General features: G+C 43.1%; 10 protein-coding genes and 1 pseudogene across 10 annotated transcripts; 6 read left to right on the top strand and 5 right to left on the bottom strand.

Moving 5' to 3' along the window:
• Positions 1-43,977: 43,977 nt before the first annotated feature.
• On the top strand, positions 43,978-44,937 carry LOC118857955 (olfactory receptor 56-like). Its single transcript, XM_036768412.1, has one exon. It carries the CDS (start codon positions 43,978-43,980, stop codon positions 44,935-44,937), a length of 960 nt encoding a protein of 319 aa, XP_036624307.1.
• A 25,357-nt stretch (positions 44,938-70,294) lies between these two features.
• Positions 70,295-71,251, top strand: LOC118857954 (olfactory receptor 56-like). The gene has a single exon (XM_036768411.1). It carries the CDS (start codon positions 70,295-70,297, stop codon positions 71,249-71,251), a length of 957 nt encoding a protein of 318 aa, XP_036624306.1.
• A 25,797-nt stretch (positions 71,252-97,048) lies between these two features.
• LOC118855992 (histone H3-like) lies at positions 97,049-103,144 on the bottom strand. Its single transcript, XM_036766042.1, has 3 exons — positions 102,816-103,144; positions 100,359-100,369; positions 97,049-97,365 (listed from the first exon to the last, which is right to left on the bottom strand). Exons 1-3 carry the CDS (start codon positions 103,142-103,144, stop codon positions 97,049-97,051), a joined length of 657 nt encoding a protein of 218 aa, XP_036621937.1.
• Positions 101,369-102,225, top strand: LOC118855988 (histone H1.4-like). Its single transcript, XM_036766038.1, has one exon. The coding sequence runs from the start codon at positions 101,456-101,458 to the stop codon at positions 102,110-102,112; it is 657 nt and encodes a 218-aa protein (XP_036621933.1). The 5' UTR covers positions 101,369-101,455; the 3' UTR covers positions 102,113-102,225.
• Positions 103,145-105,345: 2,201 nt separating the features above from the next.
• On the bottom strand, positions 105,346-106,100 carry LOC118857953 (annotated as a pseudogene).
• LOC118855999 (histone H2B type 2-E) lies at positions 106,096-106,479 on the top strand. Its single transcript, XM_036766048.1, has one exon. It carries the CDS (start codon positions 106,099-106,101, stop codon positions 106,477-106,479), a length of 381 nt encoding a protein of 126 aa, XP_036621943.1. The 5' UTR covers positions 106,096-106,098.
• A 6,003-nt stretch (positions 106,480-112,482) lies between these two features.
• LOC118857952 (eukaryotic initiation factor 4A-II-like) lies at positions 112,483-113,718 on the bottom strand (the record flags this gene model as incomplete). The annotated part of the gene is made up of 1 exon (XM_036768409.1): positions 112,483-113,718. A coding segment is annotated over one exon (804 nt), but the record flags the coding sequence as incomplete, so codon positions are not given.
• A 5,946-nt stretch (positions 113,719-119,664) lies between these two features.
• On the bottom strand, positions 119,665-120,048 carry LOC118856000 (histone H2B type 2-E). Its single transcript, XM_036766049.1, has one exon. The coding sequence runs from the start codon at positions 120,043-120,045 to the stop codon at positions 119,665-119,667; it is 381 nt and encodes a 126-aa protein (XP_036621944.1). The 5' UTR covers positions 120,046-120,048.
• A 357-nt stretch (positions 120,049-120,405) lies between these two features.
• Positions 120,406-120,798, top strand: LOC118855995 (histone H2A type 1-like). Its single transcript, XM_036766044.1, has one exon. The coding sequence runs from the start codon at positions 120,406-120,408 to the stop codon at positions 120,796-120,798; it is 393 nt and encodes a 130-aa protein (XP_036621939.1).
• Positions 120,799-122,996: 2,198 nt separating this feature from the next.
• On the top strand, positions 122,997-129,106 carry LOC118855991 (histone H3-like). Its single transcript, XM_036766041.1, has 3 exons — positions 122,997-123,325; positions 125,786-125,796; positions 128,790-129,106. The coding sequence occupies exons 1-3, from the start codon at positions 122,997-122,999 to the stop codon at positions 129,104-129,106; spliced, it is 657 nt and encodes a 218-aa protein (XP_036621936.1).
• LOC118855989 (histone H1.4-like) lies at positions 123,930-124,785 on the bottom strand. The gene has a single exon (XM_036766039.1). The coding sequence runs from the start codon at positions 124,699-124,701 to the stop codon at positions 124,045-124,047; it is 657 nt and encodes a 218-aa protein (XP_036621934.1). The 5' UTR covers positions 124,702-124,785; the 3' UTR covers positions 123,930-124,044.
• Positions 129,107-143,304: the final 14,198 nt, after the last annotated feature.

Raw genomic sequence — 143,304 nt, 5'->3', positions numbered from 1 at the left:
GTGAAATAAATCTCCCTAGAGGTAAATAAATTGGAAAGAATGATTTTGGGGAGGGTCTCTCCAAACAGAGTTTCTCCTCCATTGATTTTTGTTGATTTGCTCAATTCTCCCCTGGTCAGAAAAGTGTGTATGTTCAAAGGGTTCCAATGACTTGTATAAGGTCACACCCCTTTTAACCAGTCCAGGGTTTGACATTTATTAGCTGTATGACCTTTGTCAAGTCAGTCTCTGAGTCTCAGTCTTCTTATCTGAAAGATGGAATAATATTTATGATGCTTATCTCAAAGGTTGTTGTGAGCAAAGCACTTTATAACCTTATATGGTTATATAACCAATATGGAAGTGCAACAGTGTTTCTTTCTGAATCATGCCCATGACTGCAAGCACAGCTCAAAACACAGATCTTTCTAATGCATCACATTCAACAGCAGCAGCATCTCCTTGTTTGTGAAGGAGGGAGAAGTCATCTAGGTTGCTGGGGGAGATTACATTCCCATTTTATAGTTGATGAAACCAAGGCAAATAGAGGTTAAGCGACTTGCTCAGTCACACAGCTATCTAACAGAGATGGGAAGAGGCTATGAGACCCAGAGTATAAATACCTCCCTCTTTAGGATATTGCTTCCATTAAACTGTGAGCTCCTTGAGAGCAGGAGCTGTCTTTGCCTTTCTTTGTATCATCTGTGCTTGGGGGAGGTGAAGGAAGGGAAAGGAAGGGAATAGACATTTATGTAGGATATACTATGTGCCAGCCACTGTGCTAAGTAATTTTATAGATATCATCTTATTTGATCCTCACTACAACCCTGGGAGGTAAATGCTGTTATCATCCCCATTCTTTCCTGCTCTCTTTGTTCCATTGTGTCCTACTCTTCACGGCCTTATTTAGGGTTTTCTTGGCAAAGACACTGGGGTGGTTTGCCATTTCTTTCTCCATCTTGTTTTACAGGTAAGAAACTGTGGCAAATAGGGTTGAGTGAATAAGTGTCTGAGGCCAGATTTGAACTCAAGAAGATGAGTCTTCCTGACTTCAGGCCTGGCATTCCATCCACTGTGCCACTTAGCTACCCCATGCTCATTCTATAATTGAGGAAATTGAGACACACAGAGGTCAAATGACTCACTCAGGGTCACATAGCTAGTAAGTATTTGATACTGGATTTGAATCCAAATCTTCCTGACTACAGGTCCAGCACTTTATGTGTGTCACCAGCTGCTTCTGGCACAGTGCCTGGCACATAGACGAAGTTTAATAAACGTTTATTGTCTAAGTGACTGACCCAACTAGAATATCTCCCTCCCTCTGACAAACACCTGATATAAGGTGATTTTCTGGGACTGTTGTCTCAGAGAAAAGTAGGACAGGAGTCTTTTACTTTATGCCCCTTCTCTTGCTGGTCTTCCCTTTCCCTCTCTCAATTGTATCCTATACCCAAGCAATTTGTTGTCAGAATCTCTAGAGGGATTGTGAGGCTCAAATGAGGTAATATATACAAAGCACTTTATTATTGTTGTGATCACCTTTAGTATCCTGCAGTCACTGGTGAGGATGACTTCATACTCGAAGCCTTCTACTCTACTCCAGCTGAGCTCAAGCAACGTTTATAAAACAAATACAGGGCTGTGCAGGTAAATGTTTAACCACCGTGCTCTGGATGGGGAGGGGCTGGAAATAAAATCACCTGCTTTCAAGTTTATTCTGTATTATTAGCGCTGTCTAAAGTCCAGAGCATCAAGCCTTGGTTTGTAGCTACTGCCAATTTCTGAGGTGTAAATGCTCACACTGAAAATTTAACAATCTGCTCTTATAAGCATGGACATTTCTGCCTATACCCATTTTTAGCAGATACTAAAGTTACCCAGCATCAGAGAAACTCCCAGCTGGACTGAGAAATAATGGTTAACGTTTATATATAACTTCAAGTTTTGCAAAGCTCATTTCATATACTCTTTCAATTACTCTCAAAACCATCCCACAAGGTGGGTGCTGCTGTACCCTCATTTTACCTCTAAGGGAACAGAGGCTGAGAGAGCTCATATACAACATACCTAAGGAGTGGTTGTCTAGCCTTCTATTGAAGATTCCTAGTAGTGAGAAACTCACCTCTTCCTAAAAAGTGGCACATTGCACTTAGGTGATAGTGTTGGGAAGTCTGTTCTTGTATTGAGTGCAAATCTGCCTCTCGGGAACTTCTGCCCAATGCTGTCAGTTTTCTCCACTCCAATTGTCAGGAATCTAACTTAATCACTCTCCTGTTGTCACATCTGAAAGGATTTGAAAACAAATACCTTACCTGGCAGCCAGAGAGAAATCCAAAATGGTAGTGAAATCCTAGTTCTCCCCTTCCTCCACTTGCTTAACAAAGGAGCTGATTTTGAAGAATTCTCCCAATCTGAAACCAACTCTTCAGAACTGAATAGGCAGTGCCTATTCATAAGTATTCTTAAGGCAGTACCTAACCTTAATCTTCAAAAATAAACTACTTTCCCTATGTCCAACAAAAACTCAGATGGAAAGGAACAAAAAAAGGAAATGTCCCCATCACATCCTGTCCCCATGAAAAAAAAATACATTGAATTACCGTATAAATGATTCCTTTGGGGACATTAGAGGGAAAAGGTTATCTAGAAGCTTCCCGGAGTCACAGGAGACAAGGAAGATGAACATGGCAAAAGTTCGAGGCCCTTAAATTGTCTGTCTAGCCTTACCTTTAAAATGAGAAAGAACACGAAAATAGGCAAAGTTTGATATATGAATTTCAATCTACCAGTTCCTTGTCCAAAGATGATCCTGGTAGGAAACAGACAGAACTGGAGGAAGGGGCAGAGTAGATCATCATTCTTAGTGGAGGTGGGAAGACGAATAAAGAGAAAGTGTGTGTGGGGAAGGGGAGTAGAGTAGGGTCAATAATACAGTCACAATTCACATTTACCTGGCACAAAGCATCCTAACATACATAATCTTCGCAAGAACCCTGTGAAGTAAAGAACGCAAATATTATTATCCAAATTTTGCAAATGAGAAAATTGGGGCTCTAAGAGGTTAAATTACTTCTTCCAAGTTGTATAGCTAACAAATTCTGCAACCAAAATAGAAAATATAGATTGTTTTACCAGTAGCAAGATTCTGGACTTGCTCTCCCAGAACAAAACAGACTACACTTTCCCCTCAGTGTGCTAAGTGCACCCCTGAGGGGTGGGGAGGAGGGTGTCTTTCTCTAACCCTGTCTGCTTGAAGCCCCCATTCAGGTGTATTCTCTCCTACATCAATTGCCAGTGATTGGTACCTCAGTATCATTTAACTAATTGACATCATTTAGCTTTTACAAATGGATATTTACTACAGAGACATGGTGAGAACAGAAGTTCAAACCTTTCTTCCCAACACTTGGGAGTACATTTTCTGGGTAGAGGGCACTCAAATTCTATTTCTAAGTGTTTCTTTCTTATTTTGTTGTTGTTCATAAGTATTTTATTAATTTTAAACTTAAATACAAAATGAGAAAAGAAAAAGAACATTGTCATGGGTACAGCAGAAAATAAGAGAGGATTCAATATAAAATAATAAATTTCAATTTTAAGAAAACCTGTATAACAAATACTACACATTGTTTTCAAAACTGTCCAGCTTTTCTTTGCTTTCTCATAGGTTTTCTTTTGTTCTCTGCTATGCACTTTTTACCTTATTTTTCCCCTCTCCCCTAAGGTGGGGAAATATAAATACACACACACATACATAATACATATATACACATATACATAGATATCTATAAATATACACATATACACTCATATACATACATGTAAGACCATACTATGTTTATTTCCACTTGTCGTCTGTTTCTCTGAAGGGGGACAGCGTCTTCCTTCGTAAGTCTAAGTCTTTTCGTATTTTTCTAAATCAACTAGGTCATCATTTTCTACACCACAGCAATATTCCACCACATTCACACCCTATCTAAGAGATTGTCTATGAAAGTTTTTCCCCCAATTTTCTGCATTCTTTATATTCTTGACTACATTGGTTTTATTTATAGAAGAAAATTTTAATTTAAAATAATTGAAATTATCCATTTTGTGCTTCAACAATGTTCTTACCTTATAATACAGTTTAAGGTCTGATGTTGCTGGATCTGCTTCCTTTACACCTTTTTTCCCCTAGTTTCTATGAAATTCCTGACCTTTTGTTCTTCCAAATGAATTTTGTTATTATTTTTTCTAACTCAGTATGATAATTTTTTTTAGTAATTTAACTGAGATAGCATTGAATAAATAGATCAGTTGGATAAAACAGTCATTTTAAAAGTCATATTGGCTTCACCTCCCAACAATAAATATTACTTCAGTTATTTAGAACTTAACTTTATTTGTATAAAAAGCGTTTTGTGTTAGTGTTCGTATGGTTCCTGTATCTGTTTTGGCAGGCATACTCTCAGGTATATTATACTGTCTAGTTATTTTAAATGGTCTAACACAATGTTGAATAATATTGCAGACATGTAGGGTATTTTCCCTATTTTTCTGTTTTGATTAAATCTATTTTAGTTCTAAATTCATCTGAGATCATGATTACTACCTCTGCTTCTTTTATATATATAATAAATTCTATTCCTGCCCTTTATTTTATTTGTGTGTATAATTTTATAACGTTTCCTAAAAGCAACATATTGTTGAATTCAAAATTTTAATCTGCTTTCTGGTTCCATTTTATGCATAAATTCATCTCATTCACATTCTAAGCTACAATTACTCGTTGTGTATTTTCCTCCTTCCTATTTTTATTAATTTATTTAAAATTTAAATACTAAAACTTAAATACGATAACAAAAGAAAAAGAAACATATTATAAACTTACATGCAAATGAAAAAAAAGGGAAAAAAGCATTGCCATGTTCACAGCAGAACATAAGAGAGGATTCAAAATACACAGCAATAAATTTACATTTCAAGAAAACCTATATAATAAATACTACACTTTATGTTGAGAGTTGTCTATCTTTGCTTGCTTGTAAGTTTTTTTTTGTTCTCTGCTGTGCACTTTTTACTTTGTTCTTCCCCCCCTTCCATGCTCCCTTCCCCCAAGAAGACTACAATTAAGCATGGATATATGTATGTATGTATATGTATATGTATACACATATATACATACATACTTAAATCCACAAACCTATATACATGCATCTACGCAGTCATACATATACTTACATACACATAATGTACTTAGATATCTTTAATCATATATATATACATATACATTCATATGCATCTATATAAGAAAGTACTATGAGGGTGGATAACCTTTATAGGTCTGAGTCTTTCCCTATTTTTCTAAGTCTGCCAACTCATTGTTTCCTATACCACAAAAATATTCCAACCTTATACTGCCTAGTTATTTTAAATAGTCTAAAACAATATTGATTAATATGGCTGACATATAGTGCAGCTTCCCTCTTTTTCTCTTTTGATTAAATCTATGTAGCTTTAATGTTATCTGAGATCATGATTACTACCCCTGCTTTTTTCCCCCAATCAATCGTGCTCCTGATCTTTATGTTATGTTTGTGTGTATTTCCTATTTCCTATCCCTCCTGACCCCTCTACTTTACTTCTATCCACTACCTTGCCCTCCTATCATTTACCCTGCCCCCCAAAGATCCCTTGATCCCTCCCCTATCCTCTCCCCCCCACCCTGAAATGCCTCCCTTGTCCTCTCCCCCCTCCCTATCCCCTTAGCTTTTTATTTCTTTCTGAATTTAGAAGACATTTATACCCTTCTAGCTACATGTATTGTTTCCTCTTTAACCCATTCCTGATGAGAGTAAGGTTTCAGAACTACCAGTCCTCTTCCCTCATCTAATTCTTTTGTGTCAGTTCTTCCTCTCGCACCTCATTTGTGTAAGATCATCACTCTTTTTCCCTTTTCCTAGGTGGTTTACTTTTTAGTATTGCCTCTTACTCAACTCTCTAATCTTTCTTTTGAACTACCAAATCGTTAATCACAATCTTAGGTGCATGATTTACATTTCTTCATGTAAAAAGTAAACTGTGTCCTTATTGAGTCCCTTGTAATTAGTCTTTGATGTTTACCTTGAATTTCTCTTTGATCTTGTATGTCAAATTTTCTATTAATTTCAGTCTTTTTGCAACAAAATCCTGAAAGTCTGGCAGTTCGTTGAATATCTTTTTTTTTTCCATTCAGGATTATGCTTAACTTTGCTGGATATGATATTTTTGGCCACAACCTCAGTTCTTTTGCTCTTTAATATGTGGTTTTCCAGGACCTGTGGTCTCTTAGTGTGACTGCTGCTAGGTCTTTTGTGATTCTATTTGTGACACTGCCATTTTTGAACTAATTTTTTTCTTGCTGCTTATAATATATTTTCCTTGAGCTGGGGGATTTGGAATTTAACTATGATATTCCTGTGGGTTTTCCTAATAAGATCTCTTTCAGGTGGTGATTGGTGGATTTTTTCTATTTCTACTTTCCCCTCTTGTTCTAACAAACACTTCAGGATATTTTTATTTTATTATTGTATCAAAATTGTTTTTTTTTAAAAATCATAGCTTTCAGGTAGTCTAGTTATTTTTATATTTTCTCTTTTTGATCTGTTCTACAGATCAGTTGGTTTTCTTATGAGATGTTTAACTTTGTCTTCTATTTTTTCATTCTTTATATTTTGTTTTGTTATTTCTTGGTCTCTTATAACTTCACTGGTTTCCCCTTACCTGGTTCTAATTTTTAAGGAACCATTTTCTTCCTTAAGATTCTAGTTGCTTAACTTCTTTTCATTATTTTGTTTTTCTTGGATTGCTCTAATTTTTTTTTAAACTTCTGTTCAATCTTCTCATTTGATTTTAAAAGTCTTTTTAAAGTACATCTATGAATTCTTTTTGGGCAGGTGACCATTTCACATTATTCTTTGGGGTAGAAGAGGATTTTTTTGCTTCAATATCCTCCTCTGAAGATGAACCCTGGTCTTCTCTATTTCTATGGTAACTTTCTATGGTCAGGTTCTTTCTCTGTAGCCAGCTCATTTGTTTTTTAAATTTGTAGCAGCTTATTATCATAATCATGTCTAGTCCTGGGGTACAGAGGATGGTACCTTTGGCCTCAGATCCTCCTTCAGTTCTCCCCTCTGACCTAGAACAAGAACCAAGAATTCTGCACGTCTGTAAGTGCCCACAGCCAGCAGTGTCCCTGCCCCAATGCTTCTGCACTCACCAGGCACATATGCTGGTTCCTTCTCTCTCAGAGCTGTGTCTCAGCAACACGGCTAGGCCTGGTGTCCCTTATCAGCAAAGGTTTCCCTAAATTTTCCCCTGCTCAGACTCCTGACTCCCCACACTGTTTGGGAGGTAAAAATTCTTGTGGCTGGGGCCTACCTCCCAACTCATTTTGCCCCAGAGCTTGCCACCTGCTGTTTCAGTGGAACTAGCCTCAAAGTGTTTACACTTCACAGGGACCAAATCTCAAATCTTCTCTGGTTGTCCCAGTCTGCCCCAACTCTTATTTACTTTTAGAGCTCTACATTTACCCTGAGGTGTTATTCTGTCTTATTTGTGAAAGAAATTTGGAGAGCTTGGAATTTTCTGACCTACTCCACCATCTTCCCAGAATCCTGTCCTCCTTCTTCCTATTTTTCCTCACTATCCTTTACATCCTATTGGCCTCCTTCCTCCTCTGCTTTACCTCTACCTGCTATCTTGCCCTCCTATTCCTTAAACTCCTTATTTCCTTTGGAATTTAAAAGATTTTTATACTCTTCTGGATATATATATTGTTCCCTCTTTTAACCCATTCCCAATGACAGTAAATTTCCAGCACTACCCACCCTACCCTCATTAGTTTCTTCTGTATCAATTTTTTCTTTTATGCCCCGTTAATATGAGATAATTACTCCTTTTTATCTCTCCTTGTTGAGGGAGAAAAAACCCAGGGATTCAGGAATCCCAAAACTAAAGTTCCCAGGACTGGAGTTGTTGAGGGGGAGTAACCCTCAAGGACTTGAGTACTGGAGAGGGTTGGGCCATAAATTCACAATCTCAAGCATTCTTTAAGTCAAGGTGGCAAAGATTTGTTATGCTTTACAGCAGGCAAGAGTTCTTAGGGAAACTGCAACCTTACAGGGGTGCAGGAAAAGTTTTTACACAATATTTGGGGGTGAAACCTGTCAATTAGGTGTTTTGGGGTGGGTTAGGGAGTGGTTAAGGGGTGGTCAGTTCTTAAAGCAACATGCACTTTCTGCATCTACTGTGCAGGTATCTTACCCAGAGTTCACTGGGAAATAGCCCAAGGTGGGGCTACCTGGGAGTGTGGTTTTGACTGTGAAATGTCACTAAGTTAACTAATGGTCAGGGCTGACTGGGAATATCCAGGTGGCTCTCATCAAATGTCTTTTTAGACAAGATGAATATAGGGGAGTATACATTTGACTATGTCCAGGATACATATCAGTAAGGTCAGTAAGTAGTAAATACTGTTATGTCCCAATGCCCAGCCAATTAGCACGTACACAAGGAATCCAAACTAATAAATTCTATACGTGCAGCTGGCTGCAGTATCAGGAAGAGAGATAAATGTTTTGCTAGGGCATGCTGCTCTACTTTGCTAGAGAGAAACTGCTAGGGCCAATGTTTTGAAGCTAGGGAGAGATATGATTTTAGGACTGGATGTGGTTTTGGAATTAGGGTCCAAGCACAGGCACCCAAGCACCCCATCATCCTTACTGTTTTACATTTTAGAATCACCTCCATCAGACATGGCTCAACCCAAGCCTTTCTTTCAAACTACCCATATAATGATGACAGTCATTCTTATTCATTTTCACTGATTACATTTTCACATATAAGAAACCAATAATTTAACCTCATTGAGTCCCTTATAATTGGTCTTTATTTTTTTCCTTATATTTCTCCCAGATGTTATATGTCAAATTTTCCCTTAAGTTCTGCTGTTTTTGTCACAAATACCTGAAAGTCTTTCAGTTCATTAAATATCTTTTTTTTTTATTCAAGATTATACTTAATTTTTCTGGGTAAGTTACCCTTGGTTGTAACCCCAGCTCTTTTGCTCTACAAAATATAGTATTCCAAGAACTATGGTCCTTCAAAGTAGAAGCTACTAGGTCTTGTGTAATCCTTATTGTAGCTCCATGATATTTAATTTTTTTTCCCTTGTGCTTGCAATCCCTTTTTTTTTTTTAACTTGGGAGCTTTGAATGCACCCTAGTTCTGGTTCAGCAGCCCATCAAAAGTCTATCTCTTCACTATGTGCTTAGTAGACCAGCAGGGTATTGGATCGCAATCTATGGAGCATGAAGGAAGGAAGCAAGAAGCACTTAAGTGCACTGGGCACTGGGAATACAAAAAGAGCAAAAAGGAAGACAATTCTTGACCTTGAAGGAGATTGTATTCTAGTAGGGCAAAATAACACCCAAAGGGAACTATAGAAGGAAAAGAGGAGAGGGTCCAGGACAGAACATTCATAATTTAAAGATGAAAATATCCTTAAAAAATTTTTTTTTAAAACTTTGGATACTCAGTACTAACCTTACCCACATGCTGGGAAATCTGTCCTTAAAATTCACTATTTAAAAGAGCCTGTGTCTAGCTGGTTCCTCCCCCACCCTCATCATAGGATACCTGGCCTTTTTTTCTGGTTACAGAGACGATAACCCTCTCTCCCATTTTTGAGGGTTCACTGATCTTTATATCCATTATTCAGATAGCTCATTAGCCAATTTTGATCAAATATTTTGAAATCAAGAAGCACCTCTTGAACAAGAGGCCACCCACTTTTTTGGGGGGTGGGGGAGGGAGAGATCCTTTTGGTCTTCTAGTCGCACACTCCTGTACTGTGGAAGATCTACTAAGTTTTAAGATCAGTTATTCCTTATACCTTTATATTTCTAAATAGAACAGATTTATACATTGAAACCAAACAAACACTGAAATTCCTTTGGGACTCCCTGGACAAAGAGCCACAGGGTTATGAAATTCCTAGAGTATCTGAGAGTAACTAAGCTCCTCACAAACTATTACATTATTCCCAGGAAATCTGCTATCCAGATCTCATACCCAACACTCAGAAAACAGTAAGGAGAACATTCCTATTAAGGCATCAGAAGCAATTTGATATGGCTAAAATTGGTTCTAGTCTCACTCCTGGTAGGCAACTTGAAGCTGTTAAAGAAAGGGCTTATATCTGCAAAGTTTAAGGCTTACCGTATCACATACTGTGTGTCTGACAGACTTGGCCTTTCTCTCAAATGATATATTCCATGCACTTAATCGTAAGTTAGCAAATATAGGGCAGCTGTGCTTTGGAAAATTTCCTGAGACAGTGATTCCTATTTAGGAGTTTGCAAAGCCCTTAGGGATTCATGATGACGGTCCAAGGGATTCATCTTAAAAATTCTATACAGTGCCTTAAGCAGCAAATAATTGCCCGATTATGTTATAAATATATATTTCTCTCTGTTTGTTTTCATGATGATTATGCCCATAAAAATTTTGTTGTTCATGAAATGATTACATCAAACTTTGACCAATTCTGACTAAGTGAAATGTGTTCTCAAAGATTCTCAACCTTCACCAAATTTGTTTCCATATTGCCGTAAGGCTTTGGCATTTTAGTGAAAACCAATTCCTGAAGACACATATTCCCTCATTTATCTTCTGTACACTGAACCAGGGTAACTTTCAGTTTCCCTATGATTGTACCTCACCAGCTGTGTGATCACATGTTCAAGATATGACAAATGTTTTCATTGTTTCAGAGCAAATTTCAGGCTGTTTGAAAGCCATGGCCACTGAACATGCTCATCACATGCCATTTTGAAACCATCATGAAACATCATCACAAACATTCTGCAGAAACAAGGCTTATATTGACTCTCATTGCATTATTAAGGCTGTTTTGTGATTTAAACTTATCCCTTGCTTGAGGCAGTTAGATGGTGAAGAGGATAGAGAGATGGGCCTGAAGTAAAGGAGACTTGAATTCAAATACAACCTTAGAGGCTTACTCCTATGTGACCTTGAAAAAAGTCACTTATTTGTCTCAGTTTCATCGACTGTCAAATAGGAATAATCATAACACCTACTTCCCAGGATTGATGTAAAAATAAAATGAGATATTTGTAAAGCATTAAGGACAGTGCTTGGAGCATAATAGGTGCAATCCCATCCTGGCACACCTCTGTTTCATACATGCCTTAAAATTCAGAAGTCATCTTCTTTCTGATGAAGTCTAGAAGAGGACTACTATTTAAATGGCCTGAAGAAGAGAACTACAAAGCATTCCTGTTACCTCAAGTATGTATGTTGAACATGTATCATCATGAAAGTGAATTGAGTTTCTTATGATTGCCAAGTGTCCTTCAATCCTAATGTTATTTTTGAATAGTAAAATATTGTGTTACATTTTTATTTTTATATTATTATATATTATTTGGTTGCTATAGTAAAGCATTTAATTTAATCCTAGGCTTCCTGAATCTGGGTCCTGAATCAAAAAAGAAAAATCCTTCAGTTCTTGTCTGATGAATGAAAATTGGAGAATTTGTTTGAAGAGATTTTTTTTTCCTAGCACTGAAAAGAAACGAGAAACAAACAGAAATGTAAAATATATTGCATTTGGCAGTCAGAGAACTTGGGTTCAAATTCCTGCTCTTTTTCCTGCCTGTATGACATTTAGGAATAGTTTGTAAAATGAAGTGATTGTACCAGATATAGCCAAAGTAACTTACGAGTTTAAACCCCACCAATTAAAAAGCATTTAATAAGTTTTTCCTAAGTGTCATACACTGAGAATTATAATCCAAGAAAACAGGAATGAATTTGACCTATTCAAAGGAAGGGTTAAGTATCACACCTGAAAGCAGAGAAGGTGCAAAATAACTTCCTGTCCCTATCAATCCCTTGCTTCCCCTGCCCTGCTCCACTCCCTTTGGAGTTTATTTCTATCATATTCCTTAATCTTTGCATTAATTAGAGGCTTTTAACTTCTCAAAGTGGTTTCGAGTTATGATCTTATCGAATCTTCAACAAAAGTCTTGTGTCATCATTGGGGATATGTATTACTGTTATCATTTTTAAAATGCTAAAACTGAAACAGAGAAGTTAAATGCACTGCTTTAGGTCACACAATTAGGCATTCACAAAGAATTCAAGTCTCTGAACTCCCAGCCTGGTATTTGCTTCACTACATATAGTGGCTGCCTCTTTCATAAGAGAAATAATAAAAAGGAAAAAATCTATAGTGAAACATTCTGGACACTAAGATCCAATGGATATTAGGTAGCATTTAATCTAAGCATCTATTACAGACTCCATAGAACCTTTAGCATAAGGGGATATCGATGGCTCAATGTCCTACTCCTTGAAACTGACCTTGACAGAAACAAATACTTCAGAGTTGAAAGAAAATTCAGTCAGGTGTTGGGAACTAGCCAAACTAGATCAAAGAAAAAGGAAAGAATCTGGGTGCAGGACTGGCCAAGCAGGAGTCCAAGTCTGAGAAAAGATATAAATAAAATCAAAGAGGAATTGATTTCTGTTGGATTATCAAAAGTCCATGAAAGTGTTTGGGATGCTGATTTTTAAAAATAGATTTTTATTGATATCTTTTGTTTTTATGTCTCCTAGATTTCCCCCTTTGTTCTTCTCCACCCTTCCCAAAGAGTCATCCCTTGTAACAAATGTTTTTTGAAAAGAAAAAGAAAAGAAAAAAAGTTAAGCAAAAACAATCAATAATTTTTAAAAATGATACATACATTTTCCACACTTGTGGACCCTCCACCTCTACAAAGGGAGAGGGGAAGAGATCTTCTCATATCTCTTTTTTGGGGGCCAAGTTCATTGGGTCAATGATTATCAGCCTTGAGGATGATGGAATGGAGAAGTCCACAACCTCATTCTCCAACGAATGTCTCCTGCTTCTCCTATTCAAGAATGGATGATGCATCATCCTATCATTTTCCATTCTTTCAGAATGATTGAATCTTTGTTTTAACCTTGTCAGGGAAATTCTTATGTTGTTTTGTTTATATAACGGAAATAGCCTGAATATTCAGAAGTAGTGCTGGAAATATGGAATAGCTATGTACATCTAGGAACTATGCAGCTAAACTTGGATCTACTGAGGGAAGGGCTCAAGAGCTGATTAGTGAACCTGTGGGCAGGATTCTCCTCAGAAGAGATGTTTGGAGCCCAAACTGACCTAGGTCTCTGAAATAAAAGCAGAATTGTTATTTTGGCCAATGCACAGACTAAAGTGATCACTTGAAGTGATGTGATACCCTTGTCCCAGGTGACTATGAAACAGAATGATTGCCTTGGTTTCAAAGAGGCATCTTAGGGAAATTTGTTATTTCTATGGGAGCCCTCACCCTCCTTATCCTCAATGACCACATTTCCCAGGCCAGAAGCCCTCCACAATCAGCTGTTGAACAACATTTCCAACTTCCTTTTAAAAAGCCAGAGAAATTATTTGTCCCCTTGTCATTTCTACATAGTGTTCTCTACTGAATGTTATAGAAGAAGAGGGGAAATTACAGGGTACTGAGGAAGGGGAAGAAAAGGTCAAGCATCCCTGGATTAATGAGGAGAAAGGGCCTGCTATACAAAATTGAGGAGTGGGTCAATGTGTAAGACCTAGCTTCAGTCACTTTGGGAAGGGCAAGGATGGAAGGGGTTTGGGGGAGGAGAGGCGGCAAAGGCACTCACATCATCCTTACATCTTAGTGATGGACAAGTTAGCAATTTCAAGTGAATTTGGATGGAGATTGTTTCTAGAAGCAAGGCACTAATGGCTAGAACCTCAACACCTTTAGGTCCAGTGCGGACTCTGTCACTTAAAAAGATAGAAGGAGGAAAGAGCTAGGAACTAACAGGTTTGAGTCCTGAGTCAGGTCTGATTTCCAAGGTTATAGTCAGGTGCTAGGGAAGGAAACAGCAAGAAATTACTGGTTGGGTTCTCTTCCCTGTGGCCAAAATATCAAAACTTGCTGGGAGGCAGAGACAAGATGGTGGCATGAAAACTGGAACTCGCTTGAGCTCTCCCCCAAATCCCTCCAAACACCTGTAAAAAATGACTAAACAAATTCTAGAGCTACAGAACCTACAAAATGACAGAGTGAAACAAGTCTCCAGCCCAAGACAGCCTGGATGATCACTGGGAAGGGTCTATCATGGAGCATAGCTCAGCATGGGCTGTGCCAGGACAGACCAGGCACAGTAGGCCCCAGGGCCCTGAGTCACTGGCAGCTGTGGTGGTTTCCAGAATTCTCAACCCACAAACGCCAAAGACAACATAGTAGGTCAGGAAGAAAACTGTTGGACCTGGGTGAGAGAAGGGCATGATCCTGCCCCAGGCTCGGGGCAACAGAGGTAGCTGCAGCTGCAGCGGATGCTTCTGGAGCTCCAGGCTCACAGATGTGGGGGGGAATAAAGTGGCTGATCACAGCGGGAGTGCAGGGATCTCTTTGCTGGTGCTGAGGCAGGGTTCTTTTGCTTTGCCCTGCTTGGATCTGTGTCACAGTCCTGGGATGGTGGTCCTTGGGGAAGGAGGAGTGCTAGGGTGGCAGAGCTTGTGGTGGCTGTGAAGAGGGAGTGCTGCTGGTAGTTACAGATCAGAAAGAAGTTTTTGCATTCACAGATGAGAGCACAGGTCAGGAGAGGAGTATCATACCACCTCAGAATAGTAGTAGCTCTGAAAACAGCAGTGCAAAACCCACAAAGCTCAGGACAGAGCACTCTCCACTATAAAAGCAGTCATACCCTGAAAAAGAGCTCAAAAGTCAAGTAATTGGCTGGGAAAATGAGCAGGCAGGGTAAAAAGGACTCAGACTATAGAATCTTATTTTAGTGACAAGGAAGATCAAAACATACAGCCAGAAGAAATCAACAAAGTCAAAGAGCTTACATCAAAAACCTCCAAGAAAAATATGAATTGGTCTCAGGCCATGGAAGAGCTCAAAAAGGATTTGGAAAATCAAGTTAGAGAAGTAGAGGAAAAATTGGGAAGAGAAATGAGAGTGATATGTGAAAACCATGAAAAACAAGTCAATAGCTTGCTAAAGGAGACCCAAAAATATACTGAAGAAAATAACACCTTAAAAAACAGACTAACCCAAATGCCAAGAGAGCTCCAAAAAGCCAATGAGGAGAAGAATACCTTAAAAGGTAGAATTAGCCAAATGGAAAAGGAGGTCCAAAAGACCACTGAAGAAATAATGCCTTAAAAATTAAATGGAGGAGGAAGCTAGTGACTTTATGAACAATCGAGAAATTATAAAACAGAACCAAAAGAATGAAAAAATGGAAGACAATGTGAAATATCTCATTGGAAAAAAACTTTCTAACCTGTCCTAAAGTGCTTTAAAGGTCAACATTTCCTTCTTGTTTTGCATTTTCCTAGATAACAGCTATTTCACCCATTTCTCTGTTCTATGTCCTTCCCCTTCTTTTCTCTGAGCTTTCCCTGGATAATCAGTGCTAAATGTTGGACAAGTATCAATTTTTTAAACACTTACAATACATGAGGCATTGTGCTTAGGTGCTGGGGATACAAAATAAAGAATGCCTGTCTTAAAGGAATTCAGGGGTAAAGAAATATAAATACATATGTAGCACAGGGTGGTAGTGGGAGTGCCCTGCCTCATTCATAGGGCTGCCAGAAAAATTACCCCAGGTTCAAGGCATCCTTTGGGTCTGCATCCACTCAAAACTAGTGATATTTCTTTTACTAATTAATTTGTAAAAATAATTAATTCAAAACAAATGCATTTAATGAAACTGCATACTCACTGTACACTTGCTTGGGCAGCCAGAACACTTTTGTGGTAAGAATATCCAAGCAACATGGCTGCCTCTCATAGAACAGCCACAGCCCAGAAGTCAAAGTCAGAGTAACCATGGATGACCTAACAGCCGTAATTCGAAATGCAAACTTATATTAGAGGAGATGTAGTAAGACTCTGTGCAATGTGCTACTCAAGCTCCAGTAACATAACACAGAGAAAGACATAGAAGCACATTATTAGCAAAGAGTCTGATGAATAACAACAAATCAATAAATTTTTATTGAATCGAAGTGAATCTCACCTACCATGACATGATGAGGAGAAATATCAGAAGGTAGGAGCCACATTAGAGAGATTAAGCCTTTCATGTGAACTGAGTTGCTATTCTCCTGTTCAAGTCTCATTAGATCATGGACTCTGCTACTTACCAAGTGATCCATCCAGGTAACAACAGCTTCAGCCTAAATTCCAAATATTAGAGACTGTAATGTTCAGCCTTGCCATGGAAATATGTCCATTTCTATTGTGTTCTTGTTGTGCAGGGTATCCTATATTCAAGTTTGTTGTGGTAATACATTTTTTAAGTGGCGTTGGAAAATTCCTCCTATAAACCTGAGGTTTTTGCCTCCACTAAACCTCTCCCACAAATATATGCACCATCGATTCAAAGAATAGGCTATTTAGATGATGAAGATAATCTTAGAGAATGAGTTGGACATCCAAAAAAATCCTCGTGGGCAAGAATGAGTTGGATGAAGTAGGAATTTACTTGAGCTCACAAAAATCTGTTTCCCAAGTACAGGAAGTTGTTTGGGTGGGGAATTACTAGAGCATAGTTCATGTGAAAAACATCTAGACATTTTGGTGGGCTGCAAGTTTAAATTGGTCAGCAACATAACATTGCAGCCCAAAGACTTGATGCTATTTGAGATTATGAAAAGCATTAAGAAAAGAAAGGCATTAAGAAAAGCATAACGTGCAAACTAAGGATGTAATAATGAGAGCCATGAAAGTATAGTTAGAGCTGGAAGGAACTACAGAGGACCCCTAATCCAACTCCCTTATTTTGGAGATGAGAAACCTGAGGCCCCCAAAAGTTAGGTCACAGAGCTAGTTAGTATCAGGATCAAAATTCAGAATCAGGTCTTCTGACTTCAAATCTGCTGTACTTTTCACTAGACCACATTGGTTTCTGCCATGCCCAGGCTGAATTTGGAGTCCCTGTTTGATTCTGGGTACCACATTTTATTGTTCAGTCATTTTTCAGTCATGTCTTACTCTTTGTGACCTGATTTGAGATTTTCTTGGCAAAGATACTGGAGAGATTTGTTGTTTCCTTTTCCAGCTCATTTTACAGATGGGGAAACTGAGGCAGACAGGGTTAAGTGACTTGCCCAGGGTCACACAGCTAGTAAGTATCTGAGGCTGGATTTGAACTCAGGACTACAACTCTACCCATTTCATCACATAGCTGCCCCCACATTTTAGGAAGTACATAAATATAGTCTATACTACCTCCAGAAGAAAGCAACCAATTTATCAACAAGATCACAGGATCATCAAGTAGGTATTAGAAAAGGCCTTAAAGGCCTTCTAGCTCAGAGATCTGTGATGCCAATCAGTGATTAAAGACCTTTCCCACCCATTCAATAGACCTCAGGTGGGGCCAATTAAGGTAAGCTTGATTAGAGGTTTCAGCCCTTTACTTACTAGGCACTAAGCCTCAGGCCCACACCCTTTTGCTGGTTGGGTATGAAGCCCTTGGGCCCTAAAAAGAGTATATACACCCAGAAGGTAGCCATTGAGAGCTGAGAAGTCAGAAGTCAGAAGTCAGAAGCGAGAATTCAGAATCCAGCCCAAGGAGGAGAAGTAAGAACTCTGGGATGACAGAGCTGCAGAAAGAGTGTGGAGCTGAGAGTGAAGTGGAAACCAGAGAGCTTCAAAGACCAGAGAACTGATAGAGGAGAGAACACAAGTAAACAGACAGTTAGGATTCATGAGTGTTTATGGGGAGGGCCCAGCAAGGAAGAAGGTTACAGGATGACTTGGTTCCTTGCTATGATACTGTGTTATAATCTCCTTGTTGCTACATTGAGGTGGGCTTACTGGTTTGGGAATATAATTACTGCTATTTGAAATCGGAGTTATTGGTCTTGGGATGTGATCATCTTGTGTCTAAATAAATGTTGTAATTCCTCTGCCTTCTACCTAGAGAGTTTTTCATACTTTGAGTTTCTGAACTGTATAGGCATTTTCATGGTCATCCTCAAGGTCATGAATCTTGCCTTACTGATACAAGGTCTCAAACTCAAAGAGATTCCTGTGGCTGCATATTGACTTAGAAAACCACAAATTAACACTGTCTATTGTGCTTTTGCCATGTGGGCTGCTCCTGGGGAGTGAGTTTAACACCTCTGATTTTACCACTTCCTTCATTTGACAGATGAGAAAACTGTGGTCCAGAAAAGTTAAGTGAAACTTAATGAAGGTCACCCAGGTAGTAAGAGGGGGAGGGGCAGAAACAAGCCTTTATTAAATAACCTACTTCATGCCAGACACTGTGCTAAGCACTTTACAAATATTATTTCCTTTGATCTTCACAACTGTAGAAAGTTGGTGCTATTATTATCCCTGTTTAACAGAGGAAGAAACTGAGACAGACTGAGGTTAAATGACATGCCCAGGGTCACACAGCTAGTAAAGTGTCTGGGGTTGGATTTGAAATCAGGTCTTCTATACTCTAGGACTAGCACTTTATCCATTGGACCACCAAGCTGACAGTATAGCTAGGATTCGAGCCCATAATTTTCTGACTCCAAATCCAATGTTCTCCTGGTTATACCTTGCTGCCTTTCCAAAGGTTAGGGGTAAAGCCATATAGGGATAAATTGAGGGAACTCGAGCTATCTAACATGGAAAAGACTTAATATGGGATATATTAGTAGTCCGCAGGTATCTGAAAGGTTGCAATATGGAAAAAAAGTAGATTTGTTGTGTTTAGCCCCACAGATTAGAACTAGGAGTAAAGAGTAAAAATTATAGAGATACAGATTTCTACTAAATGTAAGTAAAAATTTCTGATTTGAACTTTCCAAAAATGGACTGGACTGCCTTAGAAGAGAATCTTTTACTAAAATTTCAGCCTCTCTCATTAATTAATCAATCAGTTCTGAGCCCCCACCCAATTTATTGAATATTATTTGTTTAATAAACAAATTTGTTTAACAAACAAATTTCTCATATCAGAAGCAGTTGCTTCTCTCTCTCTCTCTCTCTCTCTCTCTCTCTCTTTCTCTCTCTCTCTCCCCCCCCCTTTTCAGTTCTCTCTTAAATATATACAGAGAGAGATGTGTGTATATATATAAAGTATATATGTGCATATGATTATATATGTACGTATTTGTATATATGTATGTGTGTGTGTATCTCCTTAATCTCTTAGGTTTAAATAAGAATCAAAGGTTATGAACACATTATTTATTAACAGTGTAACAAATAATAAAAGAAACATAAATAATTTTTACTATGTTTCAGTTGTGAAAAAGATCAGTCAGAGTCAACCAACATAGCTACTCTTGGTATCCTCAGCACCTAACACAGTGCTTTGCACATAGTAGATGCTTAAAAATATTTGTGAAACTGAAAAAAAAATCACTTTTATTCTGGGTACAAACTTTAACTGGAAAATAGATGGAATAGTGGCACTAAGTGAGGGACCAGCCTTTCAGTATTTCCACATTGGCATTAATCCAGGCAATAGATTAAGTTTTGCATATAGGTTGTGTAAAACGATAGATTTCCCCAGGAAGGAAGCGGATTTTCTTTCAAACAAAATCTCTACTGTTGGTTCCTCATCAGGTTTGTTACTTCTACCATTCAAAACACTCAACAGGTATTTATTATTTACAGGGCTGAAAATATGGTGCTAGGTACTGAGGAATACAAATTTTAGATAAGATATAGTCCCTGTCCTGAGGGAGATTATAATGGAGTAAGGGGACATGACATATATACAAAAAATGGAATATAAAATAAGTAAAGGATCTAGGATTCTTCTCTGGCAAAATCACCAAGCAGTCTATAATTTAGTAGACAAATCTGAGGGAGTCCTGAGGCACACAAATGATTTGCCCAGGGACAACCAGCTAGTAAGTGTCCAAGCCTAGATTTGAACCTGAGCTTTCCTTAACTGTAAGTCAATATTCTATCCTCCATATCAGTTCATAGGAGAAGTGCAAATGTGCTATATCAAGAGAGAGATTGTTGGCTGGAAAAAGAATGTAGATGAAGAAATGCTACATGGAATGCAACTCGGAGGATGTACCTGTTGAGTTGTCTTTTAGGGAAGGGTAAGATTTCAAGAGGTGGTGGGGTATTTCACACAAGTTAGGCAAGATGATTGTGTGGCTGAGAGTGGGAGAGGCACCTTGTTGTTCATCCTTCTTTCCCGAAGAGGACCAATGATATCACTTCTTAACCTTCGGAGACAAGAGGAACCTGAGAACTCCCTGGCATTTTCTAATGCCATGTGTCAAATGTGCATCTGACTTCTAGTCCTGCTGAATTTCTATGAAAAACAGAATGTATTAATTTATGACTACTGTGACAATCCACTGGAAGGTTGTTTAAACCTCATCAGAACATAAAAGAATTAGTAGAACTGCTAAGTCATCATTTTACATTTCACCTCAGCTAGACACTATTCAAACTACTGACAGGATGTATTTCCTAGTAAAGCTGGCCAGGGTTTGGGCAATCTTCTTTCTGGTGGTTGTCCTTTTTGATATGGAAGTTACTCATCAGCACATATGGATGGCAGCAGAGGGGTTGTCACAAATCTGGGGCAGAGAAGAGCCCATCCTTCACTATCCTTCTTTGGAGTCACAATATTGACAACTGAAGAGTTTCTGCCAAAAGAACAGCCAGAAGGTAAGAGAGAGGCAGAGATGTAGTGTTTTTGTACATCCATTGAGTCATCCAGTCCTCCAGATCAACAGCAAATTAGGAGACTCTTCTTCATCCCCTGTTACAGGCTCCTCAGCAAGAGATCTATATGGCTGGAACCCTCCCCTACCTTATCTGCCGAGTTTTTTTTGTAGTCTCTTAGAAAAAAGAACGATAATTGTGAATGCTTCACTACTCTTTTTAACCTCTTCCACTCTATTTTTTTTGAGGGGGAAAGGCAGGGCAATAAGTACGTCAAGGGTCTGAGGCCATATTTGAACTCAGGTCCTCCTGACTCCAGCGTCAGTGCTCTACTCACTATGCCACCCAGCTGCCCCTTCTTCCACCCTCTTTTCCTCTCTTGCTACTCTTCTGGCCTTGAGTCTAAATCCTTTCCTAAAACCAATTGCATTTTTAGTGCCTCATGCTATGGGGAAGGAGAGAGGGAAGCGAGAAAGAGAGAGGAGCTGAGGATGAAACTTAGGTTTCAAGCCTGAGCAACAGAGGTTGGTGGTACATTGAACCATCATCAGAAAATTGGGAATAAGGGAGCCTTGGGGGGATAGATAATGAGACATACAGTATGAATAGGCATGGATGTGGTGCAACACGCATCGACGATAGCATTATACGATCTTTCCTCCCCCACTCACTCTCTTCCAAATTTCCAAATTTCTTCAAAGGCACTGCCATTTTCCAGTCACAGGTTTGAAGTTTAGGTGTCATCTTCAATTCCTCACTCTTAACCACCATGTGTACTCAATCAGTTGCCAGATCTTATAGTGTCTACATCTTATAGTGTACATCTCTCCTCTTCTTTCTCCTCTCACAACCACATCCGAGGTTCAGCTAGCTGGTAACAAAGTGGATAGAGCACTGGGCTTAGAGTCTGGAAGACTAGCTGTGTGGTCCTAGGCAAGTCACTTAACCTCTGTTCCCTCAATTGTAAAATGGGGATAATAGCAGCACCTACCTCATAGGGTCGTGAGGCTCAGATGGGATAATAATTGTAAAGTGTTTAGTACTGTGCCTGGCACATAGTTAAGCACTATATAAATATTACTATTATTATCTCTCACCACTGGATCACTACCACAGACCTTTAATTGGTCTTCCATTTTTAAGTCTCTCTGCACTCCAATCTATCTTCCACTCATCTGCTGATGTGATTTTCCTAAAGCTTGGGTATGACCATCATTCCCCTACTCAATCAAATACGACTCCTTAACAACTCTAGAAAAAAATGTTATTTCATCTTTAGCTCATCTTTTTTTGGGGTGTGTTTTTTGTGTTGTGTAATGTGAATCATTATTTGTTTAGGAGTACATGATCTGTAGCCCTTATAAGCTCTAGGGATCCTTATTCCAGTATCAGGAAATGGGGATGCCTTATCCAATAGGTGCCCTTTATAAGCATTTTTAGTTCTGGTTCTTTTTCTTCACACCCTAAGTAGGTCAGAAACAATTCTTGCATGTGTTCTGAAGTCCACGTGGGGATTGAATCAAAAGAGGATACTGGGCATCCTCATAAGGACTAGACTTCTTATTGGCCAATTCCCAACCTCTGTAAAATATAAGTAAATATACACATATTAAGGTATGAGTTCATTTTTTTTTACTAATAGGGGTGCAAGATCAAAAAAAGTGTTGATACCACTACCTTAGAGGAGAAAGTGTTCCCCAACTGTACTGACACTACTTCGCTTCAAGTTATGGATCTAATCAGAAAAGCCATGCCTTGAGCCAGGTCTAATTCCCAGGATTTAGGACAAATAAAGCCATCTAGGGAGCATAGAGGAGATAAGGTTTTCTGCTCTAAGGTCAAAAGGACTAGTTTGGTCATTTTTCCTCCTGGGTGCTAACACTTCCCTCCACTACCAAACCCTTTCCCCACCTCTTGGCAGAACATCCCTTACATCCCCCAAACTGATTCTGTACTCTCAGTACCCATAATCCTGCTCTAAAATCAATTAAGAAACAGCTATAAATAAAGCAAAGAGGTCTGTTCCATCTGGCTTTTGTCAAATACAGGAAATTATTTTCTTGCAGTAACTGTGTCTATAATTAGAATGAATATTTCGAAGGAAGGATGGAAGAAGGGGGAGGGGGAATCCAGCTTCCTGCGTCATAGGTGCTAAGATGATGCTGTTCTCAATGGAATCTCAGGCCCTACACCCTCCCTGCCTCACCTCAAACAACCAATGAATCTCCGTGCAGATAAGCAAAGCAACCTTTACCCTCCTTTGCTGGTGTACTCAACCAACCCACACGTGGACTAGAAGATCTGGTCTCCAGAACAGGGCTACTGCTCACCTCATCCTTGTATCTCCCCTTTCCTACCACCCCACCCCCACCCCCACCCCAGCTAGGGTTTAGGTTTAACCTGAGGAGTTGGGGAATTTTTTCAAATACTAGCACAAGCCCTAATCCAATGTGTTTCCCTCCAATATCAATTTCCAGTTAATAACTCTCCATACCAATGAATATCAATTGGCTCTTACAAAGAGGTATTTACTATGAAGGTATGGCAAAGACTGAGGCACAACTACATTCCAAAACAAAATAACACCCTCTCCTCTAAAGACCTCAGCCCCTTTGAGGGAGAGTGGAGTCAAAGTGATTGCTACAAAATATTCCCCTCCTCCAACTCCCCGCCTCCCCATCCCCCAACAAATGCTCGAGCTGCTCCTTTGATGGTGGTTCACAGCGTCTTCGGCTACCAGGTGAATTCACTGCTGGGCTAGGCTGGGTCAAAGGGGGTTGCTCCTCAGGGCTGCTGACCTGGCTACTGCTGCCACTTCATTCTGGTTGCTGAAGGGACAGTTGATGGCCCTTATTTTTCAAAATTCACAGTGTCACCCTGTTTCATTCAATCTCCAATCCTCGTTCACTTAAGATCAGGAAAGTATAAACATAACAGGAACCACAGCACTGTGCATACATAGCCCCAGTGTCACTGGGTGCCCTGATAGCAACAGGGAGCAGGCTACTGACTTTTCCATCTTCTACTTCTCCCCCAAATTCGAGGCTTACAGGAGTTCTTACTTGGGAAAGGGCTGCCCCATCAAATATTTCTGGAAGCAGGCTCACCAGGCTTATGGACTTCTTGGCTTCTAAGGTCTATAACAGTATTAAATGCGTGATCCTATTATTTCTACTAGTGAGAACAGTGATTGAATCTTGCCCAATGACTGTTTCATCTTTGAACAAATACTTCAAGCAACTGTGATTTTCTCACATATGGGTCCCCCCCACCCAACACTGATTGTAGCCACTCTTTTCCTTTGTTACTAAGGCTTAGTACATGGTGAGACTTGTTGGGAAGGAAAGACAAATCACCCTGAAGCCAACCTGGCAAAAAGCCTCTCTGAATTTAATCTTATCTTGTCCTGGTACATATCCTCTCCTTGACTTGGAATGCTCCCTGATGTGTCCCTGGCCAGATCCTGTCCTTGATGTCGGCAGACATTTTTGTTTGCCTCCCTATGATAACCTGGACTGGAAAAATGAATTTACAATTTTTTTTCTTGAATTTCTCAATAAGGATTCAGTCTGATGAATTTTCTAAATCTGTCTGGAAGAGAGTTTTCTTTTTTGGGGGGTGGGGTGGGGGGTGGGGGGAGGGGTTGGGGGGGGTGGGAGGGGCAGGGTGAGGGAAGCTCATTGTATCCTGCTCTTCTAATCATTGAGTTAATCTCATCGTTCTGTAAGTGCTCATCACCCTTGGCACTCCATCTCACCTCTGCCTCTCTGATTGGAAAGTGGGGCCATGAGCTGTAATACTCCATTTAAGGAGAGATCTCAGCTCAGACATCTCATTACTCATCAGCTTTCACTGTTTTGGGACTTCTCTGACTGACTACTCTCCATGCCCTGGAGAAGGTATTATCTTCCTCCGCCCCTACCCTTTTTCAGCTAGCTTTTGTATGTTATCTTCCCTCATTAGTCTGTAAGCTACTTGAGGGCAGAGAGACTGTCTCTTTTTTCCCCCATATTGGTATCCCTAGTGCTTAGCACAGTGCACATAGTAGGTGCCTAATAAATGTTTATGGATTGTTGACCATTCAACTAGAACCTCTGTGAAAAGAGGCCAAGGCTATATGATGCTGCTTCTTCTTATTCATCTCGTTGAGCACAGAGAAAACCATCCCAGAGGCAATCCCTGCCTCATCCCTTAGCTACAGAACAAACACATGTGCTTTGGAAACAAGAACTCCAATGGGTTAGCTCAACTGCTACAACTTTAGAACCAACTGAAAGCATATGTTATAGGGTCATAGGATCATAGATTTAGAGCTGGAAGCAACTTTGGAGGTCATGTAGGACAGCTCCCTCATTCTACAGATAAGGAAACAGAGGTCTAGAGAGGCTAAGTGACTTCCTCAAGCTCACATGGGAAGTGACAAAACCAGGATTAAAATTCAGGTCCTCTGACTTGGTACCTCATGGCAGTTTCATTTTGGTGCTGGACCTTTGTATTTCTACACTTACACCGTGTTATTCCTTTACCAAACCCATCCTATCCCTATAAAGACCTTAGAAGATAAGTTATTAGCCACTTATTACACCATATTGCATGCATATAGGAGGAATGATGATGTAAATACTGGAAAGGAGATGAATCAGCTTTTGTAACTGTTGAGTTCTATTTTGTTTGAAAAGCTTGCGATTGGCACAGAGCAGAGAAACCAGTCAACACTGAGCAAGTTCCAGTACTTAATAGGAACTTCTCCTTCACTTATAATGTGAAGTTTTTTTCTTTTTCTTCCTCCCTCCCTCTCTCCCTCCCTCCCTTCCTCCCTCCCTTCTTTCCTTCCTTCCTTCCTATCTTCCTTCCTATCTTCCTTCCTTCCTTCCTTCCTTCCTTCCTTCCTTCCTTCCTTCTTTCCTTCCTTCCTTCTTTCCTTCCTTCCTGTAAGAAACAATTGCCTTACCAAGAATTCCACATGGCCATTAGTGAATTCAGGAAAAGACCTTTATTTAATGTCCAAAAGAACGGGTGACTCATAAGTAGGCACACCCTTGCAGTGTAAAAACATGGTCTTATATCTTCCTGTTCCCAACATAAATCCCTCCGGTGGTTCCCCATTGCTTGAATACTGCACAGTTTACAGCCTGTCAGAAGAGCTTAACCCCACCCTCCCCACATGAGTCTCCACCCCTGATTTGATTTCCCATTTCCCACATTTCAAGCCCTAAATACTTTTTAGAACAATCCCAGCTCAGGATGTCGGCATCACTCAGATTTATGATCTTTATACGTGTTTAACCATAACATGAGAAGGGAATTTTCTCAATTGATAAGAGTTGACAAAGTGTCAATTGAAAATGCAACCCAGGATATCTGTATTTCCTTTACCAGTAACATAAGAAAAGTCCCATTGTTCAAGATAGTGTCTTGGGTTAATGCACCTCAATCTTAATGGAGTTTTTGACCCAGGAAAAGGCATTCTCTGGGTTTACTCAGAGAACAAAGAAATGTGCTGATAAGTAGGTGCCCACATAAGTAACATTCCCAGCTACATTTTCTACAATCAGTTTATTTCCTGCATTGCTGAAAGTAACCAGTAAGTGAGAGACTTTCTGACATATATGACTCCTTGGGTCTTGCAAATCATGTATTCCATGATTTCTGTGGAAACAAAAGTTCAATCATTCCTTATCCTTCCTTTCTTCTTTCCTTTCATCTTTCCTCCTTCCCTCCCTCTCCATCTCCTCTCTCCCTTCCTCTTTCTCTCTTTTTCTTTTTCAGCAATATCAGGAGTTCCTCCTTTTATGTACTATACAGTGTCCTATTTTCTCAAGGCATTCTACGTGATGTTAACATGGGCTCTGTAATGACTATATTATCTGTTGGAACTTCCCTTCTTTTCAGAGGGACAGGACAATGAAGTTGCACAACAACCAGCCAATTAGAAGGATTTCTGAGGCCCAAAGCTGCTTGACATACCAGTGCTCTTTTGTGAAGTGAACTCTAGGTGAACTTGGTAATGCCTGCCCAAGCCAGACCAACCTTAAACGCTCAAGGGAAGCCTTCAGCAGCAGCTGCAGACTTGGGACTTTCCAAACACCTTACTCCCCGGCTTATCTTTTCTACAGACGTCTTCTCCCTTAATCACACCTCCCCTCCAAAAGCCCCTATCAGCTATATTATCTCATCCCTTTCTCCACTCCCCTTTGAGCAGCTGAGAACTGCTCCCTTGTAGGATCCTCCTCTCTCCCCTACAAGTCTTTTTCTCAGATAATAAATGCTTTTAATTGGTGATAGGACTCTGTTTCATTTCAGGTTCTTTATGGGCCTGAGGGTCAGTACCAAGCAGTAAATTCACCCAGATTCCACTTGCACTGTTAGCATGAGGTTTGTCTTTCATTCCCATAAACATGAATATATGGAACTTCCTTTTTAAATGAAGAAACATTCCTGGCACTATGATAATTGAGTTAAGAAACTGAGTTTCTCTTCTCTGACCCAAAAGAACCCAAATATTTTGTAACAAGCTGCACCCCCTACATGTAGCTTAAAGGTGTCATTGTGTGGCTCAAAAGAAGGTGGAATAGGTATCTTTAGCTTTTTCTCTCCCAACCCTTTTTTTAAATTAAATTTAATTTATTTAATATATTTAGTTTTCAGCATTGATTTTCACAAGTTTGAATTACAAATTTTCTCCCTATTTCTACCCCCCCCCCACTCCAAGATTATTATTCTGGTTGCCCTGTTCCCCAGTTAGCCCTCCCCTCTGTCACCCCACTCCCCTCCCATCCCCTTTTCCCTTCCTTTCTTGTAGGGCAAGATAAATTTCTACGCCCCTCCCAAGGGAGATTTTAATTCTTGCCAGGAGGGGAAGCAGGACATTGTGCCTAGAGGTTTGGCCACTCTGCCCTCCTCAGAGAGAAGGGTTATCAGGTTAGTATTGTATTTATCTGCTCCTATAAATGTTATTAGTCATGGGGATGTGGTTTTCAGGTTCAAGCTAAACTTCTGAAAGCTATATGTTAATGGGGGAAGGGACACCCCAAGCTTTATATCCAAGGCTTGATTGCCTTCCCACAAAATACCATTTCCACAATGAACAACCATAGTAAATAGCAAACAAACTCATTTATCCAAGTTGATAGCAAAATAGAATCAAAGAAAGTATACATAAGAGAATGTATACCAGACAATATAGAGTGAAGGAATTCTACTATTGGGAGTGAGAGAAATAATCTTATATTAATATTGGGGTGGGGGGAGGAAATCCAGGGTTTTTTTTTTCCCTTTTTATTTCCTTATTCAAAACCCAGCTGTTGTGAAGAATATTGCTGAAAAATGAGATTGCCCAAATCCTCTGGGCACATGCTTCTTTGAAGAAAATATTCCTTTGTGAAAGCTAATTGATATTTGTGGGTAAATGGAGCAGAGGCCCTCATAACAGGCCTCCTAACAATGTGGGCAACCTGGTGTAACAACAATGTCGCTACCAGCTGCTGTGGAAGTGTAAAACCAATAACACCAGCATACAGGAGGGCTGCTAGCACAAGATCTTTGATCTGCTTTTCTAAGGAAAGCAGCTTTAAAGGGTTAGCAATCTTACTTTAATTAAACATACATACACCATTCACTTAGTTCAGGGGGAAAAGCCAGCACCCTGGACTTCAGAGAGAAAACAAACAGAAATTACAAGCAGAAATTATGAACAGAGCAAAATAAACACCTATCAAAAGACAGGTTTCTGTCTGACCATGACATTACATACACAGCTACCAGAGAGAGAAGCACCAACATCTGGGTTTTCAAAGTGGGGGTGGGCAACGGCTACCCAAAGTCTTGTCTGGCCAAATCACATGGATACTCTTCCCATGAGTAAGCCCCCAAAGGAAAATGCCAACCTCAAAGCATATAGACCCTGTTTAGGGCCCTGGCGCTTAGGGCCTACTTAGCAAAAGGGTGTAGGCCTGAGGCTTAGCATCTACTGAGCAAAAGGGTGTGGGAAAGATTTTTAATCACTAGCACTACATCATATATTTTGTTTCCAATCGATGACTCTTGATTCAAACAAAGGCAAGACTCCATCAAAGGCTCTTGATTGCCTTAGTGCTGAGAAGCACTCCAAAACAAAAGACAATAAAAAAGTCCCAACCTGCTTGCCATTACACATGGACAATGGGCACCTAAGCCAATGGTCATAGAGAAAAGAAACCCTCCCTTCCACCCCTCAAGATATCCTAGAACCTTGAGACAGAGATGGAGCCTTGCCTTGGGTAGGTGGGGCCTTAAAATATACACCTTACGCTACTCTAAGAATCTGTGACTGTTTTTACCCTGAGGGACATGGCATCCATGTTTTTTCTCTTACAGCATCTATATAATATGGTCATTCAATATTTGTTTTCAAGGATATGGTTTTCATTGTTTTCAAATCTCAGGGTCAATGGCCTCTAAAAGTTAACCTATTATTACAGGCTCAGAAGAGTTGGCCTCTTCCTGAGTTCTCTCCTACTTCCTCCAAACATCTTAGAATGTTGTTGACTAAACTTCTCTCATCCTCTCATCTTTCTGTTCAGGGTTCTTGGGAAGTTCCACTTTGTGTCTGACTGTGACGAAACTCCAGGGACCAGCAAATGGAAGGCTTCTTACAATATTTCTGTTGCCACTGCCCAAAGAATGAAAGGTGTTCTACTATTTATGAAATGTCCTTGTAAACAAAACCCTACCTTTTTAGGTAAAAAAGTTATAGGGCAGTGGAAACCCCATCAAACTTCTGGAGCATTAGCTGTGCATAGGTTGGACCTTTAATGCCTCAGGGGTCAAGGAAGCCAAAACATTGATCAAAAGAATCTCAAGGATGGCCCCTCTGCCCATATCATCACCTCCATTTTATGGTAGGTAGCCTCTCTCTCTTCCTTTCCCTCTATCCACATAGGGTATAATACCCTTACCTGTGGGTGCTTTGCCCAAAGGAATGGAAATTTTGGGGTTTACAGGCTAGATTTCTTTCTTAAGGACCATGTCTTAAACCCAATTCAGTCTGGCTCTCATTGATTGGCCAACAATAGGTCCCAGCCCAAGCCCTTAGTGGTCCTTATTTGGATCCTGATGGCTCAGAGTGAATGTAAATAGCAACTATTTCTGATTTGGCCAGAAATGCTGAGGGTCTTCCCGTCCGAGGCTAATTTTCTTTTTTAACTAGGTAAAAGAGGTCATTCTTTCCTCATTTTTATCTAACTTTAATCACTGAATGGACATTGCCTCAGTCAAACGGAGGTCTGGGAAAGACCTTAGCTTCTTAAAAAGTCTCCCACTGCATTCTGGGCCATCTCCAGGCATCTTGGTCTATATCTTGCCACTGGACCCAGATGGTTCCAGAGAAGAAAGTGAGGCTAGTGACTTTACACAGCCTTGCCTCACTTATATGCAATTCACTTGCAAGTTACGGCATAACTTTCCTGATGTCATAGTCTTCTTCAAGAATGAAGGCAAGACAACAGCGATGGTAGGTAGTAGGTAGAGATAGAGCCATGCTTGGCCATCTGGGGCCATAGGGAACCATGCAGATGCCCCACAGGTCAAGTGTCACCAGGAGACCCACTGTTATTTATCTGATCAATTTGCCCCAGTGCCTAGACCCTCATGCCCCTGTGAGTGAAGGAATTTCCTAGATTCAGGCAAGGATGTTAGATGGCAGGTAGGGAGACAACCCCGTTCTTTTCCTCCACCCCATTCCCAGGTATTCTCGTGAGGCTTAAAGATTGGGGGACTGTCCGTTGCAATTATATTTTTACCTCCTTCAGCAAGCTGAACAATGTGGTAGGAAGAATTATGGATTTGGAGTCACAGAACCTCAGATGAAATCCTACCTCTAGGCCTCTGCTTCTTCATCCCTAAAACCAGGGGGGCACGATGGAGGTCCCATCCACCTCTAAAACTCTTTGTTGTTGTTTAGTCAATTCAGTTATACCCGACTCTTTGTGGCCCCATTTGGAGTGGTCTGCCATTTTTTTTCTCCAGATCATTTTAAAGACAAGGAACTGAGACAAAGAGGGCTAAGCGACTTGTCCAGGGTCACACAACTAGTAAATGTCTTAGACCTTCAGGCCCCACACACTATCCTCTGTGCCACTACTGGCCCATCTCTTATCCTGACAATGAATGCAGGGGACTGATTATGTATATTATTTTATGTAATATTTTTATCACATGTCTAAGATTTCTTCGTACTATAAAAATTGTTTAAAACTTCTATTTAAATAAAATAAGTAGTAAACTAGGAAAGTTTTTTATGGAAAGTTGGGGGAGACAAATAAATATTTAAAAATAAGCAGTAAAAAGGGAAGACATTGTTATAAAAAGTTTGGGAACCATTACTAACAAACTCACTCAGTACTGAGCACTTTGGCAGGCATTGTTACTTACAGTATTAATTAACTGATAGACACTTTCCATTATTTGTCCTTCCCCTGTGCCTTAGAGGCTGGTGTGAGGTCAACTTTTCCCCAAGTCCTTTGCAAAGAAACACTCATTCCCCAGGCACCTGTCCCTCAGGGAAGGGGTTGTTTATTGGCACTGGGATGAACTGAGAACTTCTGAAAAGGTTCCTCTCCATGTGAGGATTAATTACTAGAAGCTGGGGATGATGGTGGTGACTTGGAATGGGAGGGGGTGGTCCCCCAGGATCTTCAGGCAGAGGTAAGTTTGAAAACAGTGGGATGGGGGGAGGGGGTTGAGAATTTAAATCCTCCACCCATTCTGAATTCTCTGCTCTGTCAACAGAGGTTATCTTTCTTACAGGTGAGAGGCCAATTTTTTTGTCTGATGTTTAGTCTGAGCTCCCTTCTTGACCCTAGTCCATTCCCTACAAACTTCCCCTGCTCACAGGAGTTGATTGGTTCTTCTCTCTGCTCCCTCAAGCCCTGTTCTTTCTTCTTCTGTAATTTCTTGCTTGAATTTGAAAGGGAAGATTCACTTCCCCCACCACCCTTTACACTGATAAAGTCCATTTTCTTCTCTGCTTAACCTCTCCAGTAGATTTCCTTAATTTCATCTAACCCCTAGATGAAGGTCCTTAAAATGTTGTGTTCCTTCCTCTGCCCCTAGATGGGAACATGCTTTAACCATCTCAAAAATTAGAACAAAACAAAAACCCCAGAATCTCTGCTGAGTTTATAGACCAGGGGAGAAATTGGTACTTCACAGGCCACTCAGGCAACATACTCACCTACTGGGAAGTTCCTTTATCAGTTTAATCTCAGTATTTTCTGCTTCAGTTTCAGACCCATTTCCTTAAAGGAAATGGAAAAACATTAGTCATCTCCCTATGTAAGAGCCTGTCACAGATCTTTCTATGGACTAGTTTAGATGCCTTTGGACATTGAGATGAGAGGAGAGCAAATGGGGGAGGGGAGAGGTATGAAACAAAAAAGATATTGAGAATCACCAAATGGTCACTCTTAGATTCGAAGTCCAAGCCAGTTTCACCAGCCTGGGTGTCTGTGGGTAAGTAAGTGTCCTCCCTCACTTTCTTCACTTTGTTAATGGATGTTCTCCATGTATATCTTCTATGTCCACTCAGGGTTAATTCTTCCCTTTTCTCTTCCCTGTAGAGAGAGCTCTGATCTGATCTTCCCAGACAGTGTTTTGTCCTTTAGGGAGAGTTGAAGGGCTAGTCTGACTCCCAGTGTGGAATGGTTGGTTGTCTGATGTTGTAGGAGCTGCTGTTAAGTCTGCATTGTGCCACTTCTCCCCTGCCTCATGGACACATGTGCCAAATTCTTAGAAACTTGGATCTATTGGGGGCACCCACTGATTTCCCTCCAACAGACCATTCCTTCTTCCAGCCTCCAGGGCAGACAGTTAAGGCATCTATAGATAAACGCTCCAACTTTTCTGCCTCTTTTCTCATCAAGATCCATTGACTCGCATCTCAGAAAGCAAATTCTTTCAGACTTTTACCTTCATTCCACCCTGCTTCAGTGCATTGACTTAATCCCTAGCTGCCCATGACCAAGCAGGCACATAGGCAGAATAAATTGCACAAAGTACCTCTTGATATGAAGACATTTAAGGAGGTCCAAAAGTCCACCTGCTACAGAATATCTCGTCTCATTTACCTGCCCATTTCCAAGCTCATTTTTGGAATTACCCTAAGTGTTTTATCAAGGAGAGCCCTGAATTTCAACTGAATTAAGGTACTTGGGAGTTTTTTCCCCCTTGTAACTACTATGTATAGTAAACCAAAACAAATTCCACCTTGTCCAAATCCAAAAAGTATGTCTCAATTTGCACTCTGAATGCATCCCCTTTCTCTATCAGATTTCATTATGAGTCCTCTGGAATAGGGGTTCGTCAGAGTTTTTAGGTTGTTCATAGTTTGTTTTTACAAAATTGTTATTGCATAATTGTTTTCCTGGTTCTGTTCACTTCATTCTGCATTAGTTCATACAAGTCTTTCCAAATTTCTCTGAAACATTAATCCTTCATCATTCTTCCAGCACAATAATATTCCATCACATCATATACCATAACTTGTTCAGCTGTTTCTTTGTTGGGGACCACTCTCAGTTTCCAATTCTTTGGCACCACAAAAAGAGCGGTTCCAAGTATTTTTATACGTATGGGTCCTTCTTTGATCTCTTCGGGTTTTAGACATAGTATAGTGGTATCATGAAGTCAAAAGGCATACACAGTTTGATAATTGGGTGGGGGGGATAGTTCCAAATTGCTTTCCAGAATGTCCAGACACCAACAGTACATTAATAAGCTTTAAAATATTCACTGGACACAATAATATTATCTAGAAAAAGTATAACTGATTAATCAATCGACAGTAATTTAATTGAGTGCTATGCTAATTTATTTCTTTACCCTCTCTTTCAATCCCATTGACATAATTCTAATTCAGAACTTCATTGTTTTTCACCTAGACTACTGACTCTAAATGTTCTCTCTGTCTGCCACGAACTCTCCTACTATAAAAAGGCTGATTATTTTAAAGTATTGCTCTGATTATCATGCCTCTGTTCAAAGTCCTTTAATGGCTCCCATTGCTTGCTAAATAAAGCCCCAAATGTTTGGCCTGGCATTCAAGGTCTTGCATGATCTGACCTCAAATTACTTTTCCAAGCGTATTCTGTGCTCTTCCTTAACACAAATCCTAACACTAGCCAATATGCAATATTCACTGTCCACCAAATGGTCCCACATTTTACTGCCTCCAAGCCTCTCTGCTTTGAATGCCTTCCCTCTCCAATTGTCACCTAGCAAAATCCTCTCCAGAATTTAAGGGTAGGTTCCAATGCTACCTCAGTTATGAAGTCTGCCCTGATTACTCCAGCAGGAAGTGGTTTCTGCCTGTTACATATCTCTAGTACTGAATTTGAAGCATTTGTATGTGGCAAATGTGTCATGTAATGCACATATGTGTCTATACCTTATCTGTCTCAATTGATTGTAAACTACTTGAAGGTAGGTACTGTGTCCTGACTTGCTTTTTAGTCATACAGTGCCTAGCTCAATACTTTGACTTAGAGCGCAGTGAATGATTATACAAATGTTAGATCCCTGACCTGATCCTGGTGCAAGCTAGAAAAGGAAAAATAAGAAATAAATAAAAAGTTAAATTTGTTATTATGAAAATATAATTACTTTTCCAGCATTTCTTTTCTTCCTTTGGTGGAGGTAGGGGGGTGTCCAGACCTGTAATTTCAATGATGTAGGAAAATTCTGGTGAAGGGATTCTGTTTAGCAATGCAAATCAGTAGCTGTCTTGCAACTTGGTCATTTTAGATAGTTGTCTGGAACACTGAGACTGACTTGCCCAGAGTCACATGGTCAATAAGTCAAGTCAGTAAGACCTGAACCCAGGACTTCCTCACCCTAAGACTAGCTCTCTATTGTGCTAGGCTGCCTCTCTACAAGGTAAATAGTAGTTCAATATCACAGAAGAACTGCACATGCTTAGTTGCCAAATCAGTGATAGAGGCAGAATAGCAGAATTTCAGAGTTGGAAGGTTCGTCTGGTTGCACTTATACCTGAACAAAAATCTCTCTTATAACTGCTGACAAAGGATCATCCAGTAACAGGGATTACACTAGGGGTAGGGCACCTGTGGCCTCAAAGCCACATGTAGGCCTGTAGGTCCTCAAGTGCAGCCCTTTGACTGAATCTAAACTTCACAGAACAAATCCACTTAATGAAAGGATTTGTTATGGAAAACTTGGCCTCAGTAAAAAGAATGTGGTCAAGGACCTAGAAGGCTACATGTGACCTGGAGGCCACGGATTCCCTATGCCTGGATTACACTATCTCCTGAGACAGCCTATTCCACTTTTTTGCATCTCTGATTGCTGAGGAATGTTTACATATATTGACCTGAAATCTGATTGCCCTCATTGTTCTACTTTTCCATATGGCAGCCATTGAAGACAGCTTTCTTGGCTGTTCTTAGTCCTTTCATTCATTCATTCTACAAGCATTGGCACCTACAATATGCCAGGCACTATGTTAGATCCTGGAAATAGGAAAACAAAAGCATAATAATTTCTACACTGATGGGATTTACATCATGTCAAAGGAAGATTATGTGTACATAGATAAATAAATACTAAAGCTAAAGTAATTTATGGGGGGAGGTGGGGAGCTGATACTCACAACTAGGACGGTCAGGATAAGTCTCATGTGGCCTCTAGTTGACACTTGATGGAAGCTAGAGGTTCTATAAGGTGGAGATGGGGAAGGAGAGCATTTCAGCAGGAGACAAAATGTTGGGAAGAGGGAATAGTGAGTAAGTCATTTGGGCTGCATTGTAGAGGACATGAAGGAAAGGAAAGTGCAGTAAGACTACCAAGGTGGGCTGGAACCAAACTGTGAAAGACTGTCATAACGAACAGAGGAATTTATCTTTTATCCTCGAGGCAACCAGCTCTAGAAAGCTACAGGAGCTTTTTTAGGGCAGTAGGGGGAGGATGGGGAGAGTAGCATGGTCAATGCTTTAGCAATATCAGTTTGGAGCTATGTGGAGGATTGATCAAAGAGAGGAGACAATGGAATCTGGGAGGCCAATCAGGAGGCTATTGCAGTGGTCCAGGTGAGAAGTGATGAGGTATTAGGGTGGTGGTCATGTGAGTGAAGAGAAGGGGGGGGAAGTTGTGAGAGAAGTTGTGGAGGTGGAATTGACTAGACTTGGCAACTGATTGGATAAAGGAAAGTGAGAATGAAGAGTTGAGGACAATTCTAAGGTTGTAAACCCGGGTGACTGAAAGAATTGTGGTTCCCCCAGCAAAAACAGAGAAGTTAGCAAGAGCCTTGGTTTACTGTAGAAAGATGACCAGTTCTGTTTTGGACATGTTGAACCCAAGATGCCTATGAGGCATTTATCTGGCAATGTCCAAAAGGCAATTTTGGTGATGTGGGACTGTAGCTCAGGAAAGATAGATCCATAAGAGCAGATGAGCTCACTGAGATAAAGAATTTGCAAGAGAGAAGAAAAGCCAGGGCAGAGCTTTAGGGGAAGTAATCTGGATTATGATCTAGCCAATGATCTTGAGAAGGAGCATCCAGACAGATAAGAAGAGAGTTAGCAGGGAACAATGTCATTGAACCCAAGGATAAGGAGGTGGTCAACAGAGAGAGGGGAAGAGGCCACTGGATTTGGCAATTAAGAGATCAATGGGAAAGTTGGAGAGCGCAGCTCCAGCTGAGTGATGAGGTCAGAAGCCAGAGCCAAAGGGTCTGAGAAGTAAGTGAAGGCAAGGCATGTAGGCTATTTTTTCCCCTAGGTATTTGGCTGCTAAGGGAAGGAGAAATATAAGACAATAGCTTGAGAGGATGATAGAGTCAAAGAAAAGCTGGTTAGGTAAGGAAGGAGGCTAAATATCCCTGGTTTCTTTAAGTGATTCTCATAACAAGCAGTCAGTAAGTCAGTCAATCAACAAGCATTAATTAGGCACTTGCTATGTGCCAGGGACTGTACTCAATGCTAAGAATACAAAGAAAGGCAGAGATAATCCCTGCATTCAAGAAGTTCGCTTTCTATAACTGGGATTTCAATTACTTTGATATTTCTACTTCTCGATGTTTTCTCCAAATCTATTACTTTATTTTGATTTTTTTTTTTTTTACTTTTTTTGTTTTCTAGAATTATGGTTTTTTTTCTTCAGTTGTTCTTTTTTGCTTGAATACATTTCTTCTGGTTTTGGTCTTATTTTATTTTGCTTTGTTTCTTCCACTGATGACTTCGAGTCTTCTATGTTGCATGTTATTTTGGTCCAGGTGAGGGGAAAGGGCTAATATAGGATCTTCCTTTAATTCTGTAAGTGTTTGTTATATTTGGGCATTTCTTCCATTGCTTCTGTTGCAAATTCATCTCACAGTCCTGTGTTAGTTTTGTCCCTTAGTTTAAGTATTGCATAATTTCTTTACTGAGTTGGAGAATTTTTCATTAACTTTTTAAAAAAAATTTATTTACATTTATAAGCATTTACCCTCTTTTTTCTATTCTCCCATTTGAACAACAGAAAACAAAAAACCCTCATGACAAATATTCATAATTCAGTTAAACAAATTCCCACATTGGCCATTTCTAAACATGAAGGTCTCATTCTACATTTTAAGTCCATCACCTCTCTCCTCTGTGATTGCACTGATCAGAGGTCCAAAGTTTTTCAAAATTGTTTTTACTTCATAATGTTGTTTTCATCATACAAATTGTTCTCCTAACTCTGCTCACTCTCTTCTACACCAGTTCACAGAGGTTTTCCCAGTTTCCTCAAAACTTAGTCATCTTTTTACTTTTCATTTTTCAAAATGTAGTTTTCAACATTCACTTCCATAAGATTTTGAGTTCTATATTTTCTTCCCCTTCCTCCCCTCCCCCCTCCCAAAGATGGCATGCAATCTGAAATGGACTCTACATATACATTCTTATTAAACATATTTTCGCATTAGTCATGTTGTAAAGAACAATTAGAACCAATGGGAGGAACCGTATGAAAGAAGAAACAAAAAAAAAGAGAGCAAATAGTATGCTTTGATCTGCATTCAGACTCCATAGTTCTTTCTCCAATGGAGATAGTATTTTCCATCTTTATTTTCTATGATTATTTTCCATCCATATTCCCGTCTTTTGGAGTGGTCTTAGATCCTTGCATTGGTGAAAAGAGCTAAGTCTATCAAAGTTAGTCATCACACAATGTGACTATTACTGTGTCCAGTGTTCTCCTGGTTCTGCTGATTTCACTCAGCATCAGTTCATGTAAGTCTTCCCAGGTTTTTCTGAAGTCCACCCCCTCATTATTTCTTATGGAACAATAGTATTCCAATACATTCACATACCACAACTTGTTCAGCCATTCCCCATTTGATAGGCATCCCATCAATTTCCAATTCTTGGCCACCACAAAAAGAGCCACTATAAATATTTTTGTACATGTGGGTCCTTTTCCAATTTTTATGATCTCTTTTGGGATACAGACCTAGAAGTGGTATTGCTGAGTCAAAGGGTATTGCACCATTTTATAGCCCTTTGGACATAGTTCCAAATTGCTCTCCAGAATGTTTGGATCAGTTCACAACGCCACCAACAATGCATTAGTGTTCCAATTTTCCCACATCCTCTCCAACATTTATCATTTTCCCATTTTGTCATGTTAGCCAATCTGATAGGTGTGATGGGGTACCTCAGAGTTATTTTGTTTTGCATTTCTCTAATCAATACTGATTTAAAGCCTTTTTTATCTGACTGTAGATAGCTTTAATTTCTTCATCTGAAAACTGCCTGTTTGACCATTTATCAATCTGGGAGTGATTGCATTCTTATAAATTTGACTCATTTCTCTATATCTTTGAGAAATGAGGCCTTTATCAGAGACACTGGTTACAAAAATTGTTTCTCAGCTTTCTACCTTCCTTCTAAACTTGGTTGCATTGGCTTTGTTTGTGCAAAACCTTTTCAATTTAATGTAATCAAAATTATCCATTTTGCACTTCATAATGTTCTCATCTCTTGTTTGGTCATAAATTCTTTCATTCTCCATAACTCTGGCAGGTAAAGTGTTCTGACTACTGTAAATTGTGTACCTAACCTATTCCACTGATCCACCACTCTATTTCTTAGCCGATGCCAAGTAGTTTTGATGATTGTTGCTTTATAATACAATTTAAGATCTGGTACAGCTGAAACTTTGTCATTTTTGTGGCATTTTCATTTCACTCCATTTATATAACATAACTGGTCTAGCAATTCCCTGAATAGATGGGTACTTCTACTGCTTCCAACTCTTTGCCATAACAAAAATATCTGCTATGCATATTTTTGTACAAATGGATTTTTTTCCTCTTCCTTTAATCTCTTTGGGATAGAGGGCTACCTTTTTCAACCATGCACTCCCTCCCACACCCCTCACCTTCCCCATTCCCCTTTCTATGGATTTTTTAGACCTGTTTTCCTTTAATATCTTGAGAGGCAGATACCTTTGGACTTAAGATGAGGTTCCCTACCCATTGGGTAATTGACATGGCAGTAGCTGGGGATACAGGGGGATTCTATTCTCTTGCCCTCTCCTAGAGAAAGAGCAAAGAAAGAAGTGTTATGTGAAGTTTCATGGAGTAAAGTAAATGTTTAAGGTCAGTTACTGGGGCTGCTGTTGGGTGAGACTGGGGAATCAGTTCCTGACTTGACCACATTGCCAGAAATCCAATGAGTTACGGTTTTTGACCTCATTCTGTCAATGCATGTATGACTGAAGTCAGAACATTCACCTTCTGTGGCACATACGTGTTTGTTCTGTGTATGTCACATTTATTTCAATAAAGGCTGAAACCTTCCAGTGATACGGTAACTCAGGAGAGCACACATTTCCACATGCAAGGAGCTATCCTTTTTGAGTCTGGACAATTGCATATAAATGCCATATTTCAGCTTTGGTCACAAGATGGTTTTGACAGTAGAGGAGGAAGTAAGGAAAGACTGAGAACTTGGGCACTGTCTGAGAAGAGATGAGGTGCCACTTTGGTGGGTGGTAGTGACATTTTATGGAAGCAGGGTCAGAGCTCTAGATGTCAGGAGGATACTGAAAAGGGGAACAAGTTGCCAAAAGGAGTAGTTGGGATATACCAAATACAGCTTCATAGATTCACTGGAAGGAAGCCTCTGTGAGATTGTATCCCAGATAGATGAATTTCATCAAGAGCTGGATAAATTGATGAGAGGGATGAATGGACCTTAGAGCAGTGGTAATGGGACTTTAGTTTGGTCCCTTGATACTCTGAAAGATCTATGATTTCACTGGGTGGAAGTACATCCCTCCATCACTACAGTTCACAGACCCTCCACATCTCATCCTTTGCTGTGCTTACTCATCTCTCTAGTTCAAATAATTAGCATCTCTCTCGCTTCCTCACAGCACCTTCCACCTTACTAGCTTAATACTTTCAGATGAAGGGGAAGGAGGGAAATTTTGGCTCTGGAGAACATTTCACTTTATGTTTTTCTGAGCTCCAAGGGAAGGTGTCTTGCTTAGTGAATAGAGTTGGTCCCTTAGGCAGGAAGACCTAGGTTCAAGTTCTACCTCTGACACATGTAGGTGAAGGACTAGACTTGTGATTTTACTGACATAGGAGCTCCTACATGAGGACACTCTCTCTACCTATGCAGGTCATCACCTTATCTGCCAATGATAGTGTTAGAAAGCTGCCCAGAGCAATGAGAGATAAGTGATTTGCTGAAGGTCATGGAGTAAGTTTGTGTCAGAGACAGAGAGACAGACTGAACATTAGCGTTCCTGGGTGAGACTGTGTCTGGTAAAATAACTTAACCTCTCAGATCCCCAGGTGCTGGTACGCTGGCAGGAACCCTCCTACTGAGAGTTCCCTACACAAGTAAAATATATCCAGTCCAAAAACAGAAGGCCCTAATCCCTTTCTAATATCTCAAATACATACATATGTATGTATATATGTGTGTGTATATTTTATATTATTTATTTCTGTACAAATTTCTTCTACCTTCTGATGTTCTCCACCACAGTGTCTTTCTTTCCTTGTTCCTGTCTCTCATTCTCTCTCTTCCTATGTCTTTCTTCCCTTCTGCTCCTGCTTCATTAACGTTTATCACCACCTAACAGAGGGAGAATTACATGGACAGTCCTATAGAAGCTACTTATTTCCCCCTATTCCTCTGCCTTTGGTATCATTAGCTGCTGTTACTTGGCCAGAGATGCCCATAGGCACATAGCCTCAGTAATTAAGATATTCAATGGTAAGGATGAAAGTAATGATCTCCCATTTACCTTTACTTTGCCATTTAAGGTGAACACATTATCTCATTTCATCCTCAAAAACAACTTTGTGAGGTTGGTTTTATTATTTCCCCCATTTCACAGATGACGACACTGAGGCTAAAGAGATTTCATCACTTGCTCAGGACCACACAGCATTAAGTGCCTGAGCCGGGACGCAAATGCAGTTTCTTGAGTCTGATTACAATGCTCCATCCACTACAGACCCTCTTATCAGAAACCAAAACAAACCCAACCCCAAAAGATTTAGTCAATATTGCCTTTTCTTTCAAAACTATGGTTTTTAAACTTATTTTTTAACAGTTAGTACCTATGCATTACAATTCTCAGCTGGGGCACTGAGCCCACTCTCTCTCCCTAAGGGGCATGGCATGTGGTTGAACAAAGTTCTGTCCTGCACTCTAATGAGAGGGGTCACAGGGGTAGGTTTCCTTTTCTCACACACTTTGGCTTGTTAAACCCCACTCTAGCACCTAGGGAACAAATTACTTTAAGCTTAGTTTTTTGGCTTCTGTCTAAGTAATCCCAAAGGAATAAAAAACTTATTCAATCTACTTTATCAATCAGGTATAGACATGTGTTTTATTCCTACAAAAAAAAGAAAAGAAATGCTAAACATAAAATTGACACAGTGACTTAAAACAGAATTCAGCACTATCTCCCACAAAGTCCATGCTTTTTGACTAGCCAGGCCAGAAGCTTTGTTCACTTCCTCTTGTCCATGATCATTGCCTCTGATGAAGAAAATCTCCCTGTCAAATTCACTCCATGGACCCAGGAACTCCAGACTTCTAACACTCACCTGGTAGCCTCTAAGTCTGGACCTGGTGACCTCAGGGTTGATTTCTGATCACCTCTTCAGGAAGGGAAACACGAAGCAGAAAAGATAGCTGGGGGCCCAAGCTCAACTTCTGACTCCTGTGACCCCCCTAAACACTAAATAATTTGTCCCCCGGGATGCCAAGGATGTGATTTAATGATCCAAGGAACCTAGTTCCCCTCCTATTAGAGGCAAGTCTCCCCAGCACTGAACCAGTCCCTCCCACATGCCAGGGGGCAGACAGTACAGGCAGCAGCACTGTATCCCAGCCTCTGCGGGCCCAACATCAAAATTAGAATAGAATTATGGACTTGGGAGGCGTATTTGAGATCACCCAGTCCAACCCTCTCATTTTTATAAATGGGGAAACTGAGACCCAGATAGATTAAGTGACGGTTATGACAACTAAGTTTACTAAGTTATTCTACCCAAAGCAACATTTCTGACTTATTCCTTTCCATAATGGTTCAGACATATTCACAGTTCAATACTGCTCCTGTTGGCTTCTCTTGCTATTTTAGAGGGTCCTGAACATGGAGATGGAAGGGAGGAAGGAAGGGAGAGAGGAAGGAAAGATGGAAGAAAGCAAGCAGGAAAGAAAGGAAGGAGGGAGGAAGAAATGGAGGAAGGAATGGAGGAAGAAAAAAGGAGAGGAGGGAGAGAGAAGGAAGGAAGGAAAGAAGGAAGGAAGAGAGGGAGGGAGGGAGGAAGGAAGGGGAGGGAAGGGAGGAGGGAACAAGGAATGAAAGGAGCCAGGGAAGAAGGGAGGAAGGGAGGGAAGGCAACTTGCATATATCCTACAAGAAAGCATGCAGGATTTTCTGAGAAATACCGCTTAAACTTTAGAGTGTTTCCTTTTCTCTAGGTACTCCTAAGGGAAATGGCTCTCTGATTCATTTTCCTTCCAGTATAAAGGAACTGGTAAAAGTTAGAAAAAGAACTTGTAAAAATCATGAGGTGAAGATTATAAATAACTTGTAACATAAATAACAAAATGTCTGTGATTGGATTAGATAATCTTTAAAGATAGTCTTTAAAGGACTAAATGCTGGGATTTTCTCCTTGACTTTCTCCTTAGTTAAAAAGTTTCCCTTCCCTTCCCTTCCCTTCCCTTCCCTTCCCTTCCCTTCCCTTCCCTTCCCTTCCCTTCCCTTCCCTTCCCTTCCCTTCCCTTCCCTTCCCTTCCCTTCCCTTCCCTTCCCTTCCCTTCAACAGGTCTTCAGCTTTTAGGGATGAATCACAAGTAGCAGGCAATGTATAAGTATTAGACAGTTAACTGAGGTTGCTGTTTGATTCTAAATTGCTTTATTCCCTAGAAGGTATGTCACGTGGCGTATTATTATACCCATATTACAGGTGAGGAAATTCAGAGCTAAAATGACGCAGCTTGTAAATTTTTGAGGTGAAATTTCAATATGGATCTTCCTGTGTCCAAGTTGAAGGTTCTTTCTGACTACATCTCAATGACTCCAGACCTCATGAATCGGGTAATCAAGGTTGCCAGTGAGGGCTCGCAAATCCAAGAAGCCAATAAACTAGGAGAGGGCAAACCAAAACCAAACAGAATCAAGTTCTCTTGAAGCTAAAGCAGTCGTGTTGCCCCACAGTAAAAGGCCACCATTTTGTCCTGCCCTGGCAACAATTCTTACTAGAATTGTTTTTAAAGGGGGCAATGATTTTTCTCCTTGTTTCTTTTTAACCGTTATGGACATAATTGCACAGGCTTTAAAACTTACCTCACACAGTTGTAGCAAGGAAAGTGCTTTGTAAACCCAAAATGCTACATAAATATGAGCTAATAATAATAATAAAGCAGCTCAGTAGTACAGTGTACAGAGTGCTGAAACTGGAATCAGGAAGACCTGTGTTCAAATGTAGCCTCAGACCCTTATTAGTTGTGTGACCCCGAGAAAAATGAAAACCATAATAGCACCTACCTCCCAGGGTTGTTATGAGGAGATAATGAGATAACATTTGTAAAGTGCTTTGCAAACCTTCAAGTTCTACATAAACGCAAGCTATTAGTGTTATTAGCTATTATTTCTATTTTCCTCATGTAGTATATAATTTCTCACCTCCCAAATCTCCTTCTCCCAGATCTCCCCCTCCTTCTCATCTACTCTTTGCTCTAGAATCATGGAATGGAGTGGCAACCAGACCCTCATCACTCACTTTGTCCTTCTGGGCCTCTTCACTCAAACTCCTCTCCACTTCTTCCTCTTCTCCCTCATCATGATCATGTTCCTGGTGGCATTGACTGGTAATGGCCTCATGATCCTTCTCATCAACATTGATTCACGGCTCCACAGTCCAATGTACTTCTTCCTCAGCTGGCTTTCATTAATGGACCTCATGCTCATCTCCACCATTGTGCCTCGCATGGCTGTGAATTTCCTATCAGGCAAGGGCTATATCACCTTTACTGGGTGTGGGCTACAGATTCTCTTCTTCCTCACACTCCTGGGGGATGAGTGCTTCCTGCTGGCTTTCATGGCCTATGACCGCTACGTGGCCATCAGCAATCCATTGAGGTACTTTTTGGTCATGAACAACCGTGTCTGTTGGCTCATGGTAGCCTTTTCCTGGCTCTTTGGTTTGGTAGATGGGTTAATCCAAGCTGTCTTTACTCTCCTCTTTCCCTATTGTGGCTCAAACAAGATTGATCACTTCTTCTGTGATTTGCCTGCTATCCTCAAGCTGGCTTGTGCTGATACCTCCCTCTATGAATCCATGATCTATGTTTGCTGTGTCCTCATGTTGCTCTTGCCTTTCTCTGTTATCTCTGCCTCCTACTTAAGGATTCTGGTAGCCATTCTCCGAATGCACTCAGCTGAAGGGAGACAAAAGGCATTTGCCACTTGCTCTTCCCATATGACTGTGGTCACCCTTTTCTATGGGGCAGCCATGGTCACATACATGAGACCCCAGGCATACCACTCTTCCAAGCAAGATAAAGTAGTTTCTGCTTTCTACACCGTGATCACACCCATGCTCAACCCTATCATCTACAGCCTAAGGAACAAGGAAGTAACTGGGGCCCTTAAGAAGCTGCTGGGCAGGTATTCCTGGAATCAGAGGGAAAACTCACAAAACTAGTTGTCATTTTACAGTAAAAAAAAAAAATCTTCTTACGTTTAATTCTATAGACCAGATTTTCATGTGGTATGGGTCTGTGAATTTATTAGAGGAAGGAACTCACTGTGAGAAAATGCCCTCTACCAAAGCAGATCACCAATTACATCTTTCAGTGGTGTGCCCAAATTTGATTTTCCCCTTCATCAGGATCACAGACTGGATCATCTCCATATGGACCCATCTTTGAAGTCAGCTGTCCAACTGTAATTGTTTGATATATCCTTTATGAGGCCCAATTCCCTGACTTCTCTGTATTCCCTCCCTTCTGTTCAATGACTTCTCTTATAGCCAACAAGTGTAGTGATGCGCCCTACAGGGTCCTAGTGTTCTAAAGCCTTTGGAGCTATCTTATTGATTGGTGCAGCCCAGGTATGGCTCCCACTTCCTATTCTCCCCCCAATTCCTCTCTCTCCATGGGCTGGAGCTGATTCATTCACCCCTCCTGCTGACTTTGAGTCATAGAATACTTTCATCCTCTCTGTGGAAATCACTATGCTATCCCATTCATGGGGCTTACAAGACAGATAGGATCATTATATACAGGGTGCTTTTTCACTGGTGCACAGTGAACCCATTGTTTTTCAAGGAAATTTTCCAATTCCTATTGGTCATCTAACTTCGTGCTTGTTGGAATATAGGACAGTGGGCTGTTTGAGTTTCTCTGTGGCTTCTATGTGACAAATATTCAGTAAAACTAATGCTTGTCAATTGCCAGTTTTAATCCAGATGTCTCCAGCAAACCTTGTTAATCTTTAGAAGTCTCTCCTTATTATTCTTTCAACGTCTCCCCAAATATGATTACATTATGTAAGTAGGCTGATGTATCCAAGTAGTTCATTTGGCCCTTTTCTTTTCCCATGAGCCATGGAAAACCAATTCCTTGGGTGGCATTTGTATAAGTTGAGAGAATCTTTGTCTTCTTTGGGAGCAGAGAGTAGAGAAGGGACAGACGATAGTACTCGTTATCAATATCTAGCAGATAGTCCAGGGCATCCTGACCTCACAGGTAATATTCCACTTTAATCCACTCATTCACAATTTGCTCTATATCACTGTGCCACTTAACTGTCTATATGTATAGTTAAATTCATGATGTACACATTTTAAAAACTGATGTCTTTATTGGGTATTACAAAAACTAATTTACAAACAAGATTGAAAACAATTCAAAACTCTCCTTTTTCCACCTTTCTCCCACTTCCACCCTCATACCTATCTTAGTCATTCTCAGGAAGCATTCCAAGATGATGGCAGATATCCACTGGAAGATCTGGGGAAGAGAGAAGCAGATGCCAACTATCATTTTTAGAGTCCCTCTTTGACTCTCATGTGTCTCATTCATCACAAATCCCCAGCTCCTCCCTTTCTTTCCTGTACTAACCCCTTTCTCCCTTAAAATTAAGAAATCAATATATTCTTGCAAAATAATCCCCAAATTCCAAGTTATCGGATATCATGTCTGATAGGAAAATGGAAAAGAGGCAGGAGATTCAGTGTCAAGTCTTTTAAAAACCATCACCTGACTTCCATTAAAATGGAAGGCTATTATTTTTTTAAATCGTATTTAATATTTTATCTTTTCCCAATTACATGAAAAAACAATTTTTAACATTCATTTTTAAATTTTTGTGTTCCAAATTGTCTTGCTCCCTTCTCACTCCCCTCATTGAGAAGGCAAGCAATTTAATATAGGTTATACATGTGTAGTCATGCAAGACATATTTCCATGTTAGTCATGTTGTAAAAGAACACATAGACAAAAGAAAAGCCCAAGAAAAATAAAGAAAGTTTTAAAAAGTATGATTCAATCTGTAGTCAGACTCCATCAGTTTTTTCTCTGGGGATGAATAGCATTTTTTGTGATAAGTCCTCCAGAGTTGTCTTAGATCATTGTATTGCTGAGAATAGCTAATTCATTCACAGTTGATCATTTTATAATATTGCTGTTACTGTGTACTTCCCTTCCCTTCCCTTCCCTTCCCTTCCCTTCCCTTCCCTTCCCCTCATTTCACATTGCATCAGTTTATGTAAATCTTTCCATGTTTTTCTGAGAGCGTTCTGCTCATCATTTCTTATAGCACAATAGTATCCCACATAATCATATACCACAACTTGTTCATCCATTCCACAATTGATAGGCACCCCTCAATTTCCAATTCTTTGTCACCAGGAAAGAGCTGCTATAAATATTTTTGTACATTTGTATATATAGGGCTTTTCTTTTTTGTTTTTTATCTCTTTTTATCTTTTTTTGGATACAGACCTAGTAGTGGCATTACTGGGTCAAAGGGTATGCAAGGTTTTATAGCCCTTTGGGCATAGTTCCTAATTGCTCTCCAGGATGGTTGAATCAGTTCACAACTCCACCAACCATTAGTTGAGACACCATTAGTGTCTCAATTTTACCACATCCCCTCCAACGTTTGTCATTTTCCTTTTCTGTCTTATTAGCCAATCTAATAGGTGTGATGTAGTACGTCAGAATTGTTTTAATTTGCATTTCTCCAATCAATAGTGATATAGAGCATTTTTTTTCATATGGCTATAGATAGTTTTGATTACTACATCTGAAAACTGTTCGTATCTTTTTACCATTTATCAATTGGAAAATGGCTCTTATTTTTATAAATTTGACTCAGTTCTCTATATATTTAAGAAATGAGGCTTTTATCAGAGAAACTTGCTTCAAAAATTTTTTCACAGTTATGATTGCTATTTTCCTCCATTCTATTTCCCCCCTGTTTATTCTATTCTCTCTCTCTCTTTCCATGCTGTCCTTCGTCAAAAATGTTTCCTTTCTGACTACTACCTCTCCTAAACTGCCTTCTTTTCTATCAGCTGCACCCCTCCTTCTTTTATTGCCTTCCCCTTTTACTTTTCTGTAGCATAAGATAAATTTCTATATACAACTGAGCTTGTGTGTTATGTATATGGTCTTCGGAGCCAATTCTGATGAAGGTAAGGTTTAACTGTTCTCCACCATTCCCTCCATCTTCCCCTCCACTGTAAAAGCTCTTTCTTGCCTCTTTTATGTGAGATAATTTCCCATTCTACCTCTCCTTTTTCTTTTCTCTTGGTGCATTCCTCTTTTTAAAATTTTTTAGGTATCATCTCATCATATTCAACTCACACCTGTGCCCTGTCTATACATACTCCTTCTAACTTCCCTAACAATGAGAAAGGTCTTATGAGTTACAAACATCATCTTCTCATGTAAGAATATAAAAAGTTGAATCTTATTAAGTTCCTTAAGATTTCCCTTTCCTGTTTACCTTTTTATCCTTCCCGTGAGTCTTGTATTTGAAGATCAAATTTTCTATGCACCTCTTGCTTTTTCATCAAAAATGCTTAAAAGTTCTCTATTTCATTGAATATCCACTTTTTACCTTGAAGGTTTACACTCATTTTTTCTGGGTATGTGATTCTTGACTGTAATCCTATCTTCTTTCCTCTCCAGAATATCCTATTCTAAGCCCTTCAGTCCTTTAATGTAGAAACTGCTAACTCTTGTGTTATCCTGACTGTGACTCCATGATATTTGAATTGTTTCTTTCTGGTTGCTCCGGAATTTGGCTAATATTCCTGGGAGTTTTCATTTTGAGATATCTTTCAGAAGGTGATTGGTGGATTCTTTCAATTTTTATTTTACCCTCTGGTTCTAGAATATAAGGGCTGTTTTCTTCAATAATTTCTTGAAAGATGATGTCTAGGCTTTTTTTTTTTTGATCATGGCTTTCAGGTAGTCCAATAATTTATAGGGTCATGAAGAGTCAAACATGATAGCACATCAACAAACCTCATGGTTATCCTCAACTTTTCCCTTGCCCTAACCAATCCAAGTCCTCTTGATTTTAAATCCACAATGTATCTTGTATCCATCTTCTTCTCTCTATTCACAGGGCTGCTCCCCTGTTCAGGCCTTCATCACCTCTTCCCTGCACTATTGCAAGGACTTCTGATTTAGTCTCCCTGCTTCAAGACTCTCTATTCTCTGATCCATCCTCCAAACAGTGGCTGAATTATAGTCATAAGGTATAGATCTGACTGTGCCATGTACCTACTAAAGAAGCTTCAGAGGCTGACTATTGCCTATGGTATAAGGTATGAACTCCTCTCTTAGGCATCCCACTGCATTGGGGATTTCTGTACCGATTTCACATAATTACCCTTCTTTACTCTCCATGTTTACTTGCTCTTCCCTGAATGTGACATTACTACCTCTGGGGCTTTGCATAGCCCTCCCTTCAGAACTGAAAGGCCCCTTCACTTTACTGCTGCCACTTCAAGGCTCAGATCAAGTGCCACCTTGTACCTTCTAACATAAAACCTTTTCCAATCTATCCAGTTCTTAGTGGTTTCCCCTATTCCAAAGTTACTTGGCATTTATTTTATATGTGCAGAAGTCATAGAAAGAGACCAGTTTGTGATGTGTCATGGGGGAAAGTAGGATAAAACAACTTAAAATGCTTGGAGCTCCCACTCTGCATCCTTTTCCTCCAAACCACTCTGCATGCCAGACACAGTTATTGCAAGTAATCCCTCAGGTTTATGCATCATGGATTCATTGTGAGGGTCTTTGTCCCCACTCCCACCTCCAGTGTAGACTCAGCCTGAAGCCCTCCCCACAAAAGAGGAAGAAAATACTCATTCTGCCAAGTCACATGAAAGAGAAACTGGAGAATTATGAGCAGAAGACAAAGATAGTTTAAGTTACAGTGCATAGTGGTGGGGAAAGGAAAGGAGACTGGAAATCCAGATAGGACTAGTACTCCCTATCCATGAAAGTTTACTCTGGACCAGGACCTCTAGTGGGCCCTCAAAGAGGTAAGTGGAGGAATCCGAGGACATCTAGCAGTAATGGGAGGGAGATGAACCAAAGAGTGTCAGGGGAAATCACAGAAAAATGACTTGGAAATAAGAGAGTCAAGGGAGAAAGCCTGAGTAGTAGCCTAACTCACAAGTGAATGAACCAACATAAAAGTTCATAAATACAGTCAAGAATAAATAAAAATTCAGTAAGTCAAAATACTATGAATAAGTATTATGCAAAGAACAAAAATGAACTAGGATTCCTTGGTCAAAAAGAAAATTCTGCAGATAAAGAACATTAATAAGCAACTACAAAATGGTCCAAAAAGGAAATAAAATGGCTAGAAGAAAATATTAGGAATGAAAATAAATCTGATAACAGAGCTCTAAACACAGAATGAAAAAAAGATCAGCTAAATTCAAAAGCTAAAAGTCACAATGGACGCATTCTCCAAAGAAATTGACACTTTAAAAGAGGAAAGGACAGAAGTGGAAGAAAATTTACCAGACAAAAAACAAAAGGCAGTAGCATTAAAAGAACAAGTGAAGTCTATACAAACCAAAGCAATTGACTTTGAAGACAGGATGTACAAAGATAGCTTAAAGATCACAGGTTTCCCCAAAGAACATTATATACATATAAATATGTACGTATGTTTTTGTTGTTCAGTCCAACTCTTCATGATCCAATTTGGGATTTTCTTGGTGAAGAAACTGGAGTGGTTTGCCATTTCCTTCTTCAACTCATTTTACAGATGAGGAAACTGAGACAAACAGGGTTAAGTGACTTGACCAGAGTCACACAGTAAGTATCTGAGGCCAGATTCAAATTCAGATCTTCCTGATTCCAGGCTTGGAGCTCTATCCACTGAACCACCTAGCTGCCTCTTTAGCTCATGAATATGTGTGTATGTCTGTATGTATATATATATATTCACATACATACCCATATATTATGTTTTTATAATGCATTATATAGATATCACTATCTATAGATAAAGATGTATCTATATCTGTCTATAAACTTGAATACTATACTGAAGAAAATAACAGCATAAAACTGTCCAGAACTTTTTAATAAAGAAAGCATTCATCAGTCAAATCCACAGATTGCCACAAGAAAACAAACCCACCCTCGATACACGATGGCATGTGAAGGTAAAATTTCACAGTTTCAATAATAAGCAATACATTTTGGAAACGTTCAAAAGAAAGAGCTTAAAATATGAAGGAATGCCACCCCAAATGACAAAGGATTACTAATTAGGCAGAAAAAATAAAGACACCGGTATAAGATATTGCAAAAAAAAAAAAAAACCATAAGAGCTCCAATTACAACCCTAATAAAATATCCTACAAAGCTGAGAATAACAATAAATAAAAATGGATTTTCAACATAATAGAGGCATCCATGAAAAAAAAGAAAAGGAAAAAAAACAATATTGCTGAGCAGAACACTTGATTTGCAAACACCTTGCAAACTTGCAGCAGAAACACAAAAAAGCTAAATAAGTTTACTTATCAAGAAAAATGTGGATAAAATAGACTTCCTTATTTATAGGCTATTATTTAAAATGTAAGCTGAACTTTGGGGTAACAGAAAGGAAAGGGTAGAATCTTCTATGAACCAAAAACATGAAAAGGACTAAAGTTTAAAGTTAATTTAACACAGAAGGTTCTTAACCTGAGGGTCCATGAATTTTTAATATTTTGTTAACCATATTTCAATATAAGTGGGTTTTTTTGGTAATCCTATTTTAAAATTTTTATGCTTTTATAAACATTATTCTGAGGAGTTCATAGGTTTTGCTAGACTTCTGAAGAGCTCCATGGATTTGGACCTTGAGACTGTGCTATCTAGTAACTGAACTAAACTGTGAAACTAATTCCCCCCAAAAGTATTAGGTGACATAAGGGGAGGAGTTATGCCCCATATGGTGAGGAGTGTGTATCTTTGTTACTTTGAAGTAAATATTCCTTTGTAGAAGTTAATCCAACAGTTAAATGGTTAATATGAATTGTGGTGCTGTACAATTTGGGGAATATCATTGGTGGGCCCTGGAGCCAATGGCAGAAAAACATCCCTAGATATCCCTAATCTTCTTTAGGGTACCACAGAAGCCTGGAGGGCAGGGGTAAAAAGTAGCATAATTGACTTTTAGGCAGTGAAGGATAGGCACTGTTACAAATGAATATTAAAGACAGAATGGACCAGATTGCAACCTTGTGAGCTTCAAAATATTGAAAGATCATCTCCTGAAAGACATCCCAAAATGGAAACTCCCAGGAATATTACAGACAAATTTCAGAGTTCCCAGGTCAAGGAATAAATATTGCAAGCAACTAGAAAGAAACAATTCAAGTAGCATGGAGTCACAGGATTACACAAGATTTTAGCAGCTTCTGCATTAAAGGATCAGAGCTGTTGGAATATGATATTCCAGAGGGCAAAGAAACCAGGATTACAACCAAGAATCACCTATCCAGCAAAACTGAGGGGAAAAAAAATCCATGAGGGAAAAAAATGGACATTCAATGACATAGAGGAATTTCAAACATTCTTGAGAAAAGACTAGAGCTAAATAGAAAATTTGACTTTCAAATGCAAGACTCAAGAAAAGCATAAACAGGAAAGAGAAATCATAAGGGGCTTATTAAAGCTAAACTGTTTACATTCCTACATGGGAAGATGATATTTTTAACTCATAAGGCCTTTCTCATTATTAGGTTAGTTAGGAGTATATATAGACAGAGGGCACAGGTGTGAGTTGAAAATGAAAGGATGAAATCTAAAAAATGAAATTAGTGAGTGAAAGAGGAATGTACTGGGAGAAAGAGAAAGGGAGAGGTAGAATGGGGTAAATTATCTCACATAAAAGAGGCAAGAAAAAGCTTTTACACTGGAGGGAAGAGGGGGGAGGTGAGGGGAAGTGAGTGAACCTTACTCTCATCAAAATTGGCTCAAAGAGGGAATAATATACACATGCAATTGGGTATAGAAATCTATCTTACCCTACAGGAAAGTATAGGGGGAAGGGGATAAGAGAAGGGCAGTGGGGGTGATAGAAGGGAGGGCAGATTGGGGGATGGGGTAGTCAGAAGCAAGACACTTTTGGGGAGGGACAGGGTGAAAGGAAAGAGAGAACTGAATAAATAGGAGGGGAATAGGATGGAGGGAAATACAGTTAACAATAGTAACTGTGAAAAAAATTTTGAGGCAGGTTTCTCCGATAAAGGCCCATTTCTCAAATATATAGAGAACTGAGTCAAATTTATAAAGATAAGAGCCATTCCCTAGTTGATAAAAAGGTATGATTGATTCTCAGATGTAGTAATCAAAGCTATCTATAGCCAAATGAAAAAATACTCCAACTCACTATTGATTAGAGAAATAGAAATTAAAACAATTCTGAGGTACTACCTTATACCTCTTAGATTTGCTAATAGGATAGAAAAATAAATGACAAATATTGGAGGGGATGTGGGAAAAGTGAGACATTAATGCATTGTTGGTGGAGTTGTGAACTGATTCAAACATTCTGTGGTGCAATTTGGAACTATGCTCAAAGGGTTATAATACCATGCATACTCTTTGAGCTAGCAATACCACTACTAGGTCTGTATCCCAAAAGACATAAAAAGGAGAAAATCACCTATATATATGAAGATATTTACAGCAGCTCTTTTCTAGGGGCAAACAATTAGAAACTGAAGGGATACCCACCAATTGGGGAATGGCTAAACAAGTTGTGGTATGTGATTACGATGGAATGCTATTGTACTATAAGAAATGATGAGCAGGGTGCTCTCAGACAAACCTGGAAAGACCTACATGAGCTGCTACAAAGTGAAATGTACTGTGTGCAAAGTAAAAGCAATATTGTAAGATGATCAGCTGTGAATGACTTAGCTATTCTCAGCAATACAGCGATCCAAGACAGCTCTAAAGGACTGAGGATGAAAAGTCCATCCTCAGAGAAAGAACTGGTCGCCCCTGAGTGCAGATTGAAGCATACTATTTTTTACTTTCTTTATTTTTCTTGAGGTTTTTTTTGGCTATGTTTTCTTTTATAACATGACTATTATGGAAGTGTTTTACATGTCTACACATGTATAACCTTCTCAATGGGGGTGGGGTGGGGAGGGAAGAAGGAAGAGAATTTGGAACTCAAAGTTTTAAAAATGAGTGCTGGAAATTGTTTTTCCATGTAACTGGGGGGAAAATACTAAATAATTTTTTTTATGTTGAAAGATCCCTCAACAGTTACCTAGGTGACAGGACCAGTAGTTGAGGCAGTAGAGTGCAGAAAGAGCCACACCAGGTCTCCCTCAATGACCATTCCCTACTCCTTCCCCACCCCCTTCCCCTGGCCAAAGCAAACCAAAATGACTGGCTTCCTGGTTCACAGAAGGAGGAGCTGGAGAGCCAGTTCCCTGTTTCTACAGTTTCTCCTGGAGTTCCTCTTTCTCTTCTAGGCTTTTTGAGAGGCAGTTGGATTTGGAAGTTTTGTTCTATTTCCTAAATGTTTTGGTTTCTAAGCCATTGAAAATAAAATGTAACTTACTGGTCAACACACCTGGGCTCTTTGCTGTGTTAATGACTGAACTGAGAAAGATAACAAAGGAAAGGATGCCATTTGTTTAAAACAAAAACGAAACAAACCAACAAACAAAAATATGTGAATTTTTTTTTTTTGGTGAGTCAAGCTAGTCTAAGGGTAAGGTCATCTAGACTGAGAGAGTGTTGATGTTATCTCCCCTAAGTCTTGCAAGCCACACATGAAGCCCAAAGAAGTGTCTGAGACTGATAGAGGGATACCCCCGAGAGAAAGGCAAGAAAAGTGTCAAACTGGACCTCCCAGGTCCACTTGAGACCCCAAGTGGGAGGTGAGGGGATGACTGCAGATGCAAATCTTAAGCAGGCTCTGCACTCCTGCTCTGATCCACCACTTAATTCCTCCCACCAGGTGGGCCTGGGGCCAGAAGTAACTGCAGCTGTAGTTCTGTAGCTGCACCCCACCCTGCTGCCCCCAGTGGTCGAACCTGAACTCTTTTCACTCTGTCCTCCGCAGCTTTTACTACTAACCTTCTGTGTTGTCTTTGGTGTTTGTGGGTTGAGAAGTCTGGTAACTTCCACAGCTCACTGATTCAGGGCGCTAGGGCTTGTTCCACCCGGCTCCTGGTCTGGTTGCTCCTGCTGCCGCCCCCACTGAGCTCCACTCCCCTCCGCTCCATGCGTGATAGACCTCATCCAGCAACCATCCGGGCTGCCCTGGGTTGGATCCCTGCTTCCCTCTGTTATTTTGTGGGTTCTGCAGTTCTAGAATTTGTTCAGAGCCATTTTTTAATAGGTTTTTGGAGGCAACTGGCGGGGAGCTCACACAAGTCCCTGCTTTCCAGCTGCCATCTTGGCTCCGCCAAAAACAATCTCCTCCAAATTCATGCCTTACTGCCAGCCAGGTCAGGGCTTGAAGTGGTTGTCTTCTATAAGGTCCTCCACTTAATGAGGGGGCCCAGGGCAGCCACCTCATCATTTCCCACCTGGCTGCTCTTGGACTTCATCAGTCTCCCCAGAAACTCATCTTCTTGAAAGAGGGAATCAGCTCTGAAGCTCACTCTTCCTTAATACCACCTTGCCCCTGGAACCCTCCCCCTGCTCTGATTCCAGAGGGAAGGGGGTGGATATCAAAGAACTCTCGCAGGTCTTCCACTTAAGGGTGGCCCAGGGCACCATTCATCAGCAGAACTTCAACATCCGCCTTCATCTCCTCCTCTGATTTTCAGAAAAATGGTTGTGAAGTGAAGGAGCAAGTGAAAGGTGAAGGTACATTATCTTCCCCCATTGGATTGTGAGCTCCTTGGGGGCAGGGGCTATATTTGGCCTTTCTTTGTAACCTTAGCACTTAGCACAATGCCTCGCACATAGTAGGTGCTTAATAAATGCTTATTGACTGACTTACAAGAATGACTGAATTGCAGTCAGCATCAATGCAGAACCCAGGATGATGAAATCAAACTCATAAGGTTGCTTCCAATACTGGAACTGTGTTCATCTCAAGATCGATCTTCTGTCACCAATGATCAGGCAAAGAAACACAAAGCAGAAGAGTCCCAGGCACAAGCTCAGTGAGCTGATTCCCTCTACTCTAGCTGCCACAGGGAAGCAATAGCCCTGCTACTGGGTGGAGAGGGGCTACCTCTACCCCACCTGTCAAAGGAAGTCCTAGACTTTCATGATGCTCTCTGAGGGTCAAAAAGAGGAGGGACAGGGGTGCAGCCATCCTTTTTAAAGGACCATTGAGTCACAGGCTCTTCCTTTTTGGTGGCCAATAAGGAGATTGCTTCATTATCCCCAAAGCACCAGAGTCCTTCAGTGCTCAGCCACACATAGTAGGCCATAAGTAGCCAGTGGCTTTGCCATCCCCAAAGTGCCAGGCTGCTAAGCCAGCACATACAGTCAGACAGAAGCAGCCAGGGCAGCTCTGTGCATGCCATGTTATAGAAACATTGGACCCAGTGTCCCTATTTGTCAGCAAAACAGGATATATAACAATCTCCAAAGGACTCAAAACGAATACCCTGTAAAAGGCAATGGAAAGGTAAACAGTGTGTGTGTGTGTGTGTGTGTGTGTGTGTGTGTGTGTACAAGTTTCAAGGAACTTTGAAAAAGGACAGACACGGAAGACATAATCAAGGAATTGTGTGATAGAAGGAAAGGATGATCCTGTCTCACGATGAGGGATGGAGGGTGGGGAGCCAGAGTCCTCTACTGGCATACTCCTCATGTCAGGAGGAAATTAGGAAGTTCTCCACCATGTTGGAGAACCCCTGCCACTGCCCCCCTTTGGCAATTTATGGAAGGACATGAACAAGAGTTAAACAGGATGGGTTGTGATCTGTATTATTGAAAGGAACTTCCAAACTGAGATAACAAATGCATTTGAGTGTCCCCAGCACATAGCACAGTTCTTGGCACATAGTGGTACTTAAAATATGCTTTTTGCTTGCTTGATTTATAATTCATCTTAGAGGCAACAGAGTCACTGAATTTTTGAGTTGATAAGTTGCACAGCCAGACCTGTGTCTTAGTAATTTTAATTTGGCAACTGAATGGATACTGGGTTTGAGAAAGATTAGAAGAAGAGAGTCTATTTGGGAAGATGAATGTGAGTGATTATATAAATGTTGGATCCCTGACCTTATGGCACAAGTTAGAAAAGAAAAAATAATAAATAAATGAAAAGCTAAATTTGTTATTATGAAAATATAATTACTTTTACAGGATTTCTTTTCTTCCTTTGGCGGGGGTGGAAGGGGGTGTCCAGACCTGTAATTTCATCACTCATTTTTACAAGATTCCAAAATTTTCTCCCTCCTTCCACTCTCCTCTTCTGACAATGGTAGGCAGTTTGATGTAGTTTATACATATGCTCTCATGTAAAACATATTTCCATATTTATCAGAGTTGTGGAAGAAGGAACAGATCAAAAGGAAATAAATCCATGAGAAAGAATAAAGTAAGTGAAAAAATATGCTTTGATCAGCATTCTGAGTCCATCAGTTCTTTATCTGGATATGGATAGCATTTTCCTTTGTGAGTCCTTTGTGCTTGTCTTGGATTACTGTGTTGCTGAGAAGAGTTGAGTCATTCATCAAATGATGTTGCTGATACTGTGTATAATGTTTTACTGGAGCAGAATGAAATCAGCAGAAGCTCATTTCACTTTGGATCAGTTTGTACAAGTCTTTCCAGGTTTTTCTGAAATCTGCCTGTTCATCATTTCTTATTGCACAACAGTATTCCATTACAATTCATATTCCACAGCTTGTTTAGCCATCCCCAATTAATGGGTATAACCTCAGTTTCCAATATTTTGCCACCATGAAAAGGGTTGCTATAAATATTTTTGCATATGTAGGTCCTTTTCCCTTTTTTGGGACACAGAATTAATAGCAGTATCGTTGGATCAAAGAGTATGCACAATTTGGTTGCCCTTTGGGCATATTCCAAATTGTGTTCCAGTTTTTTTTTTCTATTCTAATTTTATACTTATGTTTAAAAAAAATTTTTAAATTAAAAAAAGGTAAATGACACAAATAATTTTCTGCCCTGAAGATTGATAGCCTCATTGTTTTACAGTGAGGCAGCTAGTTTAGAAGGAATCCCTGAGTGAACAACAAGAAAAAAGAAATAGGTGTATAGTTTGCACATTACAGCCACCATTTATTAACCCTTCCTCAAGCAAGAAAAGAGAAAAGATTGTTTAAATCAAAGATCTCTTGTGACTCTCCCAATTCATAGACCTTCTCCCTATGATCCTGGTTAACTCCTCTCATCTCAGATGATGTTCCCAAATAAAGGTGTTGGAAAACATGCTGGAAAAATGCAAGGAAACTTGAATTACATTCTGGTTGCTGAAATTTATTAGCTGTGTAGTCTTAAGCAAGTTATCTTTGCCTCAATTTCTTGATCTGTAAAGAGAAAAATAATAATGGTATCCACTTCCCAGAGTTGTTGTGAGGATCAAAATAATATAATGATTTTAAAGTGCTTAACACAGTGACTGGCATATGTTAAGCACTATATTATTAATATTTTTAATCGAATGTAATTGTTCCATGTCTGATAACTCTAAAGTGGGTTTAAAATGCCAAAGGGAATTAGAATAATGATTTTAAAAATATATGATAATTTGGAAATGCATTGAACTGAATTGATGTCATCTGAAGTTTTATTTCATGTAGTAAATGTGTGATATTGTTTATGTCATGATCACATTTCTACATTCTCTTATGAAATTTGAGAAACCATTGTAACAGAAAAGTGGTTAGGCAAACCAACTTCTTTTTAATCTGATGCTATTAGATTATGAATTGATCTTTTAAAAGGATGTGATAAAATAGATATTGAAAACTGTTAAATATTTAATGAGGTATATTTTATTATAAAACTGATCATAATGTTTAATATAATAACAAATTTTCATTTGGGAATTTCTGACTATTACAAATATTTTATTACATGTCTAAGATTTCTTTATACTATAAAAAGTTGTTAAAAACTTTTAAATTCCATTTAAATAAAATAAGTTGTAAACTAGGAGTGTTTTTTAAGGAAAGTTGTGAGAGACAAATATTTAAAATAAGCAGTTATAAAGGGAGACATTGTTACAAAAAGTTTGGGAACCATTACTTACAAATTCACCCAGTACTGAGAACTTTGGTAGGCATTGTTATTTACAGTATTAATTAAGCAATAGACACTTTCCATTATTTGTCCTTCCCCTGTGCCTTAGAGGCTGGTGTGAGGTCAACTTTTCCCCAAGTCCTTTGCAAAGAAACACTCATTCCCCAGGCACCTGTCCCTCAGGGAAGGGGTTGTTTGTTGGCACTGGGATGAACTGAGAACTTCTGAAAAGGTTCCTCTCCATGTGAAGATTGATTACTAGAAGCTGAGGATGATGGTGGTGACTTGGAATGGGAGGGGGTGGTCCCCCAGGATCTTCAGGCAGAGGTAACTTTGAAATCAGTGGGATGGGGGGAGGGGGCTGAAAATTTAAATCCTCCACCCATTCTGAGCTCTCTGCTCTGTCAAGGGAGGTTATCTTTCTTACAGGTGAAAGGCCAATTTTTTATCTGATCTTTAGTCTGAGCACCCTTCTTGACCCTAGACCATTCCCCCAAAACTTCCCCTACTTACAGGAGTTGATTGGTTCTTCTCTCTGCTCCCTCAAGACCTGTTCTTTCTTCTTTTGTGATTTGTGACTTCTCCCCTACCTCACCATTTGTATTGATAAAATCCATTTTCTTCTCTGCTTAAACATCTCCAGTGGATTTCCTTAATTCCATCTAACCCCTGAATAAAGGTCCTTAAAAGGTTGTGTTCCTTTCTCTGACCCTAGATGGGAACATGTTTTAACCATCTCAAAAACCCGAATAAAACCAGAAACACTTCAGAATCTCTGCTGGGTTTACAGACCAGGGGAGAAATTGGTACTTCACAGGCCACTCAGGCAACAACCTTACCTACTGGGAAGTTCCTTTATCAGTTTAATCTCAATACCTTCTGCTTCAGTTTCAGACCCCTTTTCTTTAAGGAAATGGAAAAACATTAGTCATCGCCCTTTGTAAGGGCCTGTCTCAGACCTTTTTATGAACTAGTTTAGATCCCTTTGGATATTGTGATGAGAGGAGAACAAATGAGGGAGGGGAGAGGTGTGAAACAAGAAAGACATTGAGAATCACCAAATCATCACTCTTAGGTTCAAAGTCCAAGCCAGTTTCACCAGCCTGGGTGTCTGTGGGTAAGTAAGTGTCCTCTCTCACTTTCCACTTTGCTAATGAATGTTCTTCATGTATATCTTCCATGTCCACTCAGGGTCAATTCTTCCCTTTTCTCTTCCCTGTAGAGAGAGCTCTGATCTGATCTTCCCAGACAGTGTTTTCTCCTTTAGGGAGAGTTGAAGGGCTAGTCTGACTCTCAGTGTGGAATGGTTGGTTGTCTGATGTTGTAGGAGCCGCTATTAAGACTGCATTGTGCCCCTTCCACTTCTTGCCTGCCTCATGGACACATATCCTATGTGCCAAATTCTTAGACACTTGTATCTATTGGGGGCATCCACTTATTGCCCTCCAACAGACCGTTCCTTCTTCCAACCTCCAGGGCAGATGGTTAAGGCATCTATAGATAAATGCTTCAACTTTTCTGCCTCTTTTCTCATCAAGATCCATTTTCTCGCATCTTTCAGACTTTTACCTTCATTCCCTCCTGCTTCAGTGTTTATTGATTTAATCCCTAGCTGCCCATGGCCAAGCAGGCACATAGGCTGAATAAATTGCATAAAGCACCTCTTGATATGGAGACATTTAAGGAGGTCCAAAAGTCCACCTGCTACTAAATGTCTCCTCTTACCTACCTGCCTATTTCCAAGCTCATTTTTGAAATATACCCTAATAAATGTTTTATCAGGGAGAGCCCTGAATTTCAACTGAATTAAGGTACTTGGGAGTTTTTTCCCCCTTGTAACAACAATGTGTAGTCAAGGAAAACAAATTCCACCTTGTCCAAATCCAAAAAATATGTCTCAATTTGCACTCTGAATGCATCTCCTTTCTCTGTCAGATTTCATCATAAGTCCTCTGGAATTCATCAGAGTTTATAGGTTGTTCATAGTTTGTTTTTACAATATTATTATTGCATAAATTGTTTTCCTGGTTCTGTTCACTCATTCTGCATTGGTTCATATGAGTCTTTCCAAATTTTTCTGAAACCTTAATCCTTCATCATGTCTTCCAGCACAATAATATTCCATCATATCATATACCATAACTTGTTCAGCTGTTCTTCCTTGTTGGGGACCTCTCTCAGTTTCCAATTCTTTGGCACCACGAAAGGAGCTGTTCTAAGTATTTTTGTAACATATGGGTTTGATCTCTTTGGAATGTAGACCTAGTGTAGTCGTATCATTGGGTCAAAAGGCAAACACAGTTTGATAATTTGGGAGGGATAGTTCCAAATTGTTTTCCAGAATAGCCAGACACCACCAATATATTAATAAGCTTTAAAATATTCACTGGACACAATAGCATTATCCAGGATAAGTATAACTGATTAATCAATCAACGGTAATTTAATTGAATGCTATATTAACTTATTTCTTTGCCCTCTCTTTTAATCTCATTGACATAATCCTAATTCAGAACCTTATTGTTTTTCACTTAGACTACTGACTAGGTGATAAACTTCTAAATGTTCTCCCTGTCTGCCATGAACACTGCTACTATAAAAAGGCTGATTATTTTAAAGTATTGCTCTGATTATCATGCCTCTGTTCAAAGTTCTTTAATGGCTCCCATTGCTTGCCCTAAATGTTTAGCCTGACATTCAAGATCTTGCATGATCTGACTTCTTTCTACTTTTCCAAACATATTCTTTACTCTTCCTCAACACAAATCCTAACACTAGCCAATCTGCAATATTCACTTACCACCAAATGGTCCCACATTTTACTGCCTCCAAGCCTCTCTGCCTTGAATGCCTTCCCTCTCCAATTGTCACCTAGCAAAATCCTCTCCAGCATGTAAGGGTAGGTGCCAATGCTACCTCAATCAAGAAGTCTGCCCTGATTACTCCAGCGGGAAGTGGTTTCTGCCTGTTACATATCTCTAGTAATGAATTTGAAGCATTTGTATGTGGCAAATGTGTCATGTAATGCACATATGTGTCTATACCTTATCTGTCTCAATTGATTGTAAACTACTTGAAGGTAGGTACTGTGTCCTGACTTGCTTTTTAGTCATACAGTGCCTAGCTCAATACTTTGACTTAGAGCGCAGTGAATGATTATACAAATGTTAGATCCCTGACCTGATCCTGGTGCAAGCTAGAAAAGGAAAAATAAGAAATAAATGAAAAGTTAAATTTGTTATTATGAAAATATAATTACTTTTCCAGCATTTCTTTTCTTCCTTTGGTAGGGGTGGGCAGGGTGGTGTCCAGACCTGTAATTTCAATGATGTAGGGAAATTCTGGTGAAGGGATTCTGTTTAGCAATGCAAATCAGTAGCTGTCTTGCAACTTGGTCACTTTAGATACTTGTCTGGAACACTGAGACTGACTTGCCCAGAGTCACATAGTCAATAAGTCAAGTCAGTAAGACCTGAACCCAGGACTTCCTCACCCTAAGACTAGCTCTCTATTGTGCTAGGCTGCCTCTCTACAAGGTAAATAGTAGTTCAATATCACGGAAGAACTGTACATGCTTAATTGCCAAGTCAATGATAGAGGCAGAAGAATAGCAGAATTTCAGAGTTGGAAGGTTCATCTGGTTCCACTTATACCTGAACAAAAATCCCTTTTATAACTGCTGACAAATGGTCATCCAGCCTCATTTTGAAGACTTCCAGTTATAGGGATTACATGTTATGTCCTGAGACAGCCTATTCCACTTTTTTACATCTCTGATTGTTGGGGAATGTTTACATATATTGACCTGAAATCTGATTGTCTTCATTGTTCATATGGCAGCCATTGAAGATAGCTTTCTTGGCTGTTCTAAGAAAGCTCTTTCACTCATTCATTCAACAAGCATTTGCACCTACAATGTGCCAGGTACTATGTTACATCCCGGAAAGAGGAAAACAAAAGCATAATAATTTCTACACTGATGGAGTTTCCATTATGTCAAGGGAAGACTATGTGTACATAGATAAGTAAATCCTAAAGCTAAAGTGATTTATGGGGGGAGGTGCAGAGATGATACTCACAACTAGGATGTTCAGGATAAGTCTCATGTGGCCTCTAGTTGACACTTGATGGAAGCTAGAGGTTGTATAAGGTGGAGATGGGGAAGGAGAGCATTTCAGCAGGAGACAGAATGTTGGGAAGAGGGAATAGTAAGTAGATCATTTGGGCTGCACTATAGAAGACATGAAGGAAAGGAAAGTGCAGTAAGACTACCAAGGTGGGCTGGAACCAAACTGTGAAAGACTGTCATAACGAACAGAGGAATTTATCTTTTATCCTCGAGGCAACCAGCTCTAGAAAGCTACAGGAGCTTTTTTGGGGCAGTAGGGGGAGGATGGGGAGAGTAGCATGGTCAATGCTTTAGCAATATCAGTTTGGAGCTATGTGGAGGATTGATCAAAGAGAGGAGACAATGGAGGCTGGGAGGCCAATCAGGAGGCTATTGCAGTGGTCCAGGTGAGAAGTGATGAGGTATTAGGGTGGTGGTCATGTGAGTGAAGAGAAGGGGAGGGAAGTTGTGAGAGAAGTTGTGAAGGTAGAATTGACTAGACTTGGCAACTGATTGGATAAAGGAAAGTTAGAATGAAGAGTTGAGGACAATTCTGAGGTTGTAAACCTGGGTGACTGAAAGAATTGTGGTTACCCCAGCAAAAACAGGGAAGTTAGCAAGAGACTTGGTTTATTGTAGAAAGATGACCAGTTCTGTTTTTGGACATGTTGAACCCAAGATGCCTATGAGGGATTTATCTGGCAATGTCAAAAAGGCAATTTTGGAGACGTGGGACTGGAGCTCAGGAGAGAAACTGGGGCTGGATATATAGATTTTGCAATCATCTGCATAAAGCTGGTTAGACCTATAAGAGCAGATGAGCTTCCTAAGAGAAAGAATTTGCAAGAGAGAAGAAAACCCAGGGTAGAGTTTTAGGGGAAGTAATTTCAATTATGATCCAGCCAAAGGAGCATCCAGACAGGTAAGAAGAGAGCCAGCAAGAAGCAATGTCACAGAACCCAAGGGTAAGGGGGTGGTCAATAGTGTTAAATTCTAAAAGCCTTGGGGAGAAGGGAAAAGGCCACTGAATGTGGCAATTAGAAGATCAATGGGAGAGTTGGAGAGAGCAGCTCCAGCTGAGTGATGAGGTCAGAAGCCAGAGCCAAGGGGGATGGGAAGTGAAGGCAAGGCATGCAGGCTATTTTTCCCCCTAGGAATTTGGGTGCTACGAAATGTAAGACAATAGCTTGAGGTGATGATTGAGTCAAATAAAAGTTGGTTTGGTAAGAAAGAAAGTTAAATATCCCTGGTTTCTTTAAGTGATTACAAGTGATAAGAAGCAATCAGACAGTCAGTCAATCAATAAGCATTAATTAAGCACTTGCTGTGTGCCAGGGACTGTACTAAGTTCTAACTGTACTAAGATAATTGTACTAATGATAAGGATACAAAGAAAAGCAGAGACAGTTCCTGCCCTTTTACTACTTGATGTTATCTTGGTATTTTCCTCAAGTCTATTACTTTATTTTGCTTTATCTCCTTTTTTTGAGTGGCCTATTTTTTCTTCAGTTGTTCTTTTTTACTGGAATACATTTATTTTGTTTTTTGTTTTTACTTTTTGCTTCTTCCACTGATGACTTGAACTCTTCTATGTTGCATTTATTTTTGTTATTTTGGTCCAGGTGAGGGGGAAGGGCTAATGCAGAATCTTTCCTTAATTCTCTAATGTGTCTGTCATGTTGGGCATTGCTTCCGTTGCTTCTGTTGCAGATTCATCTCATAGTCCTGTGTGAGTTTTGCCCCTTAGTTTTTATATTGCATAGTTTCTTTATTGAGTTGGAAAATTTTTCATTTTCTTTTCAAATATTTATTTACATTTGTAAGCATTTATCCTGTCTCCCACTGCTCCCAATTGAACAATTAACAGAAAACAAAAAGACAAATATGCATAATTCAGTTAAACAAATTCCTGTGTGGGCTGTATCCAAAAGTGCGGGTCTCATTCTACATTTTCAGTTCTTCTCCTCTCTGGCTGGAGATGAGTAACCTGTTTCTTCCTCAGTCCTCTATCATTGCACTGATCAGAGGTCCAAAGTTTTTCAAAATTGTTTTTTTCTTCATAATGTTTTCATTATAGAAATTGTTCTCATACCTCTGCTCACTCTCCTCTGCATCTGTTAATAGAGGTTTTCCCAATGTCCTCCAAGACACTGTCATTATGTGGCCTTTTCATTTCACTCCATTTATATAATATAATTGGTCTAGCAATTCTCCGAATAGGTGGGCACCTTGACTGCTTCCAATTCTTTGCCACAACAAAGAGAGATGCTATACACATTTTTGTACAAATGGGTTCTTTTCTTCTTCCTTTGATCTCTTTGGGATAGAGGAACTCAATCATCTCAATCATACACTCCCTCCCACATCACACCGCTTCCCCCATCTGTGGGCTTTTAAGTTATGTTTTTCTTTAATTTCTTGAGAGAGAGATAACTTTGGATTTAAGATTTGAGATGAGGCAGTATCTGGGGATGCCAGGGATCTCTGTTCTCTTACCGTTTCCTAAAGAAGGAGCAAAGGAAGAAGCAAAAGAAGTTTCATGGAGTAAAGTAAATGTTTAAGGTCAGGTACTGGGGCTGCTGTTAGGTGAGACCGGGGAGCTGGTTCCTGACTTGACCACATTGCCAGAAATCCAATGAGTTATGCTTTTTGACATCATTCTGTCAATGCATGTATGACCGAAGTCAGAAAATCCACCTTCTGTGGCACATAGGTGATTGTTCTGTAAATGTCACATTTGTTTTAATGAAGCCTGAAACCTTCCAGTGAAATGGTAACTCAGGATAGCACACATTTCCAGATGCAAAGAGCTATCCTTTTTGAGTCTGAACAATTGCACATAAATGCCATATTTCAGCTTTGGTCACAAGATGGTTTTAATAGTAGAGGAGGAAATAAAGAAACACTGAGAACTTGGGGCACCATCTGAGAAGAGACAGGGTGCCACTTTGGTGGTGGTGGTAACATTTTCTGCAAGCAGGGTCAGAGCTCTAGATGTGAGGATACTGAAAAGGGGAACAAGTTGCCAAAAGGAGTAGTTGGGATACACCAAATACAGCTTCATAGATTCACTGGAAGGAAGCCTCTGTGAGATCGTATCCCAGATAGATGAATTTCATCAAGAGCTGGATAAATTGATGAGAGGGAGGAACGGACCTTAGACCAGTAGAAAGGGGAACTTTAGCTCGGTCCCTTAACACTCTGAAAGATCTATGATTTCACTGGGTACAAGTACATCCTCCATCACTACAATTCACAGCCCTTCCACATCTCATCCTTTGCTATGCTTACTCACCACTCCATTTCAGATAATTAGCATCTCTCTCTCTCTCCCTCATACCACTTTCCAGCTTACTAGCTTAATATTTTTCAGATGAAGGGGAAGGAGGGAAATTTTGGCTCTGGAGAACATTTCACTTTATGTTTTTCCGAGCTCCAAGGGAAGGTGTCTTGCTTAGTGAATAGAGTTGATGCCTTAGGCAGGAAGACCGAGGTTCAAGTTCTACCTCTGACACATGTAGGTGTGATTTTGCTGACATTGGAGCTCCTACATGAGGAAACTCTCTCTACCTATGCAGGTCATCACCTTATCTGCCAATGATAGTGTTAGGAAGCTGCCCAGAGCAATGAGAGATAAGTGATTTGCTGAAGGCCATGGAGTCAGTTTGTGTCAGAGACAGAGAGACAGACTGAACATTAGCGTTCCTGGGTGAGACTGTGTCTGGTAAAATAACTTAACCTCTCAGGTCCCCAGGTGCTGGTACGCTGGCAGGAATCCTCCTACTGAGAGTTCCCTACTCAAGTAAAATCATATATCCAGCCCAAAAATAGAAGGCCCTAATCCCTTTCTAATATCTCAAATACATACATATGTATGTATATATGTGTGTGTATGTATGTGTATATTTTATATTATTTATTTCTGTACAAATTTCTTCTACCTTCTGATGTTCTCCACCACAGTGTCTTTCTTTCCTTGTTCCTGTCTCTCATTCTCTCTCTTCCTATGCCTTTCTTCCCTTCTGTTCCTGCTTCACTAACATTTATCACCACCTAACAGAGGGAGAATTACATGGACAGTCCTATAGAAGCTACTTATTTCCCCCTGTTCCTCTGCCTATGGTATCATTAGCTGCTGTTACTTGGCCAGAGATGCCCATAGGCACATAGCCTCAGTAATTAAGATATTCAATGGTAAGGATGAAAGTAATAGTAACTTGATCTCCCATTTACCTTTACTTTGCCATTTAAGGTGAACACATTATCTCATTTCATCCTCAAAAACAACTTTGTGAGGTTGGTTTTATTATTTCCCCCATTTCACAGATGACGACACTGAGGCTAAAGAGATTTCATCGCTTGCTCAGGACCACACAGCATTAAGTGCCTGAGCCGGGACGCAAATGCAGTTTCTTGAGTCTGATTACAATGCTCCATCCACTACAGACCCTCTTATCAGAAACCAAAACAAACCCAACCCCAAAGGTTTAAGTCAATATTGCCTTTTCTATTAAAACTATGGTTTTTAAACTTATTTTTTAACAGTTAGTACCTATGCATTACAATTCTCAGCTGGGGCACTGAGCCCACTCTCTCTCCCTAAGGGGCATGGCATGTGGTTGAACAAAGTTCCGTCCTGCACTCTAATGAGAGGGGTCACAGGGGTAGGCTTCCTTTTCTCACACACTTTGGCTTGTTAAACCCCACTCTAGCACCTAGGGAACAAATTACTTTAAGCTTAGTTTTTTGGCTTCTGTCTAGGTAATCCCAAAGGAATAAAAAACTTATTCAATCTACTTTATCAACCAGGTATAGAACATGTATTTTATTCCTACAAAAAAAAGAAAAGAAATGCTAAACATAAAATTGACACAGTGACTTAAAACAGAATTCAGCACTATCTCCCACAAAGTCCATGCTTTTTGACTAGCCAGGCCAGAAGCTTTGTTCACTTCCTCTTGTCCATGATCATTGCCTCTGATGAAGAAAATCTACTTGTCAAATTCACTCCATGGACCCAGGAACTCCAGACTTCTAACACTCACCTGGTAGCCTCTAAGTCTGGACCCGTTCATCTCAGGGTTGATTTCTGATCACCTCTTCAGGAAAGGAAACACGAAGCAGAAAAGATAGCTGGGGGCCCAAGCTCAACTTCTGACTCCTGTGACCTCCCTAAACATTAAATGATTTGTCCCCCAGGATGCCAAGGATGTGATTTAATGATCCAAGGAACCTAGTTCCCCTCCTATTAGAGGCAAGTCTCCCCAGCACTGAACCAGTCCCTCCCACATGCCAGGGGGCAGACAGTACAGGCAGCAGCACTGTATCCCAGCCTCTGTGGGCCCAACATCAAAATTAGAATAGAATTATGGACTTGGGAGGCATATTTGAGATCACCCAGTTCAACCCTCTCATTTTTATAAATGGGGAAACTGAGACCCAGATAGATTAAGCGACAGTTATGGCAACTTAGTCTACTAAGTTATTCTACCCAAAGCAACATTTTTGACTTGTTCTTTTTTCCCTTTTTTAATAATTAAGATTTTTTATTTTTAGTTTACAACACTCAGTTCCACATAATTTTGAGTTACAGATTTTCTTCCCCTGCCTCCCTCCCCAAGATGGCATGGAATCCGATATATCTTCTACATATAACTTCAAATTGAACTTGACATTCTTTTCCATAATGGTTCAGACATGTTCACAGGTCAATACTGCTCCTACTGGCTTCTCTTGCTATTTTAGGGTGTCTTGAACACGAAGATGGAAGGGAAGGAGGAAGGGAGAGAGGAAGGAAAGATGGAAGAAAGCAAGCAAGAAAGGAAGGAAAGAAGGAAAGAAAAGAGGGAAGAAAGGAGGGGAGAGGAAGGGAGAAAGGAATGAAGGTAGAAAGGAAGAGAGAGAGGGAGAGAAGAAGGAATGAAGAGAAAGAGGAAGGGAGGGAAAATGGAAGGAAGAAGGAAGGAAAGGGAGGTAGAGAGGGGAGGAAGGAGAAAGAGAGCAAGGGAGGAAGAGAGAGGAGAAAAGGACACCTATCACATACCCTACAAGAAAACATGAGATAATATTTTCTGAGCAATACCACTTAAACATTCAGGTGTTTTCTTCTCTGTAGGTCCTCCTAAGGGGAATGGCTCTCTGACTCATTTTCCTTCCATTATCGAAATAGAAAGAACTGGGGAAAAAAACCGCAAAATAGAAAGAACAGGTAAAAAAAATCCTGAGGTGAAGGACATAAATGACTGTGTCCAAAATTTCTGACTAGATTAGATAATATTTAAAAAGAAGATTTCTTTTTAATTCATTTTTTTATTTTTAGTTTACAACACTCAATTCCACATAAAAATAAGTCTTTAAAGCTCTAAAATCCTGGTATTTTCTCTTTGACTTTCTCCTTAATTAAAAAAAAATGTACTGCTTTACCATGATAAACAAAATTTGCCTTTCCATTCTTCCTGAGTCTCTAAGTAGGCTCAGAGATGAAGTTATACATCTAGTAAAGTTTAGAGGTGAAATTGAAACATGGATCTTCCTTCTCCAAGTTTAGTGTTTTTCCTAACTGTACCTCAGTGCCTCTAGACCTCATGAATTAGGTAGTCAAGGTGGCAGCAGTGTGGCCTCAAATCCAAGAAGTCAATAAACTAGCAGAAGACAAGCCAAAACCAAACAGAATGACGTCCTCTTGATGCTAAAGCAGCTTTATTGTCCCACAGCAAAGGCAGGCCATTTTCTCCTGCCCTGACAATCTCTTAGTAGAATTTTTTAAGTAGGGGTAATGATTTTTCCCCTTGTCTCTATTTAACCTTTATGGACACAATTGAACAAGTTTTAAAACTTACCTCACACAGTTGTTGCAAGGAAAGTGCTTTGTAAGTCTAAAATGCTACATAAATGTGATCAATTTATTATACAATAATAAGGCAGGTCAGTGGTACAGTGTACAGAGGGCTGAACCTGGAATTCAGAACACTTGAGTTGAATTCCAGCCTCAGCTCCTTATTAGATGTGTGACCCTGAGAAGAATAAAGATTGTAATAGCAAGTACTTCCCGAGGTTGTTATGAGGAGATAATGAGGTAACATTTGTAAAGTGCTTTGTAAACCTTCAACCTATCTATAAATGCAAGTTGTTAGTATTATTAGCTATTATTCACCTCCCAAATCTCCTTCTCCCAGGTCTGCTCCTCCCTCGCATCCACTCTTTGCTCTAGAATCATGGAATGGAGTGGCAACCAGACTCTCATCACTCACTTTGTCCTTCTGGGCCTCTTCACTCAAACTCCTCTCCACTTCTTCCTCTTCTCCATCATCATGATCATGTTCCTGGTGGCATTGACTGGTAATGGCCTCATGATCCTTCTCATCAACATTGATTCCCGGCTCCACAGTCCAATGTACTTCTTCCTCAGCTGGCTCTCATTAATGGACCTCATGCTCATCTCCACCATTGTACCTCGCATGGCTGTGGACTTCCTATCAGGCAAGGGCTACATCACCTTTACAGGGTGTGGGCTACAGATTCTCTTCTTCCTCACACTCCTGGGGGGTGAGTGCTTCCTGCTGGCTTTCATGGCCTATGACCGCTATGTGGCCATCAGCAATCCATTGAGGTACTCTTTGGTCATGAACAATCGTATCTGCTGGCTCATGGTGGCCTTTACTTGGCTGTTTGATTTGGTAGATGGGTTAATCCAAGCTGTCGTTACTCTCCACTTTCCCTACTGTGGTTCAAACAAGATTGATCACTTCTTCTGTGAGGTGCCTGCTATCCTCAAGCTGGCTTGTGCTGATACCTCCCTCTATGAATCCATGAACTATATTTGCTGTGTCCTCATGCTGCTCTTGCCTTTCTCTGTTATTTCTGCCTCCTACTTACAGATCCTAGTGGCAGTTCTCCAAATGCGCTCAGCTGAGGGGAGACAAAAGGCATTTGCCACTTGCTCCTCCCACATGACTGTGGTCACCCTTTTCTATGGGGCAGCCATGGTCACATACATAAGACCCCAGGCATACCACTCTTCCAAGCAAGATAAGGTAGTCTCTGCTTTCTACACCATGATCACACCCATGCTCAATCCTATCATCTATAGCCTAAGGAACAAAGAAGTGACTGGGGCCCTTAAGAAGCTGCTGGGCAGGTGTTCCTGTGGTCAGAGGCAGGACTCACAGTAATAACTAATATTTATACAGCCATTTATAGTAAAAAATCTTTTTACATTTAATCATTGTGATTGTCATATATACCAGTATTTTGGCCTAGTATGGGTTTGTGAATTTATTAGAGGAAGGAACTTAGTGTGAGAAAATTCCCTCCACCATTGCAGATCTACATCTTTCAATGGTATGCTCAAATTTGATTTCCCCTTTATCGGGGTCACAAACTGGATCATCTCCATATAGACCCATCTTTGAAATCAGCTGTCCACCTGCAATTGTTTGATACATCTTTTATGAGCCCTATTCCCTGACTTCTCTGTATTCCCTCCCTCCTATTCACTGATTTCCCTCATAGACAACAAATAGAGTGATATGTCCTATAGGGTCCTAGTGCGGCAAAGCCTTTGGAGCTATCTTATTGATTGGTGCAGCCCAGGTATGGCTCTCACTCCTAATTCTCCCCAGACTCCCTCTCTCTGTGTAGCCTGCAGTTGATTCATTCACTCCTCCTGCTGACTTAGAGTTATAGAACACTTTCATCCTCTCTGTGGAAATCTGTGTTGTCTAGTGCGTGGGACTTACAGGGTAGGAACATTGTACACACGGTGCTTCTTCCTGGCTTATAGTGTGCAGTGAATCTGTCGTTTGTCAAGGAAACTACTTAAATCTTACTGGTGGTATCCAATTTGGTACTTGTTGGAATAGAGGACAGTGGGCTGTTTGAGTTTCTATGTGGCTTTCTGATCTGAGAAATATCCAGTAAAATGAATACATGTCAATTGCCAGCTTTAACCCAGAAGTCTTCAGTTAACCTTATACTTCATCCTTAGGAGGCTCTTCTTACATTCCTTCAATTTCTCCCCAAATGTGATCAGATCATTCAGGTGGACTAACATATGTAAGTAATTCATTTTGCCCTTCTCTTTCCTTGTGAGTTATGGAAAACCAATTTCTTGGGTGGCACTTGTGCAAATTCAGAGGATCTTTGTCTTCCTTGGGGACAGAGAATAGGGAAGGGGGAAGATAATAGTGTGTGTTATTTAGGTCTAACGTGAACCAATGCCCAACAGATAATCTAGGGCAGACCTGCACAAGTTAGCAGTAGGTAGGGGTCAAAATTAAAATAGGCTGAACTTCTTCGGGGCCACAGACAGGTTAGACTAGAGACAGACTGATGATGATTCCTTGCCGAGTTACATGACAAACAGGAGAGAGTGCGCAGTGGCAACCTTCCATTTTTCAAGGGCCACCAGAAATTTTTTGGCAGCTGTAAGCTGCCGACAGGCCTTATGTTGTGCAGGCCTGATGTAGAGCATTCTGGCCTTGCAGGAGCCTATATCAATATTCCACTTTAATTCACTGGTGGTAGGGCTGATCTTCCCAGTTCTCTGTGATAATGGCATTGCCTAACCTATTTTTCAAGTGGTTTTGTAGGTCCTCTGCTTCAGAGTGATTTTTCAGGGCTATTATTCTCAGAAGCAGTGGATGTCACAGAGGTGAATCATTTGCATTGTTCCTTGGGCAAATCTTACACCCCACTCATGAAGTGACAACATTACAACTTTCATGCTGAGTTTCTTTCTTAGGTGATCTTTCCATTCCTTGGGAGGATCATATATTTCAACCTTGAAGACAGAGATTTGTTTTGTTTTGTTTTTGTAACCACTCCCCACCTCCCACCCAGCAGGGTTCTTTGCACATAGTAGTACTTAATAAATGCTGGTTGGATTGGATTCAGATGGCACAGGTAAGTAACAACAGTTAAATGTCGGGAATTAAACCTCTATACTTTGATGCTGTGGACCAACCACTAGCCCTGGATAATCTCTCTTCCCTGGATTTTCATGACAATGCTCCCTCCTGGTGTTTCTCCCACTTGTCTGGTCACCTTTCAATTTCTTTTGATGGGTCATTATCTGTGTTCCTCCCCTTACAGTACACACACACATTGTATGTTAAAGATCTATCCTAGGCCCCATTCTTTGCTCTCTTATGCTCTCTTTCTTGGTGATTTTATCAATTCCCATGGGTTTAATTATCCCTTCTGTGCAGCTAAATCCCAAATCTACACATTAGACCAGTATCTCTACCCTGAATTCCAGTTTCATATCACCAACTACCTGCTGAACACCTTTATCAGCATATCCCATAGTCATCTTAATACAACCTATCCACAAAAGAATTATTTTATCTTTTGTCTTAACCACATCCTATCTGAGAAGTTTCTTTTTTTTTGAGTGAAGTGCAATCATGCAGGTTTGGAAGGGAACAATCCGGGGCATCTATGTGACATAGAGCGCTAGGCCTGAAGGCAGGAAGACCTGAGTTCAAATCTGACCGTTGACACTCGCTAACACTGTGACCCTAGAAAAACCACTTAATCCTATTTGCTTCAGTTTCCTCATTTGTAAAATAAGTTGGAGAAGTAAATGGTAAACCACTCTAGTATCTCTACCAAGAAAACCCCAAATGAGGTCATGAAGAATTGATTGAACATCAACAAACCTCATGGTCATCCTCAACTTTTCACTACCTGTATCAGTAAGGCAAGATTCATGACCTTGAACATGCCTGTATAGTGCAGAATCACAAAGTATAAGAGATTCTCTATGTAGAAGGCAAGGAAGTATAACATTTATTTAGACGCCAGAGGACCAAATCCCAGAACCAATAACCCCAATTTGATATAGCAGTAATTGTACTCCAAAACCAGTAAATCCACCTCAATGTAACAACAAGGAGATTATAACACAGTATTACTGCAAGAAACCCAGTCATCCTGTGACCTTCCCCCCTGCTGGGGCCTCCCTGTAAACACTCAGAATCCCAACTGTCTGCTTGCCTTCATTCTCTCCCTGCTCAGTTCTCTGGTCTCCAAAGCTCCCTGGCTTTCACTCTCTGCTCTGCACTCTCTGTAGCTCTGTCATCTCGGAGTTATTACTTCTCCTTGGGCTGAATTCTGGATTCTAACCTTACAATGGCTACCTTCTGGTTATATCTATTCTTTTTAGGGCCCGAGGGCTTCATGCCCAATCAGTGAAAGCATGTAGGCCTGGGGCTTAGTAGTAAGTAAAGAGTGTAGGCCTGGGCCTTAGCACCTAGTAAGTAATGGATGTAGGCCTGCCTACAAACAAACCTCTAAACCAGGCTCCCTTAACTGGCCTCACCTGAGGCCTGTTGAATGGGCAGGAAAGATCTTTAAGCACTGATTGGCACTAATCCACATATTCAACCAGTACCTTTTGATTTTAAATCCACAATGTATCTTGTATCCATCCTCTTCTCTCTATTCAAAGGGTTGTAAGTAATTGAAACAAATGGCAGTAACAACTTATCATTATACCATGAGGTTAAGATTTTAAAATTGGAATGTAGAACAGTTTGCAGGAATGTTGAATGGCACATTCCACCTCAGCTCTACAGTGCCCAAATAATCTCCAAATTCATGCCTTGCTGCCAGCCAGGTCAGGGCTTGAAGTGGTTGTCTTCTATAAGGTCCCCCACTTAATGAGGGGGCCCAGGGCAGCCACCTCATCATTTCCCACCTGGCTGCTCTTGGACTTCATCAGTCTCCCCAGAAACTCATCTTCCAGAAAGAGGGAATCAGCTCTGAAGCTTACTCTTCCTCAATACCACCTTGCCCCTGGAACCCTTCCCCTGCTCTGATTCCAGAGGGAAGGGGGTGGACATCAAAGAACTCTTGCAGGTCTTCCACTTAAGGGTGGCCCAGGGCACCATTCATCAGTAGAACTTCAACATCCGCCTTCATTTCCTCCTCTGATTTTCAGAAAAATGGTTGTGAAGTGAAGGAGCAAGTGAAAGGTGAAGGTACATTATCTTCCCCCATTGGGTTGTGAGCTCCTTGGGGCAGGGGCTATATTTGGCCTTTCTTTGTATCCTTAGCACTTAGCACAATGCCTCACACATAGTAGGTGCTTAATAAATGCTTATTGACTGACTTACAAGAATGACTGAATTACAGTCAGCGTCAATGCAGAATCCAGGATTATGAAATCAGACTCATAAGGTTGCTTCCAATACTGGAACTGTGTTCATCTCAAGATCGATCTTCTGTCACCAATGATCAGGCAAAGAAACACAGAGCAAAAGAGTCCCAGGCACAAGCTCAGTGAGCTGATTCCCTCTACTCTAGCTGCCACAGGGAAGCAATAGCCCTGCTACTGGGTGGAGAGGGGCTACCTCTACCCCACCTGTCAAAGGAAGTCCTAGACTTTCATGATGCTCTCTGAGGGTCAAAAAGAGGAGGGACAGGGGTGCAGCCATCCTTTTTAAAGGACCACTGAGTCACAGGCTCTTCCTTTTTGGTGGCCAATAAGGAGATTGCTTCATTATCCCCAAAGTACCAGAGTCCTTCAGTGCTCGGCCACACATAGTAGGCCATAAGTAGCCAGTGGCTTTGCCATCCCCAAAGTGCCAGGCTGCTAAGCCAGCACATACAGTCAGACAGAAGCAGCCAGGGCAGCTCTGTGCATGCCATGTTATAGAAACACTGGACCCAGTGTCCCTATGTGTCAGCAAAGCAGGAAATATAACAATCTCCAGAGGACTCAAAATGAATACCTTGTAAAACACAATGGAAAGGTAAACAGTGTGTGTATGTGTGTGTGTATGTGTGAGTGTGTGTATGTGTGTGTGCATGTGTGTGTGCATGCATGCGTGCCTGTGTGCCTGTGTGTGTGTGTGTGCATGTGTGCCTCTGTGTGTGTGTGTGTGTGCGTGTGTGCCTCTGTGTGTGTGTGTGCGCATGCAAGTTTCAAGGAACTTTGAAAAAGGACAGACACAAAAGACTTATGTCAAGGAATTGCATGATAGAAGGAAAAGATGATCCTGTCTCATGATGAGGGATGAAGGGTGGAGACCCAGAGGCCTCTACTGGCATACTCCTCATGTCAGGAGAAAGTTAGGAAGTTCTCCACTATGTTGGGTAGACACTGCCCCCCTTTGGCAATTTATGGAAGGACACGAACAAGAGTTGCACAGGATGGGTTGTGATCTGTATTATTGAAATGAACTTCCAAACTGAGATAACAAACTCATTTGAGTGTCCCCAGCACATAGCACGATCCTTGGCACATAGTGGTACTTAAAATATGCTTGTTGCTTGGTTGATTTATGATTCATCTTAGAGGCAACAGAGTCACTGGATTTTTGAGTTGGTGAGTTACACAGCCAGACCTGTGTCTTGATTTGGCAACTGAATGGATAATGGGTTGGAGAAAGACTGGAAGAAGAGAGTCCATTTGGGAAAATATTGCAATAATCCAGACAGAGCTGATGAGGGCTTGAACTAGGGTAATGGATGAATGTTTTAGAGATATAATTAAAAAGATTTGGCAACTGTTTTAATGTGAGGGGGGAGGTGAGGGAGAGAGCAAGTCACAGATGATTCTGAGATTACAACCTTGGTGGCTTGGAAGGATGGCAGTGCCCTCAACACAAATAAAGAAGTTTGGAGGAGCAGGAGTGGGGCTTAAGAAGGGGAGATGATGAGTTTTATTCTGGACAGATTAAGTTTGAGATGCCAGTGGGATACTGAGGTAATGATGTTTGGCTGGCAGTGATGCAGAGAAATAAATATAGAATTTCTGGTAGCTGTTATCTCCTGACTTCCCAGATACTCTCCTTTCTTTCCTCAATATGAGCCAGTGCCTGACTCAGAGTCTTTCTCTTCAGTTCTTGCCTTCATATTGAGGACTTCAACTTACACACTGATACTCCCTCAAACAACCTACTTGTTAGTACCTCAGCTTACTCATTTCCCATGTTCTGCTCTTCTACCCACCTCAGCTATAGAGGGATCTTGTCATTACCAACAAGTCCACCACCATGTTCATGAACCGTGAAATTATCTTTGCAACTCTGAACCCCATTCTTCATCCTCACCATGACCCTCCAACACTCAGTTCTTTAACAGGCCATGATCCCAGCACTGGCTACACCCTTTTCTCTTTCCCATCTTGCCCTCTTTGTGAACCAGTTCAGCTCCATACTGTCCTCATCTCCAGAGTCTCTTATCCTCTTATCATATCAAAGATTTTGCCCTGCCATGCCTCAGCTATACATTGCTCTCACCCAAGTGCTGCTGGACAAAGCTGGAAAAAACAATCTCACCCTGCTAGCTGGGTCAACTACAAATTTATGTTACATCATCTCAACTGGGTCCTCACTGCAGCAAATGATTCACTATCCCAGTTGCTAGAGTAATTTTTCCAAGCTTTTCCAACCCTCCTCAAACTTCCCCTGACTCCTCCCCATCAGTTCTTATTTCATTAAAAATAATTGTGGCCATTTGCTAAGAGCTCCTTCTTTTCATCTCCTTTTCACCTCATATCATGCAGGTGCCTTTCCCCACCCTGTCCTCTTCCATCCCTATCTCACAGAATGAAGTAGCCCTTCTCCCTGACATGCATGGCAAACCTTTCCACATACCAGAATGATTCCATTCCATCCCATCTCCTCCATCAGATTGTCCCCTCTATCATGCTCATTCTCTCACTAGTCTTCAATCTCTCCTTGTTTACTGGCTGCTTCCTTCTTTATAAGCAGGTCCGTATCTCCTTCAACCACAAAAAATCCTCACTGGATCTGTCCTATATCTCTCTTCCCTTTTGCGGTTAAACTTCTTGAGAAGACCATCTTCAAACTGGTCTCTGCTTCCTTCCTCTCACTCTCTTCAGGCTGGCTTCAAACCTCATCATTCAACTGAAATTGCTTTTGTTAGGAATAAAATTTCTAGAGAAAAGACAAAGACTCCTGAGGTAGATGAGGCAAGCTCTTTTATTTTTAGTTCTTGCAAGAAGCAGGTGTGCCGCTGAGACAGACACACACCTACAGAAGTGAGAAGAAGTGTTTTTATCCCTCATTTCCTCATTGGCTGAATACTCTGAGGTGTACAACTTCCCCACATGCCTACTTCATGTTTCCCCTTGATATGTTCTCCCTCCCTTCACATACATCACATGTGCTCTCAGGAGGAGAAGTTAATATTTATAAAGCTATTGAGCATGTGTATTCCAAGCGGGGTTTAAGACCTTTGTCCTATATATTCTACATTCTCAACCACAATGTCTATCTTAGCTGGTTTCTTCTGGTTTGTATAGATATATCCCGTTGCTGGCTAACTTCAGCTAAATTAACGTCTCCCTTCCTGTTCTATGTGGGGACCACACTTCTTCTATTTTATCACATCTCTGTGGAAACATAATTTTTACATCTTACACTTTCTCCAAAGTCACCAGTGATCACCTAAAAGCTAAGGGCTTTTTTCAACCCTCATCCTTCTTGATTTCTCTGTATGTCTGGCCCCTTTTGACCATCCTCTTCTCTTTATTACTCTCTTCCCTCTAGACTCTTATGGCGCTGCTCTCTCCTGGTTCTCCTACCTGTCTGACCACTTCTTCTCAGTCTCCTTTGCTGGATCTTCATCCAGGTTATGTGTAACATTAGATGTCCCTCAAAACTCTGTTCTGGGCTCTCTTTTCTTCTCTGTCTTTATATTTGACTTCACTTGATGATTTCATCAGCTCCCATGGATTCAATGATCATCTCTATGCTGATGATTCTCAGATGTATTTATCCAGCCCAAAACCTCTCTCCTTTCACTATCACATCTCCATTTGCCTATTTTATAATTCCAATTAGATGATTTTAGACATCTTAAACTAAACATGTCCAAAACTGAACTTCCTATCTTTCATTCCAAACCCTCCTTTCTTCCTAAATTTTTCATTCCTGTAATGGGCCCCACATTTTCCCAGTCATTATTCATTCCTCAGTTATTCTCACCTACCATACTATCTTTATATCTCTCACAATTTCTAAACATTATCCACTTCTAGATAGAGAACTGAATGTCTCTTAGTGCAGACTGAAGAATATTTTCTTCTTTTTCTTTCTCTCCTCCTCCACTCCCCCTCTTTTTTTTTGACGTGACTAATGTGGAAATTTGTTTTACATGATAGTAGGTGGTGCAGTGGATAAAGTGCCAGGCCTGGAGTCAGGAGTCCTTATCCTCATCTTCCTGAGCTCAAATTCAGCCTCAGACATTTACTCACTATGTGACTCTGGTCAGGTCACTTACCCCTGTTTGCCTCATTTTCTTCATCTGTAAAATGAATTGGAGAAGGAAATGGAAACCACTCCGGTATCTTTGCCATGAAAACCCAAAATGGGGTCACAAAGAGTTAGACATGACTGAAATGACTTAACAACAAAACCTATTTGTAACAGGTTTATTTTCTTGTCTTCTCAGTGGGTGGGGGAAGGGGGAAGAGAATTTGGAATTGAAAATATTTAAAATGACTCTCCTCCTCTGACACTGCCAGCACCCAGGTGCAGGCCTTCATCACTTCTCATTGGGTTTATTTCCATGCCTTTTTGATTAGTCTCCCTCCCTCATTTCTCCCCATCCCAGTCAATTCTCCACTCAGCTGTCAAAGCGATCATCTTAAATTACAGGTCTAAGCATGTCAGCCTCCTATCCAATCAGCTCCAGTGGCTCTCTGTTACCTACAGGACAAATATAAAATGCTCTGTTTGGCTTTTTAAAGTCTTTCATAACCTGGTCCCTTCTAACCATCCAGTCTTCTTACATCTTACTGCCTTCCACATACTCTTCAATCTGTTCCTTACACCAGACACTCATTTCTTTATTCTGAGTATTTTCACTGACTGTCCCCCATGCCTGGAATGCTCTCCCTCCTCATCTCAGCCTCCTGGCTGGGGACATCTTGTCTCTTACCAGGAACCTTTACCAATCATCCTTAATGTTAGCGCCTTCCCTCTGGCGATCATTTGGAAGTTACCACATGCAGAGCTTGTTTATACAGAGTTGTTTGCATGTTGTCTTCCCCTTTAGACTATGAGTGTTTTTCTGCTTTCTTTGTATCCCCAGTGCCTGGCACACAGTAGATGCTAAATAAATGCTTGTTTACATGACTGGAGATTGGAGATTGGAGATCTGTCTGCATAAGAAGATAACTCACACATATATATCACTTTAAAGTTTGCTTGGTGCTCTCTTCATAAATCCTCGGGAACATAATAAATCAGTATTGTCATTCCCATCTTAAAGCTGAAACTCTGAGAGCGAAAACAACTTTCTCGTGATCACAGAACTGGTGCTTTGGACAGTAAGGTCTTCTGACTGCCAATCCAGCACTCTCTCCACTGTGAGAAATAATGCATTTGGACCCTATTCCATTCCAATTGGGATTAATTAGCTTGCCATGATTCCAAAAGGCTAGTGATTAGAAATTCTGTATATTAGGCCCCAGAGCTGGGAACTGCAGGTTGTAAGTTCACTTGCTTAGCAATGGAAAGCTAACTAGAGGCCCTTTGCCCTTGTTTTTCCTTGTTATGGCAACCAAGCCCAGAGTAGTAGAGGTGACTCAATGACAGAGAAACCCCCCCAACTTATTTTATGTACCTCCAGATCATTATGCAGTGAAATATGGTATATAAATGTCAATATCAAGATGAAAAATAATTGGTTTATAAACGTTAGTCAGAATAACAGTGTAAATGGTTAATTAGACGATAGTTAAAAGATGCATAATAATAACAATCATGACCCTTGTAAGAAAAGTGATTTATTACATTGTTTGGAAACACTGTTAAAATCCAACCTTATATAATTAAACATTGTCCACACTCAGAATATCCGCTGCCCCCAGTACTCTCTAGGAAACAAGCTGTTGCGGGTTCCCCAGGTCCTGGATCTACTCAAAGTATTCTCGTTTTGGGCTACCACCCCCAGGACTTGGGATGGGTCCACCCAAACCAGTGTTCTGGAATCCCTTGGGTTTTGGCTTACTTATGGTTCCTGTGCTGGCACTCTTGTCTAAATCCTATATAATGTGAACCTTTCAGAGCCTGGACAGAAGGGAGCCACATCTCCCTTCCTGCTTGCTCTCCTCTATTAGATGACCTAATAAATTTCTTTCTAAAACTATTGCAGATTTGGGGGTCTGTTCTCATGAACAAGACCCTGGTGAAGAGATGAGGGAATAGACCACTTTCTTTCCACCATAGAAGTGGATATGGAGTATTGCATATGTCACCCACCCCTGTACGTTGTGCCCATTGCTTCTGATGGGGATATAGTATATGGTGCCCTAAGGGTTAAAAAGAATATTTAGGGTTACTTTTCTAGTACTCTGTGAAGACCCTCCTGAGGGGGAGGGGTTTGAGGCTCATTCTGGAACTTGAGAATGTAATGTCCTAAAGTCCTTTTCCCCTCATCCTGCGCCACAAATTCTTCCTTACCCTTAATCTTCAACCACCATAAAACCTTAAAACTACATCATCCTGAACGTCTTCAGGCTTTCTGTCTATATAAGCCTGGTCCTTCTAAATATCGGTCTTTTTTTTCCTCCTTCTCGCTAATCTTAGGCCCATGCAGCTTTCATGTAATAAAACTCCCATTGGTTAAGAGAAAATCATCTAAGTGAATTCTTTCACACCTGAACTGGTCTCCCAAATCTGACCACAACAGTTCTGCCCAGTGTTATTGTTATTTGTTATAAGGGGATACTCCCAGTTGAAAAAGGGTATCTAGAACTGATGATAATGAAAAGGAAAATAAAAGGTATCAATAAACTAAAAACAAACAAAAGAAAAACACCTGTCAGAAATTCTTCCTTGTTTGAGAGAAGATGATTAAAGATCAGCTATAGTGTTTTCTGCAGCTAGGTTGGTCCCAGTTTTAAAAAATGAGATGATGTAGCAGCTTCCTTTTTTCTCCCTCCAAGGCCTCATCCTCATCTCAGGGCTATTAATCCTTCCAATACACTAAGCATTTATCAAGCAAATCATTGTGCCAGGAATTCAAAGTCAAAAGGGAAAGCACTTCCTGCCCTCAAGGAACTTATTTCTAGATAAAGAAGAGTCAGATTCCAAACCACTTTGGGCCCAGTTTCCCCCTCTATTTAAAATAAGAGCAAAAAAGGCAATAATCATGGAAAAGGGCTTTGCAAGCCTTAAAGTGGCTACATAAATGTTGTTGTTGTTATTTGGTTGTGTCAGCCCAGTCTGACTCTTCTTGATCCCATTTGGAGTTTTCTTGACAAAGATACTGGAGTGGTTCACCATTTCCTTCTCCAGCTTGTTTTGCAGATGAGGAAAGTGAGGTAAACAGGATTAAGTGACTTGCCCAGGGTCACACAGCTAATAAATGTCTAAGGCCAGATTTGAACTCACGTCTGTCCTGATTCGAGGTGCTCAACCCACTGTGCCATCTAGCTGCCTAGATGTACCGCCCTTATCTGTAAGTTTTGCAGTCAAGCCCTTTTGGAAGAGGTAGTTAAGACCTAAGGGCTTAAGACTCATAACTCTAGTCCACTTTTGAAAGATTTCTTCCCTTTTTTTTTCGAGTTCCATATTTTCTACCAGTTCAGGTCAGCTAGAAACAGAAGAGGCTTTCTTTCCTGAAGGATGCTGATTTCCTTGCAGAAAGAGACTAGCTGTGCTACTCTACTAAAAGCTATCTATGGATAGGAGTGTAGGGTGTGTTCAGGGAGGAGTGGTACCTCTGATGTGATGGCTGTCAAACCCTTTTCAGGGCTGCTTTCCAACTTTGGTATCCACCTGTTCCACCCAACTCTCACCTGTGGCTCCAAGAAGCCGTGGCATGTGCAGCAGCCACACCCCAGTAAACCGTTTCAGCAGACAGGCTGAATGGGTCTCAAACCCATTAGTAAGTTAGAGGGGTGTCTACCCCAAACACGTGAAGACTTCCCCTGGTGGAACAGGCGGATGAGAACGATTTGCTACAACAACCATGAAGGCAGCTGAAGCAGGCGCTGTGAAGCACTTAGAGATTGGTTAGACATTGAAGATGTCAAGGTCATCCATTGCATCTTGACCCATCACCAGTCATCCTGATTCTGTCCTGGGCTGTGATGACTCTGGAGGAGAGAGTGAGGCAGACAACTTCATGTAACTCTGCCTCACTTAAATTCAATTTACACACGAATCAAAAGACTTCATCCATACCATTTTACCATGTTTGCCCATCTCAAAGTCTTGTGGCAACACGCAAGTGATGAAGCAACAGGTATAGATACACTGGGAGTTGTAGTCACAATCCTGCACACATCCTTGGCTCAGGCCAAGGGTTGTTTCTCACTGGAAGCAGCAGTGGGATTTGGCAGTCCCTGGGTGTCTGAGAAGCCTTTTAAAGATTGAACTGCTCACCTCCTGGTGTGAGGAAGGGACTAGAAAAGGTGCCCTAAAAATCGTCTGCTTACCCAACCCTAGGCTGATTATCACAGCAGGTGGGAAATCCCACTCTATGGCTGAAACACAAAAAAAATGTACAAAAACATCTGCAAAGATGATTCCACTCACCATTGGCACGTGGAATGTAAACACACTTATAGACAACACAATATCCAGTAGACCTGAAAGACAAACAGCTCCTGTTGCAAGAGAACTCAGTAGGTATCAAATCCAAATAGCAGCCCTGAGTGAAGCAAGGCTGGCAAATGAAGGCCAGCTTACTGAAACTGGAACTGCATACACCTTTTTCTGGAGTGGCCACAGTGAAGGGAAGGGCCATGAAGCTGGAGTAGGTTTTGCAATCAAAACTAATCTAGTCAACAAGCTTGTATGCCCACCAAAAGGAGTGAAAAATAGGCTCATGACAATGCTATTGCCACTCGCAGGAAAACATCACGCCACCATCATCAGTGCCTATGCTCCTACCATGACGAACCCTGATGAGGTCAAAGAAAAATTTTATGAAGACCTGGAGACCCTTATCATCAATGTGCCAAAATAGGACAAGCTTATAATTCTGGGTAACTTTAATGCTAGAGTAGGCTCAGACTACCAGACTTGGCAGGGAGTCCTAGGAGTTGGAAATAGCAACAGCAGTGGTCACTTATTACTGAAGTCTTGTGCCTTCTCATCACCAACACTGTCTTCCATTTACCTAAATGCAATAAAACTTCATGGATGCACCCTTGAAGCAAACACTGGCATTTAATAGACTATGTGGTTGTAAGGAGAAGAGACAGACATGATGTGAGAGTGATGAAGGCAATGCGTGGTGCAGAATGCTGGACTGATCATATATTTATCCTTTCCAAGCTAAATATTCACATTCAGCAAAAGTGGCACCCCCAAGGCTATCAGACTACCAGAAGAATTAATGTCAACAAATTAGAGCTCTTCTCTGAGCAGGAGCAGTTTGTTGCTAACTTGGAGGGAAAATTGAGCCAACACACAGTTGGCAACAATGGAGCAGAAAAGGAATGGGCAGCCTTCAGAGATTTGCTCATCTGGGTCAGAACACTCACAAACATCAAGGCTGGTCTGATGAAAATGATGGGGAAATTCAGAAGCTGCTAAATGAAAAATGGGAACTCCACAGGGTTTACCAGCAGGATGGCTCATCCATCTCTAAGAAGGCAGCATTTAATTCCATCAAAAATAAAGTACAAGCAAAGCTTAGAGAGATGTAGGATTCTTAGTAAGAAGGCAGGCGAAATTTAGTTTTATGCTGATAGTAATAATCCAAAGTGTTTTTATGATGCCCTGAAGGCTATTTATGGGCCAAAGACCTATGGTTCATCTCAAATATTCAGTGCTGATGGAGCCACATTGATTAGCGATAAGGACATGATCCTAGACAGATGGGCCGAACAGTTCCATGGTGTTCTCAACAGACCATCATCAATCAATGCTGAAGCCACTGACTGTTTACCTCAGGTTGAAGTCAATCCCTCCCTTGTTGAAGCTCCAACTGAAGAAGAGATTTTGAGCCATTAGGCTCCTTTCATGTGGCAAAGCACCTGGTGCTGATTCTACCCCAGCTGAGATTTAGAAGGTAGGGGGTCTATTGTTCATACAGAAGCTGACTGAAATTTTCCAGGTTATATGGCAAGAGGAGGTTATCCCCCAGGAGTTCAAGGATGCCTCCATTGTCCATCTCTATAAAGGTAAAGGAAATAGATTGTCCTGTGATAATCACAGAAGTGTCTCTCTGTTAGTCATTGCTGTCAAGATTCTTGCCAGAGTCCTCCTTACTAGGCTGATTCTTCACCTGGAAGATGGTCATCTACCTGAGAGCCAGTGTGGCTTCAGAAAGGGCCAAGGAACAGTCGATATGGTGTTTGCCGCCTGACAACTCCACGAAAAATGCCAGGAGCAGAACAGAAGTCTGTACACAACATTTGTAGATCTGACCAAGACCTCTGATACTGTTAGTCATGAGGGCTCATGGAAAATTATGTCAAAATTTGGTTGCCCTGAGAACTTCATCGGCATCGTACATCAATTTCATGATGGCGTGCTTGCCCGGGTTCTAGATAATGGACAACGCTCTCGTGCCTTCCCAGTCACCAATGGAGTGAAACAAGGTTGTGAGCTTGCTCCCATGCTTTTTAGCATGATGTTTTCAGCTATGTTGTCAAATGTTTTCAATGAGAATGAATATAGCATCAAGGTTAGCTACCCACACTGATGGTCAGTTCTTCAACTTGAAAAGGCTACAAGCCAAGACCAAAGTGGAGGGAGTATTGGTGCATGATGTTTTTGTTTGCAGATGATTGTGCACTCAATGCAGCCTCTGAAGCTGAGATGCAACAAAGTATGGATCGATTCTCTGCTGTTTATGCTAATTTTGGCCTACCAATTAACACCAAGAAAACACAGGCGCTCCATCAGCCACCACCACACCATCCATGCTTGGAACCATCGGTTATAGCAAATGGAGAAGTTTGGAATGCTGTGGATAAGTTCACTTACCTTCTCAGTATACTTTCCAGGGATGTAAACATTGATAATGAGGTTGACTCATGAAATGCCAGAGCTAGCTCAGTGTTTGGGAGGCTCTGAAGGAAAGTATGGGAGGGAAGAGGTATTAGACTGACTACCAAATTGAAGGTCTACAGAGCTGTGGTGCTGACTTCATTGTTGTATGCCTGTGAAACCTGGACAGTGTACCAGTGCCATGCCAGGAAACTGAATCGCTTCTATTTGAATTGCCTTAGGAAGATTCTGAAGATCACACGGTAGGATAAGGTATCAGACAGTGAGGTCCTTACTCAAACTAAACTGCCAAGCATTCAAACTCTGCTTCAGAGAGCGCAACTCTGATGGAAACTCTTCTAATGACTCCTTCGGTACATAAAGCCACACAATCGGGGTCTAGACAAAAAAGTGTTCCTTTCTACAGAGGGGACGCCCCTATTCTCTAGGGCTCTGGCGTCAAAGTCAAATAGAAAGGCCAGTCACGTATTAGCTTAGAAAACTACAAATTAATGTTATTTATGTTATATTGTATTTTGATTTAATTTGTTAAACATTCCCCAATTACATTTTAATCTGGTTGGGCTGCACTCTTGTGGCCAGCATGTGACCCCTCTGGCAGAGAGTTTGATACCTCTGCTCTAGGGGTCCCCACAACCATAGGGGAACCCCATAGAGATCCAGAAAATTTCTTCAGGCTCCTTATTTCAAAGAGTCTATTCCCCCTACAGAAATTCCCCCTAGAGATCCTTGCCATTGCAAAGGTAAACCAAATGGAATTGAAAACTCACCCAAAAGGACAAGAAGACGTTTAGAGAAGTGGTAAAGAATGTCAGCTCCTCCTGGAAGCGAGGCACAGTTATTCGCACCCTAAGAAGTTGTAGGGCATTTTGCTTTCACAAAAGGCAAGCAGTCTAGGTCTGTTTAAACGTAAAAAGAATAAACATGGACATTTCCACTAGATGGTAAGTATTCATACTTCTCATATTAAACTCAGTATCAGTTAGGACTCAGTAACACAGAGCATAGCAATACGTCAATACTTAAATAGAATTCAATAATACAAACAGTATCATTATTGAAGCAATCATATACTGAACAAATCAAAAGTTTGGAAAAGTACACCAAAGGAACTGACTTCATGAGGGAACATAGACTGGGGGAAAACAATTGACCATACAATTGCAGCCTAAATTTTGTTTTTTGCCAAATTTCTCTAGGTTCTTGAAGTCTAGGATATCTAAAATCAAAAGTCCCAGGAAGAAAATCTCTCCAAAGGTCCCCCCAGATGCAAAGGGACCAATTTTATCCCAGACAAGGTCCCACATGGAACACTGCCTAGCTTGGCCCCCATTGCCTGAAACTAATTATGTTTCCTTTCAAATATATTTAACATGAACCTTTGAAAGTTGTCCTGCTTGTCTGTAACTATTTCTGGCCTACCATCTGTTCTCTTCTGTGATTTTTTTTTGGAGGGGGGGGGATATACTTTTACCTATTTGTTTTTATTTTTCAGTTGTCAAACATTTATTTTGTCTTCCCTGTCCATACAACAAAAAGGAAAGAAAAAAATCCATGTAAAAATCTGCATAGTCAAGCAAAACAAATTCCCACATCAGCCATGTCCAAAAATGTATGTCTCATTCTGTATCTTGAGTCCATTACCTTTATGTCAAAAGGTGAATAACATTCTTCTTCCTTGGGACTCTGGAACCAAGGCTTGTCATTATATTCAATGATCAGAAATTCTTCTTACATGTTGTTTGTCTTTACAAATTGCTATTTTTATAAATTGTGCTCCTGATTCTGCTCATTTAATTCTGCACAAGTTCATACAAATGAAGATAGAAAAAACTTAACAGGAAGAAGTAGGTAATATGTGGGTGTTGTGGGACTGGGGGGCAGAGTTCCAGGGTTGTTGCAAAGTTTCCCCTTTTTCATGTGGGGTAGAGGGAAGAAGAGTGCCCTCATGCTCTAGAAACCCTATCTAGTGTGTTGGGTTATGGAGATTTGCCTGGCTTGCTTTAGGGGAAAATTTCCATCAGCTCCTCTATCTGAGGAAAATGAGGGCCAGTGTAGGCTAACTATTTCCTCACCTGCCTCTACCAACTCCAGAGGATAATTAGGCAGGACCAGATATTTGGGCCTTACCAGAAGCCATGATGATAGTTTCAGCTGCCAGGTGTGGCGAAGCACACTTGCAATCCCTGCTATGGGGGACACTGGGGTTGGTGGATCTCTTGAGCTCAGGAGTTCTGAGCTGCAGTGGGCTAGGCTGATCAGGTGTCCTCACTGATGTCACCACTAATGCAATGAGCCTCCAGGTGTAGAGGGGCTCCTGGGTTGGAAAAAGAACAGGTTAAGACTACCCTGTTGAAGATGTGGTAAACAGATCACTTGGTTTTGCCTGGCTATTTTTCTTTGCTAAGAAAGGGAGGGGAGAAAGGAAAAAAAACAGTCTGGAAATGGCTGTGGTGTCAAAACCAAAGGCATCATTACAGCTTCTTTTAATATACATATACATACATATATATATATATACATACATATATATACATATATATATGTATTTATAAAGACTATCCTGCTGAAGAGCCCAGGCCCAGGTATGAGTAACCCTTGCACTTCCAGCCCCAAGTGAGATGAGAATATCTAGTCTCTTAAAAAAGATAAAATTTACAAACAACAACAATAAAAATGGGTCACAGTCTTGATGAGAAACAACCTTCCTCTTTTTTTTAAACTCAACTATAATCTGTGAAATGATTCTTCATTCCATGGACATGAGATCCAGACAGGGGAAACTGCTGCAGCTTGAGGTGGTCACAAGCAGTGAGAGACCTGGACAGGGCTTAGGGAGTTTATGGGAGGGTGAATTAGGGGCCAGAGTTGGGTTGGCATATCTTGCTTTTAATGATTATGTTGAATCTCACTACCTAGGCACCACCCAAGATTTCCTAGCTATGCTGACACTCCCTGCCTAGACTGGGGACCACTATACTTATGGTACTATTCACAGAAAACTCTTGTGCAATGCCTTTTTGACCCCTCTCTGCTCTCCATAACCTTCTAGGGAACAGTTTACCCACTTCCTCCTATGACAACTGCTGTCCCTAACCAATGCGCTAGTTCATCACAGGGAACAGGAAACAGTGCCAATATTTCATACTGGCATCTTACTCTCCTGGTCATCTCCTAAGATACCCATTCAAGATATTCAATACCTATCCAAGTATCTTAGGAGCAAAAATCCTAAGGGATCCATTGAGAACCAACCTACTCATTATCCTACCATCTTTACCCAAATTACTTGACACAGAACCATTCAAATCTAGGAGGGCTTTGAATCATTTAGTCACTGAGCGACATTTATTAATTGCCTACTACATGCCAGGCCCTGGACATTAAAAGGCAAAAAGATGGCTTCTGCTATTAATGAGTTCACAGTCTAATGAGGGAGACAATAGGAAAGCAACTATGTATAAGCAAGTTTTATACACAGCATAAACCGAAGATAATCAACAGAGTCAAAGTATAGCATTAAGTGGGGTTGGAGAAAGCTCCTTGTAGAAAGAAAGCAGAGATTTTTTGCTGTGACTTGAAAGAATAAAAGAAAGACAGGAGACAGAAATGAAAAGGGAGAGAATGCCAAGCATGAGACAGCCAGTGAAAATGCCTGAAGTTGAAAATGTGTGTCTTGTATGAGGACTACCAAGAAGGTCAATGTTGCTGGCTGCTAGAGTACAGAGGGTTAGAAAAGGATAAAAACAAGTATAATTGATAGCATGTTGCTTGCCTTCTCAATGGATGGGAGAAAAACACATACACACACACACATACACACACGCACGCACGCACACGCACAGGGGGAGGGGGGAGAGGAAGAGAGAGAGAGAGAGACAGAGAGAGAGAGAGAGGAGAGAGAGAGGAAGAAAGACAGAGAGAGAGAAAGAGAAAGTGGGTACGTTTATGTGGGTCCTGGGGGAGAGCTGGATTGGTGAATGGTTGGACCTACGTATTAGGAAAATTACTTTGTTGACTGAATGAAGGATGGATTGTAGTTGGGAAAGACTTGTAGCAAGCAGACCAACCAGCAGGCAATAATCCAGGCATGAGGAGATGAGGGCCTGTACCAAGTTGGTTGCAGTATCAAATAAAGATGGAATAATTGAGAGATGTCACAAAGTTAAAATCAACAGCCCCTGGAAACATATTGGCTATGGGAGGAAGGGGTGACAGTGAGGAGTTGGGCATGACATTTGGGTTGCGAGCCTCAAGGATGCTGATGCCCGTGACCACAATAGAGAAGTTTAGAAGGGGGTGGGGGATCTGGGGAGAAAGATAATGAGTTCAGTTTTAGACATAATGGGGTTAAAATGTTTATATGATTTCCAATTTGAGATGACCAATAGGCAGTTGGAGATATGATAATGAAGGTCAGCAGGGAGGTTAGGACTGGGTAAGGAGATCTGACAGTCACCAACATAAAGATAATAAATGAATCCATGGGAGCTCTTGAGGTCACCAAGTGAAATAAGGTAGAAGGAGAAGAGGAGAATATCCAGCACAGGACCCTGTGGGACATCCACAGTTAGCAAGCAGGACAAGGATGAAGATCCAGCAAAGGAGACAGAGGAGAAATCAGAGGAGATTTAGGAGAGAGCAGTGTCCTGAAAACCAAAAGAAAAGAGAATGCACAGAATAGGGTGGCCAAGGCTGCAGAGAGGACAAGAAAAATAAAGATTGAGGAAAGGCCATTGGATTTGGCCTTTGATTAGTAACTCTGGAGAGAAGTTTTGGTTGGTTAATGAGGTCAGAAGTCTGGCTAGAAAGTGAAGAAGAGAATGAGAGGAGGGGCATTAGAGGCACCTGGAGGTCTTCTCAAGGAATTTAGTCACAATAGGCAGGGAAGTCATGAGACAGGAAGGTCAGATGGATCAAGGGAGGGTGGGGGACACCTGGACATGTTTATGGACAGTATGGAAGCAGCTAGTAGACATGGAGAGATGGAAGATAAGTGAGAGAGTGGGGATGATGGAGGTGGGGGACAATCTGTTGGAGGGGACAGGCTGGAATAGGATCTCTTGTGCAGGTAGAGGGGCTAGCTTTGGCAAGGAGAAAGGCCACCTCATTATATCAGGCAAGGATGAAGGAGGCAACCAGGTGATTTGAGATGAAGAAAAAGGGAGAAGAGGCAACTCTCAGCAAATGGCCTCACCTTTTTCAATAATATACAAGGCAAAAAAGTTTTTGTTTGAGAGGGTGGGAGCAGGGAAAGCCAGGAGACGTTTGAGGAGAGATGAACCACCGTGGTGAGTAGGACAGTGAATTAATTAGGGAGGCCAGACAGCAGGGAGGGTCCTCCATAAATTTGTGGTGGCCCCAGTCAGGATAGTTTTTATGATTTTTCTGCACTTTCATTTGGCAGCACAGGTATAGGATCTAAGGCCGTGGATGGAGGGAATGATCTAGGACTCAAGCTTAGCAGGTCAAAATCTCAGACGGGACAGTAGATTGTGATAAGATAAGTCAACTTCAGAGTTCATGAACACAGAAGTGGCGCATTTGTGGGTGATGACAAAATGAAGGGTATGACCATGTTTGTGTGTGTGTGTGGGGGGGGGGGGTGAGTGGAGCTTGTATTAAAAGGTAATTCTATGAGGGGTGAGTCTGGAGAGAGCAACCGTTAAGAGTTATGGCTTGAGAGAAACTGCAGACAGCAGAGACAAAGAAGATGGAAAGACCTTCATTCTTTCGTGATGGAACTGTCAACTTTTATCTTGTAAGGAGCTTGAGGAAAATTCTCCTAAGAGACTTTGGCCTGTACGTTGAGTGAACAGAATGGAGGAACTATGCTTCCCAAAGTAAGGAGAGGTCATCTGCATTTACAATGGGAGTTAGAAGAGACTCCAGCTGTGGATCATTCTCATAGCTTAAAACCCTGTAAAATAATTATTTGTGATCTCCATGCTATTAATGATTATGTTTTACATGATCAGTAGCTTTAGTGTTCAGTTAATCTTGGGAGTTTGGCAATTTGGTTATACAAGGAGGAAAGCTTATGAGGAAAGAGATTTCTTCACTTCATTAAATAAAGGACACTCAATAAACTGGGGTAGGGACTACAAGTTAATTAATTGAGTGATGTTAGAAATACTGTTATACTACAAAGGAGTAATCACCAAAGATGGTTAATGTCTCTATCACAAGAATGAAGTTTTGTTCCAAAAGGAAAACTCACGCTTACTTTGATAATTTAAGTGATCCACTCACCAAAAGCAGATCTTGGTCTCTCTCTCTTGAATAGACGCTCAAAAAATTCTCTCACTCTCTCTCCCCTTCCCCCCTCCTTTTTCATCCTGTGATTCCTGTCACTATTTTCCCATAAACCTTTCATTCAAGATCTTCCCAGGGTGCTGAATGCCTTCCCTGTGCACATTGTCTCTCAATTTCGGGTCTTGGGGGGTCTGTAACAGCAAGCACCCTAGCATACCCAGGATGGCCTGCTAGTACAGGTTCTTATATCTGATTTTCTAGGAAAGACGGCATAAAACAGGGTTAACAATCCTACTTTTAATGACATTCACTAGTTCAGGGGAAGGGTCAGCACCCTGAACATCAGAGAAATAGAGAGAAAATACAAGTCGAGAAATTAGCACAAAGACCAACAGACATGACTCTTAGCTGCCTGAACCAAAGCAATATTGCTATACACTTTACATACACCACTGAATGGAGAGAGCCTCTACATCTGAGCAGTTGGGAAGCTCTGCACCTATGGTTTGTCAAGAGCCTTCTTATAAGCAAACCCCCAAAGCAAAATACCAGCTCAGAGTATATGCACACTTCTCAGAGCCAGAAGGCAGCACAACCCTTGCTATTCAGTGCCTAATTAGAAATTAGCAAATTAGTGTGGAAGCCTTCCTACAAGCAAGCCTCCTTCCCCCAAGCAAGCTTCCCTTAATGGGCTCCAGGTGAGGCCTGCTAATGGTTGGGGAAGATCTTCATATCCCATTAACATTACAGGGTCCCGCCCCCTTTTCTGGTCACACTCTCCCAGCTGTGGAATAATAAAGAATGGCGTTAAGTGCTGAATGATTCCATGCTTTTCTCTTGCTGTGAATGCATGGAACTATCCCAGTCACAAGCTTTTAAAAGCACTTCAAGGTAAAAGCAAAATGGCTGCCACGATGAAGCGACATCAGCAGTATCCTGAGGGACAGTGTGAAGGACATCAGCAGGCCCAGAAGCTCTTCTGTGTGAATGACCAGATCTTTCTCTGCATGCGCTGTTCAAAAGCCCAGGGGCGTGAAGGTCACCAAGTCTGTCCTCTAGGAGCGGCTGCTGAGGACTATGGGAAGAGACTACAAGATGATCTGAAACCTTTAGATGAAAATTTAAAAGATGTCAAGAAGCTTATGCTTGAGGAGAAAGCGGTACCTCGGACCCAGGCTGTAGTGTGGACAGAACAAGTGCACAGGTCAAGAGATGGACTTGAGGAAAAATTTCAGGACATAAAGTGAATTCTGAGTGATGAAGAAGAGGATGTACACAGTCTGGTGGAGCCGGATGGGGAGGGAAATGAAATGTTCCAGAAGCTGAAGGATCATGAAGCCCGGGAAGAAATAAAAAAAAAAAAAAACCAGAAGAAAGAATAGGAGCAAGCGCCACTTGTCCCAACATAGCAAAGACCCCAGGGAGATGGTGACAGCATTGGGAGAAAAGTCCCAGATGTCAGACGGGGCCCTGCTGCAGGACAGAGCAGACGGTGTGAGCAGGATCTCGGCTGCTGGCACGTCACTATCCATAGGCATTATCTGATGATGGGAAGAGGACTTTCGTATTTGCCGATAGCTCTCAGGACAGACATATGTTGTTTAAACCTCTAGAAATATCCACTGCATGAGTGGAAGAGAAGTATCTGTTATGCCATTGGACATGGATAGAATTTCTGAAGAGAAACTAGTGCCACCCACCTTTGTCTGTTACGTTTGCCTATTGAAAGGAACAGCGAACCCAGACCTCCTTCTTGATTCCCAGCAGAATGGCATCAGGGACAGACCAGCCTGGCCACGCTGAGCCGAGATGTTTCAGGATGGTTCTTGAACCATATAATCTTACCATGTGCATGAGAGGAGCCTAGTTGAAGGAGAGCATTGGAAGCTGCTTTGACCTCTTTCCCTAGGCACATGTTAAGCGTATTTTGTTTTTGCTATGAAATTTGTAAATGCAGTAGCATCTTTCATCGTCTACCCTTCTCAGGTATGTCTATGATGATGTGATCTGCTTTGGAAAATGATCTGTAAAGGCCTGCTTCTCCCTCTCCTCTCCCAATCTTTGATATTTCTACCAAGGTCACCATCAAGAAAAGGTTAGACTTGGAGTGAGAATTGCTTGTTGAAATCCCACCTATCAAATACCCAGTAACTCTCTGACAATAAACAGAGACACACACACACACACACACACACACACACACACAGAGGCCTCAGTAAAGCCTGTCACATCATATATATTTAATAAATATTTGGATTGTAAAAAAAAATCAATGAACGTAGAATATAACAGATAAAGAACCTAACAGGGGAAAAAAAATTGTGGTGACAAGAGAAACCCATGTTAACCATTAGGTTCCAAGAGTTACAAATGTTCAGAGAAGGGAGAGCAGGGTGTGGGGTGCAATAATCTGAAGGATCTGTGGAGTGGCTAGCACTAGAGCTGTCCCTGGGCAGTAGTATAGAATTTGGATAATAGAAGAGCGCAATACTGTAAAGGGCCTGAGGGAAGAGGGAGTTAGGAGGAATCAGGAGAGTGCAGCCAACGTGATGACAGCTTTACCTAGTTTAAACAAACTGTGCTTAGAGGTGCTCTTGGAAGCCACGGCTCTCAGAGGGCACCTTGGGTGAAAGCACTGTCAATCTGGGCAATAACATTTTTCGTGACCAGCACCCTTTGCCTGACCCTTGGGAGTAAGAACCTCCTCTTCCAGGGCCTGAGACCTGGGCTGGATAAGAGTTTGGCAGGGGGATGGGTGGGGTGGAGTAAGAGAGAATGTAGGCGAGTAAAGGTGGTGTAGGGCCTGGGATGCTCTAGACAGGAGTCTAGCTTGAGGAGTCCTCCAATAAATAGCCTGGCACCTGGTAAGTTTTGCCACACCTGAGATTTCCCCCATCCCTACTTCCCTGTTGGAGAAGGTAAAACTGGGGACTTTATTTTCACATGGAACCAAAGGAGCACAGGCCCCAGCATGAGGCTGTGGGAGAAGAGTGGTGACTCCTTCCATTTGCACTGTGGCAAGACCTCTACGTACACTCTGTCTCTCTCTGCCTCCCCATCCCCCCCCATGTGTCTGTCTGTCTTTGCCTCTGTGTCTCTGTCTCTGCGCCTCAGTCTCTGTCTCTCCTGCCACACTGTCAGGAAACAAGATGATTCACCCCATTTACTTTTGATTTTACTGATCACTGAGGCTTTTAAGCATATCAAAGGCAGTAAACGGAGTCATTTTTCATCGTTTGGGAATCAGACCTATTAGAAACTGATTGATCTATCAGTTGCTAGGAGGCTTGATGACAGACCAAGAACACCCACTTACAAGGGAAGTCTGACTATCGGTATACCTTTTCCAGGGGCTCTTGGAGAATTCTAAGCAGTTATCCGTAACTACACATCTAGGGGGTTGGATGGACCAAGGCGGGGGCAGGGGCAGAATGATCTGCTTGGAGGCAATGGCCACAGTCCGGGCAGGTGATGCCGAGTCTGTGCTGTTATTGGCAGTAGGAAGAAAGGACTAGCCAGAAGTGCGGTATGAGGTCACCCAGCCCAACTTCTCCTGAAACCCAGGGCCACACGACTTGCTGGGCATCTCCACCTGGATACGTGTGTCTCCCAGGCACGTAGAGCAGAAGCTTTCCTGCGGATGATGATCTCCTCTGCCACAGACCTGCCCTTCCTCTGCCAACATCCCCTTGTCCACCAGGACAAGAGACTAATGGAAGCGGTTGGTGGCAGGAGAGCTGGCAGGGATTTCAGAAGCTGTGCAATCCAGCCCTTTTATTTTGCAGAAGAGGAGGTAGGTGTGAGGCTTTGAGAGTAAATTCGAAAACGGGTCAAGCCCTGCGTACCGCTGATTCTGTTAAATACTGAAAGGTGCGGTTATAGGCTTTAGCGGTCACAGCAGAAAATGAGGGCCCAGGAGGTGGCCCAAGTCAGAACGAGGGTCGAAGTTTCCTGACTTGCCACCCAGGGCCACGAGGAGGCAGCATGGTGTAATGGCTGGAGCGCGAGCTTTGTCTTAGAGTCCCACCCGGGACGACTCCGAGCAAATGATCCCACTTTGGGGCTGCTTCCCCGTCCGTGCAACGTGGATCACGGCACCTACAAAGTGCACTTTGCAAATCTGAAAACACTACATCATTCTAAACATTTTCACTCAATGACAGTAACTTCCGCTCCTAGAGTCGGAATCTCCACCCCCCGGCCCCGCTTTGAATCCCCTGGAGTGAAAAAATACACGCGTATGGTTTTCTCGATACCCCGTAAAGAGACAGTAAGCCTCTTCAAGCAAAGAACGTTTTCATGTGTTGTGTAAATAAGCGTGGGGGACTTGGGAAGGTTGCAAACCGAGGGCGACACAGTGCACAGGGGCTAAAGGGAGCTAAGTTCACCTCCCGAAACAAGCCGCAGGTAGGCAAAGTAACTCCTCGGTGCACGGTGGCGGCCATCATCTCTTCCCGACCCCAGCCAGGCTGGCACCCTGCTTTTTTTTTCTCCTGCTAGTAGCGCCGATCCGCGCTTCCTCACCTCGTAGATCGTGGGCCTTTACGAAACAAATCGAAGCCTAAACGAGGATAGGACTGAAAAAAAGAAAAGAATACCAAAACCGCAAGCCGGACTCACCCCTTCTCGCCTCGAGAACGCAGCCTTTCCGCAAAGCTAAGCGGACGAAAACTACAGCTCCTTTTAGCGATTAGGTGGGCGGCCCTGAAAAGGGCCTTTGGGGAACAAAGAGAGGACAAAGCGCAACACCCGCAGGAGCGCTTAGCCGCCAAAGCCGTACAGAGTGCGGCCCTGGCGCTTGAGAGCGTAGACCACGTCCATGGCCGTGACCGTCTTCCTCTTGGCGTGCTCCGTGTAGGTGACGGCGTCCCGGATCACGTTCTCCAAGAAGACTTTCAGCACCCCGCGGGTCTCCTCGTAGATGAGGCCCGAGATACGCTTGACGCCCCCACGCCGAGCCAGGCGGCGGATGGCAGGCTTGGTGATGCCCTGGATGTTATCCCGGAGCACCTTCCTGTGCCGCTTGGCACCCCCCTTCCCCAGCCCTTTGCCTCCTTTGCCACGACCAGACATGACTACTGGAAACGGCAAACGCTCAAAGACGAACAATCCAGCCACGGCCCGCGAGACGTTTTATATAGGGTGCTGGCGGACCTCTTTGAAGACCTCAAGGGTCCAGAAGGGGGCGGTGGGAAACTGTCTCTGAAGCTCCGCCTCCCCCGGGCCTCGGGTCCCTTCTCATAGGACGGCAAGGGGCAGAGAGACAATCCGCAAACAGCAAGCGCGCCCTCTTCCCCCACAGCCCCCCCATTGTCTTTTATTTCATTCGGAAGAACGATGGATGATTCTTTTCAGGAAAAGCAGCTTAACTCCTCATTTTTCATTCTAATATGTTATGGAGGGGTGGATGGAAGCTTACTCAGGAGCCCTATGGTGGCAACACAGGGCTGTTTATTCCTGTGAATTGCTTTTGTTGCCAATGAGTTGAGTTCTTGTTACTGAAGGTGGCAGTAAATCGATGACAGGGTTTTGCACTAGTGTCTTTTCTTCCCTCACCTATTAAGGATCCCCAAACGACCCCTTCCCTCGAGAGTCCCAAGATCCAAATGTCTTTCTTCTATTCCTCTCTCTCTACGTCCTCCACTTCACTTCAGACTGCTCAGATTCCTGGGAAGTGTTGATAGATGTTGATTTTAATCAAATCAGTACGTCATTTGGGTAGTCCCGCCCCCCTCTTTAGGTTACACACCTTAGGGCAAGTAGTTTTCCTCTCCAGTCCTTGGACTAAGTAGTGGAGATTTTGGGGGCCGTCGGGGGAGGAGGGGGTGTCAGGTTGCCTTTAGATGCTATTTACATTTGAAAGCAGGGGTTCTTAACCAGAGAATCCTTGGCTCTTTTTTGAGACCTTTAACAACTGCATTTCCACCAGGCTGGTTTCCTTTGTAACGCTATGGATTTTCCTTTATTTACTTGAAAACATTTTGGCCGGACTGCCCAAGGGGCCAGGGCGAGAAGAGTTCAAGACCGCGAGCATTAAAGGCAAGCTGCAGCTCTCTGCCCCACATCCAGACCCGAGGGAGGGGCCTAAATAAAAACAAAAACAAACCAAAAAACAAAACCAAAACCAAAATCAAAACCAAAAACAACCCAAACCCGGAACGCAACAACTGTTGTTTAGTTGTGTTTTGGTCGTGACCCCTTTGGAGGTTTTCTTGGCAAAGATACTGGAGTGGTTTGCCATTTCCCTCTCCAGCTCATTTTTACAGATTAGGAAACTGAGGCAAATATGGTTAAGTGACTTGCCCGGGCCAATAAGTATCTGAGGTCGTATTACACTTTATTCACTGCCACCCAGCTGCTCACCACTGGGAAAACGTCGTCCTTTAGAGCCTCCTAGCAGGTAACCACAACCACTCCTCTGCTCCATACTTCACCGGTAAAGTGAAAGAATCAGTCAGTCAGTCAGTCAGTCAGTGAGTCAATCAGTCAATAATCATTTATTAAGCGCTTATTCCGCGCCAAGTATAGTGCTGAGCTCCGGAGATACAAAGAAGGGCAAAAGATAGTCCCTGCCCTCAAGGAGCTTACTCTTTTTTTTTTTTTTTCCCAAACGGTAACATAATAAAAAAGTAGCTGAAAACTGGGGGACAGGGATGGGGAGAGGCAGGCAGGAAGATGAGGGGTGGATGAGAAGGTACCCAGCTCGAGGTAGGACAGAGAAATACAGAAGAGTGCAGTAGAGGGGGAAATGAAGAGCTGACTGGACCTCCGTGCCTCCTAAAATGGAGTTTCTGAGAGGAGCACTGAACCCTCCAAACCTAGGAAGGGCCAGAGGGTACTGATGAGGCATGAGTTGCTGGGCTGAAGTGATTGCCACCCAGCTCTCCTGCAAATAATTCTGAGCCTTAGGGAGATTTAAAAAAAAAAAGTTATCCATAGGAGAAAGAGTAGGGGTGGGCACATTCAGTGTCAAGAACACCAGCTAGATGGTGCATCTGAGTTCAAATGTAGCTTCATACGCTCACCGGGTGTAATCCTGGGCAAGTCTCTTGACCTCAACTGTGACAGGTTCTTATGAGGATTAAATGAGAGAATGTAGCGTACCTGGCATGCACTAGGAGCCTAAGAAGTGCTTATTTCCATCCTTCCTCAGACGTCCTGGGAAAATAACTGCTGCCTGTCTCAGTTTCCTGACCTGCAAAAGGGGATTATCTTGGCTCTGCCATTTAATACCAACCTCGGTGATCCTGGGCAAGTAACTTTTTCCTCTCAGTGACACGAAGGTGTTGCCTGGAATAGATGACTTCAACCTGGTGGTGGGAGGTGGGGTGAGAGGAGGGAAGACAAAGGCGAGATCAGAGCCCTCCTGGGTTAGTTGGTTCTGCAGGCAGGCGGAACGGAGCAAGAGGCACATACCAAAGAAGCCACATTTGAAAGCTATTAACAAGCCACCTTTCCTTGGAGGGGCCGCTTTCTCAAGAGAAATCCTTAGGAGAATTCTGATTGGTTCAAGTCTCTAATCCATTGATCTTGTCTGCAGTTTCCCCAGAAGACGCTAAGTCCCCTGGGGGTTAGGTAGGGGACTGTATTCCTTTTGCCTCTAAATCCCACTCTCCAAGTAATGGGCCTGGGGCCTAGTAGCTGCTTGAGAGGCTTGTTGGGTTTTACTGGGATATGGCTATTCCCCCCAAACCTCCGAGTCTCCTTTTACTTCCCTTGCTCCCCACATCCAATCAGGGTGCCTAGTCCTATAGATTCCACGTCTTTGACCCCTAGTCTGCCCCCGACATTTCCACTCACTGCCAACACAACAGTTGGGCTGCTGTAAGAAGGCGCTAACAGGTCTCCCTGACTTTGGTCATTCTCCTCTCCAAACCCGGCCTCATTTTACAGGGATGTCTGAGAAATTTTCCCAGTAACTGTCTATAGGATTTGGATTTGGATTGGGTTGAATTGGATTGAGAGCACCGTTGTGAAAAGCCTTCCTTCCTGCCTGCCTGCCTGCCTGCCTGCCTGCCTGCTTGCCTGCCTTCGTTCCTTCCCTCCCTTCCTAGAATAAAATGCACAAAACCTTCAACGGCTCTCCATTTGCCTATAGGAGGAATAGTAGCCTGATCTTCAAGGTCCTTGACCACCTGGCCCCAAGCTCACTTTCCAGTGTTGCTTCACCAAGCTGCAGTCCGATGCATGCTAAGTCCGTGACCATTTGGATTGCTTTTCTTCTCCTACCCTGTCCTCTCCTTCCCGGTATAGACTGTAAACTCCCCGAGGGCGGAAGAGGCTCTCTGGGTAATCTCTCCATCCCATCCCCCTCCCGCAGCGAGTGCCCCAGGGCTGTACCTGGCCCTTGATGAGCGATGGGGAAAAGTTGGAGTTGAAAAGAAGTGAAATGAACTGCAGAGCCCCGCCCCCAACCCCAATCCTGGGTTTTGTCCCTGGTCTGAGGGCTCGAAATCCCAGGATTAGACTTTAGTAGGCCAGAATAGTGGCCCCAACCCCGATCGACTTCCGAAGTACGTGTGGGTCCGGGACAGACAATCCTCATTCCAATGGACCATTCCCATGGATGCCTATGCAGGGATCACCAGAGAGCCTGTGTTACTTCCCTCGCGGAGAAATGGGATTTCGGTGCAAATGTGGCGAGAAATTATTTCGGTTTTGTACGGACGAGAAGCCAAGAGTGTGCAGAAGAGTCCCCAGGAGAAAAGTGTCCCGGGAGCGAAGCGGTAATTTTCTAATTTAAAGGAAACACGGGGAGTTGCCTGAATTTGACCTGAGTTTTGCGGGTAGTTGGGGGGCTTGGGAAAGGCTGGGCGCCTAGGATTTGAGGTTGCGCGAAGAAAATGCACGGACCGTGAACCCCAAGGCTTCTCCCTTAAGTTCTGGATCGGAAGTGGGGGGCTGCGTGCGGGGTTTTGTTGTATTTTTCCCCTTTTTTTAGGGGCAAGAAACACAACCGCGAAGGAGAGCAGAATGGCTGTAGGTGACTGAGAAGGCGGGCTGCGCAGGCAGAGCGCACCAATCACAGCGCGGCTCCCTTCTCTATATATATCCCCCGGCCAGGTCGGCCCAACTGTGGCGACTGTGTTGCTGTCGTGTTTTTGTTTACTTCTCTCTTCGCCTCTCTTTCTCACTCTTTGCGGTTCTCGTAGTCCGTGAGTGGGAAGGATGTCTGAGACCGCTCCTGCCCCGCCGGCCGCCCCCGCGCCTGCGCCCGCGGAGAAGACGCCGGTGAAGAAAAAGGCTGCGAAGAAGGCAGCCGGCACCGGCGGAGCGCGGCGCAAGGCTGCCGGGCCGCCCATCTCGGAGCTGATCACCAAGGCCGTGGAGGCTTCCAAAGAGCGCAGCGGCGTGTCTCTGGCCGCTCTGAAGAAGGCGCTGGCGGCTGCCGGCTACGACGTGGAGAAGAACAACAGCCGCATCAAGCTGGGGCTCAAGAGCTTGGTGAGCAAGGGCACCTTGGTGCAGACGAAAGGCACCGGCGCGTCAGGCTCGTTCAAGCTCAACAAGAAAGCTCCGGCCGCTGAGGGCAAAGGCAAGGGCAAGAAGGCTGCGTCGGCCAAGGCCAAGAAGCCCAGCGCTGCAGCCAAGAAGCCCAAGAAGGCCTCGGGAGCGGCGGCCAGCAAGAAGAGCGTGAAGAAGACGCCCAAGAAGGTGAAGAAGCCGGCGGCGGTGGGGGCCAAGAAGGCAGCCAAGAGCCCCAAGAAGCCCAAGGCTGCCAAGGCCAAGAAGGTGGCCAAAAGCCCGGCTAAGGCCAAGCTGGCTAAGCCCAAAGCGGCTAAGCCTAAGGCAGCCAAGCCCAAGAAGGCGGCGCCCAAGAAGTGAAGGCAATTTCTTCCTACCGTGCCCCCCCCCCCCCCCGGCCTCTTTTACACGCAAACTCAAAGGCTCTTTTCAGAGCCACCCCATAGATCTCAAAAGAAAGATGCTGAACACGTGCACAATGTGCCCGGTTCCTTTTTTCTGGGTTCCTTCTGGTGGTGGGCGGGGAGGGTGACGACAGAAACGCTTTGAGGGAGGGAAACGGGAAAGAAGCTACCCACCCCCCAAGTAAGTATAACAACCACGCCCCTCCCCTCAGTCCTGCTTTTTTCAGTACGCTTCTTTTACTAACCCCTTTTTTTTTTTTTTTGGCCTCCCACCCAGGTTCCACGTGGCGTCACGTGACTGCGCGTTCCCCTATTACTGAGGAAGGGCCACGGTGTGGGAGGAAGGGTAAGAAAGCAAGGGGCACGAGGAAAGGGGGTGTGGAAAGCAGTCGGGGTTTGTCTTTTTTTTGAGTTGGTGAGTGGCTGGAGTTGAAAACCAAGCGGGTGGCCGGTTTTCTACTCGCTACGCCACGGTGCTGCTCAAAAGGGGAACCAGCGTACGTGAGAATACAGCTACTTTTTCCGAAACAGTGGGTGGCTCTGAAAAGAGCCTTTGGTGGTTTAGCTTTTTAAGATTTCAAGCCCTCTCCCCGCGGATGCGGCGAGCCAACTGGATGTCTTTGGGCATGATGGTCACGCGCTTGGCGTGGATGGCGCACAGGTTGGTGTCCTCAAACAGCCCGACCAGGTAGGCTTCGCTGGCCTCCTGCAAGGCCATCACGGCCGAGCTCTGGAAGCGCAGGTCGGTCTTGAAGTCCTGCGCGATCTCGCGCACCAGCCGCTGGAAGGGCAGTTTGCGGATCAGCAGCTCGGTGGACTTCTGGTAGCGGCGGATCTCCCGCAGGGCCACGGTGCCGGGCCGGTAGCGGTGAGGCTTCTTCACGCCGCCGGTAGCCGGCGCGCTCTTGCGGGCGGCCTTCGTAGCGAGCTGTTTGCGGGGCGCCTTGCCACCGGTAGACTTACGAGCGGTCTGCTTCGTACGAGCCATGGTAACAGAACAGAGAACTCCGCTTCCCGACAACCAAACAACTACAGAGAAAGCCCACCACACTCGCCTATATTTATATCGACGAGAACGTTCTGATTGGAACGTTCAAAAGCCCTGCGCCCGAAGGAATTGGTGGAGAGGCAACCCTTCCCGCCCTCTAAATTCCGAGCGATTTCATTGGATAGCGTGAGGCCGCTTCTCTCACTTCCTTCTGGGCTCAGTCCGCTCACTTCCCTTTGTTCTTTTTTTTCTCTTCCCCGGACCCCCGTTTCCTCTCGCACCCCTAGCCTAGCCCCTTCTTAACTCGGCCCTTGCGCGGTGCGCACACGCTCACCTGTTTTAATTATTTTCGCCGTTTCAGCTTGGGACTTTTTTTTTTTTTTGCGGGATCACAGGCTTCTCTTTTATCAGTCAGTCCGTTTGTCTCTGAGTCCTCTCTTATTTTACGTTGGACTTTCACATTTGGAACATTCTATCGACTCTCTTCCCGCCACCGGTACCGAGCCCGTTCACCGGCCTGGAAGACCCGGAGAGTATTTTTAACTCCGGACCTTCTCCCAGCTGGATCTCTGCCTGTCCTCTCCCTCCAATTCCACCCCCTCCCGCCTTCCAAGATCTTCCCATTCCGAGCCCTGATTTTCTCAACATCAAAAAAAAAAAAATACATCAATTAAAATAAAATTTATTGTACTCCTATGGCTCACTTTGGCTTGCAGTTTAAGTTTTCTATGGTTTTGCTGGAAAAGATGAGAAATGAAGGCTCTGGTAGGTCCCCCGGAGCCTGACAATGTGTTCCCTGTCCTCCCTGGTGGTCTAGCTCACAATTCTGGGAGCCTCGTCATCAGGTGGGCCCTCTGCTTGTCTATGGAGGAGCTGCTCTTTGCCTGAGTGGACTGGGTGCCTACTGCACACCCGAACCAAATGACAGGTGCCTTCAGATCAATTCCACGCATATTTTAATAAGCGCCTACCTTTTCCAATGAGCTGTGGGGTTTACACGTTGGCCATGCAAAGACACTCGGCCCCCCGGCCAAAAAAAAAAAAAAAGCGATTCTTGCACTTTAGGACTCCACTGGGGCTTCGGTAGCGGGAGGAGAGGGGAAGCCGAGGGATACAGCTTGTCCAAGTAGAAAGAACTAACTTTGAGGAGGGAAAGCTAGAGCAATCGGGTCGGGCTTAACAGAAACTGAACTCCAGGTGAAGATAAAGATTCTGTGGAACGACCCTGCGTGAAGACCAAAGAGACCGGACAGAGGTGGAATATCATTAGAAGTCTGTGTTTTAGGCGAGAGGCAAAAGGAAACGGTTGAAGGTTTGGGGACCGGGTGGCCTCATGCTTCAGCAAGATTATTCCCGAAGCTGTTAGGAGGATGGGTGGCTGGATGCAGGAAGACCAAGGACAGAGATGTTGTTTGTGTGGTGATATATTGAGGACAATTTGGACTGGGGGCGGGGAGAGCGGTTAAAGGAGAGGGAAAAGAGGTATTAGGAACCTCCGTGACTGGGCTGGGGGGAAACAAGGAGCGAAAAGAGACCAGAGTTGGGAACTCAGTCGTTGGTGAACAGGTTATGGACAGGGAGTGAGCAAGCTAGGAGCCCAGGGAAAGAGATGAAGGCTGGATTTCTAGGTGTGTGAGTTTGCTGTGTTAAGGGACGTGAGGGGTGAGGGGGGACACACACGCCCGGAACAGCCTCGGACAGACATTCAAGCTTAGAGTTCCGGAGGTAGTCGATGATGCAGCGGCACAAGGGAAACCGAGGAAGGCTCGGCCCGGTAGGAAGAGAACCCGGAGAGACCGAGTGTTTCAAACGCTTCTCATTGCCACCTCACTTGTACGTTAAAAATTGGCCTGACTGAATCGGACCTGCTGGAGCGCCCCGTTGTTACAAACTCTCCCTTTTCCCGAGTAAGCCCCTTTCTGTGAAGGTGACCCGTGACTTCCCTGTCTCAAGTTATGAGGCCTTTGGGGGCAGAGGTAGCCTAGCCTCCACTCTTAAGATTGAGTACTTCTTCTCCCCAAAGCTACGAGGTTGCCTAAAAGCACTGGCAGCCACAACCAGCCCGGATTTTCCGGAGCAGACCCGACGCGTGTCATCAGCTCTTTGTTTGAAACGGTGGGTGGCTCTGAAAAGAGCCTTTGGTTTCTGCCTGGCAGACGAGTCCCGCGTTTCCAGACCGTCCGTCCGTCAGCAGTGCTGGCTTACTTGCCCTTGGCTTTGTGGTGACTCTCGGTCTTCTTAGGCAGCAGCACGGCCTGGATGTTGGGCAGAACGCCGCCCTGGGCGATGGTCACCTTACCCAACAGCTTGTTGAGCTCTTCATCATTGCGGATGGCCAGCTGCAGGTGGCGAGGGATGATGCGAGTCTTCTTGTTGTCCCGAGCCGCATTGCCCGCCAGCTCGAGGATCTCGGCTGTCAGGTACTCGAGGACGGCGGCCAAGTACACCGGTGCGCCGGCGCCCACGCGCTCAGAGTAGTTGCCTTTGCGGAGCAGGCGGTGCACTCTGCCCACCGGGAACTGCAGGCCAGCCCGGGAAGAGCGGGACTTGGCTTTGGCACGAGCTTTGCCTCCCTGCTTTCCGCGGCCAGACATGGTGGAGAGAGAGGCAGGAGGCGACTACGACGACTTTCTCGAAAGCGGCAAGAGACGAGAGATGAAGTGCTTTCCACTCAAGACCGAACCTATTATCCTGTAACGCGGTAGGCTAAACGGCGCTATCCGATTGGTTCCAAACGTCTTTGGACGAACCAGCCAATGGAGAAGCAGATTTGGGATCTTGTCATTTACATATGCCCTTCCCACCCGGGGGCGGGCTTACCAGGCCTCGTCCAATCAGAACGAGGACTCCGTCATCCCTCATTTGAATATGAGCCCTACAAATATTCTCAAGTTAATGCTGGTCTTTTCATTCCTTCTCCGGATCGCAGACGCACTGGTGAAGTCCTTGCAGCCATGCCTGAGCCCGCCAAGTCAGCGCCCGCTCCCAAAAAGGGCTCCAAGAAAGCAGTTACCAAGGCCCAAAAGAAGGACGGTAAGAAGCGCAAGCGCAGCCGCAAGGAAAGTTACTCCATCTACGTGTACAAGGTGCTGAAGCAGGTCCACCCCGACACCGGCATCTCGTCCAAGGCCATGGGCATCATGAACTCCTTCGTCAACGATATCTTCGAGCGCATCGCCGGCGAGGCGTCCCGCCTGGCGCATTACAACAAGCGCTCCACCATCACCTCCCGGGAGATCCAGACGGCCGTACGCCTGCTGCTGCCCGGGGAGCTGGCCAAGCACGCCGTGTCCGAGGGCACCAAGGCCGTCACCAAGTACACCAGCTCCAAGTAGACTGGAGACCTAGGGCTGCCTGACGTCCCGATACATACACAACGGCTCTTTTCAGAGCCACCTACTTGTCTCTGCGAGAGAGCTGACACTCGAGTTTTCCGCAGTGGACTCTTTGTCCTCCCGAGGTCCGGGTGGGGCGGGGAAAAAAAAAGCAAGTAAACTACCGATCCCCAGCTGCTCTCAAGCCCGGGGCTCGGTTCTGGGTGCCCGGGAGAGATGGCTGTTGCCTAGCCCCTGTTCTGCCTCTTTCCTTTGCCCACCACCCCTGTAGCCAGACATCGTTGCCCCAGGCCTTCAAATCAGGCGTGCTCCTCTTTGCTCTTCGCGCGCATAAGAACCAGCCTAAGAGCTGCTAGCGCTCTATCTAGTTTGCAAATGCCTCCGGGATAGGTCCGCCTGCGCGCGCCCGAGGGAGACTCGGACGCGACTCTCGGTTCGGGTACAATTCGCCGCGGGGACTCGGTTCTAGAGCCCCTCTCCCACCCACCCACCCGTACTTGGGACTTGCTACTCACACCCCAAATGCAAACTCGCCGACAGCTTCGGGGAGTGCGGATAACGCCGGGGCGGGGGCTAGAACTGGCTGGGCAAAACTGAAACTCGGGATCGGCTCGGCCAGCTGCACTCACTCAATTTAATTCAACTTGCGCGGTTTTCTTCTTTTCTGCTAATCGCTTTACCAGTTTCTAGGCTACTTCCCCAGGAAGGCGCGGGGAGCGGCCGGCGGGGCGGGGAGGGGGGGGCAGGGGGGCGGTTGCCGAGGCGGGGAGAGGTGCTCTCTGGGGTAAGTTACTGAAAGCAAGATTTAAACATTTTTAAAGGCGGCAAAAGAAGCCGAAACACCCACCTTGTCCTCTGCGACCTTCCTCACATCCAGCCGAGGAGGCCAGAACGGCGTTGATAAAGAAACCAAAAGTTAAAATTTTAAGATATACAAAAAGTCGTTTTCGAGTGGGAAGCGGCGGCTGGGGCCGGAGGTTCGGGGGGGGGGGGGCGGTGAGGGAGGACAGGGGATCAGGGAAAGCTTCCCTCCCCTCTGCTCCTTCCCACCTCCTCCCTCCCCACCGTGTCCAGGACTCCTGACACACTTTTTAAAGTTTAATCTTCATCTTTAACATTGTCTCCTCCTCTTTCTTAAGTCCAGAAGGGTAGGGAGGAGGGTGTGCGGCGGAGTGGGGTGGCCTGCTTCCTCTGGAAGACAGCTATCCGGGAACCAATACCTTGAAGTTGGACTGCGCTGTCAGCATTGGGCTGGACTTTCATAGGTGGGTCTTTCTTTCAGGAGGCCCAGTTGCCAGGGTCTAAGTCATACGGTGTCCCTGGTGAAGGATTCCCCAAAAGACTTGTCAGTTGGATCTAGTAGGGTTTGGTAGGGCCTCAAGAAACCTAACATCAGCCTTCCAGTAATTAGGTGGTGCAGTGAGTGGCACCATCCCTGGAGTCAGGAAGACCTGAGTTCAAATCTGGCCTCAGACACTTGACACTCTACTAGCTGTGTGACCTTGGGCAAGTCACTTAACCCCCAGTTGCCTTGCCCTCTCCCCTCCAAAAAAAATATATATATATAGATTAGTTTCATTTTCCATTTTTGAAACTTCATAGAATTTCAGTCTATATATCTTCTGCTGTTTTCTATCCTTACCTAAATCTTAAACCTGGTATAAGAATATTTTAAAATGTGAATGTCCAACTATAAAATAAGTTCATCTGCCTTTTAAAATTATCAGACAGTTACCTTAGTAAAGGAGAAAAAATTTTGCTTTTACCACTATCTCATACAATTTTGTGCAAAAATCCAAATTTAAGATCTATTTACCAAAGTATAATAAATTTTGGAAACCAATTATACACATCTGTATATAATTCTTAGAGTAATCAATCTTATTCTGTTACTTTTCTCTAAATTTTGCTTTCCTATTGAATTAGACATCTATCACATTAAATCTTTGTCTAATCATTTTCTCCTTTTGGAGCATGTTATCTCTATATTATATTTATCCGTGGAATATAGGTCAAATTGTAAGTTATTCATTCTTGCATCCCATTATGGTAACTCAGAGATGTTCCAATATCCATCTATAACCTAATATATTAGCATTGTACTTACAGAATTTCTTGATAATATAAACTTCTTATAAAAGCGAAAGAGGGACAATGTCACATATCTTAACAGAAGGAAGGAATTTCCTTAGCTCTGTTTGATTCCAGGCATGAGTCATGTTTGACAGGCCAGTCATACAGTCACTGCATGCTGAAAGCAGGGCTTAGGAGTAATCAGGTGGGGAATTTTCCTCTTTCAGAAAGGAAATAGGGAAATTGGGAAATAGTCAGGAAAATCCTACTTAGGACTTGTCCAAGGTTGTCTTTAAAACATTTCCCGGGCCCAGACATCCACCTTTAAAGTTCTCAGCCGATAGCGCGTATCATTCTACTATTGGCTTTATGACACCCATCCCTGTAATCACAGCTTAAAACAATAGTAAATTGCAGTCCCATAAAGTCTTAGATAGCAAATAAATATGGGCTATTATCCTTCAGATAGGACCACCCAAAATTTGATTGAGCATTAATTATCAAATCAAGTTACATAACTTTTCTGTCTTCTAAAATGCTTCCTCACACTCTTTCAACATACTTAAACCATCTAAAACTAGTACAAAGGTATCCAGAGTAATTATCTAGGGACAGGAGGGGCTTGGACAACCCCCATTTGTCCCCAAACCTTCTTATCTGGTTTTCATATTTCCAAACAAACCTTTATGTATCTCTCCAAATCTCTCAAACCCATTATTCAGCCTATCTTTACATTCCAACCATAAGACAAGATCGCTCATAAGTTATTACTCTTCACTAACGTAACTACTGTACTGGAATTCCATTCCAGCTTAAACAAAGCAAAGAGGTTGATGACTAACCCCACAGGTTGGTGGATTTATGTCCTTGTTTCACAAGCTTGTTTATTCTTCCCTAATTATACTCATTCTTGAAGAATAAGGCACTTCAGGAATTAAATCTTTTACATATGATAAGTTCAAACACTAATTTTAACTCTTGCTTAGGCCATGGGATGACTACAAATTCAGAGTAGGTTTTCTAAAAAATCGCACAAGAGACTTTTTTCAGAACATCCCTTCTAAAAGTATTTCCCCTTCTTAAAAAAAAAAAGTTTAAAACTTTATCTTGATATGAAGAGGAACAATCACTAAATTTTTCTGAAGAAAATTGGTTGGAAAGTTTTAAAATGATAGACATTTCTTTCTCCTTAAAGCAAAAATAAACCTTTAAACATTGCAATTCATTAAAACTAAGTTGGTACAAAACATCCTCATTCTCAAAGTATTATATAGAATTCCTAGATATTACGAAGTTCCTTGGTCAAAAAAGTGTTGTAATGGAGAGGACACTTAGTTTCTACGGGTCAAGAAAAACATACCCAATTAAATTAGCCTTTTCACAATAACAAAGTTTACCAGGCCTTCCCTTAGATGAAACAGGTTTGAAAAGCACACCCCTATTTTTTTGCACAATCCTTAATCTAACATATAACATCTTAATATAACACAAGAGTTGCTTTTGAAACAATATTGCTGATACATCTGTTTGCCAAATTACACAATCTAGAAACGTAACAATGCCCTAAATATTATTAGGTATTTTAAAACTTGAAACAACCCATTATCAATTTAGGTGAAAGCATTTCTAAATCACTTTGCAGAAAGAATCATCTTATCATTAATATATTGAAACTATAACTTTAAACCATCATAACAGACAATATTTTAAATAGAAATCTGCTCTCATTGTAAATACCAGTATTATTAGTTGTTTATAATCAAATATAATAGTTTCAAATTATCACATTTTTATCACACCCCTTTTTAAAAACTCAATTCCCAGATTAAAATTGCTATAATACCATTTCTACCACACAATGGTCTTCTCAAATTTCACAATCTAAGAGAATTTTCAAAATACAATATAATTTTAGAAATACAGAAACAATAAACTTCAGATGGCATCAATTGCATATCCAGATTATCACATATAGAGATTATTTAACTTATTACTTGCGGTATTTAAAAACCACTTCAAAGTTAACAATTACATTAAAAGAGTAATGTTGTTTCTAACATATGACAGTCATTATGTCAAGCATTTAACAATCATCACACCATTTTGATCCTGTAACAACAACCATTATTATTTTCCCTTTACAAATCAGGAAATGGGTCAAACAGAGATAAAATACATTTTTGCAATTGAAACAGAGAAGTATGAAATTTTCCTAGAGCAGAGGCTGGTTTCTCAGTGATGACAATTCTTGAAGGCTAGACTTAGGGAATGCTAGCCAGAGGCCCAATCCATCCTCCTCTCCCTTTCCCCACAGCTGCAGAATTTACTGAGCCTAGGGCACTTTGCAGCTGCTGGGACAGCGTGGGCAGAATGTATAGGACCTGGGTGACCTTTTGCCTAGAAGGATGGGCTACAAGTTGCCCAGGGGCACAGGACTGTCAGGATCACTGCCAGTCTTCGAATTGCTGCCCCTCCCATCCTTTTGCCATGTGGGGAAGGGTGATTTAAGTTTTCCCTACAATTCTCCTGCATTCTCTTCTCTTAATCTGATCTAGAATGAGAGGAGTTAGCAAGAACCCTTATGGCTGTTAAAAATTCCCACAGTGCGATACCCTCTTAACTCTGGAGAGGAAGTGGGAAATAATAAGTGATCAGGATTGAGAGGAGCACGAGTTTTAGCGCGAGTAAGCTTCTGGAGTGATCTACAGTCTCAGGAGTCTTCTGGTAATTCCAACTAATCTGTTTCCAAACTTTTTAATGATTAATTCCAAAATCTGCTAAAACGTTTTTGTTTTAGGTTATGTTTCCACTGTAATTCCAGGTTGGCCAGACCAGAAATTACAAGGAAAAGAGTCTTTGTTTCCCCAGCTTCAGCCTTTGACATCTCTGGCTGCCTGCATTTCCACTCATTTCACACACACACACTCACACACACACACACTGACAGACAAATTGACAATTAACAGGACAAATACAAACTGAGCTCACAATTTAATGACAGAGAGAGGGAGAATTAGAGGCTTGTTGGAAACTCCTATCACCAACCGGCTATTATTATTCCGAGGAAAGGGGATTTGGGGAATTTGCAAGGATCGAAGACCTCACTGGGTAGGAGTGCATAGGGATCAGATCCTGAAGCCTTTGCTCAGGGCATGTAGCCAGAATGGCCTTTGTTTTCTTTGAATGACTCAGCTTACCTCATTGAGCCTCTGGACACTGTGGCTTGCTCTTCCGGGGCAGGAAGCCCAAAGAGCATTCCAGGAAGCAGACAACTTCCTGTGTGATGAGTCATGGGGCTGGCTGAGGGGAGGTGTTAACGGCTATGCTAGGGGGAGGGGCCAAGTCAAGAACCAATCGGCCCTGGTCGTTCAGGCGGTGCTTGATGATGTCAAAAACTCTATAAGAGGGGAGAGGACAGCTTGAAGATCCTCTTTTCCTTTTCCGGTTGGAGCCAGAGACAGTTACAGCGACAGTTACAGCGACAGTTACAGCTACAGTTACAGCCACAGCCACAGCTGAAGCAGGAGCTGCCAGTAGCAGAGCTGACCGACGGGAGGAAGCTGAACAAAGACTTCAGGCCAGTGGGTAATCTTATTACCATAGAGGGGGAAACATGATTTTGCTTTACGCAATCATGCTTCTCTGTAGCCTCCTGGTTACTCTTTCAAGGCGTACTTATTGGGCCTGGAAGCTTTTGATCAATATATCAAAATGGGGTTGCTGGTTCATGGGTTGGTTACTGTGGAGCCTAAATAAATGTTTTGATTCTTCTGCCTTCTACTTTGAGAGTTTCTTGTATCCGGCGGTTCCGAACGTTTCAGACATGTTTATGATCCTCTTTGAGATTATAAACTCTGCCCTCCTAATACATTTGGCGACGAGGATGGGATTCGAACCCACGCGTGCAGAGCACAATGGATTAGCAGTCCATTTGAAAAGCCTTTCCTATTCAGTCTACTGACTAACACAATAAAGGCAGATATGCTAGTTTAACATAATTGGCTGATTTTATACAGCACTTATATCTTTTAGTCCACAAGTAAATTATTAAATGATAGAGAACATCTAATACAACCATTTCTACAGAACTAGGAAATAAATTTCTAATAAAGAAAGATTTTACAGACCCCATATCTTTTACACCCAACCCCAACAGTCTAACTCTAAAGGAGAAAGCCAGTAGCTCTTTCCCCACAAGAGCTCACGACTAAAGTCGCTTTGCTATCAAAAATCTGTATTTCTGATCCGTTATGAGCATTGAGACAAGATTCAATATTCCCAAAGAAAGAAGCACAATGCACGTTGTGAATCGCCTATTCACCAACAGCGAGCACTGCATTCAAAACCATCTCATCCCAGGGATTAAATAAGATCAGCCACATTCATTGGCATCTCCTCCACTGTAGTATTGTAGAAAGTCTCAATGTCACGAAGAATCCTCTTGTCTTCTTCAGTAACAAAGTTTATAGCCACACCTTTCCTCCCAAAGCGACCACCTCTGCCAATTCTGTGAATATAGTTTTCACGATTGGTAGGTAGGTCATAGTTTATAACCAAAGATACTTGCTGCACATCAATCCCGCGAGCCAACAAGTCTGTAGTGATCAGAACCCGGCTTGACCCTGATCTGAACTCCCTCATGATAACATCTCGCTCCTTCTGGTCCATGTCACCATGCAGAGCAGAAACTGTGAAATCCCTGGCATGCATCTTTTCAGTCAGCCAATCTACCTTTCGTCTTGTGTTCAGAAAAATAACAGCCTGTGTTATGGTCAGTGTCTCATACAAGTCACAAAGAGTATCCAGCTTCCATTCCTCTCTTTCAACATTAATGTAGAATTGTTTAATTCCCTCAAGGGTCAATTCTTCCTTCTTCACAAGAATGCGAATAGGATCTCTCATGAACTTTTTGGTCACTTCTAACACATCAGTTGGCATTGTGGCAGAGAGCAACACAACCTGAATATTTGTACTTAGTTTCTGGAAAATCTCATAGATTTGATCCTTGAATCCACGACTCAACATTTCATCTGCTTCATCCAAAACAAACATCTTGATCCATTTTGGAGAAAGATATCTTCTGTTTAGCATATCAAACACTCGCCCAGGAGTTCCAACTACAATGTGTGGTGCCTCGGCCTGCAGTTTTTGCATCTCATTTCGAACATTGTATTAGGAGGGCAGAGTTTATAATCTCAAAGAGGATCATAAACATGTCTGAAACGTTCGGAACCGCCGGATACAAGAAACTCTCAAAGTAGAAGGCAGAAGAATCAAAACATTTATTTAGGCTCCACAGTAACCAACCCATGAACCAGCAACCCCATTTTGATATATTGATCAAAAGCTTCCAGGCCCAATAAGTACGCCTTGAAAGAGTAACCAGGAGGCTACAGAGAAGCATGATTGCGTAAAGCAAAATCATGTTTCCCCCTCTATGGTAATAAGATTACCCACTGGCCTGAAGTCTTTGTTCAGCTTCCTCCCGTCGGTCAGCTCTGCTACTGGCAGCTCCTGCTTCAGCTGTGGCTGTGGCTGTAACTGTAGCTGTAACTGTCGCTGTAACTGTCGCTGTAACTGTCTCTGGCTCCAACCGGAAAAGGAAAAGAGGATCTTCAAGCTGTCCTCTCCCCTCTTATAGAGTTTTTGACATCATCAAGCACCGCCTGAACGACCAGGGCCGATTGGTTCTTGACTTGGCCCCTCCCCCTAGCATAGCCGTTAACACCTCCCCTCAGCCAGCCCCATGACTCATCACACAGGAAGTTGTCTGCTTCCTGGAATGCTCTTTGGGCTTCCTGCCCCGGAAGAGCAAGCCACAGTGTCCAGAGGCTCAATGAGGTAAGCTGAGTCATTCAAAGAAAACAAAGGCCATTCTGGCTACATGCCCTGAGCAAAGGCTTCAGGATCTGATCCCTATGCACTCCTACCCAGTGAGGTCTTCGATCCTTGCAAATTCCCCAAATCCCCTTTCCTCGGAATAATATAGCCGGTTGGTGATAGGAGTTTCCAACAAGCCTCTAATTCTCCCTCTCTCTGTCATTAAATTGTGAGCTCAGTTTGTATTTGTCCTGTTAATTGTCAATTTGTCTGTCAGTGTGTGTGTGTGTGAGTGTGTGTGTGTGAAATGAGTGGAAATGCAGGCAGCCAGAGATGTCAAAGGCTGAAGCTGGGGAAACAAAGACTCTTTTCCTTGTAATTTCTGGTCTGGCCAACCTGGAATTACAGTGGAAACATAACCTAAAACAAAAACGTTTTAGCAGATTTTGGAATTAATCATTAAAAAGTTTGGAAACAGATTAGTTGGAATTACCAGAAGACTCCTGAGACTGTAGATCACTCCAGAAGCTTACTCGCGCTAAAACTCGTGCTCCTCTCAATCCTGATCACTTATTATTTCCCACTTCCTCTCCAGAGTTAAGAGGGTATCGCACTGTGGGAATTTTTAACAGCCATAAGGGTTCTTGCTAACTCCTCTCATTCCTAGATCAGATTAAGAGAAGAGAATGCAGGAGAATTGTAGGGAAAACTTAAATCACCCTTCCCCACATGGCAAAAGGATGGGAGGGGCAGCAATTCGAAGACTGGCAGTGATCCTGACAGTCCTGTGCCCCTGGGCAACTTGTAGCCCATCCTTCTAGGCAAAAGGTCACCCAGGTCCTATACATTCTGCCCACGCTGTCCCAGCAGCTGCAAAGTGCCCTAGGCTCAGTAAATTCTGCAGCTGTGGGGAAAGGGAGAGGAGGATGGATTGGGCCTCTGGCTAGCATTCCCTAAGTCTAGCCTTCAAGAATTGTCATCACTGAGAAACCAGCCTCTGCTCTAGGAAAATTTCATACTTCTCTGTTTCAATTGCAAAAATGTATTTTATCTCTGTTTGACCCATTTCCTGATTTGTAAAGGGAAAATAATAATGGTTGTTGTTACAGGATCAAAATGGTGTGATGATTGTTAAATGCTTGACATAATGACTGTCATATGTTAGAAACAACATTACTCTTTTAATGTAATTGTTAACTTTGAAGTGGTTTTTAAATACCGCAAGTAATAAGTTAAATAATCTCTATATGTGATAATCTGGATATGCAATTGATGCCATCTGAAGTTTATTGTTTCTGTATTTCTAAAATTATATTGTATTTTGAAAATTCTCTTAGATTGTGAAATTTGAGAAGACCATTGTGTGGTAGAAATGGTATTATAGCAATTTTAATCTGGGAATTGAGTTTTTAAAAAGGGGTGTGATAAAAATGTGATAATTTGAAACTATTATATTTGATTATAAACAACTAATAATACTGGTATTTACAATGAGAGCAGATTTCTATTTAAAATATTGTCTGTTATGATGGTTTAAAGTTATAGTTTCAATATATTAATGATAAGATGATTCTTTCTGCAAAGTGATTTAGAAATGCTTTCACCTAAATTGATAATGGGTTGTTTCAAGTTTTAAAATACCTAATAATATTTAGGGCATTGTTACGTTTCTAGATTGTGTAATTTGGCAAACAGATGTATCAGCAATATTGTTTCAAAAGCAACTCTTGTGTTATATTAAGATGTTATATGTTAGATTAAGGATTGTGCAAAAAAATAGGGGTGTGCTTTTCAAACCTGTTTCATCTAAGGGAAGGCCTGGTAAACTTTGTTATTGTGAAAAGGCTAATTTAATTGGGTATGTTTTTCTTGACCCGTAGAAACTAAGTGTCCTCTCCATTACAACACTTTTTTGACCAAGGAACTTCGTAATATCTAGGAATTCTATATAATACTTTGAGAATGAGGATGTTTTGTACCAACTTAGTTTTAATGAATTGCAATGTTTAAAGGTTTATTTTTGCTTTAAGGAGAAAGAAATGTCTATCATTTTAAAACTTTCCAACCAATTTTCTTCAGAAAAATTTAGTGATTGTTCCTCTTCATATCAAGATAAAGTTTTAAACTTTTTTTTTTTAAGAAGGGGAAATACTTTTAGAAGGGATGTTCTGAAAAAAGTCTCTTGTGCGATTTTTTAGAAAACCTACTCTGAATTTGTAGTCATCCCATGGCCTAAGCAAGAGTTAAAATTAGTGTTTGAACTTATCATATGTAAAAGATTTAATTCCTGAAGTGCCTTATTCTTCAAGAATGAGTATAATTAGGGAAGAATAAACAAGCTTGTGAAACAAGGACATAAATCCACCAACCTGTGGGGTTAGTCATCAACCTCTTTGCTTTGTTTAAGCTGGAATGGAATTCCAGTACAGTAGTTACGTTAGTGAAGAGTAATAACTTATGAGCGATCTTGTCTTATGGTTGGAATGTAAAGATAGGCTGAATAATGGGTTTGAGAGATTTGGAGAGATACATAAAGGTTTGTTTGGAAATATGAAAACCAGATAAGAAGGTTTGGGGACAAATGGGGGTTGTCCAAGCCCCTCCTGTCCCTAGATAATTACTCTGGATACCTTTGTACTAGTTTTAGATGGTTTAAGTATGTTGAAAGAGTGTGAGGAAGCATTTTAGAAGACAGAAAAGTTATGTAACTTGATTTGATAATTAATGCTCAATCAAATTTTGGGTGGTCCTATCTGAAGGATAATAGCCCATATTTATTTGCTATCTAAGACTTTATGGGACTGCAATTTACTATTGTTTTAAGCTGTGATTACAGGGATGGGTGTCATAAAGCCAATAGTAGAATGATACGCGCTATCGGCTGAGAACTTTAAAGGTGGATGTCTGGGCCCGGGAAATGTTTTAAAGACAACCTTGGACAAGTCCTAAGTAGGATTTTCCTGACTATTTCCCAATTTCCCTATTTCCTTTCTGAAAGAGGAAAATTCCCCACCTGATTACTCCTAAGCCCTGCTTTCAGCATGCAGTGACTGTATGACTGGCCTGTCAAACATGACTCATGACTGGAATCAAACAGAGCTAAGGAAATTCCTTCCTTCTGTTAAGATATGTGACATTGTCCCTCTTTCGCTTTTATAAGAAGTTTATATTATCAAGAAATTCTGTAAGTACAATGCTAAATATATTAGGTTATAGATGGATATTGGAACATCTCTGAGTTACCATAATGGGATGCAAGAATGAATAACTTACAATTTTGACCTATATTCCACGGATAAATATAATATAGAGATAACATGCTCCAAAAGGAGAAAATGATTAGACAAAGATTTAATGTGATAGATGTCTAATTCAATAGGAAAGCAAAATTTAGAGAAAAGTAACAGAATAAGATTGATTACTCTAAGAATTATATACAGATGTGTATAATTGGTTTCCAAAATTTATTATACTTTGGTAAATAGATCTTAAATTTGGATTTTTGCACAAAATTGTATGAGATAGTGGTAAAAGCAAATTTTTTTCTCCTTTACTAAGGTAACTGTCTGATAATTTTAAAAGGCAGATGAACTTATTTTATAGTTGGACATTCACATTTTAAAATATTCTTATACCAGGTTTAAGATTTAGGTAAGGATAGAAAACAGCAGAAGATATATAGACTGAAATTCTATGAAGTTTCAAAAATGGAAAATGAAACTAATCTATATATATATATTTTTTTGGAGGGGAGAGGGCAAGGCAACTGGGGGTTAAGTGACTTGCCCAAGGTCACACAGCTAGTAGAGTGTCAAGTGTCTGAGGCCAGATTTGAACTCAGGTCTTCCTGACTCCAGGGATGGTGCCACTCACTGCACCACCTAATTACTGGAAGGCTGATGTTAGGTTTCTTGAGGCCCTACCAAACCCTACTAGATCCAACTGACAAGTCTTTTGGGGAATCCTTCACCAGGGACACCGTATGACTTAGACCCTGGCAACTGGGCCTCCTGAAAGAAAGACCCACCTATGAAAGTCCAGCCCAATGCTGACAGCGCAGTCCAACTTCAAGGTATTGGTTCCCGGATAGCTGTCTTCCAGAGGAAGCAGGCCACCCCACTCCGCCGCACACCCTCCTCCCTACCCTTCTGGACTTAAGAAAGAGGAGGAGACAATGTTAAAGATGAAGATTAAACTTTAAAAAGTGTGTCAGGAGTCCTGGACACGGTGGGGAGGGAGGAGGTGGGAAGGAGCAGAGGGGAGGGAAGCTTTCCCTGATCCCCTGTCCTCCCTCACCGCCCCCCCCCCCCCGAACCTCCGGCCCCAGCCGCCGCTTCCCACTCGAAAACGACTTTTTGTATATCTTAAAAATTTTAACTTTTGGTTTCTTTATCAACGCCGTTCTGGCCTCCTCGGCTGGATGTGAGGAAGGTCGCAGAGGACAAGGTGGGTGTTTCGGCTTCTTTTGCCGCCTTTAAAAATGTTTAAATCTTGCTTTCAGTAACTTACCCCAGAGAGCACCTCTCCCCGCCTCGGCAACCGCCCCCCTGTCCCCCCCTCCCCGCCCCGCCGGCCGCTCCCCGCGCCTTCCTGGGGAAGTAGCCTAGAAACTGGTAAAGCGATTAGCAGAAAAGAAGAAAACCGCGCAAGTTGAATTAAATTGAGTGAGTGCAGCTGGCCGAGCCGATCCCGAGTTTCAGTTTTGCCCAGCCAGTTCTAGCCCCCGCCCCGGCGTTATCCGCACTCCCCGAAGCTGTCGGCGAGTTTGCATTTGGGGTGTGAGTAGCAAGTCCCAAGTAAGGGAGGGAGGGAGGGAGAGGGGCTCTAGAACCGAGTCCCCGCGGCGAATTGTACCCGAACCGAGAGTCGCGTCCGAGTCTCCCTCGGGCGCGCGCAGGCGGACCTATCCCGGAGGCATTTGCAAACTAGATAGAGCGCTAGCAGCTCTTAGGCTGGTTCTTATGCGCGCGAAGAGCAAAGAGGAGCACGCCTGATTTGAAGGCCTGGGGCAACGATGTCTGGCTACAGGGGTGGTGGGCAAAGGAAAGAGGCAGAACAGGGGCTAGGCAACAGCCATCTCTCCCGGGCACCCAGAACCGAGCCCCGGGCTTGAGAGCAGCTGGGGATCGGTAGTTTACTTGCTTTTTTTTCCCCGCCCCACCCGGACCTCGGGAGGACAAAGAGTCCACTGCGGAAAACTCGAGTGTCAGCTCTCTCGCAGAGACAAGTAGGTGGCTCTGAAAAGAGCCGTTGTGTATGTATCGGGACGTCAGGCAGCCCTAGGTCTCCAGTCTACTTGGAGCTGGTGTACTTGGTGACGGCCTTGGTGCCCTCGGACACGGCGTGCTTGGCCAGCTCCCCGGGCAGCAGCAGGCGTACGGCCGTCTGGATCTCCCGGGAGGTGATGGTGGAGCGCTTGTTGTAATGCGCCAGGCGGGACGCCTCGCCGGCGATGCGCTCGAAGATATCGTTGACGAAGGAGTTCATGATGCCCATGGCCTTGGACGAGATGCCGGTGTCGGGGTGGACCTGCTTCAGCACCTTGTACACGTAGATGGAGTAACTTTCCTTGCGGCTGCGCTTGCGCTTCTTACCGTCCTTCTTTTGGGCCTTGGTAACTGCTTTCTTGGAGCCCTTTTTGGGAGCGGGCGCGGACTTGGCGGGCTCAGGCATGGCTGCAAGGACTTCACCAGTGCGTCTGCGATCCGGAGAAGGAATGAAAAGACCAGCATTAACTTGAGAATATTTGTAGGGCTCATATTCAAATGAGGGATGACGGAGTCCTCGTTCTGATTGGACGAGGCCTGGTAAGCCCGCCCCCGGGTGGGAAGGGCATATGTAAATGACAAGATCCCAAATCTGCTTCTCCATTGGCTGGTTCGTCCAAAGACGTTTGGAACCAATCGGATAGCCCCGTTTAGCCTACCGCGTTACAGGATAATAGGTTCGGTCTTGAGTGGAAGGCACTTCATCTCTCGTCTCTTGCCGCTTTCGAGGAAGTCGTCGTAGTCGCCGCCTGCCTCTCTCTCCACCATGTCTGGCCGCGGAAAGCAGGGAGGCAAAGCTCGTGCCAAAGCCAAGTCCCGCTCTTCCCGGGCTGGCCTGCAGTTCCCGGTGGGCAGAGTGCACCGCCTACTCCGCAAAGGCAACTACTCTGAGCGCGTGGGCGCCGGCGCACCGGTGTACTTGGCCGCCGTCCTCGAGTACCTGACAGCCGAGATCCTCGAGCTGGCGGGCAATGCGGCTCGGGACAACAAGAAGACTCGCATCATCCCTCGCCACCTGCAGCTGGCCATCCGCAATGATGAAGAGCTCAACAAGCTGTTGGGTAAGGTGACCATCGCCCAGGGCGGCGTTCTGCCCAACATCCAGGCCGTGCTGCTGCCTAAGAAGACCGAGAGTCACCACAAAGCCAAGGGCAAGTAAGCCAGCACTGCTGACGGACGGACGGTCTGGAAACGCGGGACTCGTCTGCCAGGCAGAAACCAAAGGCTCTTTTCAGAGCCACCCACCGTTTCAAACAAAGAGCTGATGACACGCGTCGGGTCTGCTCCGGAAAATCCGGGCTGGTTGTGGCTGCCAGTGCTTTTAGGCAACCTCGTAGCTTTGGGGAGAAGAAGTACTCAATCTTAAGAGTGGAGGCTAGGCTACCTCTGCCCCCAAAGGCCTCATAACTTGAGACAGGGAAGTCACGGGTCACCTTCACAGAAAGGGGCTTACTCGGGAAAAGGGAGAGTTTGTAACAACGGGCGCTCCAGCAGGTCCGATTCAGTCAGGCCAATTTTTAACGTACAAGTGAGGTGGCAATGAGAAGCGTTTGAAACACTCGGTCTCTCCGGGTTCTCTTCCTACCGGGCCGAGCCTTCCTCGGTTTCCCTTGTGCCGCTGCATCATCGACTACCTCCGGAACTCTAAGCTTGAATGTCTGTCCGAGGCTGTTCCGGGCGTGTGTGTCCCCCCTCACCCCTCACGTCCCTTAACACAGCAAACTCACACACCTAGAAATCCAGCCTTCATCTCTTTCCCTGGGCTCCTAGCTTGCTCACTCCCTGTCCATAACCTGTTCACCAACGACTGAGTTCCCAACTCTGGTCTCTTTTCGCTCCTTGTTTCCCCCCAGCCCAGTCACGGAGGTTCCTAATACCTCTTTTCCCTCTCCTTTAACCGCTCTCCCCGCCCCCAGTCCAAATTGTCCTCAATATATCACCACACAAACAACATCTGTGTCCTTGGTCTTCCTGCATCCAGCCACCCATCCTCCTAACAGCTTCGGGAATAATCTTGCTGAAGCATGAGGCCACCCGGTCCCCAAACCTTCAACCGTTTCCTTTTGCCTCTCGCCTAAAACACAGACTTCTAATGATATTCCACCTCTGTCCGGTCTCTTTGGTCTTCACGCAGGGTCGTTCCACAGAATCTTTATCTTCACCTGGAGTTCAGTTTCTGTTAAGCCCGACCCGATTGCTCTAGCTTTCCCTCCTCAAAGTTAGTTCTTTCTACTTGGACAAGCTGTATCCCTCGGCTTCCCCTCTCCTCCCGCTACCGAAGCCCCAGTGGAGTCCTAAAGTGCAAGAATCGCTTTTTTTTTTTTTTTTGGCCGGGGGGCCGAGTGTCTTTGCATGGCCAACGTGTAAACCCCACAGCTCATTGGAAAAGGTAGGCGCTTATTAAAATATGCGTGGAATTGATCTGAAGGCACCTGTCATTTGGTTCGGGTGTGCAGTAGGCACCCAGTCCACTCAGGCAAAGAGCAGCTCCTCCATAGACAAGCAGAGGGCCCACCTGATGACGAGGCTCCCAGAATTGTGAGCTAGACCACCAGGGAGGACAGGGAACACATTGTCAGGCTCCGGGGGACCTACCAGAGCCTTCATTTCTCATCTTTTCCAGCAAAACCATAGAAAACTTAAACTGCAAGCCAAAGTGAGCCATAGGAGTACAATAAGTTTTATTTTAATTGATGTATTTTTTTTTTTTGATGTTGAGAAAATCAGGGCTCGGAATGGGAAGATCTTGGAAGGCGGGAGGGGGTGGAATTGGAGGGAGAGGACAGGCAGAGATCCAGCTGGGAGAAGGTCCGGAGTTAAAAATACTCTCCGGGTCTTCCAGGCCGGTGAACGGGCTCGGTACCGGTGGCGGGAAGAGAGTCGATAGAATGTTCCAAATGTGAAAGTCCAACGTAAAATAAGAGAGGACTCAGAGACAAACGGACTGACTGATAAAAGAGAAGCCTGTGATCCCGCAAAAAAAAAAAAGTCCCAAGCTGAAACGGCGAAAATAATTAAAACAGGTGAGCGTGTGCGCACCGCGCAAGGGCCGAGTTAAGAAGGGGCTAGGCTAGGGGTGCGAGAGGAAACGGGGGTCCGGGGAGGAGAAAAAAAAGAACAAAGGGAAGTGAGCGGACTGAGCCCAGAAGGAAGTGAGAGAAGCGGCCTCACGCTATCCAATGAAATCGCTCGGAATTTAGAGGGCGGGAAGGGTTGCCTCTCCACCAATTCCTTCGGGCGCAGGGCTTTTGAACGTTCCAATCAGAACGTTCTCGTCGATATAAATATAGGCGAGTGTGGTGGGCTTTCTCTGTAGTTGTTTGGTTGTCGGGAAGCGGAGTTCTCTGTTCTGTTACCATGGCTCGTACGAAGCAGACCGCTCGTAAGTCTACCGGTGGCAAGGCGCCCCGCAAACAGCTCGCTACGAAGGCCGCCCGCAAGAGCGCGCCGGCTACCGGCGGCGTGAAGAAGCCTCACCGCTACCGGCCCGGCACCGTGGCCCTGCGGGAGATCCGCCGCTACCAGAAGTCCACCGAGCTGCTGATCCGCAAACTGCCGTTCCAGCGGCTGGTGCGCGAGATCGCCCAGGACTTCAAGACCGACCTGCGCTTCCAGAGCTCGGCCGTGATGGCCTTGCAGGAGGCCAGCGAAGCCTACCTGGTCGGGCTGTTTGAGGACACCAACCTGTGCGCCATCCACGCCAAGCGCGTGACCATCATGCCCAAAGACATCCAGCTGGCTCGCCGCATCCGCGGGGAGAGGGCTTGAAATCTTAAAAAGCTAAACCACCAAAGGCTCTTTTCAGAGCCACCCACTGTTTCGGAAAAAGTAGCTGTATTCTCACGTACGCTGGTTCCCCTTTTGAGCAGCACCGTGGCGTAGCGAGTAGAAAACCGGCCACCCGCTTGGTTTTCAACTCCAGCCACTCACCAACTCAAAAAAAAGACAAACCCCGACTGCTTTCCACACCCCTTTCCTCGTGCCCCTTGCTTTCTTACCCTGCCTCCCACACCGTGGCCCTTCCTCAGTAATAGGGGAACGCGCAGTCACGTGACGCCACGTGGAACGTGGTGGGAGGCCAAAAAAAAAAAAAAAGGGGGGGGTTACTAAAAGAAGCGTACTGAAAAAAGCAGGACTGAGGGGAGGGGCGTGGTTGTTATACTTATTTGGGGGGGTGGGTAGCTTCTTTCCCGTTTCCCTCCCTTTCCCCCCTCCCTCGAAGCGTTTGTCGTCACCCTCCCCACCCACCACCAGAAGGAACCCAGAAAAAAGGAACCGGGCACATTGTGCACGTGTTCAGCATCTTTCTTTTGAGATCTATGGGGTGGCTCTGAAAAGAGCCTTTGAGTTTGCGTGTAAAAGAGGCCGGGGGGGGGGGGGGGGGCACGGTGGGAAGAAATTGCCTTCACTTCTTGGGCGCCGCCTTCTTGGGCTTGGCTGCCTTAGGCTTAGCCGCTTTGGGCTTAGCCAGCTTGGCCTTAGCCGGGCTTTTGGCCACCTTCTTGGCCTTGGCAGCCTTGGGCTTCTTGGGGCTCTTGGCTGCCTTCTTGGCCCCCACCGCCGCCGGCTTCTTCACCTTCTTGGGCGTCTTCTTCACGCTCTTCTTGCTGGCCGCCGCTCCCGAGGCCTTCTTGGGCTTCTTGGCTGCAGCGCTGGGCTTCTTGGCCTTGGCCGACGCAGCCTTCTTGCCCTTGCCTTTGCCCTCAGCGGCCGGAGCTTTCTTGTTGAGCTTGAACGAGCCTGACGCGCCGGTGCCTTTCGTCTGCACCAAGGTGCCCTTGCTCACCAAGCTCTTGAGCCCCAGCTTGATGCGGCTGTTGTTCTTCTCCACGTCGTAGCCGGCAGCCGCCAGCGCCTTCTTCAGAGCGGCCAGAGACACGCCGCTGCGCTCTTTGGAAGCCTCCACGGCCTTGGTGATCAGCTCCGAGATGGGCGGCCCGGCAGCCTTGCGCCGCGCTCCGCCGGTGCCGGCTGCCTTCTTCGCAGCCTTTTTCTTCACCGGCGTCTTCTCCGCGGGCGCAGGCGCGGGGGCGGCCGGCGGGGCAGGAGCGGTCTCAGACATCCTTCCCACTCACGGACTACGAGAACCGCAAAGAGTGAGAAAGAGAGGCGAAGAGAGAAGTAAACAAAAACACGACAGCAACACAGTCGCCACAGTTGGGCCGACCTGGCCGGGGGATATATATAGAGAAGGGAGCCGCGCTGTGATTGGTGCGCTCTGCCTGCGCAGCCCGCCTTCTCAGTCACCTACAGCCATTCTGCTCTCCTTCGCGGTTGTGTTTCTTGCCCCTAAAAAAGGGGAAAAATACAACAAAACCCCGCACGCAGCCCCCCACTTCCGATCCAGAACTTAAGGGAGAAGCCTTGGGGTTCACGGTCCGTGCATTTTCTTCGCGCAACCTCAAATCCTAGGCGCCCAGCCTTTCCCAAGCCCCCCAACTACCCGCAAAACTCAGGTCAAATTCAGGCAACTCCCCGTGTTTCCTTTAAATTAGAAAATTACCGCTTCGCTCCCGGGACACTTTTCTCCTGGGGACTCTTCTGCACACTCTTGGCTTCTCGTCCGTACAAAACCGAAATAATTTCTCGCCACATTTGCACCGAAATCCCATTTCTCCGCGAGGGAAGTAACACAGGCTCTCTGGTGATCCCTGCATAGGCATCCATGGGAATGGTCCATTGGAATGAGGATTGTCTGTCCCGGACCCACACGTACTTCGGAAGTCGATCGGGGTTGGGGCCACTATTCTGGCCTACTAAAGTCTAATCCTGGGATTTCGAGCCCTCAGACCGGGACAAAACCCAGGATTGGGGTTGGGGGCGGGGCTCTGCAGTTCATTTCACTTCTTTTCAACTCCAACTTTTCCCCATCGCTCATCAAGGGCCAGGTACAGCCCTGGGGCACTCGCTGCGGGAGGGGGATGGGATGGAGAGATTACCCAGAGAGCCTCTTCCGCCCTCGGGGAGTTTACAGTCTATACCGGGAAGGAGAGGACAGGGTAGGAGAAGAAAAGCAATCCAAATGGTCACGGACTTAGCATGCATCGGACTGCAGCTTGGTGAAGCAACACTGGAAAGTGAGCTTGGGGCCAGGTGGTCAAGGACCTTGAAGATCAGGCTACTATTCCTCCTATAGGCAAATGGAGAGCCGTTGAAGGTTTTGTGCATTTTATTCTAGGAAGGGAGGGAAGGAACGAAGGCAGGCAAGCAGGCAGGCAGGCAGGCAGGCAGGCAGGCAGGCAGGCAGGCAGGAAGGAAGGCTTTTCACAACGGTGCTCTCAATCCAATTCAACCCAATCCAAATCCAAATCCTATAGACAGTTACTGGGAAAATTTCTCAGACATCCCTGTAAAATGAGGCCCGGTTTGGAGAGGAGAATGACCAAAGTCAGGGAGACCTGTTAGCGCCTTCTTACAGCAGCCCAACTGTTGTGTTGGCAGTGAGTGGAAATGTCGGGGGCAGACTAGGGGTCAAAGACGTGGAATCTATAGGACTAGGCACCCTGATTGGATGTGGGGAGCAAGGGAAGTAAAAGGAGACTCGGAGGTTTGGGGGGAATAGCCATATCCCAGTAAAACCCAACAAGCCTCTCAAGCAGCTACTAGGCCCCAGGCCCATTACTTGGAGAGTGGGATTTAGAGGCAAAAGGAATACAGTCCCCTACCTAACCCCCAGGGGACTTAGCGTCTTCTGGGGAAACTGCAGACAAGATCAATGGATTAGAGACTTGAACCAATCAGAATTCTCCTAAGGATTTCTCTTAAGAAAGCGGCCCCTCCAAGGAAAGGTGGCTTGTTATAGCTTTCAAATGTGGCTTCTTTGGTATGTGCCTCTTGCTCCGTTCCGCCTGCCTGCAGAACCAACTAACCCGGGAGGGCTCTGATCTCGCCTTTGTCTTCCCTCCTCTCACCCCACCTCCCACCACCAGGTTGAAGTCATCTATTCCAGGCAACACCTTCGTGTCACTGAGAGGAAAAAGTTACTTGCCCAGGATCACCGAGGTTGGTATTAAATGGCAGAGCCAAGATAATCCCCTTTTGCAGGTCAGGAAACTGAGACAGGCAGCAGTTATTTTCCCAGGACGTCTGAGGAAGGATGGAAATAAGCACTTCTTAGGCTCCTAGTGCATGCCAGGTACGCTACATTCTCTCATTTAATCCTCATAAGAACCTGTCACAGTTGAGGTCAAGAGACTTGCCCAGGATTACACCCGGTGAGCGTATGAAGCTACATTTGAACTCAGATGCACCATCTAGCTGGTGTTCTTGACACTGAATGTGCCCACCCCTACTCTTTCTCCTATGGATAACTTTTTTTTTTTTAATCTCCCTAAGGCTCAGAATTATTTGCAGGAGAGCTGGGTGGCAATCACTTCAGCCCAGCAACTCATGCCTCATCAGTACCCTCTGGCCCTTCCTAGGTTTGGAGGGTTCAGTGCTCCTCTCAGAAACTCCATTTTAGGAGGCACGGAGGTCCAGCCAGCTCTTCATTTCCCCCTCTACTGCACTCTTCTGTATTTCTCTGTCCTACCTCGAGCTGGGTACCTTCTCATCCACCCCTCATCTTCCTGCCTGCCTCTCCCCATCCCTGTCCCCCAGTTTTCAGCTACTTTTTTATTATGTTACCGTTTGGGAAAAAAAAAAAAGAGTAAGCTCCTTGAGGGCAGGGACTATCTTTTGCCCTTCTTTGTATCTCCGGAGCTCAGCACTATACTTGGCGCGGAATAAGCGCTTAATAAATGATTATTGACTGATTGACTGACTGACTGACTGACTGATTCTTTCACTTTACCGGTGAAGTATGGAGCAGAGGAGTGGTTGTGGTTACCTGCTAGGAGGCTCTAAAGGACGACGTTTTCCCAGTGGTGAGCAGCTGGGTGGCAGTGAATAAAGTGTAATACGACCTCAGATACTTATTGGCCCGGGCAAGTCACTTAACCATATTTGCCTCAGTTTCCTAATCTGTAAAAATGAGCTGGAGAGGGAAATGGCAAACCACTCCAGTATCTTTGCCAAGAAAACCTCCAAAGGGGTCACGACCAAAACACAACTAAACAACAGTTGTTGCGTTCCGGGTTTGGGTTGTTTTTGGCTTTGATTTTGGTTTTGGTTTTGTTTTTTGGTTTGTTTTTGTTTTTATTTAGGCCCCTCCCTCGGGTCTGGATGTGGGGCAGAGAGCTGCAGCTTGCCTTTAATGCTCGCGGTCTTGAACTCTTCTCGCCCTGGCCCCTTGGGCAGTCCGGCCAAAATGTTTTCAAGTAAATAAAGGAAAATCCATAGCGTTACAAAGGAAACCAGCCTGGTGGAAATGCAGTTGTTAAAGGTCTCAAAAAAGAGCCAAGGATTCTCTGGTTAAGAACCCCTGCTTTCAAATGTAAATAGCATCTAAAGGCAACCTGACACCCCCTCCTCCCCCGACGGCCCCCAAAATCTCCACTACTTAGTCCAAGGACTGGAGAGGAAAACTACTTGCCCTAAGGTGTGTAACCTAAAGAGGGGGGCGGGACTACCCAAATGATGTACTGATTTGATTAAAATCAACATCTATCAACACTTCCCAGGAATCTGAGCAGTCTGAAGTGAAGTGGAGGACGTAGAGAGAGAGGAATAGAAGAAAGACATTTGGATCTTGGGACTCTCGAGGGAAGGGGTCGTTTGGGGATCCTTAATAGGTGAGGGAAGAAAAGACACTAGTGCAAAACCCTGTCATCGATTTACTGCCACCTTCAGTAACAAGAACTCAACTCATTGGCAACAAAAGCAATTCACAGGAATAAACAGCCCTGTGTTGCCACCATAGGGTTCCTGAGTAAGCTTCCATCCACCCCTCCATAACATATTAGAATGAAAAATGAGGAGTTAAGCTGCTTTTCCTGAAAAGAATCATCCATCGTTCTTCCGAATGAAATAAAAGACAATGGGGGGGCTGTGGGGGAAGAGGGCGCGCTTGCTGTTTGCGGATTGTCTCTCTGCCCCTTGCCGTCCTATGAGAAGGGACCCGAGGCCCGGGGGAGGCGGAGCCTCAGAGACAGTTTCCCACCGCCCCCTTCTGGACCCTTGAGGTCTTCAAAGAGGTCCGCCAGCACCCTATATAAAACGTCTCGCGGGCCGTGGCTGGATTGTTCGTCTTTGAGCGTTTGCCGTTTCCAGTAGTCATGTCTGGTCGTGGCAAAGGAGGCAAAGGGCTGGGGAAGGGGGGTGCCAAGCGGCACAGGAAGGTGCTCCGGGATAACATCCAGGGCATCACCAAGCCTGCCATCCGCCGCCTGGCTCGGCGTGGGGGTGTCAAGCGTATCTCGGGCCTCATCTACGAGGAGACCCGCGGGGTGCTGAAAGTCTTCTTGGAGAACGTGATCCGGGACGCCGTCACCTACACGGAGCACGCCAAGAGGAAGACGGTCACGGCCATGGACGTGGTCTACGCTCTCAAGCGCCAGGGCCGCACTCTGTACGGCTTTGGCGGCTAAGCGCTCCTGCGGGTGTTGCGCTTTGTCCTCTCTTTGTTCCCCAAAGGCCCTTTTCAGGGCCGCCCACCTAATCGCTAAAAGGAGCTGTAGTTTTCGTCCGCTTAGCTTTGCGGAAAGGCTGCGTTCTCGAGGCGAGAAGGGGTGAGTCCGGCTTGCGGTTTTGGTATTTTTTTTTTTTCAGTCCTATCCTCGTTTAGGCTTCGATTTGTTTCGTAAAGGCCCACGATCTACGAGGTGAGGAAGCGCGGATCGGCGCCACTAGCAGGAGAAAAAAAAAGCAGGGTGCCAGCCTGGCTGGGGTCGGGAAGAGATGATGGCCGCCACCGTGCACCGAGGAGTTACTTTGCCTACCTGCGGCTTGTTTCGGGAGGTGAACTTAGCTCCCTTTAGCCCCTGTGCACTGTGTCGCCCTCGGTTTGCAACCTTCCCAAGTCCCCCACGCTTATTTACACAACACATGAAAACGTTCTTTGCTTGAAGAGGCTTACTGTCTCTTTACGGGGTATCGAGAAAACCATACACGTGTATTTTTTCACTCCAGGGGATTCAAAGCGGGGCCGGGGGGTGGAGATTCCGACTCTAGGAGCGGAAGTTACTGTCATTGAGTGAAAATGTTTGGAATGATGTAGTGTTTTCACATTTGCAAAGTGCACTTTGTAGGTGCCGTGATCCACGTTGCACGGACGGGGAAGCAGCCCCAAAGTGGGATCATTTGCTCGGAGTCGTCCCGGGTGGGACTCTAAGACAAAGCTCGCGCTCCAGCCATTACACCATGCTGCCTCCTCGTGGCCCTGGGTGGCAAGTCAGGAAACTTCGACCCTCGTTCTGACTTGGGCCACCTCCTGGGCCCTCATTTTCTGCTGTGACCGCTAAAGCCTATAACCGCACCTTTCAGTATTTAACAGAATCAGCGGTACGCAGGGCTTGACCCGTTTTCGAATTTACTCTCAAAGCCTCACACCTACCTCCTCTTCTGCAAAATAAAAGGGCTGGATTGCACAGCTTCTGAAATCCCTGCCAGCTCTCCTGCCACCAACCGCTTCCATTAGTCTCTTGTCCTGGTGGACAAGGGGATGTTGGCAGAGGAAGGGCAGGTCTGTGGCAGAGGAGATCATCATCCGCAGGAAAGCTTCTGCTCTACGTGCCTGGGAGACACACGTATCCAGGTGGAGATGCCCAGCAAGTCGTGTGGCCCTGGGTTTCAGGAGAAGTTGGGCTGGGTGACCTCATACCGCACTTCTGGCTAGTCCTTTCTTCCTACTGCCAATAACAGCACAGACTCGGCATCACCTGCCCGGACTGTGGCCATTGCCTCCAAGCAGATCATTCTGCCCCTGCCCCCGCCTTGGTCCATCCAACCCCCTAGATGTGTAGTTACGGATAACTGCTTAGAATTCTCCAAGAGCCCCTGGAAAAGGTATACCGATAGTCAGACTTCCCTTGTAAGTGGGTGTTCTTGGTCTGTCATCAAGCCTCCTAGCAACTGATAGATCAATCAGTTTCTAATAGGTCTGATTCCCAAACGATGAAAAATGACTCCGTTTACTGCCTTTGATATGCTTAAAAGCCTCAGTGATCAGTAAAATCAAAAGTAAATGGGGTGAATCATCTTGTTTCCTGACAGTGTGGCAGGAGAGACAGAGACTGAGGCGCAAAGACAGAGACACAGAGGCAAAGACAGACAGACACATGGCGGGGATGGGGAGGCAGAGAGAGACAGAGTGTACGTAGAGGTCTTGCCACAGTGCAAATGGAAGGAGTCACCACTCTTCTCCCACAGCCTCATGCTGGGGCCTGTGCTCCTTTGGTTCCATGTGAAAATAAAGTCCCCAATTTTACCTTCTCCAACAGGGAAGTAGGGATGGGGGAAATCTCAGCTGTGGCAAAACTTACCAGGTGCCAGGCTATTTATTGGAGGACTCCTCAAGCTAGACTCCTGTCTAGAGCATCCCAGGCCCTACACCACCTTTACTCGCCTACATTCTCTCTTACTCCACCCCACCCGTCCCCCTGCCAAACTCTTATCCAGCCCAGGTCTCAGGCCCTGGAAGAGGAGGTTCTTACTCCCAAGGGTCAGGCAAAGGGTGCTGGTCACGAAAAATGTTATTGCCCAGATTGACAGTGCTTTCACCCAAGGTGCCCTCTGAGAGCCGTGGCTTCCAAGAGCACCTCTAAGCACAGTTTGTTTAAACTAGGTAAAGCTGTCATCACGTTGGCTGCACTCTCCTGATTCCTCCTAACTCCCTCTTCCCTCAGGCCCTTTACAGTATTGCGCTCTTCTATTATCCAAATTCTATACTACTGCCCAGGGACAGCTCTAGTGCTAGCCACTCCACAGATCCTTCAGATTATTGCACCCCACACCCTGCTCTCCCTTCTCTGAACATTTGTAACTCTTGGAACCTAATGGTTAACATGGGTTTCTCTTGTCACCACAATTTTTTTTCCCCTGTTAGGTTCTTTATCTGTTATATTCTACATTCATTGATTTTTTTTTTTACAATCCAAATATTTATTAAATATATATGATGTGACAGGCTTTACTGAGGCCTCTGTGTGTGTGTGTGTGTGTGTGTGTGTGTGTGTGTGTGTCTCTGTTTATTGTCAGAGAGTTACTGGGTATTTGATAGGTGGGATTTCAACAAGCAATTCTCACTCCAAGTCTAACCTTTTCTTGATGGTGACCTTGGTAGAAATATCAAAGATTGGGAGAGGAAAGGGAGAAGCAGGCCTTTACAGATCATTTTCCAAAGCAGATCACATCATCATAGACATACCTGAGAAGGGTAGACGATGAAAGATGCTACTGCATTTACAAATTTCATAGCAAAAACAAAATACGCTTAACATGTGCCTAGGGAAAGAGGTCAAAGCAGCTTCCAATGCTCTCCTTCAACTAGGCTCCTCTCATGCACATGGTAAGATTATATGGTTCAAGAACCATCCTGAAACATCTCGGCTCAGCGTGGCCAGGCTGGTCTGTCCCTGATGCCATTCTGCTGGGAATCAAGAAGGAGGTCTGGGTTCGATGTTCCTTTCAATAGGCAAACGTAACAGACAAAGGTGGGTGGCACTAGTTTCTCTTCAGAAATTCTATCCATGTCCAATGGCATAACAGATACTTCTCTTCCACTCATGCAGTGGATATTTCTAGAGGTTTAAACAACATATGTCTGTCCTGAGAGCTATCGGCAAATACGAAAGTCCTCTTCCCATCATCAGATAATTCCTATGGATAGTGACGTGCCAGCAGCCAAGATCCTGCTCACACCGTCTGCTCTGTCCTGCAGCAGGGCCCCGTCTGACATCTGGGACTTTTCTCCCAATGCTGTCACCATCTCCCTGGGGTCTTTGCTATGTTGGGACAAGTGGCGCTTGCTCCTATTCTTTCTTCTGGTTTTTTTTTTTTTTTTATTTCTTCCCGGGCTTCATGATCCTTCAGCTTCTGGAACATTTCATTTCCCTCCCCATCCGGCTCCACCAGACTGTGTACATCCTCTTCTTCATCACTCAGAATTCACTTTATTTCCTGAAATTTTTCCTCAAGTCCATCTCTTGACCTGTGCACTTGTTCTGTCCACACTACAGCCTGGGTCCGAGGTACCGCTTTCTCCTCAAGCATAAGCTTCTTGACATCTTTTAAATTTTCATCTAAAGGTTTCAGATCATCTTGTAGTCTCTTCCCATAGTCCTCAGCAGCCGCTCCTAGAGGACAGACTTGGTGACCTTCACGCCCCTGGGCTTTTGAACAGCGCATACAGAGAAAGATCTGGTCATTCACACAGAAGAGCTTCTGGGCCTGCTGATGTCCTTCACACTGTCCCTCAGGATACTGCTGATGTCGCTTCATCGTGGCAGCCATTTTGCTTTTACCTTGAAGTGCTTTTAAAAGCTTGTGACTGGGATAGTTCCATGCATTCACAGCAAGAGAAAAGCATGAAATCATTCAGCACTTAACGCCATTCTTTATTATTCCACAGCTGGGAGAGTGTGACCAGAAAAGGGGGCGGGACCCTGTTATGTTAATGGGATATGAAGATCTTCCCCAACCATCAGCAGGCCTCACCTGGAGCCCATTAAGGGAAGCTTGCTTGGGGGAAGGAGGCTTGCTTGTAGGAAGGCTTCCACACTAATTTGCTAATTTCTAATTAGGCACTGAATAGCAAGGGTTGTGCTGCCTTCTGGCCCTGAGAAGTGTGCATATACTCTGAGCTGGTATTTTGCTTTGGGGGTTTGCTTATAAGAAGGCTCTTGACAAACCATAGGTGCAGAGCTTCCCAACTGCTCAGATGTAGAGGCTCTCTCCATTCAGTGGTGTATGTAAAGTGTATAGCAATATTGCTTTGGTTCAGGCAGCTAAGAGTCGTGTCTGTTGGTCTTTGTGCTAATTTCTCGACTTGTATTTTCTCTCTATTTCTCTGATGTTCAGGGTGCTGACCCTTCCCCTGAACTAGTGAATGTCATTAAAAGTAGGATTGTTAACCCTGTTTTATGCCGTCTTTCCTAGAAAATCAGATATAAGAACCTGTACTAGCAGGCCATCCTGGGTATGCTAGGGTGCTTGCTGTTACAGACCCCCCAAGACCCGAAATTGAGAGACAATGTGCACAGGGAAGGCATTCAGCACCCTGGGAAGATCTTGAATGAAAGGTTTATGGGAAAATAGTGACAGGAATCACAGGATGAAAAAGGAGGGGGGAAGGGGAGAGAGAGTGAGAGAATTTTTTGAGCGTCTATGCAAGAGAGAGAGACCGAGATCTGCTTTTGGTGAGTGGATCACTTAAATTATCAAAGTAAGCGTGAGTTTTCCTTTTGGAACAAAACTTCATTCTTGTGATAGAGACATTAACCATCTTTGGTGATTACTCCTTTGTAGTATAACAGTATTTCTAACATCACTCAATTAATTAACTTGTAGTCCCTACCCCAGTTTATTGAGTGTCCTTTATTTAATGAAGTGAAGAAATCTCTTTCCTCATAAGCTTTCCTCCTTGTATAACCAAATTGCCAAACTCCCAAGATTAACTGAACACTAAAGCTACTGATCATGTAAAACATAATCATTAATAGCATGGAGATCACAAATAATTATTTTACAGGGTTTTAAGCTATGAGAATGATCCACAGCTGGAGTCTCTTCTAACTCCCATTGTAAATGCAGATGACCTCTCCTTACTTTGGGAAGCATAGTTCCTCCATTCTGTTCACTCAACGTACAGGCCAAAGTCTCTTAGGAGAATTTTCCTCAAGCTCCTTACAAGATAAAAGTTGACAGTTCCATCACGAAAGAATGAAGGTCTTTCCATCTTCTTTGTCTCTGCTGTCTGCAGTTTCTCTCAAGCCATAACTCTTAACGGTTGCTCTCTCCAGACTCACCCCTCATAGAATTACCTTTTAATACAAGCTCCACTCACCCCCCCCACACACACACACAAGCATGGTCATACCCTTCATTTTGTCATCACCCACAAATGCGCCACTTCTGTGTTCATGAACTCTGAAGTTGACTTATCTTATCACAATCTACTGTCCCGTCTGAGATTTTGACCTGCTAAGCTTGAGTCCTAGATCATTCCCTCCATCCACGGCCTTAGATCCTATACCTGTGCTGCCAAATGAAAGTGCAGAAAAATCATAAAAACTATCCTGACTGGGGCCACCACAAATTTATGGAGGACCCTCCCTGCTGTCTGGCCTCCCTAATTAATTCACTGTCCTACTCACCACGGTGGTTCATCTCTCCTCAAACGTCTCCTGGCTTTCCCTGCTCCCACCCTCTCAAACAAAAACTTTTTTGCCTTGTATATTATTGAAAAAGGTGAGGCCATTTGCTGAGAGTTGCCTCTTCTCCCTTTTTCTTCATCTCAAATCACCTGGTTGCCTCCTTCATCCTTGCCTGATATAATGAGGTGGCCTTTCTCCTTGCCAAAGCTAGCCCCTCTACCTGCACAAGAGATCCTGTTCCAGCCTGTCCCCTCCAACAGATTGTCCCCCACCTCCATCATCCCCACTCTCTCACTTATCTTCCATCTCTCCATGTCTACTAGCTGCTTCCATACTGTCCATAAACATGTCCAGGTGTCCCCCACCCTCACTTGATCCATCTGACCTTCCTGTCTCATGACTTCCCTGCCTATTGTGACTAAATTCCTTGAGAAGACCTCCAGGTGCCTCTAATGCCCCTCCTCTCATTCTCTTCTTCACTTTCTAGCCAGACTTCTGACCTCATTAACCAACCAAAACTTCTCTCCAGAGTTACTAATCAAAGGCCAAATCCAATGGCCTTTCCTCAATCTTTATTTTTCTTGTCCTCTCTGCAGCCTTGGCCACCCTATTCTGTGCATTCTCTTTTCTTTTGGTTTTCAGGACACTGCTCTCTCCTAAATCTCCTCTGATTTCTCCTCTGTCTCCTTTGCTGGATCTTCATCCTTGTCCTGCTTGCTAACTGTGGATGTCCCACAGGGTCCTGTGCTGGATATTCTCCTCTTCTCCTTCTACCTTATTTCACTTGGTGACCTCAAGAGCTCCCATGGATTCATTTATTATCTTTATGTTGGTGACTGTCAGATCTCCTTACCCAGTCCTAACCTCCCTGCTGACCTTCATTATCATATCTCCAACTGCCTATTGGTCATCTCAAATTGGAAATCATATAAACATTTTAACCTCATTATGTCTAAAACTGAACTCATTATCTTTCTCCCCAGATCCCCCACCCCCTTCTAAACTTCTCTATTGTGGTCACGGGCATCAGCATCCTTGAGGCTCGCAACCCAAATGTCATGCCCAACTCCTCACTGTCACCCCTTCCTCCCGTAGCCAATATGTTTCCAGGGGCTGTTGATTTTAACTTTGTGACATCTCTCAATTATTCCATCTTTATTTGATACTGCAACCAACTTGGTACAAGCCCTCATCTCCTCATGCCTGGATTATTGCCTGCTGGTTGGTCTGCTTGCTACAAGTCTTTCCCAACTACAATCCATCCTTCATTCAGTCAACAAAGTAATTTTCCTAATACGTAGGTCCAACCATTCACCAATCCAGCTCTCCCCCAGGACCCACATAAACGTACCCACTTTCTCTTTCTCTCTCTCTGTCTTTCTTCCTCTCTCTCTCCTCTCTCTCTCTCTCTCTGTCTCTCTCTCTCTCTCTCTTCCTCTCCCCCCTCCCCCTGTGCGTGTGCGTGCGTGTGTGTGTGTGTGTGTGTGTGTGTGTGTGTGTGTGTATGTGTTTTTCTCCCATCCATTGAGAAGGTAAGCAACATGCTATCAATTATACTTGTTTTTATCCTTTTCTAACCCTCTGTACTCTAGCAGCCAGCAACATTGACCTTCTTGGTAGTCCTCATAATAGACACACATTTTCAACTTCAGGCATTTTCACTGGCTGTCTCATGCTTGGCATTCTCTCCCTTTTCATTTCTGTCTCCTGTCTTTCTTTTATTCTTTCAAGTCACAGCAAAAAATCTCTGCTTTCTTTCTACAAGGAGCTTTCTCCAACCCCACTTAATGCTATACTTTGACTCTGTTGATTATCTTCGGTTTATGCTGTGTATAAAACTTGCTTATACATAGTTGCTTTCCTATTGTCTCCCTCGTTAGACTGTGAACTCATTAATAGCAGAAGCCATCTTTTTGCCTTTTAATGTCCAGGGCCTGGCATGTAGTAGGCAATTAATAAATGTCACTCAGTGACTATATGATTCAAAGCCCTCCTAGATTTGAATGGTTCTGTGTCAAGTAATTTGGGTAAAGATGGTAGGATAATGAGTAGGTTGGTTCTCAATGGATCCCTTAGGATTTTTGCTCCTAAGATACTTGGATAGGTATTGAATATCTTGAATGGGTATCTTAGGAGATGACCAGGAGAGTAAGATGCCAGTATGAAATATTGGCACTGTTTCCTGTTCCCTGTGATGAACTAGCGCATTGGTTAGGGACAGCAGTTGTCATAGGAGGAAGTGGGTAAACTGTTCCCTAGAAGGTTATGGAGAGCAGAGAGGGGTCAAAAAGGCATTGCACAAGAGTTTTCTGTGAATAGTACCATAAGTATAGTGGGCCCCAGTCTAGGCAGGGAGTGTCAGCATAGCTAGGAAATCTTGGGTGGTGCCTAGGTAGTGAGATTCAACATAATCATTAAAAGCAAGATATGCCAATCCAACTCTGGCCCCTAATTCACCCTCCCATAAACTCCCTAAGCCCTGTCCAGGTCTCTCACTGCTTGTGACCACCTCAAGCTGCAGCAGTTTCCCCTGTCTGGATCTCATGTCCATGGAATGAAGAATCATTTCACAGATTATAGTTGAGTTTAAAAAAAAGAGGAAGGTTGTTTCTCATCAAGACTGTGACCCATTTTTATTGTTGTTGTTTGTAAATTTTATCTTTTTTAAGAGACTAGATATTCTCATCTCACTTGGGGCTGGAAGTGCAAGGGTTACTCATACCTGGGCCTGGGCTCTTCAGCAGGATAGTCTTTATAAATACATATATATATATATATATATATATATATATGTATGTATGTATATGTATGTATATATATATATATATGTATGTGTATGTATATTAAAAGAAGCTGTAATGATGCCTTTGGTTTTGACACCACAGCCATTTCCAGACTGTTTTTTTTCCTTTCTCCCCTCCCTTTCTTAGCAAAGAAAAATAGCCAGGCAAAACCAAGTGATCTATTTACCACATCTTCAACAGGGTAGTCTTAACCTGTTCTTTTTCCAACCCAGGAGCCCCTCTACACCTGGAGGCTCATTGCATTAGTGGTGACATCAGTGAGGACACCTGATCAGCCTAGCCCACTGCAGCTCAGAACTCCTGAGCTCAAGAGATCCACCAACCCCAGTGTCCCCCATAGCAGGGATTGCAAGTGTGCTTCACCACACCTGGCAGCTGAAACCTATCATCATGGCTTCTGGTAAGGCCCAAATATCTGGTCCTGCCTAATTATCCTCTGGAGCTGGTAGAGGCAGGTGAGGAAATAGTTAGCCTACACTGGCCCTCATTTTCCTCAGATAGAGGAGCTGATGGAAATTTTCCCCTAAAGCAAGCCAGGCAAATCTCCATAACCCAACACACTAGATAGGGTTTCTAGAGCATGAGGGCACTCTTCTTCCCTCTACCCCACATGAAAAAGGGGAAACTTTGCAATAACCCTGGAACTCTGCCCCCCAGTCCCACAACACCCACATATTACCTACTTCTTCCTGTTAAGTTTTTTCTATCTTCATTTGTATGAACTTGTGCAGAATTACATGAGCAGAATCAGGAGCACAATTTATAAAAATAGCAATTTGTAAAGACAAACAACATGTAAGAAGAATTTCTGATCATTGAATATAATGACAAGCCTTGGTTCCAGAGTCCCAAGGAAGAAGAATGTTATTCACCTTTTGACATAAAGGTAATGGACTCAAGATACAGAATGAGACATACATTTTTGGACATGGCTGATGTGGGAATTTGTTTTGCTTGACTATGCAGATTTTTACATGGATTTTTTTCTTTCCTTTTTGTTGTATGGACAGGGAAGACAAAATAAATGTTTGACAACTGAAAAATAAAAACAAATAGGTAAAAGTATATCCCCCCCCCCTCCAAAAAAAAATCACAAAAGAGAACAGATGGTAGGCCAGAAATAGTTACAGACAAGCAGGACAACTTTCAAAGGTTCATGTTAAATATATTTGAAAGGAAACATAATTAGTTTCAGGCAATGGGGGCCAAGCTAGGCAGTGTTCCATGTGGCACCTTGTCTGGGATAAAATTGGTCCCTTTGCATCTGGGGGGACCTTTGGAGAGATTTTCTTCCTGGGACTTTTGATTTTAGATATCCTAGACTTCAAGAACCTAGAGAAATTTGGCAAAAAACAAAATTTAGGCTGCAATTGTATGGTCAATTGTTTTCCCCCAGTCTATGTTCCCTCATGAAGTCAGTTCCTTTGGTGTACTTTTCCAAACTTTTGATTTGTTCAGTATATGATTGCTTCGATAATGATACTGTTTGTATTATTGAATTCTATTTAAGTATTGACGTATTGCTATGCTCTGTGTTACTGAGTCCTAACTGATACTGAGTTTAATATGAGAAGTATGAATACTTACCATCTAGTGGAAATGTCCATGTTTATTCTTTTTACGTTTAAACAGACCTAGACTGCTTGCCTTTTGTGAAAGCAAAATGCCCTACAACTTCTTAGGGTGCGAATAACTGTGCCTCGCTTCCAGGAGGAGCTGACATTCTTTACCACTTCTCTAAACGTCTTCTTGTCCTTTTGGGTGAGTTTTCAATTCCATTTGGTTTACCTTTGCAATGGCAAGGATCTCTAGGGGGAATTTCTGTAGGGGGAATAGACTCTTTGAAATAAGGAGCCTGAAGAAATTTTCTGGATCTCTATGGGGTTCCCCTATGGTTATGGGGACCCCTAGAGCAGAGGTATCAAACTCTCTGCCAGAGGGGTCACATGCTGGCCACAAGAGTGCAGCCCAACCAGATTAAAATGTAATTGGGGAATGTTTAACAAATTAAATCAAAATACAATATAACATAAATAACATTAATTTGTAGTTTTCTAAGCTAATACGTGACTGGCCTTTCTATTTGACTTTGACGCCAGAGCCCTAGAGAATAGGGGCGTCCCCTCTGTAGAAAGGAACACTTTTTTGTCTAGACCCCGATTGTGTGGCTTTATGTACCAAAGGAGTCATTAGAAGAGTTTCCATCAGAGTTGCGCTCTCTGAAGCAGAGTTTGAATGCTTGGCAGTTTAGTTTGAGTAAGGACCTCACTGTCTGATACCTTATCCTACCGTGTGATCTTCAGAATCTTCCTAAGGCAATTCAAATAGAAGCGATTCAGTTTCCTGGCATGGCACTGGTACACTGTCCAGGTTTCACAGGCATACAACAATGAAGTCAGCACCACAGCTCTGTAGACCTTCAATTTGGTAGTCAGTCTAATACCTCTTCCCTCCCATACTTTCCTTCAGAGCCTCCCAAACACTGAGCTAGCTCTGGCATTTCATGAGTCAACCTCATTATCAATGTTTACATCCCTGGAAAGTATACTGAGAAGGTAAGTGAACTTATCCACAGCATTCCAAACTTCTCCATTTGCTATAACCGATGGTTCCAAGCATGGATGGTGTGGTGGTGGCTGATGGAGCGCCTGTGTTTTCTTGGTGTTAATTGGTAGGCCAAAATTAGCATAAACAGCAGAGAATCGATCCATACTTTGTTGCATCTCAGCTTCAGAGGCTGCATTGAGTGCACAATCATCTGCAAACAAAAACATCATGCACCAATACTCCCTCCACTTTGGTCTTGGCTTGTAGCCTTTTCAAGTTGAAGAACTGACCATCAGTGTGGGTAGCTAACCTTGATGCTATATTCATTCTCATTGAAAACATTTGACAACATAGCTGAAAACATCATGCTAAAAAGCATGGGAGCAAGCTCACAACCTTGTTTCACTCCATTGGTGACTGGGAAGGCACGAGAGCGTTGTCCATTATCTAGAACCCGGGCAAGCACGCCATCATGAAATTGATGTACGATGCCGATGAAGTTCTCAGGGCAACCAAATTTTGACATAATTTTCCATGAGCCCTCATGACTAACAGTATCAGAGGTCTTGGTCAGATCTACAAATGTTGTGTACAGACTTCTGTTCTGCTCCTGGCATTTTTCGTGGAGTTGTCAGGCGGCAAACACCATATCGACTGTTCCTTGGCCCTTTCTGAAGCCACACTGGCTCTCAGGTAGATGACCATCTTCCAGGTGAAGAATCAGCCTAGTAAGGAGGACTCTGGCAAGAATCTTGACAGCAATGACTAACAGAGAGACACTTCTGTGATTATCACAGGACAATCTATTTCCTTTACCTTTACAGAGATGGACAATGGAGGCATCCTTGAACTCCTGGGGGATAACCTCCTCTTGCCATATAACCTGGAAAATTTCAGTCAGCTTCTGTATGAACAATAGACCCCCTACCTTCTAAATCTCAGCTGGGGTAGAATCAGCACCAGGTGCTTTGCCACATGAAAGGAGCCTAATGGCTCAAAATCTCTTCTTCAGTTGGAGCTTCAACAAGGGAGGGATTGACTTCAACCTGAGGTAAACAGTCAGTGGCTTCAGCATTGATTGATGATGGTCTGCTGAGAACACTATGGAACTGTTCGGCCCATCTGTCTAGGATCATGTCCTTATCGCTAATCAATGTGGCTCCATCAGCACTGAATATTTGAGATGAACCATAGGTCTTTGGCCCATAAATAGCCTTCAGGGCATCATAAAAACACTTTGGATTATTACTATCAGCATAAAACTAAATTTCGCCTGCCTTCTTACTAAGAATCCTGCATCTCTCTAAGCTTTGCTTGTACTTTATTTTTGATGGAATTAAATGCTGCCTTCTTAGAGATGGATGAGCTATCCTGCTGGTAAACCCTGTGGAGTTCCCATTTTTCATTTAGCAGCTTCTGAATTTCCCCATCATTTTCATCAGACCAGCCTTGATGTTTGTGAGTGTTCTGACCCAGATGAGCAAATCTCTGAAGGCTGCCCATTCCTTTTCTGCTCCATTGTTGCCAACTGTGTGTTGGCTCAATTTTCCCTCCAAGTTAGCAACAAACTGCTCCTGCTCAGAGAAGAGCTCTAATTTGTTGACATTAATTCTTCTGGTAGTCTGGTAGCCTTGGGGGTGCCACTTTTGCTGAATGTGAATATTTAGCTTGGAAAGGATAAACATATGATCAGTCCAGCATTCTGCACCACGCATTGCCTTCATCACTCTCACATCATGTCTGTCTCTTCTCCTTACAACCACATAGTCTATTAAATGCCAGTGTTTGCTTCAAGGGTGCATCCATGAAGTTTTATTGCATTTAGGTAAATGGAAGACAGTGTTGGTGATGAGAAGGCACAAGACTTCAGTAATAAGTGACCACTGCTGTTGCTATTTCCAACTCCTAGGACTCCCTGCCAAGTCTGGTAGTCTGAGCCTACTCTAGCATTAAAGTTACCCAGAATTATAAGCTTGTCCTATTTTGGCACATTGATGATAAGGGTCTCCAGGTCTTCATAAAATTTTTCTTTGACCTCATCAGGGTTCGTCATGGTAGGAGCATAGGCACTGATGATGGTGGCGTGATGTTTTCCTGCGAGTGGCAATAGCATTGTCATGAGCCTATTTTTCACTCCTTTTGGTGGGCATACAAGCTTGTTGACTAGATTAGTTTTGATTGCAAAACCTACTCCAGCTTCATGGCCCTTCCCTTCACTGTGGCCACTCCAGAAAAAGGTGTATGCAGTTCCAGTTTCAGTAAGCTGGCCTTCATTTGCCAGCCTTGCTTCACTCAGGGCTGCTATTTGGATTTGATACCTACTGAGTTCTCTTGCAACAGGAGCTGTTTGTCTTTCAGGTCTACTGGATATTGTGTTGTCTATAAGTGTGTTTACATTCCACGTGCCAATGGTGAGTGGAATCATCTTTGCAGATGTTTTTGTACATTTTTTGTGTGTTTCAGCCATAGAGTGGGATTTCCCACCTGCTGTGATAATCAGCCTAGGGTTGGGTAAGCAGACGATTTTTAGGGCACCTTTTCTAGTCCCTTCCTCACACCAGAAGGTGAGCAGTTCAATCTTTAAAAGGCTTCTCAGACACCCAGGGACTGCCAAATCCCACTGCTGCTTCCAGTGAGAAACAACCCTTGGCCTGAGCCAAGGATGTGTGCAGGATTGTGACTACAGCTCCCAGTGTATCTATACCTGTTGCTTCGTCACTTGCCTGTTGCCACAAGACTTTGAGATGGGCAAACGTGGTAAAATGGTATGGATGAAGTCTTTTGATTCGTGTGTAAATTGAATTTAAGTGAGGCAGAGTTACATGAAGTTGTCTGCCTCACTCTCTCCTCCAGAGTCATCACAGCCCAGGACAGAATCAGGATGACCGGTGATGGGTCAAGATGCAATGGATGACCTTGACGTCTTCAATGTCTAACCAATCTCTAAGTGCTCCACAGCGCCTGCTTCAGCTGCCTTCATGGTTGTTGTAGCAAATCGTTCTCATCCGCCTATTCCACCAGGGGAAGTCTTCACGTGTTTGGGGTAGACACCCCTCTAACTTACTAATGGGTTTGAGACCCATTCAGCCTGTCTGCTGAAACGGTTTACTGGGGTGTGGCTGC

This window comes from Trichosurus vulpecula, chromosome 7 (assembly GCF_011100635.1).
Source record: "Trichosurus vulpecula isolate mTriVul1 chromosome 7, mTriVul1.pri, whole genome shotgun sequence".
Lineage (NCBI taxonomy): Eukaryota > Metazoa > Chordata > Mammalia > Diprotodontia > Phalangeridae > Trichosurus > Trichosurus vulpecula.
This window is presented reverse-complemented; position numbering and strand designations above follow the sequence as displayed.

What these genes read in the sequence shown, in the direction of transcription:
- LOC118857955 (XM_036768412.1), top strand. Translation starts at nt 43,978, where the DNA reads ATGGAATGGAGTGGCAACCAGACCCTCATCACTCACTTTGTCCTTCTG.
- LOC118857954 (XM_036768411.1), top strand. Translation starts at nt 70,295, where the DNA reads ATGGAATGGAGTGGCAACCAGACTCTCATCACTCACTTTGTCCTTCTG.
- LOC118855988 (XM_036766038.1), top strand. Translation starts at nt 101,456, where the DNA reads ATGTCTGAGACCGCTCCTGCCCCGCCGGCCGCCCCCGCGCCTGCGCCC.
- LOC118855992 (XM_036766042.1), bottom strand. Translation starts at nt 103,144, where the DNA reads ATGGCTCGTACGAAGCAGACCGCTCGTAAGTCTACCGGTGGCAAGGCG.
- LOC118855999 (XM_036766048.1), top strand. Translation starts at nt 106,099, where the DNA reads ATGCCTGAGCCCGCCAAGTCAGCGCCCGCTCCCAAAAAGGGCTCCAAG.
- LOC118856000 (XM_036766049.1), bottom strand. Translation starts at nt 120,045, where the DNA reads ATGCCTGAGCCCGCCAAGTCCGCGCCCGCTCCCAAAAAGGGCTCCAAG.
- LOC118855995 (XM_036766044.1), top strand. Translation starts at nt 120,406, where the DNA reads ATGTCTGGCCGCGGAAAGCAGGGAGGCAAAGCTCGTGCCAAAGCCAAG.
- LOC118855991 (XM_036766041.1), top strand. Translation starts at nt 122,997, where the DNA reads ATGGCTCGTACGAAGCAGACCGCTCGTAAGTCTACCGGTGGCAAGGCG.
- LOC118855989 (XM_036766039.1), bottom strand. Translation starts at nt 124,701, where the DNA reads ATGTCTGAGACCGCTCCTGCCCCGCCGGCCGCCCCCGCGCCTGCGCCC.